The sequence below is a fragment of the Vipera berus genome (assembly GCF_964194415.1).
Source record: "Vipera berus genome assembly, chromosome: 2".
NCBI classification, from domain to species: Eukaryota; Metazoa; Chordata; class Lepidosauria; order Squamata; family Viperidae; genus Vipera; species Vipera berus.
In genome coordinates, this window is record NC_138203.1 from 174,403,309 (window position 1) to 174,547,487 (window position 144,179).

Below are 144,179 nucleotides of genomic sequence, written 5' to 3' on the forward strand. Positions count from 1 at the left end.
TAGGTATGTGTCATGTATGTGTTTCTCTTTGAGAGCGAGCAACTAAATTTCATTTTTGATGTGTGCCGTTGTGCCCACAGTAAAAAAATGACAATAAAGGTTATCTATCTTCTTTCAGTCCCTGAGCTCCTGAGTCATGTCAGAAAAAAGCTTATTTATCTCAATGAAGAACAAAGCTGCTCTGTGGGATGATTTCACTTAAGGTACTTTGAAAATTGAAAGGTGAAAACATCTCTCTCTGTGTTATGGAAAACTGGATACTGGAGTTGGAAACTGTCCCTCTTTTATTTGTTTGTTTGTTCATATTCTATGCCACCCATCTCAGTGAATGACTGTGTAGCTAACAATTCAGAAAATATATTACGATATTACTTGTTAAGATGTCACCCAGAAAAGAAACAGACACTACACAGACACTAAACTACTTTTATTAGAATAGCTATAATAGAATCTTGCAAGCCTGAATGTGCTTCCCTTCCTTCTTTTCTCATCCTCATGTGAAATGGGAGGGGAGGCTGTATGAGGCATTTTCATAAACTGTTTTCTTGGCCTGGGCTCATGCCTCATTTGTCTGACTGTTGCTTTGGCCATGGACCTTACCTATGTCCTTCAAGGCTGTCCTCTATATTTGTTACACCCTTCAAGAGATTTGTGAAAGAGAGTAATGGACAAACAGAGGCACTGCATCTGGTTCTGGTTCATAGGTACTGTACTCTCTCTCCCATTCTGAGGAACAATTTGCAGAAATCTCTGTGGTGCTACCACTGTTTTGCTACAACCTGCATTATATGTTTTCTTGTGAAATTCTATTTCTCAGTTATTATATATATATATTAATCACAGGAGGCCTAGCCGATTGACTGGCAGAAAGAGAACATTTTAGGCAACGACTACCATTTCATTACCTTTTACTGAAAGAAATCTGTATGCCCCCCATCTTTGAAAATTTATCTTTTGTACAATGTTGCATTTAGTGGTTTTGCATATTTGCATCATGTTGTTTTAAGTATTGCTTTAATCTCATAATTAAAATATTTCATTTCTGTTTCTTACAGTTTTTTAAAAAAAAGGTTTGGTGATACTTGGGGTGTTATTTTCTTCTCATTAAGGTGTTGTGTTATGTAGTAGTTTGTTATAATATGTTAATATGTTATAAGATGTTAGGAAAAACGAGTAGGTTATGAGGTAAATCGCTGTCAGCCTCTTGACAGCTCAAGCGCACACGCGGCAGCTTGTTGACGGCTCTCAGCGGTCAAAGCGGCCGCCTGTTGACTGCGCACGCGCTTAAACCAGTTGACAGCTCAGAGCTGTCAGAACGGCTGCCAGCTGATTGGTCCGAGTTGCCGCGGCGGGAGAATACGCTGACAGGATTGGGCAAGGGTTTGCCAGCTCGGGTATAAAAGGGCAACCTAAACATGCTGTCAGCTGTCTGGGGCTACACTGAAATAAACCATTCTTCGTGGAAAGCCTGCTGTCTCGGAGTGGTCATTTAGCTTGCAATACATTGCACAAGGTATCATTTTAATCTCATAATTCAACTATTTCATTTTTATTTTTATAGTTTTTAAGCAAAACTTAGGTGGTGTTTGTGTGAAAGGTAGTATAGAAATAATATCAGCAAATTTATGAATACACATCCAGGGATGCCATTAAGAGAGAAACACTATGGGAGATTTAGAGACCATTATCATGTGGCACCAATATCCTATTATTTGAATGTATATTGTAATTTGTTGATCAACTAAGGCAGGGGTGTCAAACTGCTGGTCCGTAGGCCGCATGCATCATGGCAAAACTGCGCCACCCCATTGCCAGTGTTGGAAAAAACATTGCAATATGTCATGACACAACACGTGACATTGCAAGTTTGACACCCCTGAACTAAGGATACTTAGCTAAATTAGTCTTTATTCCAGTTCAGCTGGATTTGTAGTTTATCTGAAAATAATTATGCACAAATGAATTTCTCCAAATCAGGGCATTCAAACTGGTGTCCTCTCCTATTAACTTCAACTTACATCAACCCCAGCATGGCACTTGGCAAATGATTCGTGCACAATATTCATTAATGTTTATCATGTTTGGATAGCGTTACCTCTCTAAGGAGAAGCATCAGATTTCATACAGGAGAGCAAAACCCACAATAAGATCACGTCATCTTTATGTATGCAAACATTTCTATAATCTTTATTTCCTAAACACCAAAGACAGAACCCACAATAATTACAAATCCAAGTGACTAAGACATTCACATTTTGTGCACTTCTTCAGTCAACCTTGAAGCAGACAAGCTTATTCTTCCCCTGGTGTCTGTAATTACAAGGAGTGACAAAGAGCTTCACATTTTGCGCTTCTCTTTGGTCACTTTGCCATTTTCAGGTGAGTTTATTCTTCGCTTACAACCACCTTCTTATGCACTTCTCGAGTCTTCACTCTCAGTTTGTTCACTTGTGATTCTGCAATATCAGCCCTTTCGTCAGCTTCTTCCAGCTCATGCTGAATTTTGCGGAATTTGCTGAGGTTAAGATTGGATTGCTCCTCCTGAGAATGAAAAAGGTATGGTTAAAAAACAAGTCTACTTGTGATGTATACGGAATGCAAAAAGGTAATAGCTTCTGTGGTGAAGATGAAAGAATGGAGTCTCCACTATGCAATTTTAGCTAAATGGAAAGTTCACTTTGCCTTTCACAAATTGGGGACATTTAGTATACAAATTCTTGGTGAATCAATTGAATCTTATCTGTGTTTAATTCTATAAAAAATATCGTGTACAAAGCTTTTAAGCTGTATTCTAGGCAGATGATTTTTTTTTAAAAAATGCCATACATTATCTTATTGGCAATTAATCTTGATTAGCATTTATTTAGCAGATTTATATAGCTGCCCATCGCACGAAGTGCTGAGCAATATGCAAACATAATGATTATTTAATGACATATTCAAATGTAAGTAAAAAAGAAAACATTAAAACTCAAGATTGCGGGAGAACAATGGTCTCTTGATGTCATACAGCCCCCTTGCTGGCTCATCATGAGATTCCCCAAGGCTTCTGGAAAAACTGCTTTTTCAGAGCCTTCTGAAAGGCTAAACAGGGATTGGGCCAACCTCACCTCAGAACACAATTGTGTTCCTGAGGGCAGGAGGCACAGCTGAAAAGGCACACTGTCTGGGTCTTGCCAGATGGAATTCCTTAGTAGAAAGGACCCAGCATATCTCTCCTGCTCGATCTGAACAACACCTGGAAGAGGTAAACCCTGTGATGGAATGTGCAGTGAAATGTGCAGTGGAAGAAGGAATGGAGGGGATATGTTGGCAATAGCACCATGGCTTCCCAGAGAAGAGGCAGCACATTCCAGAGAGGGGCCCAAAACAAGAGACTGTGCCGTCCTTAACTGGATGAGGGAAGAAGGAAAAGATTCAGAGTAGCCACAGCCTACAATGTCCCAGAGTATATATATCAGTTTAGAAGATCATAGCTTTAGTCTGGCAGGTTCCTCTCTATTAGGTGTAAGGACATAAAGAATTGGATTCAATTGAATCTCGCTGTGTCATTAGGCCTGAGAGTACCTCACTAACCTGGTCCCTGCCAAGTGGGGTTTTAAAGGTCAGAACAAGCACCTTGAATTGAACCTGGAAGCAGACTGATAGACAATGTAGATTGTGGAGCAGAGGTTGTAATGTGCACTCTCCTAGGGGTGCACCTAGCTTTCTGTGCACCTACATTCTGCCCAGTTGAAGCTTCTGGATACTCTTCAAGTGCATTTCCATGTTCTAGAGATGACCAGGGCATGAGTAACTGTGAGTAGAGCTCATAGTCCAGGAAGGGACACAACTTGTGTATAACACAAAGCACTGCAAAGGCCCTCCAGGCTGCAATTACCACCTGTTCCTTGAGCAGGATTTGTAAATCTAGAAAATCTCTCAGATGGTACACCGGGTCTGCCTGGGGCAGTGCCACCCCATTCAGTACCAAAGATGATAAAATCCCAGATCCCAAAGGCCCAAACATCCAGGCCTACTCAAATTCATTGGAAATACAATTATTGCTCCATTACAAATGTATTACGTACAGCTTCTTCATATTGCCTCTTGTATGCTTTCACTTTCATTTGCAGCTTGTCCACGAGATCCTGGAGCCTCAGAATATTCTTCCGGTCTTCCTCAGACTAAACAGAGTTATGGCAACAAGTGAGTTTCTATCATTTGAATTCTAGTTTTGGAAAGATTAAGTTATAAATAAATACATAAATATGTAAATATAAATCATGAGAAAAGCCACTTCTGTTTTTCAAATAGTCTTTGTTTCCAGGTGGGTTGATAAATAAACTCACTCCATAGTTATCACCCTTACCTGGTAAGTTAATTCCTTCACTCGTCTCTCATATTTGCGTACACCCTTGATGGCCTCAACCCCACGCTTTTGCTCATTCTCGACTTCAGTTTCAAGTTCACGTACCTAAAGAAAAACAGGTTAAAAATTAACCATCAACTATGACCTGTTACATGCAACCTTACATACAAGTCTATAAATATATACAGAGATAAATACATACTCTTTGCTCTAATTTCTGAAGTTGCTTCTTGCCTCCCCTCATTGCCAATTGTTCTGCCTCATCAAGACGGTGCTGCAGATCTTTTACAGTCTGTTCTAGATTTTTCTTCATTCTCTCTAGATGGGCACTGGTGTCTTGCTCTTTCTTGAGTTCTTCTGCCATCATGGCTGCCTGTTAATGAAGATACTATGTTCCAGAGACTACACTGCTATAAGTGCATATAGGTGTTCTGTACCAGCCTGCTACCGGCCCTGCAGCAAAAGCAGGGACAACCCCTTTACAAACGGCAAGAGGCTGGAATAAAGCCTGCCAAATTTATTAACATAAAACAGAGCAAGACAAGACACCAACCATGAAACAGGAGCTATGAAACAGGAACTATCCAAGCGGTTGCCTTCAGCAAAAAAGCCCTCCCACACATTCCCCTTAAATACAGTTCAGGGCGTGGCCTCTCTCTGCCTCCTTCCGAGGTGCCCCATTGCCTTCCTCTGTTTACTCCTGATTGACTGCCTCCTGCGTCGGGCGTCCTTGAACAGGGCCAGCTGTGGGTCATCTTCATCCACGCTGTCAGGCTCACACAGCTGGGTCTCCGTCGTGACCAGGTGGGAGGGGCCTGGCTGAGGGCTCTGCGGAGCCTCAAAGCCATCATCAGCAAGCTCTTCAACACCCCCCTCCTCCTCCTCTGAGTCGTCCGACCCAACTGCCGAACCCACAGGCTGACCCTGAATCACAACAATAGGAGCAGATTTCAGAAGAAAGCTTCAATCAACTCACATCAGTAATGGATTTTTTGGCTTTCTCTTCAGCATTGCGGGCCTCCTGAATGGTGTCCTCCATTTCACCCTGGATCTGGGAAATATCTGTTTCCAGCTTCTTCTTGGTGTTGATCAGGCTGGTGTTCTATTTAGGCAAAAAATACTGATAGTTTCCAATAAATATGAAATGATTAATTTATTTTTAAAAACCATGAAAAATGTTCTAAAAATAAACCTGTATATTGCAAGAATAATGTCTGCAACATTATTTTGTATCTCTTTGTGTAGAGATACACTCCCTCAGAGTTTCAACAAAGACAAAAGTGTCATAGTATCTAAATTAATACAATAGAAAAAGAATAATACTATGTTTACAGATGTTTTATGTAAAGATCTGCAAATATCATTTAAGCATAGCTTTATTTTCTTCAAACAATATCAAAAAAAATTTTTTTTCTTTTAACGATCCTATAATCCCTTGCATCAGAGTGGCCTCAGGATAACTGAATGGAGCTGAGCGTTTATTGACTGGATGCCCTTCCTGATGCCTATGCAGAGCTCACAGCAGATATTTTTTTCTTTGTGCCCACAGAGATAAATACCTATGACTGAACTCACAAGCCTCCTGAGTGTGAGACGAGAGCTCCACCTCTAGGCCACCACACCGTTCCTTCAAACAATATCAATATAACCCAACAATATTCAAAATATTCCACATTTTGCCTTTACAAAAGAGAAATGCTTATGCAGTCTTGTCTGGTGGTTGCAGGAGGATACAAATAATCAGATTCTTACTTGTGTGTGGAGGAGCTGCACACGTTCACTGGCATCCAGAAGCTCCTGTTCAGCCACTTTTCTGGCTCTCTCTGTCTGTTCCAGAGCTGCCCGGAGCTCCTCAATCTCAGCCTGCATCAGGTTTGCTCTGCGCTCAATCATGGCCACTTGTTCCTTAAAATCTTCTTGGCCTCTCAAAGCATCATCCAAATGCAGTTGTGTGTCCTACAATATAAATTATTTTAAGGTATAACTCTTGAAATTTTAACAATTGTAGTGATTTCCTGAACCTGCTTTCTTGAACCTGCCTGGAACATACCTTGAGCTGTCCTTGTGCATTCCTGAGGTTCTTTTGTGCTTCAGCACCTTGACGGTTGGCATGGCTCAGTTGAATCTCCATTTCATTCAGATCTCCCTCCATCTTCTTCTTAAGCCGCAGGGCATCATTCCTGCTCCTAATCTCAGCGTCCAGCGTGCTCTGCATGGACTCTACCACTCTCAGGTGGTTCCTCTTCATTTGATCAATTTCTTCATCTTTCTCTGCAATTCTTCTGTCTATATCAGATTTCACCTGGTTGAGCTCCATTTGAACACGGAGGAGTTTGCCTTCTTCATGTTCCAGAGAAGCCTTAATAAAATCAAGTATATCAGCTGTTATTAAAGAGTCATCTGAAACATATTTTAGAGTGCTTTAAAATACATTAAAGAATTTGAGCTTTTGTTTTCTATAAGCATAATAACAAGATTACCTCAGCCTCCTCCAGGGATGCCTGGAGTTCACATTTCTCTTGCTCAATCTGCTTTTTCACTTTTTCCAGTTCATGGATGGCCTTTCCTCCCTCAGAAATCTGTTCCGTTAGGTCAGATATCTCCTCTGTTAATTTCACACAAAATAAAGAGGGGAAGACAGGCACCGTTTATTAACAGTTTTAGGCTAAATGTTTGGGAAAAGAATATTTCCTTGGTTCTTCCAAATTCATCCATTTGTAACTGATCTGTTAATACTGCATGAGCAGACAACACTTCTACATATGTATATCCTAATAATGAGGAGAATCCCTATATGAGATTATCTTATCATGCTTGTCACTTGTTCCTCCATAGAAGGTGGTAGAACCATTACATAATCATTTTTTCTCACTTTTGTATCTTCAGTGTCCTAAACTGAAGGTTACAGTGAGAAGCTTATAGATTTATGCTGAAACTTATAGACTTACGCTGGAGGTTCTTGTTTTCACGCTTCAGAGTTTCCAGGTGATCCAAGGATTCTTCATATGCATTCTTCATCTTGAAGAGTTCTGTGCTCAGTGATCGAGACTCCTTCTGGGAAGCTTCCAGTTCAGACTGAGCTTCCTCAAATTTCTGTTTCCAGTCTGCCAGAATCTGTAAAGGGTCAATCAGACATCAGCGTCACACAAATTTGATAAAGAAATAAAACAGTAAATTTAATTGGCCCAACGTCTTGGTATGAAGTGTTCTTTTATAATCATCAGGAGCCAAATACCTTATCAAAGTTCTTCTGCTTCTTATCTAGAGCTGCACAAGCTGCATTGGACCTTTCCACATCAATCATCAGGTCCTCCACTTCATTCTGCAACCTCTGCTTGGTCTTCTCCAGGGAAGCACATTTGGAATTCACAGCTTCTACATGTTCCTCAGCTTCCTGCAGACGCTGAGCAAGCTTTTTCCTGGAGCAATGAAGGACCAAATATTAGTAATGAATTTGCTTAGGAAATATGAGAGAAAGAAAAGTTCACAATCACATGATATGAACAAAGATGACACACACTTCTCTATCATCAGCATGGAAACTATTTCATTTTCAAGGTTTTTAACAGTTTTGCAAATCAGTTCTGTAGTATGCAAATCATCTCATGAAGCACTAATTTGTCATGCAGGACAGATTGAAAAACTTTTGAAAATGAGAATGGTTATTACTGAATGGTGAACTCTAAAATAGTTTAAATAATTAAGATTAATTTTTATTTTTTACATTGTATTATTGTTAACATTATTTCAGACTTAAGTATCTTATGCAGATATGCAACATTTGAATTCCCAATGATTGATAGCAAATTATAAAATATTTGAGCTGTTTCCATGAAATGTATTGTTTTAATGAGATATAAGATAATAATTGTGATCATTTATACTTCCATGTTCTCATTTGATGTCTCATAAACCCTCACAGAAATCCCTCACCAGATCCAAATACCAAATCATATGCTGTTTAAACTTTAATTGTAGGAATAAATTAAAACTAAAGACATTTTTGCTCTAAATAGATAATCAGTATAAAACTTGGATTTGGATTTCTTATTAAAATTTCAAAAAGTAAATTATATTTATATGGATTTTTGCAATGAATTACTATTTTAATTTACAAAAAGGTCCTGAAATTATTGCATAAAATGTTTTACAGAGATTTGCTCGCTCTATACAGATACTTTTTCTTGTTTAAATACAATGCTTGAAAAAATGGGAAATGAGGGATACAAATGACTACTTTTCATAAGAAGCATTATTTGGATTAGTTGTTTTCCAAGATTTTGAGTGGTTTACAGCAATCCTGCAGTCTTAGCCATTATTATTTTCTTACATGGTTGCAATTTAAGCTAAGAGAATATCTGCAAAAATACTGGAGTGTCACTTGTTTTCTTTTTGCTGCAAGCTGAGGCTCCTCTGTAGAGAGAAAATAGCTTATGTTGCCTACGCAATGTAATCCACTCTCAGAGATATGGCTAAAATTACTTTCTCATATGGTAATTGTAGCTCATTTGTCCTTGTAATTTATTTTTACTACAAAACTACTCCACATACTTGGCCTCCTCTAACTCTTCAGTGCGCTGAATTGCATCAGTCTCATATTTGGTTCTCCACTGGGCCACTTCGCTGTTGGCTTTGGACATGGCACGCTGTAGCTCAGCTTTGGCTTCCTGCTCTTCCTCAAATTGTTCCCGGAGTAAATCACAATCATGACGAGCTGATTGCAAACCATGAGCCAGTGCATTTTTAGCCTAGAGATATGAAGATAACTTAAAAGCTTTTCCAAAATCTAATGGTGGCATTATTAACAGCTCCCACCTGTACCACTTTTCTCTTCAGGTTTTTTTTTTTAGCTTTTAGAAGGTAAATCTTTCAATTGTTCACTTTTTAAAATATGGGCTTGCACCTATTACTAGCAACTCTGGTATGTAACAGAGAAATAGAAAAAGAGCACCTTTATCAAGGAGTTGGAAGCTGCTGAAGGATGTGAATAGGGCCTATTTCTAATCTGTAGATCTTGACCTAATACACACCTTTATTTCCTCTTCAAGTTGCCTCTTCAATTCTTCAATCTGCTGGGTGAAGCCTTGCTTGCCTCTTGAGAATTGGGAAATGAGAGAGTCTTTTTCTTCCACTTGGCGGGAAAGTTCACCTGAAAAGCAGAAAACCAGAAGGGAAGCGGTTGACATGACTGAGCTAACTGTTAAAGGAAGTAATGATGAATAGGAACAACTGAAAAATGTTAACAGCATAAATACATGACATTTTGTTATTAGTTATGTTTTAGGTTATTTATAATATCTTACTAAATGACACACTTGTCACCTGAAGTACAAATTGGGGGAGGGCGACAGCTCGTATTTCCCAGATAATTTCTGTGATATCGCTGATGTTAGTAGAATTTCTCATCACAGATGAAGTTGTGAAACACATTATATTTCAAATTTTGCTAACCAATTTTGTATTCATTGGATGTTAGCATTAGTTGCAAAGATATGGTTCTTCTGAGCAGTTAACAGGCAAACTCAAATACGATCAGTGGCATGATCATTCCTAAAAGAGTTCAGCATTTCTTCTTACCTGCTTCTGTCTGCAAGCGAGCTTTCTGAGTAGAAAGGTCATTAATTGTACGCTGCTGCTCTTCTGCCTTTGCTTTAATCTCACTCAGTTGATCTTCCAAGGACCGGGCTAATTTCTCAAGAGTTGACTGAAATCAGCAAATGGAAATATATTGAAATATACTAATATACTAATAAATGAGAACTTTATCTGAAAATCTGGAAGGTAATGTGGAAAAGCACATGTAGGTAGCACAGAATGTAGCAATTCATATGCTGATGGGTGAGAACTGCAAATACCTCATAAAATCAGCATTCTTTTCTAGGCAGGATAAACATTTCTTGAAAAATGTAGGTGCCAAGCCATAATAGGCTTTATGGGTTGCAACTTACACTGTGAATTTTACTCAGAAACCAATGTGCTGCTTGTAAAACAGGTGCTAAGACCTTTGAATGTGGTCAGGTATGGAGATACATGAGTATGCTGCTTCTCAATATATGCCCCTTATTATGGAATACTCTGTATCTAGAAATGCCACCCTTGCAAGAGGATACAATAATTCTTACATTTTTTTCCTCTAATGTAGGAAAATATCTATACCTTGGTTTTGGAGACAGATTCCATATTGCTTGCAAGATCATCAGTCTCCATCTTCAGTTCACTCTTCTCCTTCTCCAGCTTCTGCTTCACTCGCTGCAGGTTATCAATTTGTTCCCCAAGTTCAGCTGCACTGTCTGCGTGCTTCTTGCGGAGGGCAGCAGCCGTGGCTTCATGCTGCAATGTGGCCTCTTCAAGGTCCCGGCGCATTTTCTGAAATTCTGCTTCACGTTTCTTGTTCATCTCAATCTGAGCTGCAGTTGCCCCACCAGCTTCCTCCAGACGCTCACTGATCTCTTCAAGTTCCCTGGAGAGATCAGCCCGCTGTTTCTCTGCTTTGGCACGAGATGCCCGTTCTGCCTCAATCTCCTCTTCCAATTCCTCAATACGAGCCTGGAAAAAGAGAGACAACCATGAACCCTGAAACTGGCTTTCAGAGAGCTTAATTCTCCATTCATGAAGGAACCATTGCATGACCAACCTGCAGCTCCTTGATCTTCTTCTGAAGCTGGGAGTCCAGGGCCTGCTCATCTTCAATCTTGCTCTGGAGTTGACTGATTTCAAAGTCTTTCCTTTTTATAACAAAATATAATGATCAAACATTAGTAAGACTCCACTTAGCACAAAGGTCCATCAAAATAGGCATTACTACTTACTTCTTCAGCTTTTCATCTAGCTGTTGCTTATCATTTTCCAAATCCATTGTAGTTTCCTGAGATAGCTTCAAATCCCCTTCTAGCTTCCTCTTAGCTCTTTCAAGGTCCATGCGAAGTTTCTTTTCTTGCTCCAGGGACCCTTCAAGCTGAACAAAAAGAGACGGGAGTGATTGTCCCATCACAGCAGTACCTCCACCTCAGTCCAATTCTTCTCCAGAGATGATAGGGTACTTACGTCATCCACCTGCTGCTCCAGCTTGGTCTTTGCTTTGGTCAGAGTGTTCACTTTGTCCTCCTCTGCCTGCAGATCATCCAAGGTCTGTTGGTGGGCCTCTTGCAGGGCTTTCTTCTCCTTGGACAGTTTGGCAATATTCTCGTCCAAGACCGCCATCTCTTCGGTCAGGTTTTTCACCTTTAGAAGTTGAACAGACATGGTTAAGATGCTCTATGTATTCTAAAATGGCAACAGTAGGTAGTGATTTAATTTTGGTATATTTTTGACCAGTACCTTGTTTTCTGTAGCATGCTTCTCCTTTTCCACCTTGGCCAGTGTCAGCTCAAGATCATCAATGTCTTTCTTCAGTTCTGAGCATTCGTCCTCCAGTTTCCTCTTCTTGGCTGTCAACTCAGCATTCATTTCTTCTTCATCTTCAGCCCGCTCAGTCAGCTCCTTAATTTTAGCTTCCAGCTGGATTTTGGTTTTGATTAGCTGGTCACATCTCTCCTCAGCATCCGCCAAGCCATCAGATTCCTTTAAATACCAAAGAAAAAAAAGGTTAGTAAAAATATTTTGTCTTCTCATTTCCTTTTTTTTATTAAAAAGTTTTAGGATACATTTTATCTTTAACAAACAACAAAAAAAAGAAAAAGAAAAAAAATTCCTTAATGATCAAAGCAACAGTTCTAAATCATGACATATATGTTCCCACTGACAAGAAACATGCTCTGTAACTAATAATAGCATGTTGTTATGTAAGTAAATGCACATTTTTTTAATCAAAACACTGTGAGTATTTAAAATGAATAACCCCAATATACATTCTTGGTTTCAGCTCTGTTTGGGTTTTATAATATTTATAGGCTTGGAATCCCTTATTTAAAAACTGTCTACATGATTCCTACTTTCTTTCTGAGATCAACTCTCCTGACTTAACCATTCTGGGATGAAAGTTCAGATTTTCATCTCCTGTACAAATATAATAAAAGGCTATCATCTTGGACATATCCAGGACACTACAAAAAAATGGTTGATTCAGTTTTCCGAGCAGTACCTCATTTAATCTTTTATGTTTAACAAACTGGGTGCTAGGAGTTACAGTAGGAAGTAATAAAATATGGATATCTGTACAGGTTTCAGATATGTTCTGATTATAATTGCTTTGACCCTTACTAACAAAACTATCCACAAAATGGAATGGTGCAGGTGAGCAAAAGTAGATCACTGAAATGGAACATGATGACGCTGGAACATGAGAAAAATCTTGAAGTATGGCTGGAGAGGAGAGGAAGGAAAATATGCATGGAAGCAGGAGGCATTATTGAGAAGCAATGGAGATAACAGTGAAACCAAAAAGAAGGGTGAGGCAAAAGTTTTTAAAACTTTTTTTTAAAAAAAATAGTTCTTTCTTCTTAGTTTCTATTTGTAAGTTAATATCCATCAGCTAAATGCTGTATGAAAATAACTGAATAATTTTCTGCAGTTTTGTCTCATAGGTAATCTGTACAAACAGACCTCAGAATAACATTATTAGTACAAAAGGTTCTAAGGTCATCAACATTCTTACAGATTGGACTTGGAGCTGCAAGTCATTTTTCTCCTGCGTTAGGGACACCATTTTTTCCTCTAGTTCCTTCACTTTGGCCTCTGCCTTGGCAAGGTCTTCCTTTGCTTTTTCAAACTCTTCCTTCATGTTGGCCATTTCCTTCTCTGACTCCGCGCTCTTCAGCAGGGGCTTGATCTTGAAGTACAATTTCATCCAAGGCCAGTGTTTCACATTCATGAATGAACGAACATTGTACTGAATAGTAAAGATGGATTCTCTGGAAGGAGGGCAAAGAAAATTTTAAGCATGATTCTACTATCAACTTGAGGTAGTGCTGATGTATTTGTGATATATTGTCATGTTGTGCACATGTAGCCTCTTCGAAGTAATGTCATTGTGAGCCTTATTAGAGAAAAACTCTACCTCCTTTCCATCATTTTCTTGAACTCTGATCTCATCAGATAGCCACGGCACATAGCTTGAGTACGTGTAATAAGCTGAGCCAACTTGTCATCTCTCATTTCTTCTAGAAGACCAAGAAGGCCAGCTTTGAAGAACACCTTGAGGGGGAAGAAAATGCAATGTTGTGGTCTTTTCATATAAACCCAATTTTCAAACTTTTGAGGACAGACAGTAATTTTACCTTGGTGTGACCAAACTTATATTGAGTATGGTCCACATCAATAGATCCAAGAAGTTTCTCGGAAGCCTTCTTGCTGTCAATGAATTGTCCCTCTGGGATAGCACTTGCATTTAATATTCTATATCTGTTGGAAGAAGTATAGTTTATATTTTTAAAAACATTAAAAGTTTCTAGCTTCAAGGAAAATGAGAGTTAGAGTTACAAATATGGGAGGCACATAATATAGGCTAACATTTAGCAGACTGACCTCTGTTTAAAGTCACCATAAATGAGCCTGCTAGGGAATCCCTTTCTGCAAATTCTGATGCCTTCCAGCACTCCATTACATCTCAGTTGGTGCAAGACAAGCTCGTGTTCCATGACACCTTAAACAACATTGGATGTATTGTCACTATAGAATTGAACTCAAATATACTAACACAGCTTCATGCATAATTGAACTATCTAATTCTTACCAGGAGTTTTAGTTTCATTGGGGATGAGGCACCGCACAAAGTGAGGGTGAGTGCTCTTCAGATTGCTCATCAGCTTGTTTAAATTCTCCTGTAGGATCAGAAATATTTGTGAAGTAGATCTCATGACTCTCAATCCCAAAGAGCCAACTTTAAATGATCTATTAGATTTCTATTTCAGAGAAGAGCAACTAAGATGATCAAAGGCCTGGAGACTAAAACATATGAAGAATGGCTTCAGGACTTGGGTTTGGCTAGTCTAAAGAAAAGAAGAAATAGGAAAGAGATGATAGCAGTACTCCAGTATTTGAGGGGCTGCCATAAAGAAAAAGGGGTAACATTATTCACCAAAGCACCAGAGGGCAGGACAAGAAACAATGGTTGGAAACTGATCAAAGAGAGAAGCAACTGGAATTAATGAGAAACTTCCTAACAGTGAGGACAATTAACCAGTGGAACAGCTTGCCTTCAGAAATTGTGGGTGCTCCATCCCTGGAGGTTTTTAAGAAGAGACTAGACATATAGTCTCTTATAGGTATAGGTTCTCCTGCTTGAGCAGGGGGTTGGACTAGAAGACCTCCAAGGTCCCTTCCAGTTCTATTCTGTTCTGTTCTGTTCTGTTCCGTTCCGTTCCATTCTTCTATGCCATCTTTTTCCTACAGCTTAACTAGGTTCATAGCAGTTTTGCCTCAAGTTTGATCACCACAATAATCCCAATGAAGTAGATTAGGTTGAGAAACTAGAGACCAGCTCCAATCCACCAATGATCTGGAACCTGGTTCTTTCCATAGTTCAACATCTTAACAATCATATGGGACTCCGTGATTTGAGGGAATGATGAAAGGGAAAATTTGTAACAACATTAAGCAATATTGACTATCCCTTTTCGTGCTTTGATACTGTGTAGTTTTGGATCTCTGAAGCATTCTTTCAGAGGAAGGAACTCAGGCATAGATTTTTTAAAAAAAATATTTAAAATGGGTTTTTATCAGATTGTGCAAGTAATAAAATTGTCCTTACCCTAAACAGAGCAGAGACAGTCTGGAAAGAAGACCCCTTCTTCTTTCCAGCTTTCTTTCCACCACCCTCTAAGGAAGAAAATGGAAATATATATTATGCAATTAAGATGCTGTTGACAAAATACAGCATATTTATTTATTTAGACTTGAAAGGTATGCTCTTTGGATAACTACTTACCAGCATCTGCAGGGCGATCAGCAAAGAGTAATGCCAAGGTCTTCATGGATGATTTCTGGTACAGCTGAATGACACTTTCATTCAAAGGGTCCTTGTTTTTTTCCAGCCAGCCACTAATGTTGTAGTCCACAGTGCCAGCATAGTGCACAAGGGAGAAATGAGCTTCTGCTTTACCTTTCCCAGGCTTAGGCTTTTCAAAGTTCTTGCATTTGCCAAGGTGCTGGTCATAGAGCTTGTTCTTGAAAGAGATGTCTGTCGCCTTAGGGAACATGCACTCTTCTTCCAGGATGGAGAAAATGCCCATGGGCTGGAGAGAGCAAGGCAGATAGATCACTGCAAGAAATACTCTTCATTGTAACAGAAATTAAACTTTTCATACTCAGCATTAAGGAATTGTTACCATAGCAAGATGGAATTAACCATTCATTAATTTACAGATGTGTGTTCTATTTCAGGTTTAGAAAACATATCATCTTTATTTTTTAAAAGACCTTTTCAATGAGTTCAATGCAGGCAGCCAGGTCCATCCCAAAGTCAATGAACTCCCATTCAATTCCTTCTTTCTTGTACTCCTCTTGCTCCAGGACAAACATGTGGTGGTTGAAAAACTGTTGCAATTTCTCATTGGTGAAGTTGATGCAGAGCTGCTCCAAGCTGTTATACTAGACAATGCAAAATATTTTGAAAATAACAATTATCTTTACCTGTGTTCCTTTCTCTAGGCTTTCTTAAATATTTAAGGTTTATGTGAATGTACAAATATCTAAACTCCTACTTGAATCAGTTCTGCTCATAATATTCTTCACTGTTAAATTCATTATTCCCAATATACTCTAACATCCCTGCCTTCAGTATTTTGAAAGATTATATCTTTGCCATAGCTGACTTGAATTTATGATCCATACTCTTCCTGCCAAAAATTTCTACAGTTTCTTCTCTGTGCCAGATATTTCTATTTAAACCATCCTTCCAATCAACAACTCAGAAATTATTTGCAAAGCTTTAGTGGCTTTGCATTCACAAAATTGTTTCACTGTACTTCATTCATTAACTGCTTGAATATTTTACAATGTAAACATCACATTTCTACACTCCAACACTATGCCATCAAGGCTCAGTTTCCTTACATCAAAGATCTCAAAGCCAGCAATGTCCAGCACACCAATGAAATGTTGCCTGGATTGTTTAGTATCCAATTGTTGGTTGATGCGGATGACCATCCACAAGAACATCTTCTCAAAGACAGCTTTAGCCAGAGCACCAACATTATTGTAGACCTAGAAGAACAGACAAATTGGTAACCTATAAAAGAATGTAATTTAATATTGAAGCTTTCCCTTTAATTTTAGAAATACTTACCTGCTGAACAGTTTGACCTTTGGTGACATATTCATTGCCAACTTTGACTCGGGGATAGCACAGAGCTTTCAGCAAATCTGCTGAGTTGAGGTTCATGAGATAGGCAGCCTTATCCGCAACTGATCACAAAAATAAGAGGAAAGCTTTGCAAGCAAATTGTATGCTCTCTACCATATACTGGAAAAGCTAAGTGCAAACAAACAGTGTTCATATATTGTTGTATACTACACACACACACACACACACACCTGTTCAAATTTATACTATTTATACTATTCAAGAATTCTAGAAGAATGCGTTCTCTGCTCTTGCCCCTGCCCTGTGGAACACTCTCCCCTCAGAGGTGAGGGAAGGAATAGTTATACCGCTCTGAACATGAAATAAGTTCCACGATTAAATGAAGACAATTGCTAAGTGACAACGTTTGGACATCCATTATTGTTTTTTTTTAATTTCAAATTAGATATTACAGTACAGGTAGTCCTTGCTTGCCAACCATTTGTTCAGCGACCATCCAAGGTTATGACAGTGCTGAATAAGAAAACTTGTGACCAATCCTCAAAGTTGTGGCCATCACAGCATCCCTGTGTTCATGATGCAGGTACTTGCTAAACAGCATGGATTTACAATGGTCACAGCATCACACAGTCATATGGTCAACATTTGTGATCTTCATAGCCAGGTTCCAAAAAGCAAAGTCAGTGGGGAAGCTGGCAGGAAGTCACAAGTCCTAGCCACAAATAATCACGCTTAGTGACGTGCAGTGATTTGCTTAACAACAACAGCCAAAAATGGATAAACTGCCATTGTTAAGTCAGGCACAGTCACTGACTTTTCACTTTATAACCATGTCAAAGTTGTCATGGATTACCTGTATATATTGGTGTGTCATAAAAACAAACAATATTTACTTTATATGCGTAGGACAATGGAAGAAAGTGTTCTTTTCAAATCCTAACTTATTATCTCTGCAGTACTGAAGTCAGGCCAGATTAATTTCCTACAAGGTGTATCCAGGTCTATTTGCAATGTTTATTTCTAAACATAAGTATTACATGTAAATACTGAACAAAATACCAATTAACACATTCAGTCTTTTCTGCATAATTAGGGAGCTGTCATTTATAAATTCATTATTGACTATGGATCTGTCATCGTAACATCAGAAAGATGGGTGGGGGTGGGACAGTCTAGAGAAGAAATTCCCTGGCTTTAAAGCTGCTATGAAGTTTATTTATCTTCATTTAAGTTGTCTGATCATCCCCTATGAAGTTATTAGAGATGCAAAAGGATGTTTCACTTAAATGACTAACAACACAAATATACACTGCTCAGAAGATAGCTTCCTCCACAGCCTTAGGAAGACATTCTTATGCATTAAACATCAGCTGTTCAAATTAAAACAGCTGAACTTCAAGAGAGGTTTTTTGTTTGATATGGTTTGGGTAGGTAATTCCATCACCAACTGTGATAATACCTTCCGTGCCGTCTGGCTCAGCCTGTTCCTCTCTCTGCTTCTGCTTGAACTTCATGTTCCCGTAGTGCATGACAGCACCCGTCAGCTTGTAAATGGCTGTCTTTTCCTCAGCATTGAATCCCAGGATGTCAATGGCACTCTGGTGATTGAATGAAGATAAGTAACTATTCTTCATATTACTTCAGCCTAGAGTACACAAATAGATTTTTAAATATTTATATTTACTTCTGTAGCCATCAGCTCTTCTTGATCATTTATGCTGGCAACAGAGATTTCTCCTTGGCTTACAAAATGAAAGTCATATGGGTTCGTGCTGATCAGGAGCATCTCTGAATGAAAAATAAAACTTGCTTTATTCAACACAGAAATCATTTATGGCAACAATAGGGGCAAAGGTAGCATATTGTCACAGGAAGAGTAAAAGATGCTTTTTACCGATCAGTTCTGGCTTCTGGTTGGACATGATCTGATAAAAGATATGGTAGCTCCTTTCAGCCTTGAGCTGGAAGGTAACCCTGGACTTCTCCAGCAGATCTGGCAAGAAAGGAGAAACAAGCAAGCAATAAAGAATGTGAGAAAGAAAAAGGGGAAGAGAAGAAGGGGAAAAAAAAAGATGGGGTGGTAAAAACCCTTTACATGCAGGCACAATCTCTTACATGTCTCAATGTCAGCAGAAGCCAGCTTGCCTGTGGCACCAAAATGGATTCTAATGAATTTGCCCTTTGAAGAAGAAAAGGGATATTATCAAAAATTGAAGGTTGCATCTTCTGTGTATTTCTACATGATGCCAAGTTTCAACATGAAACTTACAAAACGTGAGGAATTGTCATTCCTGACGGTTTTAGCGTTTCCAAAAGCCTCCAGTAAGGGGTTGGCACTAATGATCTGATCTTCAAGGGTGCCCTGAAAAATAGTATTACTGTCAGATTCTGTATCATCAATCCTATAAAAATGTCATGTAATCTCAGGTCATTCTTTTCTGGCAGACAAGCTACCTGTATTTTGCCTGGTTGGGCTGTTTCTTCCTTTTTCTTGTCAGTAGCAGCTGCAACTGTTGCAAAGTACTGAATTACACGTTTTGTGTTCACAGTCTTTCCAGCACCAGATTCTCCACTGTTGACCAAAGGGGTAAACAAAGTATAAAGATGCAGTTCATACTCTCCACAACTGAAATTTGAGCTCCCATAACTGAAGAGTAAGAAAGCTAGGAGATCAAAGGAATATATAACCTATGTGGCATGGCCACCCTTTTGACCCTTATGAGGTTTATCTATAGAGATATGTTGTATACTTACTGGCATAACAGTAAAAGCATAAAACAAGATATTTGTAGGAGCAGGCAACCAAAATCAAGCTCTATGCTCTGGAAGTCTCCAAGAAATTGTTTTAACAATTTGGAGTACTCTGCCATAATGCAAATACAGAGCTTAGTAAGGAAATGAACTTACGTGATCAGGACAGACTGATTCTCACGATCTGGAAAGAACCATAAAAAAAATCATTATAGTTCACTGTGAACTTCCATGAATTGAGTGGGAGTTCATGCGACATTAAAACTATCCACTTAAGCACTACATCAGCTAAAAAAAAATAGCTCGGAAAAATCAAACATCTATTTGTTGAATATTATAAATGTTCAATGATGACAAAATATGTGAATATTATGCAATGAAAAATGTCATGAATGAAAGTTAACTGTACAGATTGAATAGTCCCTAATCAACCAGGTTGGGGAATTTCTATAAAGCATTCTTTTTTCTCTGCAGTTATAGAGAAATAGAATATGAAGCTATAGAGTCCCTAGGCTTTATTATTCTCTATAAATTGGCAGTTTCATGAGTTTCCTTGAACATAATTACGCATACATGTACAAAGAATATCACGTGTGAATTTTACATTTTGGGTGCACAAGATATTATACTCAGGACCTATCCCTATATGCAAATGATTGAATCAATTAATCTTTTGAAATCATAAAATATAATAAACCACAAATTAATAAAACTGGCTGTAATTTCACAACACACAATGCCACAGAAAAAGAAAAAAAGTTTGTTAAAATTAATCAAGCATTAGCATCTTGTCTGTCTGTACCCCAAGGGTATTTAACTGATGCTGGGGAAAAATTAAGAACCTGGACATATAAAAACTGCATATGTTCAGAGACCTGGCAGAAACATCAAGTCTCAGCTTCATCTTTAAGATTTTCAGAACTTAGGGGAAAAAATTGTTGCACAAACTAGTGGTTAAAGCAGGAATCCAAGTCTAAAATTTGCTCTTAGCTTCAGAGGAGAAATTTAACCCATCCTGTTTTCATTGGCATACACATTGAGTATTGTTTATCTTTTTTCTTTTTTTCCATGACATATTTCATATTTCTTTCTTTTTAAAAAAATAAAGTAAGCAGTTAAGCTGAAAGAAAATTATCAAAGTTAGGAAATGATTAATTTGTATAACTCCAAATGATTAAGCACATTAAGCATCTGACCTAAAAAATACAATGTGTAGGAAGGCCACTGATGTTTTTCATAAAAATATGGTCCTTCTTTCTAAACTACTCATTTACTCACCAGTTAACATGAACTGATATGCATTATCAGAGATGGAGAAGATGTGGGGAGGAGCCTCTTGACGCTTTTTGCCTCTGTAGGCAGTTACCACTTCTGGATTATACACTGGAAGCCACTTGTAGGGATTAACAGTGACACAGAAGAGACCTGAGTAAGTCTGAAAAAGTAAAACACAATTTGCTTAATCTACTTTATTTTTTGCTGACAATTTTTTCAAAAGTGTCTTCAATAAAATATTTATTTAAAAATCTATAACATAAATAAGTATATAAATATATAACATCTGTTTCCTTGAAACATCAGGAAAGGAAGACATAATTTAGAAACAAGCACTGTGTTTACTTTGAATTTAAAGAGCAGGTTTACTAATGAATTAATTAACAGTAAACAGGAGAACTTAACATAAGTTATTTGATGTAAGGAGATAAATCAGGGGTCCTCAATCCCTGGTCCATGGACTGGTACCGGGCCGCGGCATGCCAGCAACTGGTCCGCACAAACAACCAAAGCCCATCCTTGGGATGCAGGAAGCACACAAAACTACAGACTCTCTGGTCCATGGAAAAACTTTTCTCCATGGAACCGGTTCCTGGTGCCCAAAAGGTTGGGGACCTCTGAGATAAAGGATTCTTAAAGGTAAAGGTAAAGGTTCCCCCGCACATGCATGCTAGTCGTTTCCGACTCTAGGGACCGGTGCTCATCTCCGTTTCAAAGCCGAAGAGCCAGCGCTTGTCCGAGGACGTCTCCGTGATCATGTGGCCGGCATGACTAGATGCCAAAGGTGCACGGAACGCTGTTACCTTCCCACCGTAGTGGTCCCTATTTTTCTACTTGCATTTTTACGTGCTTTCGAACTGCTAGGTTGGCAGAAGCTGGGACGAGTAACAGGCGCTCACTCTGCTACGCGGCACTCGGGATTCAACCCCCCAAACTGCCGACCTTCTGATCGACAAGCTCAGCGTCCTAACCCACTGAGCCACCGCGTCCCTTTAAAGGATTCTTAGGATGTCTTAAAACTAGTCCCAACATAAAAAGATAGAAAACTACCACCACAGAATATGCTTACGTAGATCATCCAGGCTGCATAACGCTCTTTGAGATTATACAGGACAGCAGGCTCATGGAGATGAGTCATCATGGCCATGTCCTCAATTTTGTCATATTTGGGAGGATTCATGGAAAAAATCTGATCTTCTTTCACAGTTACAGACTAGGAAGAAAAGAACAGACCTACATATATCAACTTAGAAAATGGAAAGAAGGAAACTGTAGTAATTGCACTTTATTGCTTCTGCTCAACCCACAAGATCTTGCACAATGAACGTGCTTTGGGTCCTTTCTATGAAACCATGTCATCTAGTGCGACCTTTGGTCACAGTGCCTGTCCTATGGAATTTAATTTCCCCTGAGGTTCAGACTTTGCTTTTAGGGTCTTGAAAACCCAGTTCTTTCCCTGACTGTGTGCCAGAACTCAAGATGAACCCGTCAGAAATCGAAGTGTTTTGAAGGAACTAAACACTGAACTGTATAATTTCCTTTCTGGATGTTGATGAGGGTTTGCTTATAAGAGTTGAGAAACTATAACAATTAGTCAAAAAAACAAACAGATGTATATATTTTACTTACTTCCCCAGCTTCAGTCTTGACGGTAACTTTCCCTCCTTCCCTGCTCTGGACACTGCCTTTGACATAAGCGACCTTAGGATCCACCACAAAAACGGAATTCTTGGCATCAAAAGGCTTATTTTGGGCCTCAATTCTTTCCTTTTCTGGCTTTCGAAGAAAAGGGGCAGCAATCCCAAACACTGCCATTTCAGCGTCTGAAGACATAGCTGCGGTTTATGTTGTGCAGATTCAACAAGGAAGAAAACTAAAGAAAAGAAACACACAAACCAGTTCATGAAAATGTGGAAATCCTTATTGACTTTCCTTGTGGACTTTTTTCACCACAGGGAATTTGTATCTGTTCTTCCTTTGATGTGAATCAATGCATCTTATTATATGGAAGTAGAAGACTTTACTGTTTATAGAAATATTGAATTTCATATCATAAATCTTTTCATAACCACGAGATAGGTTCCATTATCCATGACATTGGATTATATAAGCTCCTGGTGCTGAAAGAGCAGCTAGAATTCATCCAACAAATTACTTGATGAATATAAATTTTGCTTGTAATTTTGAATTGCCAAGGTAATTGAAAGACAGAATATAAATTAACCAAATAAATATACACTTGAAACATTTAGGTAAGAAAAATATGGAAACGTATTAAAACAGAGATACTAAATTTAAGAAATAAGCATAATATAATCTATCTTGACAATGCTCATTTGGACAGAGTTTTTTTTAAATGAAATGTCCTAATTGTTACAAAAGTTTAGTTTATCTTATTAGTCTCCATATTTAGATTATTATTAAATTATTTACTGTTTTCCATTGGTGTCATGCATAAACAATTGGACTTTGAAATTTATTAGAGTCCAATTCAACAGACTTAAGTTTCTGTCTCTGGAAGTTCACTTAAATTTGGGTGTTGCAGCCTGCTTGGCTAAAGTAGAATGTCTGAACTATTGGAATTTGAAACATATTTGAATTGTTATTATACTATTATTTCCATCTGGTGGGTCAACAGTAGTCCAACAATGGAAAACACTTTAAAAGAATTCTGTATTTCCTCTTGAGATGTTATTGCTCACCATAGTTAATTTTCAGCACAAATAGGGTCTTAAGGGAAATTTCAAGTGAAATTTTTTTGTACATTCCATATCCTTCAAATGATTTCATGCATCTGCATGTTAAATCTTATCAAGATCCAGACTTTGGACCTCCATCATGGAGGTGCTTTGTGGAGTTGATCAATGGCTTTGTAGAAATGCAGATAGCCCTTTAGAAAGTTTGGTACCAGTATCTTTAAGGTCACTACCTTACTTGACTTGTAATGGAATGCAGCCTCAATGCAATCTATGACATAGTATACACAGTACACAACCTAAAGGAAGCATTTTCCTCCCTGAATTGCATGCATATCAGTCTCTAGTATTTATGAAACTGGCTGTCCCCAGCAATGTAATCAATCAGTATCTTACCTTGTGTGGTACTATGGATTTAAATGCAGACTCGAGCTGGCCAGTTACTGCAAAGTAAAAATGATAGATTCTGTACAAAATGTCCAGTATGTAGCTTAAATGGATGAAGTAGATTTTAATTCCCTAGTGATATAGGCAGCTCTGTTCAGTTGTGCCAAAACCAACAGGAATGAGTTGAGATGTGAAGAATTAGGGTGAGTTCCTATTCCTTTTACACCCTCTTACCTTTAAGCTGTTGGTGCAAGGACCTAAGAGGCTGGTCCCAAGTCTACTTATATATGAAGTGATTTGCATGCACAGAACCCTCCTCTTCTTTCTAAGGTCAAAACTGTTTCAGTAATCTTAGCAACTCTTAGCAAGATTCTCATACATATTTGACGCAAAAAGATATAATTAGACATATCAACACCATCTGTCTATAAATAATTTGACAAGGGGACTGGATTGTGGATTCTGTTATCAGTTGAAACATTGCAAGAAATCATTCCTGATCTTTATAAAGTGTAATTTAGAGACAAGAGACTGAATTGAGGGACCTCCAGCACTGGATTGGAAGTGTATGTTCCTGGAAAAGGAGCAGGCGGCTAGCAAAAATATTAAACATTAAAAAGATGGACCTTGTTATAAATACAGGTAGAAGGGAACATGAAGACAGGACACATGAAATGAAGATAAAAGAAAAACTGGCCCTACAGCAAAGTTATAGTGACAGATTAAAGAACACCAGCATTAAAATAGTAAGTGTGAATGGCCTACAAAAGCATGTGGGGAAAAATAAAGGAAACACCAGAAAAAGTGTCTTGAACTAATACAAAAAATATTTTTGCTTCATTTATGAAAGAAAGAAAGAAAGAAAGAAAGAAAGAAAGAAAGAAAGAAAGAAAGAAAGAAAGAAAGAAAGAAAGAAAGAAAGAAAGCAGACTAAGGGAAAATGCTATGTAAAAAGAGGAGAGTACATTTTGATGGACATTAATGTATTCCATAAGTCTGATGTTTCTCAATGAGCAACTATAGCTATAGTCTCAAAATTAAAGAAGGTTAACCTGGTACGTGTTTGAGATTATGTACTGTTTGAAAAAATTCCCCATCTTCAGAACATTGCTTTCCTTCATGTCTGCAGTAAACATAACAAACCATAAAAGTTCTGGGTCCTAGAAAGATTTCAGAAATATATTTCCTTAACTAGGGGCCATTACTTTTGACCCAGTTAAGGACACAAAAGAAGTCCAAGATTTCTCTCTAGCTGTCATCCGAAGTAACTGCCCTTTTTGGCAGGGTGACTCTGACTTTGACTGATGGGACCTTAGGGAAAATTTGTGGAATCACATTACATGTTTGGCGCAAACTTAATTTACAGAAGTGTTTGGCATTCCAAGAATCTGAAAGCTGAGGACCAGAAATTCAGCTGGTGTAGGACAGTATTACACTAATGTTCTTCTCAGGTCTGATCTCTTTACAATTAATAACAAAGGGATTTTCTGATTGTTCAAATATATATGGAGCATCATACAAATTGTATTCCTTTTATTTTCTTTAGAAAACTAGCCTTTTCACCTAAACTATTTATTACTCAAAATGGTTTGCTAAATGGCGGTCTTGAAAATACAACTTTACATTTTCACCATAAGAGAATGGCCTTGGTAGAGATGAGAAACTATCCCTTTTGAAAACTGTAATTTGGCATTCAAAAAAGAAATAGAAGTTCTTTCTTCTCATCTAACAGCTGCCATCTTTTTATTTTTTTTTATACACATACATACCTCAGCACATGCCCATAGTTGATAGTTCAAAACCCATCAAAAAGAATAGCATACACACACACACACACACACACACACTTCTTTTCTTTCACCTACTTAACTTTTCCTAGCTACTTAATGCCTTTTTTAAAAAAAAATCAAGTGCAGGGTTTCAGCATTTCAACATTTCTCCTGTCCCCTGAGTTAAGTTAAAACCCTGCACTTCTTCAAAGGCCTCAACTAGCATGAGTAAGCCAAGTGAATGAAGGGAATAGTAATTTAAACAAAAGATATTTTGCTGGTTTTGAACTAACAACCTCGGTTAGCCACAGTGCTTTTCAAAATACTAATAGGAAAAGAAAGATCTTAGGAACTCTTAGACAAAAGAAAGCATTATACTGTCTCAAGTATACTCTCCTCTCTGTAAAAAAGTCAATGAACTGCTAACTTTAGCTTGTAAAGAAGTGATCCAGCTAAAATAGAAGGCATTCATGGTGACCTAGATGGGGGAAGGAGTAGAGAATTGATAGAAGATTATTTGTAGCACAGTAATAAACTTGGAGCGCTCTGAGCTTGGGTGTTTTCTTGCAGATGTTTCATTCATTAACAAGTTGGATAATGAAATGTCTGCAAGAAAGCAACCAAGCAAGCACAGAGAGCACTAAGGATCCCACAAGTAGAGAATTGTTGTAGGAGCCCCTAAAAATGATCTCCAACATGAGTCTGAAAACTCTGAATCTCTGGTCCCAGTGACCAAACCACATTGGATCCTGCAGCATTATCCTGGGACATGTATATTTGCCTTCATTCATGAGAATCGTTTCTCTTATATTTGAGTATGCATGAGAGAGACATGCTACTAGAAAGAAGTAAGGCATTTTCTGAATTTCTGGTATGCCAAGCCCAAAAGGTTTGTCATAACTGCAATAGGGCAACAGGCAGGATGAATAAGCCCACTATTGGCAGTGTTGCTTATTGGACTCCTGTATAATGCACTTTGCATGGGACTGCCCTTGAAGAATATTTTTCTGGGTGTGCTTCTGGTTGCAGTTCAAGGTCCTAGATGTCACCACTGAAATCCTTCATGACTTAGGAGTGGTCTACTTGCAGGACTTTCTCTCCCCAGTTGTTTCCACCCATTCTATCCAATCTGACAGGAACAGGATGCTGACAGCTAGGATACTGTCAGCTAGGGAAAGTCAGCTGAGGGACACTCCAGAGGGACAGCCTTTTCTGTCATGGGAACATCCTTCCCCCTGAGATTAGATTGGCCCCATCCCTATTGGCCTTGCATAAGGCCTTGAGAACCTGCCTTAGTGCACAAGCTGAGGACCTTGGATGTGGGTCACAGCCTGCCTCCTGGTTGTATGGATGACAGATTAGATTGTACCCAGCTGCTATGTGTTTTTATTCTTGTTTTACAATACGTTTCCTGCATTTTATTTGTGTTATGGGTGGCTAGATAAATAAATAAAATTTACAATAATACATTTATCTTCTAACCATTCTTTCTCCAATCATAGAACAATATTAGAAGACAACTTAAATCTATAGAAAACATGTGTTCAGATGAAGTGTCATTGTGACTTTTGAACTCACAATTCTTTCTGGTTGTCTACTCTGGCAATGATTTCAAATACATGAGCATAATTTTAGAGAGGGAGCCTTCTCTTATTTTGGGAACTGTTCTCTGCAAAAGGTAACTGAGAAGTCTATGGCATGGTCACAAAGGTTCAATAAATCTAAGAAAAGAACTCTACAGTACATGCAAAGCATCTGATTATTTGAATCCTATTCTCTTGTTCTTATTCTAGAAAATGTTTGGGGAAATGTCACTTATATATAAAAGGATAAAAGATGGACATTCAATTTGCCACAGCCAAGCCACTATGGCCAACTGGCTGTGGGACAATTCATCACAGGACAATTCAACAAATACAAAGGTTAAACTAAATTCAACAGAACTGTGGCCAATAATAATAAAATAAAGAAAGTCAATCCAGAAATACAATAATTTTCATGAAAATGTGGTCACCAATAATACAAGTAACTGAATGAAATGATTAATATAACATTGAATTGTCCTGTGGCAAGTTGTCCATGGCACGTTGTCCATGGCAAATTGTCCTAGACCCATCAAAAGATAACTAGTAGCATGTTAACCTCCTATTTTCTCTACAATAATCTCAGTCTTTGGTCGAAACATCCCTCAGAATCTCCTTTTGATTTCTTGCATATGCAGATTCTGTCTTCTATCTCTTCATCACCAGATTTCTTCCTACATATGCTTCCTAATTACATTACACTATTGCTTGTAATGTTTTCATTTTAGAATTTAGGATTGCTTTTATAAATCTATTCATGCCTATGAATATTTTGAATGTAAACTTTAAACTAACTCTTTTGAATATATATTCTCAGACAATTCATTCTTGATTAAGCCACAATGTCTCCAGTATTGCAGCACCACCTGTGATAGTTCATATAATCGAAAGTGAGGAGGAATTTGGTAGCATCTCTTCAGACTAAATCAGAAGATTTCATGAATTGCAGCTCACTTCATCAGATCCATGGAATGAGTAAACTGATGTAAGATTTAAACTGGGATGGCACAGGGTGGAAAGGGAAGAAAAGTTAGGGTGATTATGTAGATTATATGTGAGACATACAGGTAGTCTTCAACTTAGGACAACAATTGAACCCAAAATTTAAGTGAGAAATTTGTTAGGTGAATTTTGCCCCATTTTACATAGGTTCTTGCCACATTTGTTAAGTGAATCTTTGCAGTTGTTAAATTAGTAATGAGGTTGTTAAGTGAATCTGGTTTCCCCATTGACTTTGCTGGTCAGAAGGTGGCCAAAGGTGACCCCGGGGACACTGCGAACCTCATGAGTATGAAGCAGTTACCAAACATCTGAATGTAAATCACATGATCATGGGAATGTTGTGATGGTCATAAGTGTGAAAAATGGTCATAAGTCACTTTTTTCAGTGCCGTTGTAACTTCAAACGCTCATTAAGCAAACTGTCATAAGTCAAGGACTTACAGGTGTATTATAAGAACATTATCAGTTAAGAGTGTAATATATTAAATGTAATATGTATTCTACTTATTGAGGTTTGTTAAGATTGCCTGAAAGTTTTGGGTGTGTTAGTTCAGCAATCTCTCACTCAATTGTACTGCTAAAGATTTCTTGTTATTGTTCTAAAATAACTACTTTGAGATTTGTAATGGAGTGTCCTGGAAAGCTCTGATATTACTTTGCACTTCTTTACTTCTGCCTATGCATTGACACCCCACATACAATGTTTGGCATAGAATGCTGGACCAGCTGTGCTAGACACCTGATAATGTAAGATCTTTTTAGATGAAGTGATTTAAAAGAAAGGTAATCAATTTAAGCCAGCTTGAAACATTTATATATTAAGAAACAAATCTAGTGCTTTTTAAACCATTAATCTTACAGCGAAGCAATCTCTTCTTTGAAGAGCTATAGTATTTACCTCCTATAACAAACCTATAGAATAATATATATTTTTGTCAGCTCTGTAGAAAGGCTAAAACAATTACTGAGACTGTCTGTAACAGAATCTTGCAAGTTTGATTATGCTGTCCCTTCTCCTTACAGTTCAGTGAATTAAGGGGGAAGCTGCCTGAGTTGGATAATTGTTGGATCTCATTGTTCTGAATTAAAAAAAGAATGCTTCAGCCTCTTTTGCTGAGGTAAAGGTTTTTGCATATCTTTATCAAAGCCATCTTCTTTACTGTCTGTAGCCTTAAAGCACATTTTTCCCTTCTATGTGTTGGGAAATTCATTTTTATTAAGACATGAAAAAGATGTACCCGCAGACTTAATAATAGGAAAATAAATCACGGAAAGTGGTGTTTCCAATTGCTATAATCTTTATTTTCTATAAATTGAGGCAAAATAAACAGTAATTACAAGGAGTGACAAAGAGCTTCACATTTTGCGCTTCTCTTTGGTCACTTTGCTGTTTTCAGGTGAGTTTATTCTTCGCTTACAACCACCTTCTTATGCACTTCTCGAGTCTTCACCCTGAGTTTGTTCACCTGGGACTCAGCAATGTCAGCCCGTTCCTCAGCTTCTTCCAGCTCATGCTGAATCTTGCGGAACTTGGAAAGGTTCACGTTCGATTGTTCCTCCTAAAATCATTATTCAAATTAATAATTATTATTTTCCATTTCTTGACAAACATTGACAAATATTTAGATATTTAGATAGTACAATTGTTTTTTTAAAGAGGAAGTAAATGTAGGTATAACCAAATAGCTCCAAATATCTCCTCAGATTTTCTTTCTGTCAAGTGAATCTTTTTCTTCTGTTTCTTGCCAAATAGCAGCAGGAAGTTGTTCCCTTGTATCCCATCAGGATGAAAAGCTCCTAAAGCTACCAATCAAAAAATGCTGTGTAGATATTTTAATCCTCCCCACCCCCCAATAATAGATTATTTTAAAGGTAAGGTAAAAAGCAGAGTTTAAAAAGATGGAAAATATTTTCCCACTTAGATATATTTTTAGAATACTTTTTAAAGAATATATAAACATTCTTAAAAAAATGGTCCTTCAGAATGTATTAATCTTTGCCTAATTATAGTGTTTCTTGGATTTCATTAGCATTAAACATATACTGGAATTATAAACTGGATTCTTGCTGTCTATCAGGAAGTAGCTAGTGTATATAAATGCAAGAATTAGAAGACATCCAATGTCCCTTTCAATATTATAAGGTCTATGATTACTTATTTTTCATTTTTTTTAATTGCCAAAAAAAAGCAGCACATACATTGAGAACCCTTTCTAACATAAAGGTAAAGGTAAAGGTTCCCCCGCACATGCGTGCTAGTCGTTTCCGACTCTAGGGGCCGGTGCACATCTCCGTTTCAAAGCCGAAGAGCCAGCGCTTGTCCGAGGACGTCTCCGTGGTCATGTGGCCAGCATGACTAGACGCCAAAGGCGCACGGAACACTGTTACCTTCCCACCGTAGTGGTCCCTATTTTTCTACTTGCATTTTTACGTGCTTTCGAACTGCTAGGTTGACAGAAGCTGGGACGAGTAACAGGCACTCACTCTGTTACGCGGCACTCGGGATTCGACCCGCCAAACTGCCGACCTTCTGATCGACAAGCTCAGCGTCCTAACCCACTGAGCCACCGCGTCCGTTTTCTAACATACACACTAGGATTAAGGAGAAGATGCCAAGTTAGGCATTCCCTATAACAGGGGCTTACTCCCAATGGCAAAATTTGGACATATTTTGGCTTAATGGAGCAATTTGTAAGCTTGTGAGTGAAAAGTCCAGTTTGGAACTTCCCCTGCTGGAACGCTTGTGTAAAGCAACACAGTCTGTTTTCTGTGGGGGAGGTGGAAACAACATTATTCAAAACTGGGAAGAAAGTAATTGTGTCAAACAGTTTAAGAACTGCTGCCCTAGTAGAGAGATGATGGCAGTATAAATTAGCAAACCACTGTCTTAACTGTCAGGAGGCAAGGCCAAGGCAAATGGCCCAAATGGTTCCTGAGAGATAAGATTTCAGATCTTTAGCCTTGCCAGGGCTTTTCAACCTTTTCACCCATTGTACCACTTTTAGGATATGGCAATATCCAAGTACCACCAGTTGCTTAGCAAGGTGTCAAAAACATGCTGACCAAAAAAAAGAAAAAAGAAAAAAGTGATGAAGTACAGGTAGTCCTTGACTTATAACAGTTCACTTAGTGACTGTTCAAATTACAATGGCACTGGAAAAGAGTGCCTCAAGCCACAGCCGAGCAAGACACCTGCCTGCCCGCCCAGCAGCACTCTTCCTCCTGTCTGAGGTTTTCATTGTTGTGAGCATTTCTGTTGAGGATTGGCAGTGGGGGTGGGGTGGGGGTGTTTGGTTTTTATTCCCCCCCCCTCTTCTGGGTTCTTACAGCAGGCTTTGGTCACTTCACATGACCCTGAGACACTGTGACCATCATAAATATGAATCAGTTGCCAAGCATCTGAATGTAAATCACAAGACTCTAGAGATGCTGCAACATTCCAGTTGATCAGCGCTTCTTCTGGGCTCAGAAGTGTGAGAATTAGCATCAAGCTCCAGCTGGAGCCTGGCACTGATCCTGGTGCTTCCACTGAGCCCTGACAGCCCCGAAGAAGCGCTGATCCTGGTTCTTCCGTTGACCCCTGACAGCCCTGCAGCTCCAGCTATCTCTCGCTCAGGCTTGTGTGGTGTTGCCACCAGTTCAGCTCATTCCCCTCCCCTGCTACCACTTTTTCTAGGATGGTTGCGTACCACCTGCCAGGTGCCAATGTACCACAGGTGGTATCCATACCACTGGTTGAAAAGCCCTGATCTATGCTAGTCTAGCTCTGATAATGTTACCTAGTTTGGGTAATGAAATGTCTGCAAGAAAACAAACTCAGAGAGCCAAATATTCTCCTCTATTAATATACTCCATCCTGATCGGGATTAATATCCTTAGCATTTAGTGAAAAACATGCATGTTCATATAAAAATTAGAATGTAAAACACACACACACACACACACACACACACACACATTATTTTCATATAAAATGAGTTATTAGTGCAAGTTTCTTTTGCCTTCTACATCTCCTTCTTCAATTAGTGATAATAACCTTCATTTGTTTCTATGCTTTATGTCCCTCAATTCACTGCACCATATGAAGGTTAATTTGGTTTGTAATGACCAGTTCAAAAACGTTACTCCTTCTTTAGTATTCTCCTTCACAATTCTAGTTCAAGCAACTCCAACTTCAGAAAAATACTTACAGCTTCTTCAGATTGCCTCTTATATGCTTTCACTTTCATTTGCAATTTGTCCACCAGATCCTGGAGTCTCAGAACATTCTTCCTGTCTTCCTCAGACTAAACAAAGTAGAAAAAAACACAACATTATGAGAATATAGATGATGATGATGATGATGATGAAGATAGATAGATAGATAGATAGATAGATAGATAGATAGATAGATAGATAGATAATAGATAGATAGATAGATAGATAGATAGATAGATAGATAGATAGATAGATAGATAGATAGATAGATAGATGAAAGAGAGAGGGACAGAGTGATTCATAGATATTGATAGAGACAGAGACAGGAGAGAAAAAGAAATAGAGATAGGGATTATTTAGATTATAAATTATAGATACAGATGAGAGAGAGATATGGATAGATAGATAGATATGAATACTGATCATCCTTCAAAGGTAAGTCACCTGGTAAGTCAGCTCCTTCACTCGTCTCTCATATTTACGAACACCTTTGATGGCATCAGCACTACGCTTCTGCTCATTCTCAACTTCAGCTTCCAGTTCACGCACCTGGAATACAATAAATATTTAGCCCTTCCATCAATAAGCCTTATTATACGGTTAGAAATCCATGAAGGTGCATACAAGGAATACATACTCTGTGCTCCAATTTTTGGAGCTGCTTCTTGCCACCCTTCATTGCCAGCTGTTCTGCCTCATCAAGACGGTGCTGCAGATCCTTCACACTCTGCTCTAGATTTTTCTTCATCCTCTCCAAGTGGGCACTGGTGTCTTGTTCCTTCTTCAGTTCTTCTGCCATCATGGCTGCCTATTTACAGAGAAATAACTACAATTCAGAAGGCCATTCGGGCCAATTTTAAACAGTTTTAAAGGAAAAATGGTCCAACTCACATCTGTGATGGCTTTCTTGGCCTTGTCTTCTGCATTGCGTGCCTCCTGAATAGATTCCTCCATTTCAGACTGGAATTGGGAAATATCTGTTTCCAGCTTCTTCTTGGTATTGATCAAACTGGTATTCTGTTTTGGGGGGGGAACAGACATTTTGTAAAGCAACAAGGCCAACTTCCATCATTTGGATTCCTATTCTTTTGTAAAAAAAATTGGTAAACATATTTACAGTTATTAAAAATACACTACACAAACTATGCTATTATATGATGAGACTAGCCCTGCTTTATTGTCTCCTCCCTACAAGAACCTGATGTGGCAGAACAGTGCCTCCACTGATTCTGCTGTGGGTAGAACCAACTGCATTCAGTCTGGCAGGGCTGAGATTTATTATATAAATATTAATAACTGGTGCCAAATGTGCTTAATTTCTGGTTTTATCTTCACTGATTATCTTCTTTAGTTATTCTTTTTAAAATGCAAGCTTTGATGTGGAGATGCTTTTCACTCTTTACTACTTCACTGTGTTTTCCAATTAAAGAGCAACACGCAAAAGTTTCAGATAAATAGCAAATGTATATATGAAGGTCTCATGGGAATCTACATCACATCATTCTTTTAAAAAGATTGTATAAACCTCTACTAGTTCATATTTAGTTTGCATGATTGCTTTCTTACATTAATGAAGTCATCAATGTTATGATTGCTTACTTACCTGGGTATGGAGGAGCTGCACACGTTCACTGGCATCCAGAAGCTCCTGTTCAGCCACTTTTCTGGCCCTCTCTGTCTGTTCCAGAGCTGCCCGGAGCTCCTCAATCTCAGCCTGCATCAGGTTTGCTCTGCGCTCAATCATGGCCACTTGCTCCTTCAGATCATCCTGGCTTCTCAAAGCATCATCCAAATGTATTTGAGTATCCTAAAACAGGATGTGGCAATATTTGTCTTGGGGAATGTTTGTAATACAAGAAAAAAAATGCAACTCTTTCTTGAATATCATGCTGGAGGCAGTTGATGGACTAATAGATGATTCCCCACTCCCCACTCTGTGCATCCCGCTCCATGCCTCCCCATCTTTTAATTAAAATTACAATTTGTATTTTTACTAGAAATAGTTATTTTTGTGGTTTTATTGTTTTTAATGTGGTAAGTCACCCAGAGTGGCCCTGTGGTGAGATGGGCGGCAAACAAACATAATAACTACATGCATAAAACACAGAAGTAATTATGTACCTTGAGCTGTCCTTGTGTGTTCCTGAGGTTCTTTTGTGCATCAGCAGCTTGACGGTTGGCATGGCTCAGTTGAATCTCCATTTCATTCAGATCTCCCTCCATCTTCTTCTTAAGCCTCAGGGCATCATTCCTGCTCCTAATCTCAGCGTCCAGCGTGCTCTGCATGGACTCTACCACTCTCAGGTGGTTCCTCTTCAGCTGTTCAATTTCTTCATCCTTCTCTGCAATTCTTCTGTCAATGTCAGATTTCACCTGGTTGAGCTCAAGTTGGATGCGCAGGAGTTTGCCCTCTTCGTGTTCCAGTGAGGCCTTAAAGCATAAAAGATAAATTTATATAGCCATGCAATAAAGGTAAAGGTTCCCCTGCACATGCGTGCTAGTCGTTTCCGACTCTAGGGGCCAATGCTCATCTCCGTTTCAAAGCCGAAGAGCCAGCGTTTGTCCGAGGACGTCTCCGTGGTCATGTGGCCGGCATGACTAGATGCCAAAGGCGCACGGAACGCTGTTACCAATAGGAATTTCCAAAAGTACATGTTCCCTGGAGAATAATGGATTCAGACGGTTGCTTTTGCATGATCCTGAACAGAATTAAGATTCATCCAATTAATCTATTTTCAGAAAATTTTAAAAAAATAAAAATGAAATTTTTATTCTTAGAAAAAAAAATAATTAGCATATGGATGCATGCTACTAAATATTGTGATAATAGACCAATTACTGTCTGCTTGTCATGGTGTTTCCAGATTGGGAGTCAGTACGATACTGCATAGAATTTTCTGGAAGCCAAGAACTGCAAAGGACTTTCATGATCTGATTTAGACTTCCTGCTGGTCAACAAACTAGTAGGGTAAATGGGCTTTTGTGCTGATCTGGTAAGTGTCCATTTATTTTTTTACAGTCTTTTAAGAATCCTGTTTAATTATTTAAAATGTTTGTTGCTTTTCTGTGAATGATGAGCTGATTACCTCAGCCTCTTCTAAGGAAGCCTGGAGTTCACCCTTCTCCTGTTCAATCTGCTTCTTCACTTTTTCAAGTTCATGGATGGCCTTTCCTCCCTCAGCAACCTGTTCCGTTAGGTCAGATATCTCCTCTGTTAATTTCACACAAGAGAAAAAAATAAGAAAATATGGACAGAGTTGGCAATTTTCATGAATCATCCTTGCTCTTCAGTTTATGGGGGTAAATATGATTAATATTTGAATTGTTCAGTATTGTTATGTCATTGGCATAAAGCAAAGTTTACATTTGCTTTCTCATAACAAATAATTATCAAAAGGGTTTTATAAATTAAACAAGACAAAAAATGACTCTGTTTGGCCACATCAACCAAGAGCATACATAATAATAATATATATGCATGCCTATTCCAGCCTTGGGTTAAAGGACAGTATGAAGATGTTTCAACTATATAGGACATGTTTATTTTAATATTGTGAAACATCAGCTAATTTCTGTTGCTATGATCTTTTTTACTACTTTAGAGAAGAAAAACACTTGAAGGGATTTTCTGCATTGGGTGTTAAAATAATATGAACATCCATGGTCACCTTAAATGAGGTACATTATTTGCCTCAAACAACAAAATAACTCAGAGGCATTTCTGCATCATCTGATTTCTTTTCTTAGCTCTTCCAGTTAATAGATTCGTAGTTCTATTCATGACTAGAAGAAAAACAGCTTACGCTGGAGATTCTTGTTCTCGCGCTTCAGAGTTTCCAGGTGATCCAAGGATTCTTCATATGCATTCTTCATCTTGAAGAGCTCTGTGCTCAGAGACCGAGACTCTTTCTGGGAAGCTTCCAGTTCAGACTGAGCTTCCTCAAATTTCTGTTTCCAGTCTGCCAGAATCTGTAAAGGGTCAATGAGTCATCAGTGTCATACAAATTTGATAAAGAAATAAAATAATAAATTTAATCAGCCCAACGTCTTGGTGCGAAGTGTTCTTTTTTAATCATCAGGAGCCAAATACCTTATCAAAGTTCTTCTGTTTCTTATCTAGAGCTGCACAAGCTGCATTGGACCTTTCCACATCAATCATCAGGTCCTCCACTTCATTCAGCAACCTCTGCTTGGTCTTCTCCAGGGAAGCACATTTGGAATTCACAGCTTCTACATGTTCCTCAGCTTCCTGCAGACGCTGAGCAAGTTTTTTCCTGATAGAATATAATTATAGACAATATTTAGGGAGGCCTGGGATCATAATATCTCAACACACTGGTGTAAGAGCCTTCTTTCATGTTATCGTGTGCAATAATGCCATTTGTGCCCATTACTCTGATGGAAGCACAAAACTTGACCTCATCACTTACATGCAGACACATTTTATAATCGAATGTATATATAGACAAATTCCCCTCACATCTACAAGATGTATTTTGATGTTTTAATGTTTATGTATTAATGATTAACAGAAATCATTAATTTCTGTTTCAAAGACACATTTGTGCCACACACAAACAGACTTTCACTTACTTGGCTTCCTCTAACTCTTCTGTGCGCTGAATAGCATCTGTTTCATATTTGGTCCTCCATTGAGCAACTTCACTATTGGCTTTAGACAATGACCGTTGAAGCTCAGCCTTGGCTTCCTGCTCCTCTTCAAACTGCTCCCGGAGCAAATCACAGTCATGGCGAGCTGACTGCAAGCCATGTGCCAGGGCATTTTTGGCCTGAGATAAAAAAAATTAATAACAGTGATTTTCAGAATTCTGTTTTTACCTTTTCTGTGCTTTATATTTACTATGTGTCTGGTTTTCTTAATCTATTTACTTAGTATGTCTGAAATATATTTACATTGTCTAGTTTATTATTAACAAAATTGCTGAAGAGGAAATGTCAGTTTTAAAATATAAAACAAATATATTAAATTCTCATGTGTCATATTTCATTCCATATCTGAACTTACCTAATACCCAACTTACAAAGCTGTTCCTTATTCATTATCTATCTATCTATCTATCTATCTATCTATCTATCTATCTATCTATCTATCTATCTATCTATCTATCTATCTATCTATCTATCTATCATCTACTTGGTCAGCCATCTCAAATTCATGATGCTGGATGTCTAACAACAGTTTAAAATATATATAAAAACATAATTATAAAAACAAGGCACACATTATTCACAACAGTGCTGCAGTACCAAAAGATGGGGCTAAGATTTATGCAATGCATAGACAAATTTCACACCTTCACTTCTTCCTCAAGATGCCTCTTCAGTTCCTCAATCTGCTGTGTGAAGGCTTGTTTGCCTCTTGTGAGTTGAGATATCAATGCATCTTTTTCCTCTACTTGGCGGGACAGTTCACCTAATAAAAGGTATTTGATTATAGTTAGTTTTATAATGGTCACAAAGAGCAAGAATAACTAATATTATTAGTTATCTTGAAATTAGTAGGATTTATTTTCAATTTCAAGCAGGTATAGAAACAAGAGGGGAATTAGTTTGGTGTGGTGATTAAAGACAACTAGGCTAGAAATTGGACAACTATGAGTTCTAGTCCTGCCTTGGGTATGAACCCAGCTGGGTGATTTTCAGCCACACTCTCAGTCCTGGAAAGAAGGTAAAATGAGGCCAAGAAAATTTCCCTAGGTGGAAGGAAGGAAGGAAGGAAGGAAGGAAGGAAGGAAGGAAGGAAGGAAGGAAGGAAGGAAGGAAGGAAGGAAGGAAGGAAGGAATCAGGAGGATTCAAGTATTATAAATGAAATAATGTTTATAATGGGAAAATGTTAGAGAATAACAGAATTTGTTCTTCTGTGTTACCTGTTTCTGTCTGCAAACGTGCTCTTTGAGCATTGAGGTCATTAATTGTGCGCACATGTTCTTCGTCCTTTGATTTAATCTCACTGAGCTGGTCTTCTAATGTACGGCTTATCTTCTCAAGATTTGCCTAAATGTAAAATGTCAAAAGAAAGAAAGAAAATGGCCTTTCATATATTGAGCACACAGTTCCCAGCATAGACTTTTTATGTTTCTTTAAAGATAAAATGTTTATCTGTATAAAATATACCCCCTCCCCAATGTACTTTGGCTTCCTCGGATGCTAGCAGTATTACACTGGAATCAAAAAGGAAAGGGGAGGATGGAGGAAATGTATTCACCTTATAACTCGCAATAGTACTAAAATAGATCTTTCTGTTTTAGACTATCTCTAGATAACCTTTTGTCTTTTAGAATTTTAACAGTGTACAAAGAGTATAGTGGCAGAATTTGCTTCAGAAAGATGGTTAATTACAAAGCGGTTTTTAAAAATCAAGTGCCAAGCTCTTACAACCAATAGACAGTGAGAGATGCATAAAATTGAGGTGGCATTTTCCCAACTGACGTGGCATGCTCACATGTCTTACATTTAGCCCATTGTGCATTACAAAGCAGAAATCATGTCTGTTTTTGTACAGTTTGTAAATTTTATACACACAGCTTAAAAATTATGCAGATAAGCGTATCATCTGTTGTAATACACACAAATATAAATCGTATGTAAAATGTGGGTATCTTTTAAAATTATTTTAAAATCTGGAGATTCAATGTATGTGTTAATTGCTTACTTATAGCACCTTATGTTTTATATATGCAAATGCTGACATATGCATAAGAATTATTGAAAACTGTTTTGCCCACATTTTTAAATAAATCAAATGATTCTAATTATATCCTGACTATAACTAACAGAGACATTGTCCACACTTCTATAGGATACCTTAGCTTTAGAGACAGATTCCATATTGCTTGCAAGATCATCAATCTCCATCTTCAGTTCACTCTTCTCCTTCTCCAGCTTCTGCTTCACTCGCTGCAGGTTATCAATTTGTTCCCCAAGTTCAGCTGCACTGTCTGCGTGCTTCTTGCGGAGGGCAGCAGACGTGGCTTCATGCTGCAATGTGGCCTCTTCAAGGTCCCGGCGCATTTTCTGAAATTCTGCCTCACGTTTCTTGTTCATCTCAATCTGAGCTACAGTTGCCCCACCAGCTTCCTCCAGACGCTCACTGATCTCTTCAAGTTCCCTGGAGAAATCAGCCCGCTGTTTCTCTGCTTTGGCGCGAGATGCCCGTTCTGCCTCAATCTCCTCTTCCAATTCCTCAATACGAGCCTGGAAAAAGAGAGGCAACCATGAACCCTGAAACTGGCTTCCAGACAGCTTAATTCTCCATTCATGAAGGAACCATTGCATGACAAACCTGCAGCTCCTTGATCTTCTTCTGAAGCTGAGCGCCCAGGGCCTGCTCATCTTCAATCCTGCTCTGGAGTTGACTCATTTCAAAGTCTTTCCTTTTTATAACAAAATATAATAGTTAGCGCCTAAATCAGAAAACTCTATTTAGCACAAAAGTCCATCAAAATAGACATTACTACTTACTTCTTCAGCTTTTCATCCAGCTGCTGCTTATCATTTTCTAAATCCATTGTAGATTCCTGAGATAGCTTCAAATCCCCTTCTAGCTTCCTCTTAGCTCTTTCAAGGTCCATGCGAAGTTTCTTTTCTTGCTCCAGGGACCCTTCAAGCTGAACAAAAAGAGACGGGAGTGATTGTCCCATCACAGCAGTACCTCCACCTCAGTCCAATTCTTCTCCAGAGATGATAGGGTACTTACGTCATCCACCTGCTGCTCCAGCTTGGTCTTTGCTTTGGTCAGAGTGTTCACTTTGTCCTCCTCTGCCTGCAGATCATCCAAGGTCTGTTGGTGGGCCTCTTGCAGGGCTTTCTTCTCCTTGGTCAGTTTGGCAATATTCTCGTCCAAGACCGCCATCTCTTCGGTCAGGTTTTTCACCTTTAGAAGTTGAACAGACATGGTTAAGATGCTCTATGTATTCTAAAATGGCAACAGTAGGTAGTGATTTAATTTTGGTATATTTTTGGCCAGTACCTTGTTTTCTGTAGCATGCTTCTCCTTTTCCACCTTGGCCAGTGTCAGCTCAAGATCATCAATGTCTTTCTTCAGTTCTGAGCATTCGTCCTCCAGTTTCCTCTTCTTGGCTGTCAACTCAGCATTCATTTCTTCTTCATCTTCAGCCCGCTCAGTCAGCTCCTTAATTTTAGCTTCCAGCTGGATTTTGGTTTTGATTAGCTGGTCACATCTCTCCTCAGCATCCGCCAAGCCATCAGATTCCTATGGAAAGAAAATATAGGTTATTTTTTTTTTAAAAAAAAGTTTCTAATTGAAATATTCACATCTATACAAAATTCACTACTCTAATCGAGCAAGTCACATTTTACTAAGAAATATACACAGGGATCAACTCTCTTTATATTAAATGGAACAAAAATCAAAGATAAATTGTTCTTGTATGTTGGGAAAGTCAATATGATGCAGAAAATACATTAAATATTTATTGATTTGTGATGCTGCCCAACTGTAACTGTCTCTTTAATGAATATTGGTAGTTCGTTAATTAAATATAAAAACAAAAATAGTCTACCTATTACAATACAGTTCTTACATATCTTTATGTGTTAGGTCATTTACTTCTTAATTACAACACTGTGTATTACAGTATTGCAGACCTAGAATAAGTAAATATGAATTTGAATGCAGATAGCAATATGAGGAAATCTCTTAATAATCCCAACCAAAACTGGTTTCATCTGCAAGCTTCAAAGTACTGCTTGCTAAACTATATTGGACTGTTTAATCAAACAACAATATTTAATATCTAACATGCTTACGGCTTGGACTTGGAGCTGCAAGTCATTTTTCTCCTGCGTTAGGGACACCATTTTTTCCTCTAGTTCCTTCACTTTGGCCTCTGCCTTGGCAAGGTCTTCCTTTGCTTTTTCAAACTCTTCCTTCATGTTGGCCATTTCCTTCTCTGACTCCGCGCTCTTCAGCAGGGGCTTGATCTTGAAGTACAATTTCATCCAAGGCCAGTGCTTCACATTCATGAATGAACGAACATTGTACTGAATAGTGAAGACGGATTCTCTGGAAGGAGGGCAAAATAAAACTGATAAAGTTTAGAAGAAATTTGGTATATACATATCTAATATAAAATCAAGCTCTCTGCTTAATCACCAGTCTAGTCAGTTGCAAGATTTGAAAATATTTTAAAATCTCATGACTGTGGACCAATATATTGTACAATATATCTAATTAATGCAAGACAAGGCATTAGTTGTACAATATATTGGGCAACTGTCATCTCATCAGATATTAAATAATTCCAAATTTATATTTCTCTAGGAGTAAATACAAAAATAAAGACTTAAAAATGGGATGGGCACAAATAAATCTTACATTCAACACTTGGATATCACTAAATTTACCCAAAGAGAATTCTGCTTTCTTGACAGAAATACTACATTGCATTTATATAATTTTTCACTAATGTAAGTTAAAGAATATAAGATGTAAGAAATATAGATTAATTCTACTTCACAAATCTTTTTAAGTGCATTTTTAGAAAAAAGGTCTACACAGATAAATATGGTAAATATATTTTTTGAATGCATAATTTCTGCCATACTGTACAATGAACTGTCCCGAGGACCTGAGATTTTTCATGGCTACTTACATCATGCATACATAACTTCTCAAATCTACTATTGCTAAATGTTCCTAAATGTTCTATACTATATATTATAGTCTGCTGTGCATGCTACAGTGGTTTTCTGACCATCAGTATGGTCCATAGTTCATACGTTGTCTCTTTGGGTATTGAAGGTGATCCCTATATGTGTCTCTTTATGTATGTCTCATTTTATTTGTAATAGCAAAACTTTACCTTCGTTCCATCATTTTCTTGAACTCAAATCTTGCTAAGAATCCACGACACATAGCTTGGGTACGTGTAATCAATTGTGCCAGCTTATCATCTCTCATCTCCTCTAGAAGACCCAGAAGCCCAGCTTTGAAGAACACCTCGGGTGTGGAAGGGAAAGCATAATAAATAAATAATTGTCCCATAAACAATGTTGTCTTTCTGAGACAAACAGTCACCTTACCTTGGTGTGGCCAAATTTATACTGGGTATGATCGACATCAATTGATCCAAGAAGTTTCTCAGAAGCCTTCTTGCTATCTATGAATTGTCCCTCTGGGATGGCACTTGCATTCAGAATTTTGTATCTGTTAAAGAAAGCAGAGATTACAGTTGCCTAACATTGGAAACCATGATATTAAGAAGACCCATAGGGATGAAACTCATTTTCATAAACATCCAAAGAAAAATTTATCAACATTCAGACTACCTCCTGCTCTCTACCCTATATAGAAACATACAGTCTGATTCTCTAATGTGAACCCGTAATGTCTATGGGGAAGACCAAAACTTGTATACAACACTGAAGTGTTGTACAAAAGAGCATGAGTGTTGCATTTCAACACTTTTTCATTAATTGCCAATTTCACACACAGGTGACATTGTTGATAACCTAACAACTCTGAATAATGGTATCTATTACTAGGAAAGTTTAGATCATACTCAAAAATTCTACTGAGCATCCTGCTTTCAGTTCTGATGATAGCAGAACTGTTCACTGTTTCTTCCTGGGTTTTCAGTTTAGAGGACTGGAAGTTTGTGTTTAGTAAAGAGAAAGTGTCCACCTGTCTAATAATAGTCTTTCCAATCAGCATGAGAACAAATTCTCAGACCTACCAGCTATGACTACTTCCTTAAAGCAAAGAGATTGGCCAATATGATTGACTTTTCTAGAGATTTATCAGTGTCAACTTTTAAAAAATTTTTTTAATTCCATTTATATCCCGCCCTTCTCCGAAGACTCAGGGCGGCTTACAAGCTTACCAGTAGCCTTCATTCTATGTATATGCCTGCTTATTAGGGCTTTCACACACACCCCAAGTGGCATTATTACAAAGTCAGCTTAATTGCCCCCAACAATCTGGGTCCTCATTTTACCTACCTCGGAAGGATGGAAGGCTGAGTCAACCTTGAGCCTGGTGGGATGCGAACCTGCACTAATTGCAGGCAGCTGGTGTTACTTAAGGAGGCATTAGCCCACTGCTCCACCAAGGCTTGTCATCATGCTTCTAAATACTTTTGTTAGCACAAAATAACACATACTGTAGATAGATACGTTGAATTATTCAAGTCTGTACAAGTAAACATCTGAAACTCCTGAACCAAATGTGTAATTCTTCATCATATCCCCAATTCTAGTCTATATAATGATGAGTCAAGAATGAAAGTAAAAAGATTTTGTTATTTTGTCCCTTAAATTCTTAATATAAATTATATGATTTTATTTAATAAATAATATGCAGTACTCCTGACAACTATATGGACCTGTCCCTGATGCTTTCTTGGCAACATTTTCTCAAATAGTTTGTCATTGCCTTTTTAGGAATAAGAATTATTGGCCCAAATTCACCCAACTGGCTTCCATGCCCAAGGTAGGATCAGAAAACCTAGGTCTCTCTGCTCCTCCCTAGACTGTATGGCACTAATTACATTCAACAATTCAAGTCCCTAAAATGTAAAATGCTCTAAAATGGAGACATTAAAAACAGCTAGAAACCAAACAAGTCAGTAGCTGGAAATCAGTCTGACCTCTGTTTGAAATCAGCATAAACAATCCTGCTGGGAAAGCCTTTCCTGCAAATTCGGATACCTTCAAGTACACCATTACATCTCAGTTGGTGCAATACAAGGTCATGTTCCATGGAACCTTAGAAAAACCATGGAAAAAAGATGTTACTATGCATACGAAAGGTAGATTACATTTTTCTTTTTAAAATCAAACACAGTTCTATATCTTACCGGGAGTTTTAGTTTCATTGGGGATGAGGCAGCGCACAAAATGTGGATGAGTGCTCCTCAGATTGGTCATCAGCTTGTTTAAGTTTTCCTGTAGGATTTGAAGGCAAAATTTACTTTTTTTTTAAAAAAAAAGCAACTTTATATGTTAAGAAAAAAAAATAAAGAGCAAACTCCACATTTTGCCATAGCTATCCAGAAAAAAAAATACATATTCTCACAAACCACCTTTGTCATAATTTAACACTTTTGCCCTATTCTGTGTCATATGACATTCGTATTGTAGTATATTGATTGACTTTTTTTAAGACAATGCATGTTCTTTACCTTTTGAGAGTGTGAGTGATATTTTAATTAAATGCTCTTATGATTAAGAACTGTTTAATAACTCAGGGCTTAAAAGAAAAAGAGCTGAGCTGTGCACTGGGTTCAGTCTCTGTAATCTTTACTGTGATGTATTCTCTTAAGGACCATTGCTGGGACTTCTATTGCTCTAGAATACTATGGCCTAATATTCAGCTGTTCTTATTTTCCTTTTCCTCCTCTGAGGGGGCTAAATATATTTATTGGTCTATCAGTTTATGGATATTGAAAGCTGCTTTATGCGAAGTTAATCTATGTGCAAAAGTCAACTGGCAATAGCTTTGCAGTTGGACTCTTGTCCTATGTTCAACTTTGGTAGACTCTTCCATCTTCTCTCTTGGAAAACCACTGTCAATCAAGAATCAGACAATGGCTCTCTTATCTTCAATTCTGCAAATGCCAAAATGTGTGTGTGTGTGTGTGTGTGTGTGTGTGTGTGTGTGTGTGGCAGTAAAGCATGTATTCTATCACAGAGGTACATCTTTCCTTTTATTCTATACCCCCCACCCCATATATCCTCAGTTTATACAGAGAGGCACATCGTTCCTGCATGAGTGTCCTACAAGGAATAAAGGACAAGACATCTGAGTTCCATACCCTGAAAAGGGCAGACACAGTCTGGAAGGAGGAGCCCTTCTTCTTGGCAGCCTTTTTGCCCTCTGGGGGGAAAAAAAGAAAGAAAAGGTGGGGGGACCACAATTAGACAGTTATCTGGGGCTTAGTAATTTATCCTACAGCACAAGTAACTAACAATAGGTATATCACATTGTTCTATTACAGTTTGTTGAACAAGATATACAAGGGCAATTCGGAAATAAACCTCCATTGGGTTATCAATGACAGACACTGGCAGATACAGAACTTTTATTATACACATTAGAAAACTACAACATTACTTTACTTTTTGACATAATCGCCATTCAAACTGAGGCACTTGTCATAACGTCTTACAAGGTTTGAAATTCCTTAGTAGTAGTCACTCAGTGTCAAATCTGGGCTGGAGGGGTGTGTGATCAAAAACATCCCAACGGAACTGCTTCAAAAGTTCTTGGGTGCATCTAATGGTGTGCAGGTGAGCCTTATCATGAACCAACACCACACCGGAAGTGGTGCCATAGAAAATCCCACCAAATGTGAAGTTGCCAAAGGAGTACTGCTAGTGAAGTTCATAGAGCATGGTTCAACCATCAATTCAGACGTTTACTGTGAAATGTTATGAAAACTCAGACGAGCCATCCATAACAAGCGTTGGGGCATGCTGACTTCCAGTGTGGTGTTGGTTCATGATAATGCTTGCCTGCACACCGCAACATGCACCCAAGAAGTTTTGAAGCAGTTCCGTTGGGATGTTTTTGATCAACCCCCCCCCCCCCTTAGCCCAGATTTGGCACTGAGCGACTACTACTAAGGAATTTCAAACCTTGTAAGATATTATGACAAGTGCCTCAATCTGAATGGCGATTAGGTTGAAAAGTAATGTAATGTTGTAGCTTTCTAATGTATAATAAAAGTTCTGTATCTGCAAGTGTTTTTTGGTCAGTGTGGGTCACTTGGTTAGTTTTGGTCTGTCATCCTAATCAATCTCATAGGGTTGTCATGAGGATAAAGCTCTCAGAGAAAAGGTGAAACATAAGTACTTTAGCTAATGTTAATGTTAGAGTTATTTATAGAACATGGGGCAAGGATGTGACAAGGGTCTTTAGGAGAAGCTAAAAAAAACTATAAAACAATACATATATATGTAATGTTACTTGTTAAGCAAGTATTAGGAAATATCTGTTTTAAACATGTTAAGGAAGTCTGCACCTTTTGGGGCTGATGGGCACATTTGAAATATCGAGAATGTGGTCATTTGCAAAATGGCTGTTGAGGGTTTGACCATTCACAAAATGGTTGCCATTTTCAACATCATCATTTACAAAACAGCAATTTATTTTAATGGTGTCTTCTGGACATCAAGTGCAAGTTATTTGATTTTTCCATTTTTAGGTTTACGGATATGAGCTCCTATGCTGAAGGTTCCCTAACCTGTAAATATATATATATATCATCTGGGGATAGCACTGAACTATTCCTTACATGGGCAGTTCTTTCAACTCTGATGTTTATGAATCTGTTTCAAATGTTAAGAATTACCTTCCACTGGACGGTCAGCAAACAGTAAGGCCAAGGTCTTCATGGAAGACTTCTGATACAGACCCACCACGGTTTCATTCAGGGGGTCCTTGTTCTTGTCTAGCCAGCCGCTAATGTTGTAATCAACAGTGCCAGCATAGTGCACCAGTGCGAAGTGAGCTTCAGCTTTGCCTTTGGCAGGCTTGGGTTTCTGGAAATTGTTGCTCTTGCCAAGGTGCTGGTCATAGAGCTTGTTCTTGAAAGATGTGTCTGATGCCTTGGGGAACATGCACTCTTCTTCCAGGATGGAGAAAATGCCCATGGGCTGTAAAACAATGAGTGAAAGAGAGTTGGCCAATACATGGACTAAGTTATTATATACTACTTCAAATAATGTCATAGTTAGTAATTTTCACCAAAAACCATGACTTTCTTGTGATAGTCTATGAAGCAATATCATTAACAGCACAACAAGCATTTAAAATATCTTAAGTAGGGAAACATTGTTACTGCACCATAAAAGATATAGCCAAACTGTAGCTATAACCAGGGGTACAGCTCGCTTATGCCAAGGCAGTTAAGAGTCATTAGTTGAAGTTACTGCAAAATGAAATATAACTTTTGATCAAAACCTTCTCAATGAGCTCTATGCAGGCAGCCAGGTCCATCCCAAAGTCAATGAACTCCCATTCAATTCCTTCTTTCTTGTACTCTTCTTGCTCCAGGACAAACATGTGATGGTTGAAAAACTGTTGCAGTTTCTCATTGGTGAAGTTGATGCAGAGCTGCTCCAAGCTATTGTACTTGGGAGAGAAAAAAATGGAGAATTTGTTTCAAAATCACACAATGTATTATCCATTTTGGATAATGTTGATGTCCAAATATTTAATTATAAAATATTTTTCATCTGTTTGTCTAGATAATACCAGTATAAAAAAATCTGAGTTATAAAAAAATTCTAAGATTCTGCATTAAACCCATCACCCATAAATCCTGAAGGATAATTGTAGATACTATAAACAGAATGATACTAAATTTTAACTAAATAAAATTGCTATAGGTTTATTTTATCTTTTGCATATAGAACTGCTAATTAAATTACTTTTTTTCTTGGTCATGTACATTGCAGAGCTTCCCCAAACTGGCTAACTGTTCAGTTCTGAATATAGGTGTGTATATTATATGTGTATGCATATTGACACATTCATTTCAGAAGTCTGCTGCAATGTTCTTTCAGTTGAAAATTGCAAATAAAAAAATCTAGCCCATGTTATGACATTTAATAATAATAATAATAATAATAATAATAATAATAATAATAATAATAATAATAATAATAATAATAATAATAATAATAATAATAATAATAATAATAATAGAGTTGGAAGGGACCTTGGAGGTCTTCTAGTCCAACCCCCTTTTCAGGCAGGAAACCCTAAACTATTTCAGGCAAATCGTTGTCCAATCTCTTCTTTAAAACTTCCAGAGTTGGAACATTCACAATTTCTGGAGGCAAGTTGTTCCACTGATAAATTGTTCTGAGTATCAGGAAATTTCCCCTTAGTCCTAGGTTACTTCTCTCCTTGATTAGTTTCCATCCATTGCTTCTTGTCCTGCCTTCAGGTGCTTTGGATAATAGCTTGACTCCCTCTTCTCTGTGGCAGCCCCTGAGATATTGGAACACTGATATCATGTCACCCCTAGCCCTTCTCAGAACAAACATAGTAGAACAAAACTGAAATAGGAAAACTGGATAACAAAAAAACATCTGCTTGGTCCCAAGGTTTCATTTCCTTACATCAAAGATCTCAAAGCCAGCAATGTCCAGCACACCAATGAAATGTTGCCTGGATTGTTTAGTATCCAATTGTTGGTTGATGCGGACAACCATCCACAAGAACATCTTCTCAAAGACAGCTTTAGCCAGAGCACCAACATTATTGTAGACCTAGAAGAACAGACAAATTGGTGACCTATAAAAGAATGTAATTTAATATTGAAGCTTTCCCTTTAATTTTAGAAATAGTTACCTGCTGGACAGTTTGGCCTTTGGTGACATATTCATTGCCAACCTTGACCCGGGGATAGCACAGAGCTTTCAGAAGATCTGCTGAGTTGAGGTTCGTGAGGTAGGCAGCCTTGTCAGCAACTGAGCACAGTCAAGAAAGGAAGATATGATTAGTGTGCATTAGAAACACTGTAATTTCCAACTCTTCTGGAAAACCAAAACAGATTCTAATTTTGACAAATATGCCATCCAGAATTTTTTTTAACCAACTTCTAATTACCATTTTAACAATTGAATTGTTTTTGGGAGTGGGGGGGGGGAATCCTAAAGCAGATGTGTACAGTTTTTTAGTCAGCTTTGTATGGAGTGGAGATGACCACACTGCTGAAGTTTGCAGGAGGCATATATAGCAAATGGCAAAATAGCCATTTAAAATACATTTACATTTTCCTATGTGTTGCTTTTAAAACTAAACTTTTAAAAAGCACTGTGTCTTTGTCTTGTAAGGAAAATACTTATAATAAAATGTAATATCCCAGCAGTTCTGTAAATGATATGTTGTATTGCATGCTCCATATCATATTCTGGGTCTTAGCATAACACGTTTGTCATTCCATAGTCAAATACCTTCAGTGCCGTCTGGCTCAGCCTGTTCCTCTCTCTGCTTCTGCTTGAATTTCATATTCCCATAGTGCATAACAGCTCCGGTCAGCTTGTAAATGGCTGTTTTTTCCTCAGCGGTGAAGCCCAGGATGTCTATGGCTTCCTATTCAATCAATAGAAAGGATTTGGTGTCAATGGCACTCTGGCAAAGGAAATCTATAGTCAGTATGCTGCCTGATGTGCTGGATGCTGCCTGATATGCTCAACCCTATTTGGAGTTGGAAAACTGAATACATTCTAGTAATTAGTGGCCTGTGGTTTTTTTTAACTGTTCTTGAAATACTGCATCAAGATATAAGATCCTTCTGGAAAAGGAGATAGCAAATCCTGTATGTTCCTATGATTTCTAACATGCCCACAGGGCCTCATCAAGAATGTTTTTGAGCAGCGCTAAACTATGATGTATCATTATAAAAAGAGAACAATCTGAAAGGGGGGATATTAAAACATTTTTGTAGCATTGCAGTGGCTGCAATATATTTTGTTTAAAAGAAAGATGGAAGAAGGGAATTTCCTTCCCCTATTGCTATTCCCTGAAGCACTCTGACTGAAACACCAAAGTTTCTTTCTACTGGGACATTTAAAAATATTTTCTCCCCTAACATAATTTGGCCAAAAAAATGGTATACCAAAAATGGATATGTAATCAAGTTAATATTTCATGCTGTCAATTTTGCAAATGACTTACATCAGTTGCCATCAACTCTTCTTGATCATCAATGCTGGCAACAGTGATCTCACCCTGGCTGACAAAATGAAAGTCATATGGGTTGGTAGTAATCAGAAGCATCTCTGCATAAAAAGAAGCACGAACATGATTTCATTTTCAACCTTCAGCACACTTTTAATGTTTAATAGTTGAAATAGTCCTCCAAATGAATAGTTCCCTTTACCGATCAGTTCTGGCCTCTTGTTGGACATGATCTGATAAAAGATATGGTAGCTCCTTTCAGCCTTGAGCTGGAAGGTAACTCTGGACTTCTCCAGCAGATCTGATGAAGCAATGAAGTTGAATTAGTTAAGGAAAAAAGGAAACGGTCAAATAAACACACAAAGAAAAACCCCTTACATGTCTCAATGTCTGCAGAAGCCAGTTTGCCAGTGGCACCAAAATGGATTCTGATGAATTTGCCCTTTAAAGAAGAGAAGGCATAATATTAAAAATTTTGGGAGACATAATTTTCATCTGCTTTAGAGATTAACTTGCAAACAGAGGCGGCATTCAGTTCTTCACAAATGAAAGTACTTGGCCCTATTTTGCACAGGACTTACAAAGCGTGAAGAGTTGTCATTCCTCACAGTCTTGGCATTTCCAAAAGCCTCCAGCAAGGGATTGGCACTGATGATTTGATCTTCAAGGGTGCCCTTCAGTGAAAATATCATGATTAATTTCAATTTGTTTCACCACGGAAAATATCTAGATATGTACTTTTCATTTTTTACAAAAACACCACACACACCTTTATTTTGCCTTGTTGGACTGGTTCTTCCTTTTTCTTGTCACTAGAAACTGCAATGGTTGCAAAGTACTGGATGACACGTTTCGTGTTCACAGTTTTTCCAGCACCAGATTCTCCACTGTAATTCAAAGAAGACTTCCATTAATGTGTTAGCAATCATTTCATCGTGATTCCAACTCCAGGTAACTAAGAAAATAGGGATAGGGGATAACCTTATCTGCCCTCAACCCGGGAAAATCAGAAAAGCATTGTAAGCCTGAATGAACTATAGGAAATTGCAGCTTTCATTCCAATATCTGCCTACCAATAAAATTTATATTAACTCTGGCTCCTCAAGGTATAGTAAAAATTCAAAGTTTGCCTGCCAAGGAGATGAGTTGATTCTCCTCTGTAACTCTCTCATCTGCCCCAGTTTTGATGGATTTTTTTTCCAAATCTAATTGCATTATAAAGTATGGAGGCTGATTGGATGAATTTCAATTTCAAATCTTATGGTAGAATGTAGATGAGGATTCAGTCCTTCATTTGTGCATGTATATATGTGTAAAAGATTGTATGACATTTCATGCAAACTTATGTTGTTTTACCCACTCCTGGTTCTAGCTAAAATAATTTCCCTATCCTTGTTGTAAATACTTCTCTGTTATACCAATTTACCTACAATCATCTCCACTGCAGTTTAGTGAAGAATCCTAGGAACTGCCAATTGTTGTTGAGGGATCATTATTGTTACAGCATTCAAACTGACCAGTGATACACAGGAGTCCTGCAGTTTCTTTTGGAACAGAGAGCTAATTGTCCTAATTTTATTTCAGAGAAGTCAACAGATCAAAAGTGGACCAGTTTAGAAGGCTTACTTACGTGATCAAAATGGATTGATTCTCGCGATCTGAAAAGATTTTTTAAAAAGTTACTTGTAATTTTTTAAAATTATGTGATATGTTAGGAAAAAAACCCTACATCATTCTAAATATAAATGAACAGAAGAACATCCACTATATCATGGGTGTCAAACTCACCGTGTCACGTGATATGTCACGACGTGTCGTGACTTTTTTTGCATTGCTGGAGCTGGGGTGGGTGCGGCCTCCGTATGATACAACCAGCCCATAAGCCGGCAGCTTGACACCCCTGCACTACATTATTCCTTACAGAAAAAAATAGTTTGGTACTCATTGTTTTTGGTACTGATCATGACTCCCAGCCCATGGTCCTGCAGTTTGACACCCCTGCTCTATGTGCATACACACACACATACACACAAATATGTATATGTGTGTGTGTGTGTGTGTGTCACAAATCCTAAATAAGTAGTTTTCATCTTTTTTTTAATCCCATTTATATCCCGCCCTTCTCCGAAGACTCAGGGTGGCTTACAATCTAAGAAGCACAAATCAATGTGCTTAGCAATAGCCTTCTATGTATATGCCTGCTTATTAGGGCTTTCGCCCCCCCCCAGTGGCATTTTTTACAAAGTCAGCTTATTGCCCCCAACAATCTGGGTCCTCATTTTACCTACCTTGGAAGGATGGAAGGCTGAGTCAACCTTGAGCCTGGTGGGACTCGAACCTGCACTAATTGCAGGCAGCTGGTGTTACTTAAGGAAGCATTAGCCCACTGCTCCACCAAGGCTCTATTTGTCTATCTATTTGTTTATCTATTTGTCTTTCACCAATAACCATTTTTATTTGCAGAACAATGTAATTCTTTTAAGACACCTTGACCAATAGAACTAATTCAGTATTTCACTGTCATTTAAAGGACAAAAACTCTATGGAGGTCTTTCTTTCTTTCTTTCTTTCTTTCTTTCTTTCTTTCTTTCTTTCTTTCTTTCTTTCTTTCTTTCTTTCTTTCTTTCTTTCTTTCTTTCTTTCTTCTTTTTCCTACTTAAAAGATTTGGAAACAACTATGCAAAGGGACTCTGAACTCAGTCTCTTTTACTCCATCATCAGGTTAATTGATTTGGTGTGGTAAGAGAAGTCAACAGAAGAAACATCATCTTTGAAAAAAGGGCAGATCAGGCTGTGACCATGGGGGGGAAAAATCCTCAAAACTTGCTTCAGTGAATCTGTATGGGCAAGCCGTTGGGCAACAGCTCAAGAACTTGGTGATTTCTCCATTCCCTTTCCAAGATTCAGAGCAGACCTATTCTTATAATCACATTCTAATTACATTCAATCACTGCTCTTGAGGGGAATTTTTAAAAATCCCAGATGTATGATGCATTTGCCATTCAATGCATGTTTTGCATTTATTGCTTCTTGTATAAAGATGTACAGATGCATTGTGTAATGTTTTCAATATCATTTAGATGTCTTATAAATATCATTCTGTTTCTTTGAATATGGCAATATTATATTTTATTGCCTATAGATAGTCCTCAACTTACGACAAGTTGCTTAGCAACCTTTCAAGGTCACCATACAGTCCTCCAAAGGTACTTACAATCCAGTTCCAAACTTCCAACAGCTGCCCCCCCATGGTCACCTGACTGCATTTCAGGAGCAGTCAGGTGACTGCCTCATTTTATGGCCCTTTGCAGCACCCCACAGTCATGTGACCACAATTTACAATATTTTTTACTGAAAACAGCATTTATTTCCAATTTTCAGCAAAAATGCTCTGTAACAAACAGTGGATTTGCTTTACAAACATGATACCCCTTTAATGATGAAGATGTTTGTTTAATGACTCTGTATTTGCTTAATGACTGTTGCAAAAGGTCTGGTCACATATGACCCACTTTATGACCATCATGACCTACAACCATAATAGGCCTTATAGTTGATTGCTGTTATTTGCTATTTGATTTTTGTCTGTAGTATTTATTTTATCATCTATTTGTGGAACATTTCATCACTGATCATAGTAATTATCTATTCTTAAGGTTGCCAAGTTCCTGAAAGGAATCCCAGAAGCCATGTTCTTCCTGTTTTCCCCATTTTTTCCCCCAGAAACATTCATCTACTCACCAGTTAACATGAACTGATAGGCATTGTCAGAGATGGAGAAGATGTGGGGAGGAGCCTCTTGACGCTTTTTCCCCCTGTAAGCTGACACCACTTCTGGGTTGTACACTGGTAACCACTTGTAGGGATTAACAGTGACGCAGAAGAGACCTGAGTAGGTCTGCAAAAAGTACAACACAAATATCACAATTTATTTTCTTGTTATATTCTTTAAACCCAAAGGAAATTAATCACATATGAAATAGTTATATAGAAAGGGAAAAGGGTGGAAAGGGGAATTAAGTAAAGAAATAATAAAAATGATAGATATTTACTGTGTAGCATGAAAGGGGTAGTAACATATGTTCAATACTTTCTAAAGGTTTCCTTTTAAAAAGAATCTCCACAGCATATATATCAATCCATAGAAGTGCAGAGGTCATGCATAGAGGCCTCCCACATTATTTATGTGCATAATATAGCCCACCTTTTATCTATATGAATGTTAATTTTGCACAGAAATATGTGGTCACCAAACTGATTTGTAGATTATTTTCACAATGCAAATTTGTAGTCTGAGTGGCCCTTCAACAGGCTTTTTGTTGGCCAATGCTATCAAAACTGGACACTATTTTATGAACTTTGCTTTGATCAGTTTATTCTTCTCTTAATACATGATGGTTATTCTAAATGTGTTCAGTTCTAGACACCATGTAAAAACATGAAGTAATCAGTTGACTCTATTATCATTAAAATCTCTGTTGTGTATTTGTTCAGATTTTGCAGCATCCTTTCTGGTCTTGAGAGATTACCCATGCATTATTTGAGTCCACAGTATTGCACTGGCAGAAAGCGGCAAACAGAAACCATGGCTGTACTCACGTAGATCATCCAGGCTGCATAACGCTCTTTGAGGTTATACAGGACAGCAGGTTCATTGAGGTGGGTCATCATGGCCATGTCCTCAATTTTGTCAAATTTGGGCGGGTTCATAGGAAAGATTTGGTCATCCTTAACAGTCACATTCTAGAAAAGAAAAGAAGCCAGTAAGTTGACATCGTCTAATCAAGGCTAACTTCTGACAATAAGTTTCTTGTCCTATACTCACTTCTCCTTTTTCAGTCTTGACTATGACTTTCCCTCCTTCTTTGCTTTGTACAGTGCCTTTCACATAGGCTTCCTTAGGCTCCACCACATAAACGGAGGTCTTGGCATCAAAGGGCTTATTCTGGGATTCAATTCTCTCCTTTTCTGACTTCCGGAGAAAACAGGCAGCTGGCCCAAAAACTGCCATTTCAGCGTCTGATGACATGGCTGCAGTTTACAGGGCACACCGCAGCAGAGAAAACTACACGGAGGAAGAAAGATGGCCTATCAGGTTATAGGTACAATGAAAACTTTTCTGAAAGGCTAAATTTATATATATATATATATATATATATATATATATATATATCTTTGGTCATTCGGTTTTTTCCCCGTGTAGAGTTGAAGGTGTAGGGCCTTCAACTCTACGCGGGGAAAAACCCGAATGACCAAAGATCCACATACAAACACCCGCGAAAACCTCAGAAAACACACACACATATATATATATATAAATATTTGCAAACTTCCACCTTGTGGACTTAGCAACTAGTTATGGCTACAAGACCCTTCTAGACTGCCTTCCTTTGATGGAAACAACATCCCCTGCAAGAAAACCTGTGTTTTGTAGAAGAAGAAACATTGACCCAAGAAGTAGAAGACATGCCATTTCAGCTCAGTGAGGAACTTGTAGACGTTAATAAATCAGCATGTGGTCTGAGTCCTTCCACTGTCATCATTATTATCTTCAACTTTTTACTCATGATGTCCAAAAGAAGAAATTAAAAAATATAAACTATGGATGAATAGACAAATGGACAGGTGTAGGACCTCAGACTAGATATAGCCTGAGGGAAGGGGGAGGGCGGAGGGAGGGGGAGAGGGAGGGCAGAGAAGAAAGAGAATGGAAGGAGTGAGAGCTGAACATCTACCCTCTGAAAGAAAAATAATTCAACATACAGCAGAACAGCATCCTATCTCTATATTGTAATCTGTAATCAATTACTTTGGTTAAGTATAGGAAACAAAGCAGGACTCTGCTGAGAACTCAGCACATATTTTACAAAAAAAAAATAAAGATAAAAGAGTGAAGTGGAAAAGGAGTGGAGTATATAAGTGGATGAAAAAATGTGATTTATGTATGCAGAACAACTAAAAAAAATTATCATACATGTAAAATATGCAATTACTTTTTTATAATGTATATTATAATTATTACTTATCCCAACAGGGGAATGGGTATTCTGATGAAGGAACTGTGATTTATTTTTATTTTTATCAGCAACAGAAACTGTCTATATCTCCTGCCTACAGGATGTCTTTCTTTTGAAGTAGGCATATATGCCATTATATTTTTATTCTACTGTTTTGAAAAAGAAAAGTTCATGAGCATTTTATGTCTATGAAATTAAATACTGTCCATTTTATCCTCGGCATTAGAAATATTCCAGTCTCTTATCAGAAATTTGAAAGTGACAGTACAGAAGCCTGCTTTGTGATGCATACACTGGATCTGAAAGTAAAGCATCTCCCAAAAGATTGTAACTAAGAAACCATGATCTTCATGGCCAGCAAAATGAAACATCTTCATTAGGGGATCACAGAGATCCAGCCCAAGATTCGTGCCTTGCTGATAAGTTCTGAAATAAAATCCAGTGTTCCGTCGTCTTGTAGTTTTTACATTTTAATTTTTTAAATTATGAATTTCTGAATGGGTTTGAGGATTCATTTATATTTAATGCTTATATATTTTTTTATTTTTAAAATGTTTTGCTTACGTTCTTTTAATTCTTGCTAGGCTCTTGTGGCGAGATGGGTGGCAAACAATTTTAATAAATAAATAAAAATAAATAAAATCTCCATTTTTAAATAGTTCATATTTACCATGTGTTAGATGTTACACATTGATTACATTTTCAAGTGCAGTTTTATCTACATTATGGGAATCATTAAATTATCCATATGATGAGAATTATGATACTATCTGTACAGTATTATGGGAACTAGTACTCTTATGCCTTACCTCACCTTCTGCAAGAAGTTACATGCAGCCTTGAGGCTGGCCAGAACTACATAAACAATTTAAAAAAAAATGATGATGATGATGATGATGATGATGTTTCTCTTTGTAATCCAAGATTTCCAAAGTTCCAAGAATATGTTGATATAAAGAATGGAAAATGTACAGACACATTCAAGAACAGGTTTGAATCTGCTCAGAGAAGTTAGTTCCAGAGGTGGCAAGATGGTCCTGGGATGTGTAGAATCCCAGGCCAACCTATGATCCTTCCCTCCAACTCTAAGTTCATTCTTCACATGACTTACCTTGAAGCTGTAGGCAAAGCTCAGGCAGATCAAAGATAAGGCAGGTCCCAGAAACTCTTTTATAATATCCGCTTGGTCCTAGCACCTCCTCTGCCACAGGTCAAATATTTCTGGCCAAGTATTGTTTTGGCAAAGTTGACTGCAAACATAATTCTTACTCATATTATCCCTGGATATATTTAGAGTTCAGCCACTGCATTCCTGCAAGTGCCTGTATCATTTCTAAATATATTTGATGGAAGTCATTAACTTGTAACATTTTCAACAAAAGCATCTTAACATAAAACTGCTACTGATCATCCCCCCCTACTGAAAATCACTTTTTAAAAAGTGATTTAAATGACTTTTGTAACATTTAAACAGCTTCAATAATATTTAAGTGACTTTTTTTTCGGAAGACATTTTCACTGATACCTTTGCAAAAGGGAAAGAATAACTGGCTTCTGTGCTACTGCCAGAGGAACATAAATACTATAATTGTCAAATATTTTATTCTAATCTGATTTTGATTATGTCCAAAACCTACTGTAGAATAAATCATTTTTTGTTGGAATAGGAAAACCTGTCTACTATTTTCAGACAACCTCTGATAAATAGTCATGATGACGAGTAAGGAATAGGAGACTTTGGGCTCTTGGCATGCCTTCTATGATTACCAAGACAGTATTCACAAACCCTTTGGACCATGCTTAGAATTTGAGATATAAAGAGCATGTGTTCTGTAAGAGCGTGCAAGAGAAGGGGTCGGGAAGAGATTCTTGTGCCTTGCAATAGCAAGCCAAAGGTTATTGAGAAAGAGATATGATGATGATGGAAAAATAAAATATAAGGAGCTTGAGGCTCTCGTAGGAGTCAATGTGGTTTGCCAAGTCCTGAGTAGCAAATTCAAACTTCCCTTTAACGTGTCCTTCCTTGGGAGCAATTTTTGGGAAGCTCTGCATCAGGCTAATTTATTTCCTCTTCTCCTTCCAGGATCTATGCCATTCCTTTTGCAAATTCTCCCCACCTTTACTTAGGCATTGCTTGTTCGCTCTCCTTCAATGTTGTGATGTTACTGTAGGAATGGGGGCTGCTTGCAGTATTCCTTCCTTTTCATTTGTTTAGGCAATGGAATGTAGTAAGGAGGCAGATTCTCTGGAGGGAGGGGGCACATTCCAGAGGAGTAAAAGGCAACTCAGTCCAAATGTCAGAGAAAGAGGATGAAGACAACCCCTCCCTAATAATTCCTGAAGTATATGGTAGAATACATGATAGATGTAGATAGTAGAGTGCTCAGTTTGGCAAGATTTTGTCTACTGCTGTGAAATAATAAAAGAACTCTACTTGAGTTCTACTGAGTCCTACGGGAAAAGGGCGGTATATAAATTCAATAAACTTAAACTTGGAAAAATCTCCATGTGTTGTTTTTGATTTGTGGCCTGGAAGTGTAGTGTGTTATGTGCTGCCTTTATTGTTTCTCTAAGATACTGAGTGGTTCCCAACCTACAGCGTTTCTGATATATTCTCACACCCCTTACAAAACTTCAAAATAACAGCAACAAATTATGCATATAATTTTGAAAACCCAAGTTTTCTTTCCCCCCCCCCCTTGGAATATTGTCTTGCTCCCATGGGGGATGCAAGCACCCCTGGTTGGAAACCCCTACTCTAAAAGATGTTTTGGCCATTGAATAGGTATGCAATGTGAGAATTTCATCTTCCTCTTCCTTGATCCTTAACACAGCCAAATATAAAATTATACATTATTTATCCCTGATATGCTTCACGAGGAGAGGAAATTATTGGTTAGAGTTTAAAGCACTTTTCCATTTTCTGCTTAATCAGTTATTATTTATTCCTGGGAGGCTAAAAATTCATTAAAAAATTTCAAAACTGGAAAAATCTACTTATAACTGGTAACAAATCATAGGTGTGTGTGAGAGAGAGATGGAACAAGTTATTGACTAACTGCATACTTTTTAAGTCTACATGCAGTTAATATTTAATGTAATTTTCATTTGTGCTTAGCTAATTTTGATTCAAATTTAGAGACTTTTTCAGATTAAGAACTGGATAAACAATGCAAAAAATAATCCAGGCTAAAGTAATATCACTTACATCAGGGATCTCCAAACTTGGCAACTTTAGGACTTCAATTCCCAGAATTCCTCAGCCAGCCATTTTGAGTTCATAAGTCTTCAAATTGCCAAGTTTGGAGACCTCTGACTTGCAGAATTACATTTGTTGTAAGACTGACACCAAAAATATCATTTACACAGGCTGATTCCATATGTGACTTCACAATTATGTATTTTTCTGCCCTCTTTTGTGTGCGTTGGATCTTTTAGTGGTACAATCCAAATTGTTTTCCCAATTGCTAAAATTTATTTTCTTATTAGAACCATATATACTTTTGTAACAGCAGGCCATCACAATCTACATTCTGTTTGGTTGTCTATTAAATCACTATTCAAATTACAGTTTTCCGAGATCTAATCATCAATTTGGGAAAAGACCAATATTGTTTGTATAACAGAGCTTAGTTTGTTCATTTATAATATTCCCCTAACGAATACAAAATTTATTCTTATTTCCCCATGCTATTTTCATTTTAATTCATAATCAGTGTGTGTATTATTTCCATTGTATGTATATTTTATACTAGTTTTATCATATAGCTAATTCCTTTAAAACTAGACAATCACCTGTCTGAGATGGTATAGGTTCTCCTTCTTGAGCAGAGGGCTGGACTAGAAGACCTCCAAGATCCCTTCCAGCTCTATTCTATTCTAGTTAGCTGTATGACTATGTATCAGGATAGTACTAAAAGGTATTTGGTTAGGAATATATGTTGGCTGTACATTGTATAACTATGAAGAAGAAACATACTACATTTTCTATTGTGTAAAAACAAAGGAAAAATGAAAAATTGGATTACCTGGATGCTTCATACAATTTTAAAAAAATGTGGCTGAGTAATGAAAGTCCTATATGGAAACATCCTTACTTCTTAATGTGTTTTCATTGGATTTAGTATAAAGAATAGAAATATGTTTTCTTTATGCCTATTGAAACTAACAATATTTTACCCATTTCATTTAAAAAAATATAAATTGCCTTTCCATTAAAATCTGTGAACCTTAGACTGCAAAATAGAAAGGTCAAAGCTTCCCTAAGTTAAGTTCAATGCTTCCATGTAGTTTTCTTAATAACGTGTTATTAATAAGCCACTGCTTCTTCTACAGTTTTCCTTTTTTTACTTCCTAGTCTACCTTTCCTGGCACTCTGCCTCTAAACAAGCTCCAATCCTACGTAGCTTTTCTGAGCACAGCTAAAGTGTCTATATTCTGCAACCCATTTAATTCTACTATCAAGCTAATTCCATTACCAAGGGAAATCCAATTTTATGGAAATTATTATAATCATTATGGAAATTATATTTTGGATGTTAGATAGATAATATATTTCTATATAGAAAAGAGTTAGATATTAATAAAGCTCATTTAAATATATACTTCATACCAGATAGAAAACAGACGTGTATAAAACACCTCCAGTTTATAGCATTAAGTAGAATGAAAGAAAAGCCACAACTATTTTTAGTATGCAAAGTTCTCTACCATCTTTATTTTCTAGATATTAAAGAAAGATAAACAGTAATTACAGGGAGTGACAAAGAGCTTCACATTTTGCGCTTCTCTCAGTTCACTTTGCCTTTTTTAGGTGAGTTTATTCTTCGCTTACAATCACCTTCTTATGCACTTCTCGGCTCTTCACCCTGAGTTTGTTCACCTGGGACTCAGCAATGTCAGCCCGTTCCTCAGCTTCTTCCAGCTCGTGCTGAATCTTGCGGAACTTGGAAAGGTTCGTGTTCGATTGTTCCTCCTAGAAAAGCATACAATTATTCAAATTTAATCCCCGGTAATATAATTACATAATAATTCTTCTGAGAACCTTTTTAAGGGCATAACATTAATCTGAAATCTCAAACTAGAAGCATATGAAGAATCTCATGAGGTTAAAAAGATTAACATTAATACCACAAAGGTCTTCATTCATCTGAAGTGCATAAGAATAAGATGACACTTTACAAGATTTCATATAAATAAAATTTTATATTCGCAAGCAATAGAAAATGTGACTTTTTCAATACTAACCATCATTATTTTATGTGCCATGCATAGCATGTTTTAATGGTGCAGGGAGAATGTTTTGGATTAGGTTCTTCTGTGTACTTACCGCCTCTTCAGATTGTCTCTTGTATGCTTTCACTTTAAGCTGTAGTTTATCTACCAGATCCTGAAGCCTCAGAACATTCTTCCGGTCTTCTTCAGACTATTTTTTTAAAAAAGGATATAAAGAATAGAGAGAGTAAGCGTGCAAATTATTTACTCCTTCTTTCATTGTTCTAAAAGAGTTTGAAATAAATAACAGCTTCCATTCTCACCTGATAAGTTAGTTCCTTTACTCTTCTCTCATATTTCCGTACACCTTTGATAGCCTCTGCACTGCGCTTCTGTTCATTCTCAAACTCAGACTCCAGCTCACGAATCTGACATTAAAAATAAAATTAAAACATATAATCCTAGCAGTAGAGTTGCCCACTAAATTGTGAAAATGCATGTGGAAACTTGGCTATAAGGATTAGATGAATGCTGTGTCCATAAAAGTGTCCAGAAGGCACAAGCATAATAATCCACACAAGAAGGGGGGAAAATAGCATGAATCCAGCATGGATACATACAAAGAACTATAACATGGTGAAAATACATTTACCGCACATTTATTCATACTGATGATGTTATCTAGTTGGGAAATGAAATGTCTACAGCAGGGGTCTTCAAACTTGGCTCTTTTATGACTCATGGACTTCATCTCCTAGAATTCCTCAGCCAGGCACTGTGCCAACCCCATTGCTGGCAATGGAAAAAAAATCGTGATACGTCATGACTTGTCATGTGACATTGTGAGTTTGACACCCCTGACATAAGTAGTCTAAAGAAACTGTGGCAGAAAGACTGAAGCTCAGCAGAAGCAAAGGCTGGCCAGCAAGAAATATTTAAAAAGAACTTTAAAAAGTTATTTGTGTATATTAGAATCCAAAAGGAAACCCAAAGAGTGATTTGTTGTAAGAGAAAGGAAAATGGATGGTCACCATTATGCCACTGGGGAAAAAAGGGAACAGTTGTCCATAAACCAGACAAGGAGAAGGTAAGAGAGAACTTAAAGGAGGGCATAAAAGAAAAACAGGCTGATTTGACTGAATTCTCTAGGGCAGATAAATGACTTTCTAGGATATTGAAAGAACAAATGGAAGTGAACACAGAACTTCTCACAGTAATTTCTGAAAAAGGAGAGGGTGAAGAAATTAAAATGTGAACAAAATTAAACATGATTAAATAACGTGGAGCAAACCTTGGGATATGTAGGGCAGCTTTATGCTAGGGAGACTATGTGATTGAAGAGCATATCGTTGCTCTTCGATCTTTATCTGAATTTTCAGCTAATACAACACAGAGAGAAAGTAAATCAAATATATGCATGGCAGTTGCTCTTATATGAATCATACAAACCCTAGCTTCCAATTTCTGGATCTGTTTTTTCCCTCCTTTCAGGGCTAGTTGCTCTGCCTCATCAAGACGGTGTTGCAGATCCTTCACAGTCTGGTCCAGGTTCTTCTTCATCCTTTCGAGATGGGCACTGGTGTCTTGTTCCTTCTTCAGTTCTTCCGCCATCATGGCTGCCTAGTAATAAATGAGCTAAGCAGTTCAGAATAAAGAATGCTTGCTGTAAACTGGTTAACTTTTTCAGTGAAAACTCACTGTACTCACATCAGTAATGGCTTTCTTGGCCTTTTCTTCAGCATTGCGTGCCTCCTGAATAGTCTCCTCCATTTCACTCTGAATCTGGGCAATATCTGTTTCCAGCTTCTTCTTGGTATTGATCAGGCTGGTGTTCTGTTTAAAAATAATGTGGTCAATCATATTTCAGAAAAGACAGAAGCCACAAGTATGCATACATGCAGACAGAGAGACTAAATGGTTGCCACTGAAGAACTGAAATTCCCTGTCCACTTCAGGAAGGGAAGAAAGATAAATAACTGTTGGTTTGAGAATAATTGTTGCAGAATAGAGGCAACTATAAAGAGGAGTAGAGCTTAGCTCTAATTTCACAGGAACTCTATATAGTTTCCAGGAAGTAAATAAGCATTAGGATTTGTTTTCTGATTATATATTGGCTTTTTTCCTTTTGCATTAAAACTTTTCACTTAGGATAAGTTCCTAAACAAACACTACCTAGCCATTTGAGATTTATCATAATTGTCCCAAAACTGTTAGAAAAACACAAAAATATTTCCACTTTTGCTCAGGGAACTAAGGGCTCTGGAACTAAAATGAACAATAAAAGTCTACCCATTAGGAACAAGGCTCTTGCATTAGAAAAAACTATCCTCAAGCTAAAAACTTATCTACCTGTGTGTGGAGGAGCTGCACACGTTCACTGGCATCCAGAAGCTCCTGTTCAGCCACTTTTCTGGCCCTCTCTGTCTGTTCCAGAGCTGCCCGGAGCTCCTCAATCTCAGCCTGCATCAGGTTTGCTCTGCGCTCAATCATGGCCACTTGCTCCTTCAGATCATCCTGGCTTCTCAAAGCATCATCCAAATGTATTTGAGTGTCCTAAAACAGGATATTGCAATATTTGTCTTTGAAAATAGCTGTGATACAATAAAAATATCAGCTGTTTCTTGAATATAGAAGTAAATATGTACCTTGAGCAGTCCTTGTGTGCTCCTGAGGTTCTTTAGTGTTTCAGCAGCTTGACGGTTGGCATGGTTGAGCTGGATCTCCATTTCATTCAGATCTCCCTCCATCTTCTTCTTAAGCCGCAGGGCATCATTCCTGCTCCTAATCTCAGCATCCAGCGTGCTCTGCATAGACTCCACCACTCTCACATGATTCCTCTTCAACTGATCAATTTCTTCATCCTTCTCTGCAATTCTTCTGTCAATGTCAGATTTCACCTGATTGAGCTCAAGTTGGATGCGCAGGAGTTTGCCCTCTTCGTGTTCCAGTGAGGCCTTAAAAGTAAAAAGACAATAAAGCAAAGGTTATGGCACTATCATCTGAAAGGCTATTAAGTAGGAATATCCTACTAATGAAAACATTTACTTCACTGCCTTGGGTACATTTTTGTTTTTGTTTTTTATTTATCCTGTAAAATAATTACATAATTACCTCAGCTTCTTCTAGAGCACTCTGGATATCTCCTTTCTCTTGCTCAATCTGCTTCTTCACTTTCTCCAACTCATGAATAATTTTTCCGCCTTCAGCAACTTGCTCCGTGAGATCACAAATCTCCTCTATTAGTTTGACACAAAATACAAAGTGAAAAAGTGGGACATCAAAGAGAAATCTTGCTGTTTTGGTAAAGAACAGAATACAAAATGTTATCCAGCTTTTAACACTAATACAAGTTCTACTGTTCATTTTAATACCTTACATTTGATGGATTGAAGATATCAGAGAGCCTATGACAACCATGAGGAAGCTATTATTATCCACATGATGTTGAACAGCATCCCTCACCATTGCTTATCTTGGCTGGTGGAGCAGGAAGTTGCAGTTCAGTAATACCTGGAGGAATATAGCTTCCCCATCTTTCATCAAAGTAAATAGGACTAAATGGAAGTGAAGTAGAAACTTCCTACTATAAAACCATGATTAGGCTTGAGTGAACACATATATGAGTATGGACTTACGTTGCAAGTTTTTGTTTTCACGCTTCAGGGTTTCCAGCTGATCCAAGGATTCTTCATATGCATTCTTCATCTTGAAGAGCTCTGTGCTCAGAGACCGAGATTCCTTCTGGGAAGCTTCCAGTTCAGACTGTGTCTCCTCGTATTTTTGTTTCCAGTCTGCCAGAATCTAAAAAACAAAAACAAAAACAGCAAGAAATAAGTTAACTAAATTAAAGCTTGTGTGCAGTGCATTCCACTTTTAAAACAACAGAAATTATAATAGCAGCTCAAATTACCTTATCAAAGTTCTTCTGCTTCTTATCTAGAGCTGCACAAGCTGCATTGGACCTTTCCACATCAATCATCAGGTCCTCCACTTCATTCAGCAACCTCTGCTTGGTCTTCTCCAGGGAAGCACATTTGGAATTCACAGCTTCTACATGTTCCTCAGCTTCCTGCAGACGCTGAGCAAGCTTTTTCCTGAAAAAAACATAAACCCAATGCTCCATAATAGTAAATATTTGATTTGGCTGAATAATCTGTCTAGTGAATCATTTCCTTTCAGTAATTCTGCTTCATCTTCAAGAAAATTGGCTTTAGGAAACTTTAGGATAAATAGGACTGCAAAATCTCATGATGTTAATTTAAATACACAATATTATTTTAGACACTCATCCCAAGTCACACGATGAAATGCGGTTCCGTGAACAATGTTTGATTAATAAACCATTTCTCTCTTTATTATTGTAAATACCTCTCTCTGAAAAGCCACTCATCTAATCCTACTCATACTGCAAATTGATTAGAAAGGTGTAATCCTTTTATTGAACATACTTAGCCTCCTCCAGTTCCTCAGTCCGCTGAATGGCATCAGTCTCATATTTTGTCCTCCAAGTGGCAACCTCACTATTTGCCTTGGACAGGGAACGTTGTAGTTCTGCCTTGGCTTCCTGTTCTTCTTCATACTGCTCTCGAAGGAGGTCACAGTCATGTCGAGCAGATTGCAAGCCGTGAGCCAGGGCATTCTTGGCCTGTAGAGTTAACCAAATATTAGAGATTCTGCAAATTGCCAAGTGAACAGACATAATTGAGAATCATCTTCCAGGGTAAGACCTCACGAGAAATGAGAGCAGAGAGAAAGGAACATATCAAAGTTCAATGAATACACAAGCAAAGGCAAGTGTTGTATTAGGAAAGCTTCTGAAGCACCCCTGGTAGCATGAAAGACAATAAAAGATATGCATAATTCAGCTTCTGTACCTTTATCTCTTCCTCAAGGTGTCGCTTCAGTTCTTCAATTTGTTGAGTAAAAGCTTGCTTGCTTCTGGAGAGCTGGGAGATCAAAGAGTCTTTTTCTTCCACCTGTCGTGAGAGCTCACCTGAAGCAAGGAATGAAAGTTTGGAATAAAAGTTGCATTAACATTTTCTCAGCTGGGGAAGCTTCAGGATTCAGCTCAATTCATTTCAAAAATCAATTTGGGTAATCCAGTGTAGCAAGACTCTTCACATTAGGGACAAAAAAAAAAACCCCTCAAAATCATTTCCCCCAAATACAGTTCATCATTTTACCTGCTTCTGTTTGTAGGCGAGCCCTCTGAGCATTGATGTCATTAATGGTACGCATATGCTCTTCGTCCTTTGTTTTAAGTTCGCTTAGCTGATCTTCTAGTGTGCGGCACATCTTTTCAAGATTGGCCTAAACAACATGGAAAAAGAAAAAGGGGAAACCTTTTAAATGATTCCACAGGACCTAGCATTCATCTTCACTTGTAGATATTACAATGTACGATATTTAGTAAGGACACCTAAAGTGTTTAAGGAAACAGAATAGCCTCGAGAAATAGGGTGGAATAGATGGCACATCTTGCATAGCATAAGAAAAATTATCGGGAATTAGGAAAGTGTGATCACTAAATATGCAAAAATTATTCATTTTACACATTGCAGGTATAGAGAGAGAAAAATGAATTGTAATTTATTAAATAGAATATTTGTCACACCAGAAGTATGTTATAAATATTGAACTCTTGAGTCAGGATCTAATGTTTGCAAACATTCTTATTTTACTAACTCTGAAGTGTCCATGAAATATTGGCAAGAAACACAATTTTAACTTCAATATATAACAAAAAAAACCTTGGTATAAAATCAATATCTTTCCACTTATTTTTTTAATGTACTGCAGCATACCTTAGCTTTAGAGACAGATTCCATATTGCTTGCAAGATCATCAATCTCCATCTTCAGTTCACTCTTCTCCTTCTCCAGCTTCTGCTTCACTCGCTGCAGGTTATCAATTTGTTCCCCAAGTTCAGCTGCACTGTCTGCGTGCTTCTTGCGGAGGGCAGCAGACATGGCTTCATGCTGCAATGTGGCCTCTTCAAGGTCCCGGCGCATTTTCTGAAATTCTGCTTCACGTTTCTTGTTCATCTCAATCTGAGCTACAGTTGCCCCACCAGCTTCCTCCAGACGCTCACTGATCTCTTCAAGTTCCCTGGAGAGATCAGCCCGCTGTTTCTCTGCTTTGGCGCGAGATGCCCGTTCTGCCTCAATCTCCTCTTCCAATTCCTCAATACGAGCCTGGAAAAAGAGAGACAACCATGAACCCTGAAACTGGCTTCCAGACAGCTTAATTCTCCATTCATGAAGGAACCATTGCATGACCAACCTGCAGCTCCTTGATCTTCTTCTGAAGCTGAGCGCCCAGGATCTGCTCATCTTCAATCCTGCTCTGGAGCTGATTGATTTCAAAGTCTTTCCTTATCACAACAAAATATAATGGATTAGTCTCCAAATTAAATGTTAAGAGAATTCCACTTGACACTATGGTCCATCACAATATACATTATTACTTACTTCTTCAGCTTTTCATCCAGCTGCTGCTTATCATTTTCCAAATCCATTGTAGTTTCCTGAGATAGCTTCAAATCCCCTTCTAGCTTCCTCTTAGCTCTTTCAAGGTCCATGCGAAGTTTCTTTTCTTGCTCCAGGGACCCTTCAAGCTGAACACAAGGAGACGGGAGTGATTGTCCCATCACAGCAGTACCTCCACCTCAGTCCAATTCTTCTCCAGAGATGATAGGGTACTTACGTCATCCACCTGCTGCTCCAGCTTGGTCTTTGCTTTGGTCAGAGTGTTCACTTTGTCCTCCTCTGCCTGCAGATCATCCAAGGTCTGTTGATGGGCCTCTTGCAGGGCTTTCTTCTCCTTGGTCAGTTTGGCAATGGTCTCGTCCAAGACCGCCATCTCTTCGGTCAGGTTTTTCACCTTTAGAAGTTGAACAGACATGGTTAAGATGCTCTATGTATTCTGAAATGGCAACAGTAGGTAGTGATTTAATTTTGGTATATTTTTGGCCAGTACCTTGTTTTCTGTAGCATGCTTCTCCTTTTCCACCTTGGCCAGTGTCAGCTCAAGATCATCAATGTCTTTCTTCAGTTCTGAGCATTCGTCCTCCAGTTTCCTCTTCTTGGCTGTCAACTCAGCATTCATTTCTTCTTCATCTTCAGCCCGCTCAGTCAGCTCCTTAATTTTAGCTTCCAGCTGGATTTTGGTTTTGATTAGCTGGTCACATCTCTCCTCAGCATCCGCCAAGCCATCAGATTCCTATGGAAGGAAAGTATAGGTTATTTTAAAAAAAAGTTTCCTAATTAAAATATCCACATATATACAAATTCCCTACTCTAATGGAACAATATTCAAAAATAAATATTGCCTTTATATTGGGTAAATCAATGTCATGCAAAACTTTTTATTTATTTATTTGATTTTTGATGCCACCTAACTCCAACTGACTTCTTAATAAAATTGATAATATTAGTTCATAGAACATAAAAACAAATATAGTTTACCTGTTATATTACAGTCTATGTACCTTTATATAATAATAATAATAATAATAATAATAATAATAATAATAATAATAATAATAATAATAATAATAATAATAATAATGTTGGAAGGGACCTTGGAGGTCATCTAGTCCAACCCTGCTCAGGCAGGAAACCCTATACCATTTCAGACAAATGGCTGTCCAATCTCTTCTTAAAAACCTCCAGTATTGAAGCATTCACACCTTCTGGAGGCAAGTTGTTCCACTGATTAATTGTTCTAACTGAAATAGTGTTGATGAAACAGTGTTATAATGTAATAAGGTATTTAATATATGGGTGAATTTCTAAATAATCCCAAAGATTTCCCCTGCAATCTCTAAATGATTGCTTACTAAGGTGCACTGGAATAGCCAATAAAATAACAATATTTAATATCATTCTATATGCTTACAGCTTGGACTTGGAGTTGCAAGTCATTCTTCTCTTGTATCAGAGACACCATTTTTTCTTCAAGTTCCTTCCGTTTAGCTTCTGACTTCGCAAGCTCTTCCTTTGTTTTCTCAAACTCTTCCTTCATGTTGGCCATTTCCTTCTCTGACTCCGCGCTCTTCAGCAAAGGTTTGATCTTGAAGTACAGTTTCATCCATGGCCAATGTTTGACATTCATGAATGAGCGGATATTGTACTGAAGAGTGAAGATTGCTTCCCTATCAACAAAGTTAAAAAGTATGCCTTACTTAAATCAGAGGTCCCCAACTTTTCGGGCACCAGGGACTGGTTCTGTGGAGAAAGGTTTTTCTGCGGACTGGAGGGAGGATGGTTTTGTGCTGCCTGAATCCCACAGATGGGGCTTTGCTTGTTCATGTGGCCAGTTGTTGGCATGCCCCGGCCCAGTAGCAGTCCATGGACTGGGGGTTGGGGACCCCTGCCTTAAATGACTTAAACCTAAATTAAACACAGATCCACCAATCAAAGCCTTCTGACAGAATTGATTTAAGTAATTATGAGATTCTCACCTCCTTTCTAACATTTTATGATATTCTACCCTTGATAAGAAACCACGGCACATAGCTTGTGTGCGTGTTATCAGATGGGCCAACTTATCATCTCTCATTTCTTCAAGGAGACCCAAAAGACCAGCCTTAAAGAACACCTGAAAAAAAGAGAAAACATTACAGAATATCATGTAAGCACTACAAAATGCAAAACAGTATTTAGAACAAAGACTTATATGTACCTTGGTATGACCAAATTTATACTGGGTGTGGTCCACATCAATGGATCCAAGAAGTTTCTCAGAAGCTTTCTTGCTATCAATGAACTGGCCCTCTGGAATGGCACTTGCATTTAGAACTTTGTATCTGGTAGAAAAAATACCACCTATAAATCTTCCTGGGTAATGCATAGTAGATTTTTTTTACAATTATTTGTCCTCAGTAAAAAAATAATAATATGAAAATTAATATAAAAAAACATAAATATGAAATGCTATAAAATATTCATCTCTCAATATGGGCTTAGGTGGTTTGGGTAGGTCTACTTTTAATGAAAGGTTAGTAGAAGTAAATTGTATTGTTTTGTGGTCTCTTCTATGGGACTACTTTGCTGGATTCTCTCTCTCTCTCTCTCTCTCTCTCTCTCTCTCTCTCTCTCTCTCTCTCTCTCTCTGTGTGTGTGTGTGTGTGTGTGTGTTTGTGAAGCTGCCTAGATCATTTGGGAATTGAGCAGTCTAGAAATGTGAAGGGAAGAATAAATATGGCTTGTCAAGCTTTTGATAACCAATTATATCTAAAAGCAACAGGCTTAACAGAGGTTTCTTTAACTAGATTTATTGTAATGAGAAAGAGATTAGATTACAAAAGTCTCAACAGTTGAAGGTTTGCTCTCTTTTTTTTCCACTTTCTGAAGCTATAGCAACCCTAGCCTGAACATTTTTCATTTTCTTAACCACAGCTACTGAGTAAACTGGTGTGGGGGGGAAATTGGGGGGGGGAGGTCTGGGTGTCGAGAAAGGGGAAACTCTCTTAAACTGTACCATTACACTGAGAAAGAAGAGAGTTCAGCTCTAAAGTCATTTATATTTAATACACTACTGTAAGTTTACAAGCCATAGGAGGGTTTCCAAGGTGTCATGGGACAGGCTGGATCTTTCCTCCAAAGGTAGAAAAAGATTAATTTGTCCTTGGAGGAAAATACCACGTATATGCTTTACCAGAACTCTTGCTCTCTAATGGAATGATAAACAGGTCAGATTGGCCAAATGAGGGAATATTTTGAATCAGCAGGACCTAAAGCCCTACACTCCTAAACCGAGGTTTACAATTTCCTTCCCATTATTTTCAATGGAGGAGAAACTGTCCAAAGGAATAAAAATCTGAAAAGGGATAAATGAGCAAAACTTCCCTACATCCTCCTCCCAACATTCTGTTCTGCCTATCAATATGATGGCTGTTTTCAATTAATCTAATCTAATATCTTGAATCTATTTGAATGTTAAATTCGGATAGCAGTACTCTATCACATAGTTACTATGGGAGATTGGCAGAGAGAGAGAGATACAGTAAATAGAAGAGTGAGAGGGAGGGAGAGGAAGAAGAGGAAGAGGGAGGGAGAGGAAGGGAGGGAGAAAGAGAGAGACAGTAAGAAAGAAGAAGAAGAAGAAGAAGAAGAAGAAGAAGAAGAAGAAGAAGAAGAAGAAGAAGAAGAAGAAGAAGAAGAAGAAGAAGAAGAGGAGGAGGAGGAGGAGGAGGAGGAGGAGGAGGAGGAGGGTGGAGAGGTAGGGGGAGAGAGATACAGTAAATAGAAGAGTGAGAGGCAGGGAGAGGAAGAAGAGGAAGAGGAAGGGAGAGAGACAGAGACAGAGACAGACAGACAGAAAGACAGACAGACAGACAGACAGACACACACACACACACACACACACACACACACACATATATATATATATATATATATATATATATATATATATATATATATATATATATATATGTATATGTAAGGAACCCTATAAGAAGGTCAAGCTGACCTCTGTTTGAAATCAGCATAAACGATCCTACTGGGAAATCCCTTTCTGCAAATGCGGATGCCTTCCAGCACACCATTGCACCTCAGCTGATGTAGCACAAGCTCATGATCCATAGCACCTTTCAAAAAGATGATTAAAAAAAGAATTAGGACCAGACCCCATACAGAGACAAGCATTGTAAAATACCTGTCATACCTTCCCACCACCACAGCTCCTTACCGGGTGTTTTTGTTTCATTGGGAATAATGCAACGTACAAAGTGTGGGTGAGTACATCTCAGATTGCTCATCAGTTTGTTTAAGTTCTCCTATAGATCCAGAAAAGAAATAATTTTGTACAAAATTCCCAAAGGAATCAATGTATTCCTGCAAAGGAAAACCATGTATCCAAAGAAGCAGGGGGTATATAGCTCTCTAATGGAATGATAAATTCTATTTATTCTACAAATAAATTCTAGTCATTGGGTGGATTAAAAATAAGATAAAGAATAACAGTCAAATTCCACAAGGACCTAATATATGCAGCTAAAGCATTATGTGAAGTTTGGGTTGCTGTCATTTTTGCTTGCAGTGAACCAAAGTCCAGTTCCAGCATAATAGTAGCTTATTTTCTTATTATATAAATGTCCACAATGGGACTTGTCTACATATGTCTAGATGGATATTGATGGCCTAAGTGCATTGATGGCTTCTTTGAGTTTGAAATGTAAAGAAATATTTGGATTCACACCACAGAGATGTATAGTTTAAGCAAAATAGCATCAACATACTTCTGTCATTTTTATTTTTAGCACTGATTTTGTTCTACCAACCAATAATATTCCATACACTTCCTTTATATCTGAATTATCCATCAGCATGCAAAGATGCCTTTTAAATTGGGAATTCTACAAATTCAGTCCAATTCAATATCTTTCTTAAATACCCAAATGAGTTGTCTCATCATTACTACATAATATATTTTTTTCCTTCCTCACAAAGGAATCCCACTGAAGCATTATACCAGACATGTCAAACACAAGGCCCGGGGGCCGGATCCGGCCCGCAAAGTGGTTTCATGTGGCCCGCGAAGCCATCCTGGAAACAGTGAGGGAACGGCCCCCTCTGCCTTGGCCCTGGCCCAGAGACCCTCCTTCTGCCAGAGACCCTCAGATCTGTCCCACTCCTGCCCGGGCCCCCATAGGCACCCTTGATGCGAACGATGTAGAGCTGGCCACGCCCACCCAGTAGGCCATACGCACTCTAGCCATGCCCACCCAGTAGGCCACGCCCACCCTGGCCACGCCCACCTGGCCCCCTGAGGGCAACCGCAATGCTGATGCAGCCCTCAATGAAATTGAGTTTGACACCCCTGCATTATACCATACCCTGAAAAGTGCAGAGACAGTCTGGAAAGAAGAACCCTTCTTCTTGGCAGCCTTCTTGCCCTCTAAAAATGAAATGAACAGAAAAAATAAATAAACCTTACATTTTTTGAACATTTTTTTTCTCATCCAAGGAAAAAAAATCTTTCATTATAGCTTTCACCTTCCACAGGGCGATCAGCAAACAACAAAGCTAATGTCTTCATTGAGGATTTCTGGTAGAGCCCCACTACGGTGTCATTCAAGGGATCCTTGTTCTTCTCCAACCAGCCACTGATATTATAATCCACAGTGCCAGCATAGTGTACCAAGGCAAAGTGGGCCTCAGCCTTGCCTTTGGCAGGCTTGGGTTTCTGGAAGTTGTTTGATTTGCCAAGATGCTGGTCATAAAGTTTGTTCTTGAAGGACGTATCTGTTGCCTTGGGGAACATACATTCTTCTTCCAGGATGGAAAAAATGCCCATTGGCTAGAAAGAACAATGACATGGTTGTTTAGGAAGCATTTGGAGAGAATATTGAACTTTGGAATAACATACTTCTTCACCAAGTATATACGCACAAGTAATATCAGAACAGAGATGTTGAAAAGAAATGAAATATAAACATGGAGACATTCTCTCATTGGAAAATAGACTACATCTTCTAAATAATAATCATACTTCATTCAATAAGCAACTATAAATATCTAACATGATTTCATACTTATTATATGATATATTCCATATATACTTTTATTTTTATGTCAAGAATTGTTTTGAGCATGTTACTATACATTGATTAGGATCCTGCTGGAATTCTATTTATTCTTGGACAATTTCCCAGGTTGTCCTTCTGATAAAGTTGAAAGCTAAACTTTCTATAAAAATACTAATAAAGGAAGGGGAGCAGTCAAGGACAGTAATGGGCAGGACAAAACAATATGATGGTGCATGTAGTTTCAGTTGGGATTTTCATCAATTATTTTTGAGAGAACCCTAAAGCATTTCTTATCCCATCTGAAGTATGCACCAGTTATGTCTACTATAAAATGGACCTTTTCAATGAGTTCAATGCAGGCAGCCAGGTCCATCCCAAAATCAATAAACTCCCATTCAATTCCTTCTTTCTTGTACTCTTCTTGCTCCAGGACAAACATGTGATGGTTGAAAAACTGTTGCAATTTCTCATTGGTGAAGTTGATGCAGAGCTGCTCCAAGCTGTTGTACTATAAGAAAAGGAGAGTTTTGTTAAGAGGAATTAAGATGAAATAAATTTGATTGAGTAAAGCCAAACACTGTTCCTCCTATCTGTTTATATGTACATCTTTCTCCCTGTTTCCTTACATCAAAGATCTCAAAACCAGCAATGTCCAGCACACCAATGAAATATTGTCGGGCTTGTCTGGTATCCAACTGTTGGTTGATGCGAATGACCATCCACAAGAACATCTTCTCATAGACGGCCTTACCCAGAGCACCAACATTATTGTAGACCTAGAATAAAAAGACAGTGGCAAATATCACTATGTATAGGGATATTTTTAAATTAATAATTATTCCAATCTTATATACAGTGTATGTATGTCTGTGTGTACACACACACACACACACATATACATACACAAACACATGTATACATGTGTGTGTGTGTGTGTGTGTGTGTGTGTAAGAACGAAAGATGAAGTACAACTAAAAATATAGCGATGCTAATAAAATCTGGAAAAATACACAGGGTAATTATTAAATGAATAAGCTTTGTAGAAACTAAAAATATATCCATAAAATATTAATATAGAACTAGCTCAATCATTTAACATATTTTTAAATCTATCCAGATAGATTTCCATCTTCCCGGTTTTAGTACAATAGATTATTTCAGATCAGTTATATTTAAATAAGGAACTTAAATTCTTGATATCCTATTATTCAGGTGCCTTAGTATATTGAATACAGATAAGAAAGAAAAATAGATTTATCATTATTAATTACATTTTGAATGTTGATATTACAAATATTATAATTCTAAATCCATTCATCTTCCAGGGTGCCAGGGTTTGTGAGAGTTGGTTTAAAGTAACGTTACCTGTTGGACAGTTTGGCCTTTGGTGACATATTCATTGCCGACCTTGACCCGGGGATAGCACAGAGCTTTCAGAAGATCTGCTGAGTTGAGGTTCATGAGGTAGGCAGCCTTGTCAGCAACTGAGCATAGACAACAAATAGTTTAGGGTTAGAGGTTTTTTTTATTATAAACCTCACTGTATTCATGCCGTATGTAATAGTTAAGTAGCGGACATTACAAATCAGACTGGAAAAGGCTTGAAAGAGACTTTTGGTTAGTGTCGGCTGAGTTCTACTTGCCCCATGTTGGAAATGTTCATTCCCTAAAATTATAGCTTCATTTACCCAAAAAGTGACTTTTGAAAAAGAAGAATGTGACAAGAGTATTTACAATAATATTGGTAAAAATAATGAAGACGTCCTCCTTCTTAAATACTAATAAACAGGTCACAGCACAATATTTTATGGTCTGCTATCTACTTCAAATGATCAGTATGACTGTCCTTCTAGAAAATACTAGGGAAGTGTGGGATGTATTTCTGCAAAAGAATGTCCTCATTTGTTCTGATTTATTAAAATGATTTTGCCATAATTTTTTCAAATACCTTCCGTGCCGTCTGGCTCAGCCTGTTCCTCTCTCTGCTTCTGTTTGAACTTCATGTTCCCGTAGTGCATGACGGCTCCTGTCAGCTTGTAAATGGCTGTCTTTTCCTCAGCTGTGAAGCCCAGGATGTCTATGGCTTCCTGTTAATTCAATCAATAGAAAGGATTTGGTCTAACTCAGCACTGAGCCAAGTTGAGGGTTCAAACTCACTTGAAATAATTTTGACAATTACAGTAGTTGTAATTAGATGTCTCTGCTAATGTTCCCCTTGGAACATTACGCCACTCATCATATGCCCAAGTCCCACATGCCCTCAAACATTTATACCAAATATTATTGTTTGTCTAGTCAAATTACTATTTTATATTCCCAATTCTGCAAATTACTTACATCAGTTGCCATCAGTTCTTCCTGATCATCAATGCTGGCAACACTGATCTCACCCTGGCTGACAAAATGAAAGTCATATGGGTTGGTAGTAATCAGAAGCATCTCTGCATAAAAATAAGCATAAACATGATTTCATTTTAAACCTTCAGCACAATTTTAATGTTTCATAGTTGAAATAGTCCTCCAAATGAATAGTTCCCTTTACCGATCAGTTCTGGCCTCTTGTTGGACATGATCTGATAAAAGATATGGTAGCTCCTTTCAGCCTTGAGCTGGAAGGTAACTCTGGACTTCTCCAGCAGATCTGATGAAGCAATGAAGTTGAATTAGTTAAGGAAGAAAGGAAACGGTCAAATCAACACACAAAGAAAAACCCCTTACATGTCTCAATGTCTGCAGAAGCCAGTTTGCCAGTGGCACCAAAATGGATTCTGATGAATTTGCCCTGTGGAGAAAATAGTATTGAATTACAAGTCATGTTCAATATATTTATTTAACTGCACAATAGGGTGGTGCAAAGATTTTTCTGTTTAATAGCAGGAGTTTCAGTCTCTGGCTATGGAATGTATGGAATAAAAAAAAGTATTTTTTTTAAACCTAATTTTAAAAAATGAAATAGTTTACCATTATAAAATACTGTACAAAAGCTCTAATGTGCCATATGTGAAACTTTATTTTAATAATATTCATGATATGATAATTATTAAAATTTATTAAAAGTGTAAAATGTGAGTGAATTAAAGGGGGGGAAAACAGTTGAAGTTTGTCTATGGAGATTCTCAGTCATCCAAGTCATGGTTGTCCCAAAGGTGTTGTTCAAAAGGCAAAAGAAAGAAAGAAAGAAAGAAAGAAAGAAAGAAAGAAAGAAAGAAAGAAAGAAAGAAAGAAAGAAAGAAAGAGAGAAAGAAAGAAAGAAAGTCCAGTTGCCTTTTGAATAACCCCTTTATGCAAGTTGAGGTTGAACTGTAGTCAACTGTAGGGACTACAGTTGAGGTTTATTATATGGGAGAAAGACAAAGTAGGTTGATATGATAGTAATGGTTGATAATTCTTGAAGGACTTATTCTTTATTTAATGAGATGAGATGAATGTGAATAGGAAACATTGCAAATGGTAATTGCAATCAAGGAAAAATGAGGTAGCTCAAGCAGAAATCAGCACCCTTCTTTGCTTTTCAAAGACCAGTGTCACATGTTAAGCTGGAAAAGAGGGCTCAACTTCCTTAAACTATTCTTGGATTTCAATGTTCCAAATGGGGCTTGGCTTACAGATAGACCTCTTCATCAGCCTCTATGGGGATGGGGCAGGGGGGGCAGGCAAGGAAGGACAGAATGACTGAAGTAGCATTGCATTGTCATGACAGAAGGCCTTCCCCTTTTGTAAACGCATTGTAATCTCATAGACACATCCCAAAGGGATGAAGCTTGCAGTTCAATAACACAACATTGCTTATGTTATTTTGATGCTGCTGCATAGGTTTGATGTGAGGCATTCTTAGCCTGAAAAAAATGCAATAACATTGCATCTCGTCTAGAAAGCTCCACAACACAAGCACAACCTGTTGTGTCTAATTCATTGTCATATTTAGTGGGATGCTAAGAACACTGGCACAAAAAGAATTACACTCTCACACATATTTGAAACTGTAACTTACAAAGCGAGATGAATTGTCATTCCTCACAGTCTTGGCATTTCCAAAAGCTTCCAACAAGGGATTGGCACTGATGATTTGATCTTCAAGGGTGCCCTGTAAAAGTAGCATTAATTAAGTCATCTTTTAAACATAATTAAACTGCAAGAAAGGAATGTACAGTATAATCTTCTCCCAAAGTCATACTTCACCTTTAACTTGCCAGTTTGCTGTGGTTCTTCCTTCTTCTTGTCACTAGCTGCAGCAATTGTTGCAAAGTACTGAATGACACGTTTTGTGTTCACAGTCTTTCCAGCACCAGATTCTCCACTGTTGAAACAGAGTAAAAGACCATGCTGTTAGCCAATATATTGTTCTATGAAACTTCTTCTGACTAGAAACATCATTATTGGAAGTGTACTCACGTGATCAGGATTGACTGATTCTCACGATCTAGAAAGCAAAGAAACAAAGAAGTATGCGTTAATTTTGTGTTATGAATAGAATAGTTAGAATTTTTGTCTCATTCATTTCTGTTATCAATCTTCAGCACAAAATCAGCTAGTTTGCTGACAGTCCTGTGAAGCTTCCAGCACACATGCCACAACGTTTTAGTTCATAGTCTTTCATACAGTTCCTATGTAACTTACACTGTTTCCTTTCAAAGAATACTGTACGTACAATACAATACTGTATACACCCTAATACTGTATATACAGTACAATACTAAATTATAAACATACTAATTTCATCTATTTATTTATTATTTCAATCTCAAATTCATGAATCTGGGTGATTAATAGTGATTAATAAAAGAAAATATAAACGCCTCAAAGAAAAACACACACACGTGCATACATAAACAGTAACTGGAGTAAAAACAGACCTATCAATCATAAGTTAACATGAGCAATGCATGCCCCATTAACTAATCTGCAGGTCTGGTAACAATAATGAAGAATGTCCTAAATATTGTCATAAGGCTAACTGGAATTATGGGGATTTTGGTTCCACTGAAGCTGAGTAACCACAAACAACTGGCCATTGTTATACTTTCTGGAAAGGTTAAAGATTCAGTGTGGAAATTCTAGAAACCATGTTTTTCCTTTCTTTCCCTACCTTATTTTTTTTTCAGAAATTCTTAGCTACTTATCTGCTCACCAGTTAACATGAACTGATACGCATTGTCAGAAATGGAGAAGATGTGAGGAGGGGCCTCTTGTCGCTTTTTCCCCCTGTATGCATTAACCACCTCTGGGTTGTACACTGGCAACCACTTGTAGGGATTGACAGTGACACAGAAGAGACCTGAATAGGTCTGGAAAGAAAAGACAGATTAGTAGTTGTTTGCTTGTGGGAATAAAATATTTGGTTCTGAATTCAATGGTAATGTTCAGATTCTTCTTACATAAATCATCCAGGCTGCATAGCGCTCTTTGAGGTTATACAGGACAGCAGGTTCATTGAGGTGGGTCATCATGGCCATGTCCTCAATTTTGTCAAATTTGGGCGGGTTCATTGGAAAGATTTGGTCATCTTTAACAGTCACGGACTACAAGAAAACAAAATATATTTTTGTTCAAATTGAAAGCATATAGCGGATGAGGATAACAAAGCCTTACTTTTCCCTAGTGAGATATTTTTCTACTTACGTCTCCACCTTCTTTCTTAACTGTGACTTTCCCCGCTTCCTTGCTCTGGACAGTCCCTTTGACAAAGGAAACCTTAGGATCCACTACATAGACGGATGTCTTGGCATCAAAGGGCTTGTTTTGATCTTCAATTCTCTCTTTCTCTGACTTGCGGAGAAAGGAGGCAGCAACCCCAAAAACTGCCATCTCACTGTCAGATGACATGACTGCAGCTTAACAGAGAGCACTGGTGAAAAAAGAAACAACTCATATGAAGATCACAACTTTAATGTGCCATTGCATGCAATCTCCTACTTTGCTATCTTTTGAAGAAAAGTCCTTTACTTCCATGAAAAGAAATTCTTATCTACTAACTTTAACTTTTGTACTTTGTTTTTTTAATATTTATTGCCCTGTACACCGCCCTGAGTCCTTCAGGAGAAGGGCGGTATAAAAATTTAATAAATATAAATATAAATATAATAAGTGAGTAAGCAATTATTGCAAGAATTAGGGAATCAGGGCACGTTATGAAAAAAAGTTTGTTTTTTTATTCAATTTCATTGAAAAATGTTCATGTCTGACTGGCACATTTATCCACAGTTTATTAAATTAATCTAATTCTAAATTACCACAACATGTTCAACCTTCTAGTAACTAAACAGCCTGGATTTACCAAACTGATTAAAATGGGGTTGTTTAGTTTGTGGTTCAGTATATTGGATGAACACAACCACTGATTGTAATGACAAACTGGTTATATATTTCAGAATACAATGCTTGTAAAGCCAATTTGCACAAATACTTCTTCCCCTTATTAAAAATAGTGATGGTCTGCACTTTTCTCTATCATCATTGAAGCCTGGGGAGAAGTTGATGAAACTGTATGCTGATAGGGAAAAGTAAAAGATCTGAACAGATTTCATGAAAGCAAATGCTAATGAAAAGGGTAAACGCAGAGAAAGTAATGGATGCTCCAGAAGTTGACTAATGACTCAAGGAAACTCTCCTTGCACTTTCCAGCTCTCCCCAAACAGATCTCTAATGATACACACCCCACAACCAATTCCTCTGACTTCATTCCTAAGGCTGTAATTTGACAGTGTTGGAATAAGGATTCAAATACTACTTTTATATGGAACTCTTAAAGGTAAAGGTAAAGGTTCCCCTGCACATGCGTGCTAGTCGTTTCCGACTCTAGGGGCCGGTGCTCATCTCCATTTCAAAGCCGAAGAGCCAGCGCTTGTCCGAGGATGTCTCTGTGGTCATGTGGTCGGCATGACTAGATGCCAAAGGTGCATGGAACGCTGTTACCTTCCCACTGTAGTGGTCCCTATTTTTCTACTTGCATTTTTTACGTCCTTTCGAACTGCTAGGTTGGCAGGAGCTGGGACGAGTAACAGGCACTCACTCTGCTACGCGGCACTCGGGATTTGACCCGCCAAACCTCTGATCTTCTGATCGACAAGCTCAGCGTGCTAACCCACTGAGCCACCATGTCCCTATGGAACTCTTAGTGACAACTTAAAGCTGTCTCACTCAACATAAGCGTCATGGAGACAAGGGGAGAAATTCTTGTTGTCTAGGCATGATTGTGCTGGGCTTAAGTGCCAGTGAAGACAGCTCTTTAATGATCAGGTTCTTCCCAGCTGACACTTATGTAATCACTATACCTCATCCTTTAAATTTTAAGGGAAACTGCATTACAGTATGTGTATTTTGCATCTAATCCACTCATTGTTTCTTTGGATAAAAAAAATCCTCCTTTTTCCATTAGCTAAAGATATGAAGAGAAAACGGTTTCCTTGTGATTGATAACTTTGAGATGTTTTTGTCAGGAGCCAGTTTCTAAAAACAGCCAAGTTCCCACATTATGCTAAAGCATAAGCCATGGAAACCTAAAACTTGTGTCTCCTTTGGCCTCTAAATTTCAATTCCATTTCTCTGCTTCTCTATTTTTTGTTCATTATAGTTGAGGTTGCAGAAATCCTAACCTCTATTGCTTGATAGGAAGACTTGTATGCTTAGGCTGTATTGGCAATGCAGAAGACCATTGTTATTTTGAGTTTTAGTGGCCTATTGTTTTTCTTCATATTAAGAAATATGTCTAGAAATTTAGAGCTCATTCTTAGCTCTCCAGCACGGTTTTTGTTCTTGCTTGCTGAATAAAGGAGAAGGGATGGGGATCTTTACATAACTTGCAAACCTGTGAAATGTTAGACTTTTCGTTCCAATTTCAGACAATTTGTTCCAATGGTGCCTAGTCAAGACTAGGTTTTACAATCTTATGTCCATGGAAGGGTTATGAAATTATGTTGGAAGTTTCTACACAGAACCTGGCACTGGGCACCTTGGAAACTAGATGCCCAGGGGGTGGGGGGATATCTCTACTGTTGTCATTAAGGAGCTCCTGAGACTTATAAGAGATTTAGATATCATCTTGCTTGATATGTTTGCTTTTTATGTCATGCTTTTAAATCTGCTTACTACAGTTAAATAATAAAGCTGATAATCTTTTTGTTTACTGGTGTGCTCATCTGTGGATCCAAAAGAACCAGTTGGATACCTGATCACCACCCTGGCTCTTGGCAAAACATAGGCCTACGATTAGGTTCAAACTCTCCATTTCTGTGAAATAAAGCAGCTTTAAAGCTAGACCGACAAATTCAGCTGAGAAATTTTAGTCAATCTGAAGTAAAGAAACAAAACACAACAAAACCAAAAATGGACATTACTTCAGCTATATTTTTTAAGACTCTGTCAAAAGCAAAAGGTCATTATAAATCCATGAGACAACTGGCCAAATATGTACATTCAAAGAGATTCCATTATTGGTATTTTTTTTTAGTTACCACACTTCGTCTTTTTGTGAGAATAAGCCAGTTTTCAGACTCCTGTCAACTGCTTAGTGGAGCAGGAAACACTCATAAAGCTTCTCTAACAGATGTCAAGACCAAACACTAGTAAAAGATCAGACCTTACTACCTGAGCAAAATCTGTACAAAAGGCATCTTGCATGGCATTAATGAGGAAGCCTCAAAACTGTCTGCTCAGCTCAGTACTCAGAAAACAAAATCATTGAATCCCCAGTTGCTCAAGAGCGAGTGTAAACACCATCTTACCTCCCAATGAAGAGGACTGGTGGAATTCAGGCTCAGCACTGGCCAATGCTGCAAAACAAAAGATCAGTCTCTTCTTACTGACGATTTGCGTTTTGTTTTTTAAGTCTTTCAGCTACAAGCCACCGATTAGAACTGAATGAATGGACTTGAGGTCCCCCTGATCCAAGTAAATCCTCTCTCTTTAACAGCAAGGCATAAGAATAAACCAGTATGAATGGAATGTATGGGTGCTTCACCCATTCGGACCTTACCACAGCTACCCAGCACTTACCTACTACTATCTTAAGAAGGACAAGGCAGGTTTGGTCCTTGAAATGCTTTTATACTGTTGGATGAACATAAGAGCCATTCCATGCCCTCCCCACCACCATTCTTCACTGGAGGCATTTTTGGCTAACCTTTTCCAGTAAAGCATTGTTTGGCAAACTTGACTAAAGACATAATTGTCATTTGACATGGCTGGATATAATTAGAAATATTTGATGTCTCTCATACTGTGTTAGTAAATGCCCTATAAATAATGTCACCAAGGATCCAAAGGAGAGAATCTGGACTATTCAAGAAAGCCAGAGCATGGGATAAGTGCCTCTTAAGTTCCATTGCTTAATGGCATCCTAAACACAGATTTTGGTCCAATATCCTGTTAAGGTCATCAGGCAACAAAAAACAGATTCTTCATTGGGAAGTACATATGAGAAAATATTTAGAAAATGAATCTCAGGTCTCAAAAATTATTTTAGAAAGTGATAAATATTTTATTATTATTATAAGTATTTCTGGAATTTCTCTTCTAATACCTTGGCAGAATAAGTGTTCCATCTTAAGACTGGTTTATAAGGCCATTTGATGCAGAAGCAATTTATAGTAATTTTATGATGTATGCATAATGCAGTAGAAGATAACATTTTGCATGCATGAAGCTCATCACCATGTTAAAAACGCATACTTCAAGTATATTGTTCTGATTATCCCTCTTAATATATTAAAATATAAACATTTGGGTTCTGTGATTGCATGTTAAATTTACTATCTCACTAAAGGTTAAAAGAAGCACATATTTTAGAAGTTTGTACTTACATAGTAAGATATCTTATGTACAGAAGAAGTTGGATGCTAAAACACAACTATGCATCTACCATTAAGAAATATTTATGTGGGACTGTGTTGGCACACACTTATTGTGCAGTCCTTGGTGCTCTCTGAGCTTGGTTGTTTTCTTGCAGACATTTCATTACTCAACTAGATAACAGCTAGATAACATACAGTGCTAGAAAGGAATGGGGTTTGCTCTCTCTTTATACAGTATACAGTGGCTTGCCTTATGGTGGTGAGAGAGTTGTTTTCTTCTTGATAGTTCCTTGATTAGGCTATTATTTACAGTTTGATTGTTTGTCTGAGTTGATAGTTCCTTCATTATTTACTGCTTGATTGTTAGATTGGTATTAATCCTGGTGTTAATCTCTTCTTATCTTGTTGTTGATTGCTGGTGAGGAGGTATGTCGGTCTTTTTGCTACCTTTTCAGTTTTTTTATTCTCTCTAACACTGCCATACATCAAAAATATCTCAGAAGCAAACAATAGTTTATTAAAACTACATGACATTGTAGCACACAAACCATTTAAAGCTCTGCAAAACGTGATAGTAAACCAAAAGATCCAATAGCCCCAGAAAAAAAACAGAAGTCATCTACAATATACAGTGTAAGAACTCTAGTAGCCAATAAACATAGATAGGCAGAAGCCTAGCAGAACATTTATAATTTGTTGTTAGTTGCGAAGTCATGTCTGACCCATCGCGACCCCATGGACAACGTTCCTCCAGGCCTTCCTCTCCTCTACCATCTTCTGGAGTCCATTTAAGCTCACGCCTACTGCTTCAGTGACTCCATCCAGCCACCTCATTCGCTGTCGTCCCCTTCTTTTATTGCCCTCAATCTTTCCCAGCATTAGGCTCTTCTCCAGTGAGTCCTTCCTTCTCATTAGTGGCCAAAGTATTTGAGTTTCAACTTCAGGATCTGGCCTTCTAAAGAGCAGTCAGGGTTGATTTCCTCTAGGAATGACCAGTTTGATTGCCTTGCAGTCCAAGGGACTTGCAGGAGTTTTCTCCAGCACCATAGTTCAAAGGCCTCAATTCTTTGGCGCTCAGCCTTTCTTATGGTCTAACTTTCACAGCCATACATTGCAACTGGGAAGACCATAGCCTTGACTATATGCACTTTTGTTGGCAGGGTGATGTCTCTGCTTTTTAGTGTGCTCTCTAGATTTGCCATGGCTTTCCTCCCCAGGAGCAAGCATCTTTTAATTTCTTGGCTGCAGTCCCCATCTGCGGTGATCTTGGAGCCCAGGAAAATAAAATCTGTCACTACCTCCATTTCTTCCCCATCTATTTGCCAGGAATTGAGAGGGGTAGATGCCATGATCTTGGTTTTCTTAATGTTAAGTTTTAAGCCTACTTTTGCACTCTCCTTCTTCACCCGCAACAAGAGGCTCTTTATTTCTTCTTCACTTTCTGCCATTAGAGTGGTATCATCTGCATATCTTAGGTTGTTGATATTTCTTCCGGCAATCTTAATTCCAACTTTTGATTCATCTAGCCCTGCCTTTCTCATGATGTGCTCTGCATATAAGTTAAATAGGCAGGGCGACAGTATACACCCTTGCCGGACTCCTTTCCCAATTTTGAACCAATCAGTGGTTCCGTGTCCAGTTCTCACTGTTGCTTCTTAACCTGCATATAGGTTTCTCAAGAGACAAATAAGATGGTCTGGTACTCCCATCTCTTTAAGAACTTGCCAGTTTGTTGTGATCCACACAATTAAATGCTTTAGCATAATCAATGAAGCAGAAGTAGATGTTTTTCTGGAATTCCCTAGCTTTCTCCATGATCCAGCATATGTTGGCAATTTGATCTCTAGTTCCTCTGCCTCTTCGAAATCCTGCCTTTACTTCTGGTAGTTCTCGATCCACATACTGCTGGAGTCTAGCTTGTAGGATTTTAAGCATAACTTTACTAGCATGTGAAATGAGTGCAATAGTGCGATAGTTTGAACATTCTTTGGCACTGCCTTTCTTTGGAATTGGAATGTAAACTGATCTTTTCCAATCCTGTGGCCACTATTGAGGTTTCCAGATTTGCTGGCAAATTGAGTGTAGCACTTTTACTGCATTGTCTTTTAAGATTTTGAATAGCTCAGCTGGAATACTGTCTCCTCCACTAGCTTTGTTGCTGCTCAGCTTTCCTAAGGCCCACTTCACTTCACATTCTAGGATGTCTGGCTTGAGGTCAGTGACCACCTCATCATGGTTACCAGGGACGTTAAGCTCATTCTTGTATAGTTCTTCTGTGTGATTTTGCCACCTCTTCTTAATCTCTTCTGCCTCTGTTATGTCCCTGCCATTTTGGTCCTTTATCATGCCCATTTTTGCATGAAACGTTCCCTTCATCTCTCCAATTTTCTTGAAGAGATATCTGGTCCTCCCTATTCTTTTGTTTTCTTCTATTTCTTTGCACTGTTCATTTAAGAAGGCATTCTTATCTCTTCTAGCTATTCTCTGGAATTCTGCATTCAATTGGGTGTATCTTTCTTTTTCTCCCTTGCCTTTCGCTTCCCTCCTATCTTCAGCTATTTGCAAAGCTTCCTCAGACAGCCATTTTGCTTTCTTGCATTTCTTTTTTTTGGGATGGTTTTAACTGCTACCTCTTGTACAATGTTGCGAACGTCTGTACATAGTTCTTCAGGCACTCTGTCTATCAGATCTAATTCCTTAAAAATCTATTGGTCACCTCTATTATATATTCATCAGGGATATGATTTAGTTCATACCTGAGTGGCCTAGTGCTTTTCCCTACTTTCTTCAGTTTAACCCTAAATTTTACAATGAGAAGCTCATGGTCTGAGCCACAGTCAGCTCCTGGTCTTTTTTTTACGGACTGTATAGAGCTTCTCCATCTTTGGCTGCAGAGCACATAGTCAATCTGATTTCTGTGTTGACCATCTGGTGATGTCCATGTGTATATCCGTCTGTTGGGTTGTTGAAAAAGAGTGTTTGCTATGACCATTGTATTCTCTTGACAAAATTCTGTCAGCCTGTGCCCTAGTTCATTTTGTACTCCAAGGCCGAACTTGCTTGTTATTCCAGTTATCTTTTGGCTTCCTACTTTAGCATTCCAATCCCCCATGATGATAAGGACATCATTTTTGGTGTTAGTTCTATAAGGTGCTGTAGGGTTTCATAGAACCAGTCAATTTCATCCTCTTCAGCACCTGTGGTTGGGGCATAGACTTGTACTACTGTGATATTGAATGGTTTGCCTTGGATTCGAACTGAGATCATTCTGTTATTTTGGGGATTGTATCCCAGTATTGCTTTTCCTACTCTTTTATTGACTATGAAGGCTACTCCATTTCTTCTGAGGAATTCTTGCCCACAGTAGTATACCTGATGGTCATCTGAATTAAATTCACCCTTTCCTGTCCATTTTAGTTCGCTGATACCTAAGATGTCGATGTTCAGTCTTGTCATCTCTTGTTTGACCATGTCCAGCTTTCCTTGATTCATAGATCTTACATTCCAGGTTCCTATGGAGAAAAAATCTTTACAGCATTGGACTTCCCTTTCACCACCAGATACATCCACAGCTGAGTGTCCTTTCGGCTTTGGCCCAGTCGTTTCATTCTTTCTGGCGCTACTAGTACTAGCCCTCTGCTCTTCCCCAGTAGCATATTGGACGCCTTCCGACCTGAGGGGCTCATCTTCCAGCGTCATATCTTTTTTTCTTTTGGTACTGTCCATGGGGTTTTCATGGCAGAGATACTGGAGTGGGTTGCCATTTCCTTCTCCAGTGCATCACATTTTGTCAGAAATCTCTGCTATGACCTGTCTGTCTTGGGTGGTTCTGCACGGCATAGCTCATAGCTTCATTGAATTACGCAAGCCCCTTTGCCACAACAAGGCAGTGATCCATGAACAGGAACTTTAATAATAATAATAATAATAATAATAATAATAATAATAATAATAATAATAATAATAATAATAATAGTAATAATAATAATAACAACAACAACAACAGCAGCAGCAGCAGCAACAACAACAACAACAACAAAAACAACAATAATAATAATAATAATAATAATAATAAGAAGAAGAAGAAGAAGAAGTCTCATAGTCATTCTATCCATCTCTGCGCATTCTAGTATTTTTTTAATTATTTCTTCATCTGATGGTATTCCTTCATTTTTCCAGTATTGCACAAATATAATTCTTGCTGCTGTTGTGACATGGAAAATCAAATATATGCTTTGTTTGTTAGTCTTTTCTTGCATTATACCTAATAAAAAAAAGTTCAGGTTTAAAATCTACATGTTCTCCCAACATCTTTTCTAGCCAGGCATGTATTTTTTTCCAATAACTCTTTACTTTGTCACAAGTCCACCAAACATGACAATAAATGCCTGCCTTATGTTTACATTTCCAACATCTATCTGACATGTTTTTGAACATTTTTGCTAGTCTTGCTGGTGGCAAATGGCATCTATAAAACATTTTATGTAAATTTTCTTTGTAGGAAGTTGACATTGTCAGTTTGTAATTTCTTTCCCATAAATTTTGCCATTTTTCTAATTCTATATTGTATCCAAAAAAATTTGCCCATCTCATCATTGTTTCTTTAACTTGTTCATTTTCCATTTTCAAAGTTAATAGAAAATTATACATTTTCTTAATTAGTTTCTCACCAGAAGTTAACAATGTCTTATCAAACACAGTTTGTTCCTTATAAAATCCATACAATTTAACATCTTTATCATATCTAGCTTGCATTTGTAAATATGCCCACCATGATAAATTGATACCCTGATTTTCCATTTCTTGTTTAGATTTTAAATTCCCTTCAGAGTTTAGAATATCTCTATATGTCCAGATTTTTACAAAGTTCACTAAATTTGGGTGTACAAATGCTTCCATTGTTGACAACCACCCTGGAATTTTCAAATATATTTTATATTTTATTTTTTCCCATGTTGTTAATAATGCATTTCTTATATAGTGATTTTGGAAATATTTATGAACTTTATTTTTCCCGTACCATAAAAAAGCATGCCACCCAATTGTAAATCATGCCCTTCCAGATATAACAGCCTTTTATTTCTAGGAGTTTATCCATTCTTTTTCCTATGTTAATGCAGATGCTTAATAATATAAAATCCACTCTGGTAAACTAAGACCTCCATTTTCGTTGGCATCTTGTAACATTTTCATCTTAATTCTAGCTTTCTTTCCTGGCTAAATAAATTTCAAGTTTAATAAATTTAAGTCTTCAAAGAAGACTTAAGTTTTATAGGTATTGTTTGGAATAAGAATAAGTGTTTTGGTAAGTATGTTCATTTTCACTGTAGCAATTCTTCCTAATATTGACAATTGCAAGTTTTTCCATTTTTTCAAATCCAGTCTTATTTGATTCAATAGTTTTGTATAATTACCGTATTTTCCGGCGTATAAGACGACCCCCTACTTTTCCTGTTAAATTATAGGGTTTGGGCTATACTCACTGTATAAGACTACCCCTCTTCCAATGCACACCAAATAAAAATTAAAAAATAATCAGATTTGATTTTAATATGGTAATTTTATCAAATGCTTATGACATGCAGGTGCTTAGTAGGAAAACTGTCTCTTATAAACATAAGGCTGTTTGTCATCAAACATGTAAACATAAAACAGTGCAAGTGGATTAAACTTTTCCTAATTCACTCTAAAGCTGAAAGGAAGGATAAAGACAATAAACCCATGGGAGCTGCCATGCTGTTTGTTTTCTAAGCTGTCAACCAAACTGGAACTGATGATGATAGGAGGAAGATAACAAACAATATAGAGAGAGCAAGTGCCGGGCAAGTCCCTGGCGAGTCAGCAACGCCCATCGTAACTCCAAGCTATTTTTACAGGATTTGCTGGCGTGACAGTTTCCCTTTAAAAGCCTTCAAAATCCTCCTCTTCATCATCTGATTTCATTAGTACATCAATGACATCTTGTGATACACTTGTAAGGCAGTCATCGTATGGATCTAATTCCGTATCAGATGGTGTGGTCTCAGCTTCGGCTTCCTCTTCATCTTGCCACAAGCAGTCCTCCTCCATACCATCTAATGAATTTGATATGCCACACTTCTTGAAAGACTTGATTATTGTTTCTGCATTAATATCATTCCACGCTTTTATGACAAACTTGCACAAAACATCCAACTGTGGAGCACGCATGTTTCCTCCTTTTGTGAATGACTTTTCGCCGCTAACCATCCACTCATTCCACTGTTCTCGAATGCGATCTTTAAATGGCTTATTTAGGCACACATCCAGTGGCTGTACCAACGATGTCAACCCTGCAGGAATAACTGCCGCATCTGTGTTCATTCTTGCCAGCCTTTGCTTGGTGCTGGGAGTTAAATGAGCCCTGAACATATCCCACACCAGTAGACTACGTTTTTGAATAAGTCCACCTGGTCGCCTGCTCCATACATTATCAAGCCATAGCTTCACCCCTTCTTCATCCATCCAGCCTTTTTCATTCACATGTACAAAACAACCAACAGTGAACTTGAGTTTTGGCATTGTTTTTCTTTTAAAAATAATCATTGGTTTCAGTCTGGCGCCATCAGCTGTGCATGCTAGTACCACTGTAAAATTGGACTTCTCATGTCCTGTTGTTTTAATTAAAATTGTTTTTTCACCTTTTGGATGGACAGTTTTATTTCCAACCATATCAAAACTCATTGGGGTTTCATCCATATTTCCGATACTACTTAACGCATAGGCATGTTTTTTGCGCTGTTGTATTACGTATCGATGGAAACTAATTACTTTGGCATCAAGATCTGCAGGTACTTTTTGGTGAAATTTTTGTCTTTTGCCTCAGTACCAGATTATGCCTTTCCAAGAATCTAGTACACCAGGATACAGTGGCCTTAAATCCTTTGCTGTGATCTGGGTTAGATTTGGCCCACTGAAGTGCAAACAAACATATTTTATTTCTTGTCACTATATAACCGCTTTGGCGATGCTCATTCACCATGTCTATTACATGTTTTTCAAGTTCTGGCCAATGTGGAGTGCCTCTTCTTAATGCACACTTACCCCTTGGCATACTCTTTAAGGTTTTTTCATTTGCTTTCCAGTCCCGAACCATCTTTTCTGTTACTCCATATTGTCTTGCAGCAGCACAGTTATTATGTTCTGTGGCAAACTTTACAACTTTAAGTTTGAAACTGGCTTCATATTTCTTTCTTCTTACTGGTGGAGCCATGATGGGGCCTTGACTGTTAGCCAGTTGTATGAACAAGTACAGATACTGGTGCTGTGCTGTACTGTATTCACCACCACATGTATCTGCTCACCAGACAAGACTACCTTCCCTCAGAATCACCATTCCCAGTATAAAACAACCAGCCAATCACAACAAGCAATGTATTTCCTGCATACAAAATCTGCTTGGATTGGGTGGCCCAGCCCTCCCTGTCTCCAAGAGATCTGAGCTATGCAATGTGTCACAGGAGTGTTTGGGAGTCAATAAGCTGAAGACTTTGAGGAACCCTGCCTTATAGCAAAGGTAAAGAATCCCAGTTTTATAAAGTACCGGTAGCTCTAATGTGCTTCATTGAGAATTCGCCCCAGTAGGAGGATATGCAGATTCTATGCATATTTATGGTACACAGAAGCGAAAGAAATAACTCAATATTTCACTTCCTGGCACACAATCTGCATATTAAAAACTCTTTTAGTACCCTTTTTTTATAAGTGCCACGATATTGCTAAAATAAAAGAGGTAAACTTCCTGTCGCTGGGTTTCTCAAGTCCCTTGCCGCCGCCACGGCTGCCGCCTCTTCGCAGAAACACGACTCCCGCTCGGCTGGAGCCCTGGGCTGAATGGAGGCAGGCGATGGCGACCCGTGGTTAAGCGGCCGACGGCGAACGGGTGATGGAAGGCAAACTCGTCAGCTTCTGGGACGGCTATTGCAGCTGCTGCCGTTGCTCGCTCAAGGACTGGCCGTGCTAGCACCTCCAATGCTTGGCTGTCAGGTCCCCAACGAGAGGACAGGCAGGCGGTCCCCAGAGGCGCCCCGCTCGACCGTAGGAAGGGAGAGCCTTTGCTCCCGCCGAGGCACCGTCTGACTCGCGCTGACCACAAGAATTGCTTGCTTGGAGTGCGGAACTGAGAGCAGCAGCGCAGCAGGCGAGAGAGCTCAGAGACAATAAGGCGAGGCGCCCCTTTGGCGGGAAAGGAGCAAAGCTGGGCCAATCACAGAGCAGGCGGAGCAGGGAAACAGGGAGGGAAACAGGGCAGCGGCTGCTCGAGACGACGGGCGCGGGCTAGTCCCGCTCCTCTCATCAGGGACCTGTCAGCCAGCATTGGAGGCGCTAGCACGGCCAGTCCTTGAGTGAGCAACGGCAGCAGCTGCAGTAGCCGCCCCAGAAGCTGACGAGTTTGCCTTCCATCACCCGTTCGCTGTCAGCCGCTTAACCACGGGTCGCCATCGCCTGCCTCCATTCACCCAGCGATCCCGCCGCCCAGCAGAAAAAAGATCCGAAGGTGTTTTTTTTCCGGCGTATAAGGCGACTGGGCGTATAAGACGACCCTTCAACTTTTGAGAAGATTTTCAGGGGTTCAAAAGTCGTCTTATACGCCGGAAAATACGGTATCTTCTTTTATCATTGAACATCTTGCTGTTAAATATATTCCAAGATATTTGACCTTTTTAACTACCGTATTTGCAATTCTGTTTTTTCTGACATTTGGTTGTTTTTGCTTATCTGTAAGATTTTTAACTATTACTTTGGGGGGCTTGTTTATTTTCAGTCCTGTCATTTCTCCGTATTGTTCTATCTTTCCCAATAGTTTAGGAATCATCTCCAAAGGTTCTTCTAGAATAAATACCAAATCATCAGCAAATGCTTGTAATTTATATGTTTCGCCTTTTATTTCTAGTTCTTTAATTTCTATATCTTGCCTAATATTTCTATTTAGAACTTCCAAAGTGAAAATAAATAAAAATGGGGAAAATGGACATCCTTGTCTTGTGCCTTTTCTTATATGAAAGTTCTCAGTATAGTCTCCATTCACAATCACTTTCGATGTTTGCTTATTGTATATTGTTTTTATCATGTTTATAAAGTTCTGTCCAAAGTCCATTATTTTTAATTGCTGAATCATAAATTGCCAGGAAACATTATCAAATGCCTTTTGAGCATCTAGGAATGTTAGTGCCAGTTGTTTCCCTAGATGTAATTCATAATATTCCAATCCATTATCGCTCTTAAATTATTTTTAATTTGTCTCTTTGGCAAAAAACCATTTTGGTCTGAATGTATAAATTCAGTTAGGAATCTTTTCAGTCTCTCTGCCATTCTTGAAGTAAAAATTTTATAATCCACATTTAGTAACAACATTGGTCTATAATTTATTATCTGTGTCAAATCTGAGTCTTCTTTTGGTACTAAGGTAATATTTGCTTCTATCCATGTATTTGGGAGTTTAGCCTCCAACAAAAGTTCTTTGCAAACATCTTTCAGTGGTTCACTTAGTATATCTTGTAAAGCTTTATATAATTCCACTGGTAGTCCATCTGGCCCCGGTGTTTTCTCATTTTTTGTCTTCTTATGGCCTCTGTTATTTCCATCATTGTTCTTTTTTCCTCTAACATAATCTTATAGGTTTCTGAAATTTTTGGAAGATTATTTTCTTCCAAATATTGGATCATTCTCTCTCTTGGAATTTCTTCTGTGTCATACAGCTTCTTGTAATATTCTTTAATTATCTTTTTTATTTCTTCATTTTTCAATTGTAGGCAACCTTTCTGGTTTATTTGCATTTTCAAAAAAGTTTTGTTTTGCTCTTTTTATTTGCTGTGCCAATTTTTCTGAATCCAACAGATTTAATTTGCGTTTTATTGTTTCCATTTCTCTTTTCAGAATCTTCTTTTGAGGTTTCATTTGCAGTTCTGATTCTAGTTTTTCAAATTTTTCTTTTAATAGTATATATTGCTGTCTTTTCTGGTGGGGTTTTTTTGCCATGTATGTTATAGCTATGCCTCTAAAGTAAGGTTTGGCTGTATCCCATACTTTTTGTAATGTTGTATCTTCTTTTTTGTTATCTTTGAAGAAAAACTCTATTCCTTTTTTTGCTAGTTTTACAAATTATCTTTCTTTTAATATAGATTGGTTCAAAGTCCATCTTGATTTTTTTTCTATTCCTCTCCACGTCACTTTTAAAGGGTTGTGATCTGCCCATGTACCTGGTTCTATCTCAATTTCCTGCATATTTGTCCTCAGTACAGATGTCATCCAGATCATGTCGATTTTGGACCAGGATTTTTGACTGTTTGAATAGAATGTGTGTTGTAATTTTCCAGATCCTCCTGTATCTTAAGCCTATCTTCCTGAGTGTTGGCTATTCCTGCCAGCTTGGTGTCGTCTGCAAATTTGATGAGTTCCCCATCTATCCCCTCATCCAAATCATTGATCAAGATGTTGAAGAGCACTGGGCCCAGAACAGAACCCTGGGGCACCCCACTACACATTTCCCTCCCTGTAGATGTAATTTCATTGAGGACCACATACTGAGTATAGCCGGTCAGCCAGCGATGAATCCATCTGGTGGTGATGCTATCTAACCCACATTTTTCTATCTTATCAAGTAGTGGTTGTGATCTACGTTATCAAATGCCTTACTGAAGTCCAAGTAAATTATATCCACAGCATTCCTCTGGTCCACTAATTTTGTCACTTGGTTAAAGAATGCAATAAGATTTGTCTGGCATGATCTGTTTTTGACAAACCCATGTTGGCTTTTAGTAATGACTTTGTTTGCCTCAAGGTGTTTTCTGATTCGTTGTTTGATTATCTTTTCCAGACTCTTCCCAGGTATTGTGGTCAGGCTGATAGGTCTGTAGTTTCCTGGATCTATTTTTTCCCCTTTTTTGAAGATGGGAACTACAACAGCTCTTTTCCAGTCCTCTGGTAGTTCCCTAGTGCTTCAGGATCTTTGAAAAATATAGTTCAATGGTTCTGAGATCACATCTGCCAGTTCCTTGAGAACTTTGGGGTGTAATCCATCTGGTCCTGGTGATTTGAACTCATCTAAGATGGACAGGTGCTCACTTACCATTTTCTTGCCAATCTTAACTTGTGTTTCTAATCTGTTTTTCATGGTACTGTTTTGATAGGTTGGACTGTTTTTTTCCCTTTGTGTAAAGATGGATGCAAAAACCAAGTTAAACAGTTCTGCTTTCTCCCTGTTGCTTGTCACCTTCTTGCCACTTTCACCCACTAATGGACCAATAATTTCCTTAACTTTTTTCTTGGTTTTTTACATGTTGAAAGAAGCTTTTTTTGGTTATTTTTGACTTTTATTGTGTAATCATTTCCACATTATTCTAATTTGGGGGCTAATCCACATGGAGCTCCATTTCCATCTGTCCTGTTTGCTATCGTTTGCTCCCTAGAGACTAAAATGGATGTTCTGAAACTTGAGCTGGCCATGAACAAGGAGTATATATTGGAGGGAGTGACCCTTTGAGAGCTGTATGCAATGAAATTTCATTTTGATGTATGCTGATTGGTGTACATTCGAAGTGACAATAAAGTTGTTGTTGTTGTTATTCACTAAATTACAGGGGTCCAAATAGTCTTCCATTTATAACTTGGGTTTTCTTGTCAGTTTGTCCTTTTTGCTACCTCCCAGAAATATTAAAAGCAGATTAAATGTAGACTACTGTACCAAGTATTATTTTCAAAGTAAAATGATCTCAGAGCATTGGCTATCCTTTTTCTTCTTTTTGAAAAGACAGGTTACTCTGAAAAACAGGGAGGTATTTTTAAATTTTCATTATATCATCTTCTTTGTATCCCCTTGCCTATTAAGGTAAATTGTTTGTTGAAATAGAAGGCCAGCTTGAAGGCTGTGCAGAGATGAGATGAACTGGGAAAATACATCCATAATAAGATGTGGAAGGCCCCTCCTGTTCAACATCTATATGAAGCCGCTGGGAGAGATCATCCGTGGCTTTGGGGTGAAATATCATCAATATGCTGATGATACCCAGCTATTCATCTCCACCCCGAACCAACCCAGTGATGCCCTCGATGTGATGTCCCGTTGCCTGGAAGCGGTACAGATTTGGATGGGAAAGAACAGGCTTCAACTCAACCCGGCCAAGAGAGTGGCTCTACATACCGTCATCTCGTTTAGTCCAAGAGGTTCCATCTTTGACTATAGGAGGAGAGATGTTACCTCCCATTGATAGAGCACGCAATCTGGGCGTCCTCCTAGATTCACGACTCAGTTTTGAAGATCATATTGGAGTCGTGGCTAGGGGGGCATATGCCCAGATTCACCTAATATACCAATTGCGCCCCTTTCTGGACCGAGATGCCCTACGTACAGTCACCCACGCACTCGTTACCTCCCGTATAGACTACTGTAATGCTCTCTACATGGGGCTGCCCTTGAAGACCACCCGGAGGCTTCAGCTGGTGCAGAGTGCAGCTGCACGGGTAGTGATGGGAGCACCCCAATACTCCCATATTACACCCCTCCTGCGTGAGCTGCATTGGCTACTGGTTGCCCTCTGGGTGAGATTTAAGGTGCTGGTACTTACCTTTAAAGCCCTACATGGCTTAGGCCCGGGATACTTGCAGGACCATCTGCTGCCGGGAATGAATTCCCATCGCCCAGTACGCTCACACAGAGAAGGCCTCCTCAGGGTACCGTCAGCTAGGCAATGTCGGCTGGCGACCCCCAGGGGGAGGGCCTTCTCTGTGGGAGCGCCAGTCCTATGGAATCAGCTCCCCCCTGAGCTTTGGATGGCCCAAAATCTCCAATCCTTTCGCCGCGGCCTCAAAACACTCCTATTCCACCAGGCTGACCTGGATTGACAGGCATTTTAATTATATTTACAATTTTTAATTTATTTTTAATTTTTAATTTTAATTTATTGCACAGATGATTTTAATTTTATTTTTATCTTAATTTCTGTACTTATTATATGTTTTGTTGTTAGCCGCCCTGAGTACTTCAGGAGATAGGGCGGGATATAAATCCCATTAATAAATAAATAAATAAATAAGATGAGAAATTCAAGAGAACAAGTTAATTAAGTAATTGAAGCATTTTGACATGATGTTTAGAATCAGCTATAACAACTAATACAAGAAATTGTTTCTTTATCATTTCTAATCCTTTCCAGGCATTCCTATCAATCACAAGATGAAGAAGAGCAAAAAGTCAAGTTGTGAATGTCAACAAATGAAAGCATATCACTTTCTAATGACCAATGAAAGATAAGTGCTTTGTGTTGATATTATAAACAGAGTTGTGCATGGTTTGAAAATGCTTCCCATGCATTTCAGACTTCGGCTGAATCCACCACTTTCCTGCACTTTAGTGAATGATTCCAACTTTTTCAGACATAATCATCATCATCATCATCATCATCATCATCATCATCATCATCATCCCGTGGCTGTGCCTGGACAGCTATCGGATGCGGTCCCTATGGTTAAGGGATTACCAGTCTTCTAATTGGTAGTGGCTTAGCCACCATGAACCAACCCAGGCACCTCCCATCACCAATGATGAGAAGAAATAAAAAAAATCCATACCGGATCGGTCATCGCCCAGGTCAACAAGGACCACGTCAGATGCTATGGGTCCTGGTCATCTGTTGAAAAATGGGCCACAGGGCTCAGTTGCTACTGCTGGGGAACCAGAGCATACAACTGTAAAGCGACTGGAATAAAAGCGCAAAACCTGGACAACCGAAGAAAATCGAGAAATCATCCAATGCTACTACCAGGTAGAACCAACAGCCAGGGGATTTCAAAAAAGAATGATGCAACTGTGGAAGGAAAAGCATCTGGAAAGTGACATAACCGAACAATGATTAATGGATCAAAGACGTTTCATCATCCGTAATAAAGTTTTTACAGATGTGGAAATTCAACATCTAGGAACGTTGGCTAAAAAGAAAACAACAAGCAATGATGAAGAACAGGCTGAAGAAATTGTTCCAATACCTGAACAAACTGACCAACAAACTGACCAACCAGCAGAAGAAGCCACCACACAGGATGAAGATTCCCCTGAGCAACAACTCAAAAGTGTAGAGCTAAGTAATCTATCAAAAATGCTGAAAGAAAAGATTGAAAACCACATCAAACAAAACACAGAAAGAAAAAGACTGCCTGCCATCCATGAAGTGCATAGCAAATGAGTGAAAGATCTACTAAATGCTGTGAACAACATTTTAACTTCTATCCCATCCAGCACACTGTATGAAACAAACCAACTACTGTAATGTACAGTACAGCCGCCATTATAACTGCAGAATTGGGTTATAAAATGCCAAAAAAGAAACCCACTGGAACACCAAAGTGGAAAATTCGACTTGAAAATAAAACAAAAAAACTACAAGGAGATGTCAGCAAATTGAAATACTTGAAAGAAGGAAAACTAAAGAATGAAAAGCTGAAAAATAGTTTATACAAAAAATATAACCTGGAGGAAACAACAATAACAGAAATCATGGAAAACCTAAAACAGCATCTAATAGCAACAGCAAAGAAAATTGAAAGATATGAAGGATGAATAAAACAATATCGTGAAAACGTCCAGTTCAGAAGAAACCAGCACCTCTTCTATCAGTCACTTGATGAAAATAAAGTCCAAACTACTGTTCTACCACGTAAAGAAAAAACCTTAAACTTTTGGAAAGAACTGTGGGAAAACCCAGTGGAACATAATAAAACTGCCTCCTGGATCAAAGATATCCAAAAACAAACAACACAAAACAAAATGGAGTATATTGTAATAACCACTGATATGGTTGCAAAACAAGTAAAGAAGGTCAAGAACTGGAGTGCACCTGGCCTGGACGAGCTGCATGGATACTGGTTGAAACACCTCACCAGCCTTCATCACCACATGGCCACTCAGTCTGATGAAATGCTTCAAAATGCCACAAGTGAAGAATGGTTAACAGCTGGTCGAACATACTTGATAATGAAAGACCCTGAAAAGAGCACAGAACCAAGCAACTACTGCCCAATTACTTGTCTGCCAACAATGTTCAAACTTTTTACAAGAATACTAGCAAATTCAGTATTCAATCATCTGATGGAAAACAATTTGTATCCAGCAGAACAAAAAGGAAATTATAAAAAATCAAGAGGAACAAAAGATCAGCTGTTAATTGACAAAATGATACTTAATGCAAAATGACGAAAAACAAATTTAAACATGGCGTGGATTGATTATAAGAAAGCATTTGACTCATTACCCCACAGTTGGATTAATGCATGTCTGGAAAACTTTGGAATCAGCAAAAACATCTGTAAATTTTTTAAAGCAAATATGCAAAAATGGAAAAGAGGTTCTAGCAGCAAATGGGGAGAACATTGGTGAAATCAACATCAGACGAGGAATCTTCCAAGGGGACTCACTTTCACCTCTACTGTTCAACAACACATTAATTCCATTGACAATAATATTACAAAACACGAAACTGGTATACATCTCAAGCCAGCATGGCAAGATAAACCATATACATGGATGACTTAAAACTGTATGCAAAAAGCCACACTGAACTTGAATCAATACTCAACGCAGTTCAACTGTTTAGCAGAGACATCAGAATGGACTTTGGACTTGGAAAATGTGCTATATTATCCATAAAATGAGGAAAAGTGGGAAAAATAGAAGGAATAGAACTGGGAAATGGAAGAATTATGAAAGCGCTAGCAAAGGATGACAGTGACAAATAACTAGGCATATTGGAAGCAGATAAAATCTTTAATGGAAAAGTCAAAGAGTCAACACAAAAGGAATACATCAGAAGAGTCCACAAAATACTAAAATCAAAGCTGAATGGTGGAAATATAATTAAAGCCATTAATACTTGGGCAGTCCCAGTGATACGCTACCCAGCTGGAATTATCAACTGGACATTGGCTGAATTGGAATACCTAGACCGGAAAACGCGTAAACTTTTGAACATGCACCACGCTCTACATCCATGAAGTGACATCAACAGATTGTACCTGCCAAGAAGAATAGGGGGCAGAGGGCTACTGCAAATCCACCAAACTGTAGAAGAAGAAAAATGAAGTTTGAATGACTATGTAAATCAAAGTACAGAAAAATTGTTGCAGGCTGTGAAAACAGAGAGCATTATCAAAATAACAGAACTAAAGGCAGAATATAAGGAAAAACGGCTGGATGATAGATTAAATAGATGGAAAACCAAAGCTTTGCATGGACAACATTTGAAAAACATTGAAGGAAAATGTGATAACAACTTCACATGGGCATGGCTTAAGATGGGAACCATCAAGAAAGAAACAGAAGGCTTAATACTGGCTGCTCAAGAACAAGCACTACAAACTAATGCCATGAAAGCGAAGATGCAAAAATCTACTGAAAATCCAAATTGCCGACTTTGCACCAACAAAGCTGAAGCTGTTTCACATTTAATATATGAGTGCAGCAAAATCGCGCAAACTGATTACAAAGCTAGACATGACCGAGTTGCTAAACTAATCCACTGGGCATTGTGTAAAAAATATGACTTGTCTGTGTCCAAAAAGTCGTGGGAACATAGGGTGGAAAAAGTTGTCAAGAATGAGAGGGTGAAGATCTTGTGGGACTTCCAAATACAGACAGATCTCCATTTGGAACACAACACGCCAGATATCACAGTTGTAGAGAACTGAAGTGTACAGCTGATTGATATCGCTGTACCAGGAGATGCCAGAGTCGAAGAAAAAGAACTGGAAAAAAATTACAAAATACCACGACCTGGCCATTGAAACCACGCCATTATGGATGAAACACGTAACAGTGATACCCATTGTCATCAGGGCACTGGGAACTATGTCCAAAAACTTTACAAAACACATCAAGCAATTGCAACTTCTTGCAATAACTCCAGCAAAGCTACAAAAAACTGCGCTACTCAGAACATCTTACATTTTAAGGAGATAACTGGTTGATACCTAGGATGCTGGCAGCAGCCCGTGTCAGCCATTACTTCCAGTCAATTTGAGTGTTCAGTTGACTGAGTTTCATGTTTTATGAATAAAAGTTTTAGAAGAAGAAGAAGAAGAAGAAGAAGAAGAAGAAGAAGAAGAAGAAGAAGAAGAAGAAGAAGAAGAAGAAGAAGAAGAAGAAGAAGAAGAAGAAGAAGAAGAAGAAGAAGAAGAAGAAGAAGAAGAAGAAGAAGAAGAAGAAGAAGTTGGAAGGGACCTTGGAGGTCATCTAGTCCAACCCCCTGCTCAGGCAGGAAACCCTATACCATTTCAGGCAAATCGCTGTCCAGTCTCTTCTTAAACACTTCCAGTGTTGGAGCATTCACCGCTTCTGGAGGCAGGTTGTTCCACTGGTTAATTGTTCTAACTGTCAGGAAGTTTCTCCTTAGTTCTAGGTTGCTTCTCTCCTTGATTAGTTTCCATCCGTTGCTTCTAGTCCTGCCTTCAGGCACTTTGGAAAATAGCTTGACTCCTTCCTCTTTGTGGCAGCCCCTGAGATATTGGAACACTGCTATTATGTTCCCCCCCCCTTGTCCTTCTCTTCGTTAAACTAGACATACCCAATTCCATAACTTGAAAAAAAAAGATTGCACTGTTTTAAGATTCATCTTAATTTGAATGAATGGATTCTTTAAAGCAGCAGCAGTATAGAAACTAGAAAAAAGGCCAGATTCTTATAATGAATAGATTTGTGCTTGGAACATGTGCAAATGCATCTTCCAATCATTTTCAAAACAAGTGAATTGATTGCCTAGTGATATGATTACATTGGCTTTTCTAATTTTTTTTGGCAGTCTTCCCAAGAGGAAAATATGTTAAAGTTTATGGAAGTAAGACATAAATAGTTCTTTTATTTATTTATTTATTTATTTATTTTAAATCCCATTTATATCCCGCCCTTCTCTGAAGACTCAGGGCGGCTTACAATCTAAAGCACAAATCAATGTGCTTAGCAATAGCCTTCATTCTATGTATATGCGTGCTTATTAGGGCTTTTACACACACCCCAAGCGGCATTATTACAAAGTCAGCTTAATTGCCCCCAACAATCTGGGTCCTCATTTTACCTACCTCGGAAGGATGGAAGGCTGAGTCAACCTTGAGCCTGGTGGGACTCGAACCTGCACTAATTGTAGGCAGCTGGTGTTACTTAAGGAGGCATTAGCCCACTGCTCCACCAAGGCTCTTTTATTTCCAGAAGCAACATACTGATGGAATTTAACTTAACCCCTTTGGGAAAATTTATATTAGATTCACAATCTGTAAGGAAGTGTAACCATTGGAGTATATATCAATAGGATTTTTGGATACCAATTTTGTAATCTGTAACAACTTTTTTCAAATTTTCAATGTTTTCAAATTAATAATAATAATAATAATAATAATAATAATAATAATAATAATAATAATAATAATAATAATAATAATAATAATAATAATAATAAAAAACAACTTTTACAGTACCTTGGTACTCAACTGCTTTAAAACTCACTGAATTTGGTATTCAATGCATTTTGATACAAACATTTTGTCCCGGTACTAATTGTTTGGTATTCAAGCTAGAACTTGTGACTCACTACATCATGGGTGTCAAACTTGCTGCGTCACGTGATGTGTCATAACGTATCGTGACTTTTTTCACATTGCCAGAGCTAGGGTGGGCGCAGCCTCCACATGATGCAACCGCCCATGGGCTGGCAGTTTGACACCCCTGCACTACATTATTCCTTTGTTTTTGGTACTCATCATGCTTCCCAGAACCAATTAACAATGAGTATTAAGTCGAATCCCAAGTGCCGCATAACAGAGTGAGCACCTGTTACTCGTCCCAGCTTCTGCCAACCTAGCAGTTCGAAAGCACGTAAAAATGCAAGTAGAAAAATAGGGACCACTACGGTGGGAAGGTAACAGCGTTCCTTGCGCCTTTGGCGTCTAGTCATGCCGGCCACATGACCATGGAGACGTCCTCAGACAAGTGCTGGCTCTTCGGCTTTGAAACAGAGATGAGCACCAGCCAATAGAGTCGGAAATTACTAGCATGCATGTGCGGGGGAACCTTTACCTTTACCAAGTTACCACTGTATTTATTTATTTATTTATTTATTTATTTATTTATTTATTTATTTATTTATTTATTTATTTACTTACTTACTTACTTACTTACTTACTTACTTACTTACTTACTATCCCAAGCAACTCTTTTTTTCTCTTCCTTAGTACAAAGATAGTAGGAAGTAATCATGTGGCTTTTAAATAAAGATATTGATACTCTTGATAACAGTTTTAATACATGGATGGAGCTAATCAGCCTTTCTATAGCACAACAAAAATGTCTAGACATTCATTCTAGATATATGTTAATTTTTTCTCCTGTAGGTTTATGAATCTTCTGTAATTCATTGACATTCTACTGGAATTATCAGCTTTATTTTTTTTTCTGTTGGCTGATGAAACATGTGAATAAGAGCTATGTCAATTTATTTTACCATGTTTGTCAAAAATTCATAAAGAAAAATTCAGACCAACGTCTCCTGTAAAAAAAAGCCACCTTAATATATGCAAGTTCCCAGAATTCATAGTTTAGTCTTAAGTTTTCAATTATGACCAGAAAGGTGTGAAAGAATCTGCCTATCTGAATATGTATATGGCTGTTAATTAAGATTGCAATATCTATGCATGCAAGCTTGTGCATCAGATTTGGTTTATTTTTTTATTTTTTTCCAATTCAAGAGAGCGTTGGAAACAAGTTATGCAAAAAGAATCTGGATGCTCTCTATCTGTTTATTTGCCTGACCCTCACCAGGATAACTCTGTAACAAAATTTGTTATGGTAGGAGAAGCTTGCAAACAAACATTCGAATTTGTAAATAGTTTGGATACAGCTGGGGGCTGCAGAGAAATCATTCCTGAAAAAAACCCAATACTATGAGAAAAGAGTTAGAGAGCAATGCTGATCTATGAATGTAATAAAGATCAGAAATCAGCAAACTGCTCAATTTTCAACTTCTCCCTTCCCTCTTGTGTCATGCCAGAGCAATAAGTATGTTTGCATTACATATGTAATATGTTACTTTGTTATACGTAAGAAAATATAGACTTCCTATGTCTGCTGGTAGTAAAAGGTTTGGAAAGAATTTGAGAAGCCATGCTTTGTTCTTCCAGCCTTATTTCTTTTCTGATTGATTAGTGGCTGCATTTACACATGTTTATTATCTCAAAATGCTTTCCCACTACAAAGTTTTCAGAGCACTATATATTTGCAAATTCAAACAACCAACAGCAACTGACCAATATGTCTGTTTGGTTATATTAGCTGAGGAATGGTGAAAATGCAAGACTGAGGGATGCCCAATCAGCAGAACAGACTAGAATGTTGAGCTGTTTTTAGCATCTCTAAAAGAATACTTTCTTCTCAGAAATGAATTGCAATGCTGGCACTATAAGAAACAATGCTGGCACTATAAGAAACTATGGACCAAGACATTCTGTTTAAATTTTCTGCCTTCCAAATATCTCTTTCCTACAAAAAGCCAGACAGTGATTAGGAGAGATTAGCAAAGGGTTAAGTGTACTATACCTTCTTGTTGACATCTAATGATTGTCCATATTTTTACCCTTCAGAAATGGTAGCTCTGCTCTTCCATGGCATTCACAACTTTATATGGAAATGCAATATACTTACAGATATAAAAAGTACCATAAGTTGTCACTGTTACTTCTACTTCTCTGTCTTTTCCTCATGGCTGCAATAGATTGGTACCCTTCAGGCCAAACGTTGAGAGAATACAATAAATCACACTGCCTTGACCAGGAGTCTTCAAACTTGGTCCTTTTATGACTTGTAGACTTCAACTCCCAGATTTCCTCAACCATCATGCCTGGCTGAGGAATTCTGGGAGTTGAAGTTCACAAGTCATAAAAGGGCCAAGTTTGAAGACCCCTGGCCTTGACTGTTGAGCCCTCTTCTGCCTCAGGAAAATGGAGAGTGGCAAGTCTGTCTCTTAGATTTTTAATAGGAGAGCAGTTAAGGAAAGCCAACTGGTGAATTCTCCTGGTTTCATTTCCACCAAGTTTCAGATGCAGATGGGAAAAAAATCAAGTGCCACGTGTTTCCCTTAACATGCAAGGAAGCAGGGATGAATGTGTGAAGGAGACAATCTTTGATGGAGGGTTTAAACCATTTTTCAAATTTCTCAAGTGACTTGTCTGAAGTGTGCAGATGTTCCGATATTTGTCCTCTCAGTTGTGCTTTTCCAAATATAGAAGATGAATGGGACGAAGAAAGAGAGATGTGGTCCACCTCCACTTCATCCTACATTCCTCCTCCATGCCTGTGATCTGTTATCAGGCTAGCCAGCATAGAGGTGGGGTGTTGAATCTGTAATAGGTGGGAGTGATCAATTCCTTCTGAGGAAGTTGACAAAGTCCTCCAAGACATCAAGATCTCTGCCTTTCCTAGCTGGTGGAAGCTTCCAGGGAAGCGACAGGACCCATGGTCAGACTGTAAGGGAGGGTGTGGTGCTTCCAACCTTGAAAAACGCAGCATATGTCCCCTACCAAAGAAAGTATTGCTGTAACCTGGCTAATTTGGAGAACTGTTATCCTGTCTCCAGCTTCCTAATAAGATCATTGAGAAAGTGATAGGGCTGTGGAAGTGGAAGACCCTGAAGGAAACGAATGGTCCTTCCTCTTTTCAGACAAGCTTAAGGCCAGACCACTGAGACCACAATGACACTCTTGGGAGTGTAACCCGCCTGGTCCTCCTTGTCCTCAATTACCTTTGGTACCATTAACCATGGTATCATCCTGAACCATCTCCAAAGATTGAGAGCGGAAGCTATAATGTAGCAGTGGTTCTCCTCCTTCTTTTGAGGTCAGTTTAATTCAGTGTTAGTGGAGGAAGGGGAAGGGGAAAGTTTCAGCCCTAAGCCCTCTTGCAGGATGACGCAGGGTTTGCACTGCATGCACTGCTACTTAACATGGGCAAGCTGATCCATTGACATGGAATCAAGAATCATTAGCATGCTGTGCATTACAAGCATTCTGAGCTAGAAAGTGGTAATAAGCAGTGGTAATAAGCAGTAGTAAAAGATGGTTAAAAAAAATCTGACCAATGCATGCATGTATTTTCTCCTGACAACAATGCACGTCAAAGTGAAAGTAACACTGTCATTGCTGCATGAGAGAATTTTATCTTAATGAGATCACAACAATTAGCAACCTTTGCAGCATCTCTCTCTCTCTCTCTCTCTCTCACACACACACACACACACACACACAAATGGTTTACTAACCAATTATGTCACTTAGGGATCATTTTGTCAGGACCAAGACTAGTTGCCAAACAAAGATTTCCTGTATTGGTCCTTGGATGTAATCTTAGTCACTATCCAGCATTTGAACAAGTCAACAGGCATAAAGCTTAATTCCAAGAAAATCTGGCCCTACAATTTCAGCCAGTTTTCCTGGGTGATCCGTTTGGAAGACATGGCAGGTGACAGAACTGCAGATTTATCTAATGCACAGAAATGAAACTCTGCTCTACCAACTGACTACTTTCTTTTTGGGAGCAGGGAGTGGCCCTTGCTCCATTGCAACTTCAGTGCTCACAAGGCTGGCCTTGTCATGAACTCTATGAAATTTACATTCTGTTTTGCTGCTTCTATGTTCCTGATGATTACCCCTGTTAGTTTGCTTGCCGCATTAATCTTTATTAACCTGCCTTAACAACAAAGTTCTCACAGCAAGTAAACCTGATAAAAATACAGACGGCTACTTTTACAGTTCAGAGGAACATAATTCCAAATAAGGTCTGAATCTTTTCAAATGATTTTAAAAAGTATTAATCATGTATGACGGCACCTGCTGCCGGCGTCAACTTCCCTCCACCCTGTGCGTTCCCACAGAGAGGGCCTCCTCAGGGTGCCTCTGGTCAGAGAATGTCGGCTGGCGGCCCCCAGGGGGAGGGCCTTCTCTGTGGGCGCTCCGGCTTTATGGAACCAACTGCCGGTTGAGCTCCGGACGGCACTGGACCTTCGCTCCTTCTGGCGCGGTCTGAAGACCCATTTATTTGAACAAGCTGGCCTGGCCTGATGGAGGAAGTTAGGGTTTTTAATTGGGTTTTTATATTGTTACTGTTTTTATCTGGGCAATTGTTTAATTCTCTTTTAATTTTTGTATTTTCTATTTATATATGCCCTGTTCACTGCCCTGAGTCCTTCGGGAGAAGGGCGGTATACAAATTTAATAAAATAATATAATAAAAAATTTCCATTCACATCGTCCACAATCCCTGTAAATATCAGCAGTTAGACAGAAAACTCAAATACCCTGTAACACTAAGACCTAAGACAGTTTATTATATAATTTATTTATGATTGCCTGGATTCAGGATTGGCCCTGAATATTAACTTGTAAATATACATCAGACATCAGTCAAAGTTACAACAACCAAGGAACATGACTTTCTGCTTCTTGCAGTGACTCACCCCTCACCCACTCCTGTAATGTGAGAAGCCACTGCTTTTTCATAGCCTCAACCAGGGAACCTGTCAGTATTGCAAAAAGTCAAGACGATCAAGGTTCATGTCAGTGTTAGTCCCTTGACATTGGTCTTGACTGCTGGCAATTTTACATTACCTACTGTTGTTTTTTTTAAAAAAATAAAGATTTCCAATCTAGATCTTGTTGCTATATTTTTTTTTAAAAAAATGTGTAAATTATTCAACACTGAAATTCTACACTAGTGGAATACTTGGTTGAATACTATTTCTGAAGAGTTAAATTTTTGCAAATCATTTCAGCGAGGGAAAAGTTAATTACTAAAAGCCATGGGTCAATCCTTGTAAGATTACACAGATACAAAAGTATCATAAATGTCACTGAATCCTTATGCACAACTACAGTGTGGTTTGGGTTTTGCATTTTATCTAAAATGTTTACTTTGTTTTGGAAAAAGGTCAGACAAAGAAAGAGGATTTTGGATTGTCTAAAACTGCAGAATGGTAATATATTCAATTAAAGCATCTTTATATTTTACCATTTGGTCCAGACATATTTTTTAAACATCCTGAGTTACTATCAGAACTGAAATGTTTTCTGATGGTTACAAATCTATAGGAACTTTTGGTGTTTTTTTTTAATAGACAGTTCAGAACTATTCTTAATGTAGCTATTTGCAATTGTAGAATATAACAAAATTATTTTTAAAAGGTAGCTACATTGTACCACAAATATCCATGCCACCAAAATTTCAAGTCATGTCCTTCTCAACCAAAAAGCCTTCGGTTTCTCAGCAACATCCATTCTTTTATCCAAACTAAACAAGTTGCAAATCAGATAAACTCAATATTTAAAGTAGGGGGGAAAAAGAACTTTTTGCTTTGAACATTGTTAAGATTGAAGTTGAAGCAGACTTGAACTTGAACATATTATTGCTGTACTGTATACAGTTTTATTGAAAAGTCACCGTGCTTGTTTTAGTTTTAAAAATTGTTCCTGACTTTCAGATTGTTTAAATAGTAGTAAAGTAGAATGGAAATTTTATGAAATAAATTAACATTGCACTGATTACTTTGTAACAGGAGAAAACCTGGCCTCTTCATAATAACAGAAAGCTCCATTAATCATATCAAAAGCCTGTTAATGTCAGCATCCTATTTCTGTATTGGCCACCTACACACATGGAGAAGTCCAGAAAGAAGACATGAAAACAAGGATCCTCTTGTAGTATTTTCTTCCAGAAACTGTATTGGCTCTGATCCCTGAAGTAATATATAGCAAACATTGTAATTAGCTGTGATTATCTTCATTTATGTATCAGTTTCTCTTTCAAAGCTGTACAACTTGATGCCATGCCATCACACATCAGATCCATCGGAATTTCTTTCACTGGGGACCGATAGAAAAGTGCTTCTTTTCATTTACTGTGTCTGCTCCCCTGCTAGGTAACATCAGGGGTCAGTACTGTAAAAAAAAGAAAAAGAAAAACATAAGTTTCTCTTGGAAGAACAGGATGTTACAATACAAAGATCTTGACTGAAAAAAATATATTGATTTATCATTCAATCAAACACAGAAATCTTTTTCCAATAATGAAACTTCAATCAAAATAGCCTGATCAAATACTCACTTTAAATAGGAGAACTAATGTTCAGAATTAAAATGTTATTCATACTGTATATATGGGAAGATGCCACCACAGTACTGTTCTTGCTTTTGGTTTGCTAATTTTGTACCTACTGTAATATTTTAATATTGATGACTTTAATTGTAAGCTGCCAGGAGTGATTGTATAATGTGAGATGCACGGCATATGAATTTAATAAATAAATAATATCATAATGATATGAGATAAAAGCAGATGAAGCCTGGAAATTTCTGATATCTCTGAAATTAAGTTGAACTCAGGTGAGTAGTGGTGAGGTTTACTCTGGTTGATCCTGGGATTGTAGCCCTGATCCAATTGCTCCTTAATATTAGTGGAGAGAAGAACCACTGCTGCAATGGCTATATGCTTTCTCCTACATAGCTAATAGCAGCTTTCGATAAACTGTCCTTCCTCTATGATCAATATGATGTTACTTCCCCAAACAAAGATCTTCATAAGCAACATCTACTGTGCAAACTATAGGCTGATCTGCCATCCCCCAATCCTGCCAGAACGTACCCTGAAAATCAGTTTTATATGACAAGTCTGCATGATACTGATGCGGCCAAGACATCTTAGCAGTTTCAGAATTAAAATGACATTTACTGCCTTCTTTACACAAGTTTACCATGGACATGATCCAGTAGGCTTCACTGGGGATTATGTTGATGAAGTAGGCAGGAAGTGGAATCTCTTTAATTCTTGACTGGACAGTCTAAACTGCCTCTTCCCCTTCAGTCATTGGAAAGTGCCCACTATGATCATTCCAGCCTGAGCAATAGGAGAGATACTACACTGGACTTTCTCAGAGGGATTTGCTTAACCGGTGCTTTCTGAAATGCAGGCATTTTATAAATACAGGCTTAGTGTGTGTTTTTTTAAAAGAGCAGTACAGAGGGCTTAAATATAGGATCCATGCACTGTTGAGAGAACACTAATCCTGTGTAGCACAGAAGGTTTATTTAAACAGAGATATCCAGGTTCTGCCAGATGTGTGTTGCTGGCTCTGCCACCAATGAATGCATTGTAGGTTGTCTGCCACTTCAGTGGTTTTAATTTTTTTGTGTTTTCTTTGGGGAGTAGTGCCATTTTGCTCACTGTACGAATCACTTCTAACAGCCACAGTCACTTGCAACCATCAGCACCATTCCCTTTCAGCACCAGCCAAGGATAGAATTCACTTTTTACTGAAGGCTGATTCTGCTTTTAACTCACACCCCTCCTCCCTACCCTTTAGCTGAGCTGTTTTGAAAGAGATCTAGCATATATATTTTTAGAAGAATGCACATACAAAAGAGGCAGGACTTGGATTGCAAAGTTGCACTCATTGCCTTGTAGGGTTTGATACACGCAGTTTAGTTTTCTGAGTTTTTGAAGTCCTGCTGGAGCCTATCACATTCTGGTGACAGAAGTTCCCTGAGGATGGGCTCCAGGACACGTCTAAAAGCTTGGAAGACTGAAGCTCTGGTCCCGGTGACCGATCCAGATTGGATCCCGCAATATTATTATATTTACCTTTATTTGTGGTTTGATACATAAACTTCATGGATGGCCAAACTGTGACTTATTGGGGAAATTGACAGGTGGCTAAACCAGATGTTTTAAGCACCCACATTCACTAATCCCTCTCTGCCCCTCCCAGTTAAGGGGGTTTGTAGGCTTTGAGAGCTGACACTAGATAGTACAGGAAGTGAAGCTAATGAAATCCACAAACAGCTTTTTTTTCCCTCACTGTGGAGAACAGCTCTCACCAGGCTCATTGTTGAAAGCTTCAAAGAGATTCAAACTGAAGGCAGAACAATTTATGTCAGCACACTTTTCCTCTTGCTTATTGATTTATTTCTGTATGTGTATGTGTGCATGGTAGTCAGGTATGAAAACAAACCCCGCAAGAATGACTGGAATTTTATTGTTGTAGGATATAATAACAGAATCTCGGAAACTTGCTGATTTTCCTCTTTCCCCTCCTGTACCATAGAAAATCAAGCTGATATTAGTTTTGGTCTGTTTCTTCCATTGGGAATGTTGTTTCCTTATCTCTTTTATCTGTCAGTGGTTACTGCACACATTTGCCAACTTAATCTCTGGGTGTTTTTTTTCCCCTATAGTCTCTGTGTATCTATGAGTGTACAAGATGATATGCAAAAATTGTAATACTATCACACCTGTGGAAAGGAAAGGAAAGGAAAGGAAAGGAAAGGAAAGGAAAGGAAAGGAAAGGAAAGGAAAGGAAAGGAAAGGAAAGGAAAGGAAAGGAAAGGAAAGGAAAGGAAAGGAAAGGAAAGGAAAGGAAAGGAAAGGAAAGGAAAGGAAAGGAAAAAGGAAATGAAAGGTATTGAACACTGAACTAATTTACCAAGATAGTTATATTGACAAGGTAAATATATTTGTAAGACAATCAGGAACTGTGAGGGAATATTTATTTATTTGTTTATATTTCATACTACTTAACCACCCATTACAATTTAATCCAAACAATTAAGCATTAAAATCAGAATAATTTAGGGTTAAAATTATAAAACATTATATGAACATCATATGAAATATTGGGTGGATGGGTACAAGTTAGATTAATACACATGTTGATCTTTAATATTTTTTATAAAGTTTTATTGATTTTTTTAACAGAATTCAATAGTAATCATTCAACAAAAACGTGTTGTCTGAGTATCTTATTCACTAATGCAAATTAAATTTCTAATCCCTAAATTTTATCACTGATTATCTTTAATATTAATATTTTCATTTACTCCTAGAAATGATCTCTTGTCAATTCTATTTCAATTAGATCTACAACTGCACTTCCAGGAAATGGAGATCTCAGTGCAGGCATCTCCTTCAGCATTTCAGACGAAGATAAATACAAACAACGGACTTGGTTTCTTCATAATCTGCTTTCATACATAGAAGTCCAGCCGCTGCCCTAACTAGTTTTTTGCATTTGATGCTCTGCTTGCTTACCATATTTCAAAGTACTTACCCTGGGTAATAAGAGAAGCTTTGCATTTCTTTTGTTGATTTTTTGTTGTTGTTGAAAAAAAGTGATTTGAAGCGATACAGAGAAATTCTTACTGACTGTTATATCCAGTTCTGTAGCTGACCTTTTATAAAGCTATCAACTTTCATTCCCAAGCATTTCAAAATCTATTAGTGTAACAGATCTTTTTACAAAGATCTCACCTCCATAGGATGAACCATAAAATTATTGTTTAAATGTCTTATTATTCATTTAATTAGCCACACAGAGGCTAATTAAAACCCCAATGATTGTTAGAAATACAGTTTCCTGTTGTAGGCATTCCACACAGTTCCTCCCATTTGGTAGCTTCTTTCTTGACAGCCTTTGCAGTTGGGTGAAAGGACTGGGCAACAGGACATGGAGAGAGCTGTGATATAGAAGTTTACATAAGTAGTGGTATTGCTTTCTCTCGCCTTTTCACCTTAGAGACACATCAGATCTTAGATTACTGTGAAAGTCCTCATTTGGGGCTGATAACAAGGGGGCCTTTCCTAGCCTTAACTTAGTGTCAAATAAACTGATATCCAGCTGAGATGTGATTTTTTCCCCCCTCCAAACTGTTGAAGGAAATGAATGAGTTTTTGCCTGCTTTCATGGTACTGAAATTCCCACAAGAATGTGCTGAGGAAATCATTCTCTTGTACCAAGCAACAGAAGGCCCTACGGTTTTTCAAGGGACAAGTTACAGGTCGATCATATTTGCCAGAAAGGTGCATTGTCTCTGAATGAGTAACACTGGCACATCAGTCTTCTCCAAGAAGTCACCTCAGACTTGTCATCTCTTAGGATAGTCCAGGATCTTTATTGGCTGTCATGTGCCAAGTTTGTGCCTGACATGATTCAAGTTGCTAAACAGACTTGTCTACTCTAGCTTATGTTCCTAACAGAGTAGAGGATTATGCAGATCAAATTTCCAGTTGGCATACTGAGCAATAATAGATAATCATGAAAGAAGGGTCTCCTTAAGATCGTTTTGGTATCTGTATCAGTCACAGCTCAGAAGAGTAGACTTGTATTATGAGAAAGATTTCTATCCTTCTATTTCTCATCCCATATTCCCTCCTGCTATTGATACCTCTGAAAGATTCAATATTTATATACTATGGAAGAGACGTATCAGAGAGATGGTTGAGTAAAGAGTGTTTGAATGCGAATCTTGAATGCAACAGAGAAAATAATTAGGGGTGACACGATACTTGACTTCAAGTACTTGAGCAGCAGTCATAGAAAAGAGGAGGTTGACTTATTGTCCAAAGTACCTGAGGGTAGGATAAGAAGGAATGGGTGGAATTTTATTAAGATGACATCCAGCCTGGAATTAAGGAGAAATTTCCTGACAGTGAGAATAATTAGTCATGGAACAGCTTGCCCTCTGGAGTTGTGGGTGCTCCATTGCTGGAGGTTTTCAAGAAAAGATTGGACCTCCACTTGTCCAGAGTGATATAAGGTTTCTGTCTTAAACAGGTTGACTAGAAAACCTCCAAGGTCCCTTCCAGCCCTATGAAGCTGTTTCTACAATTCAGTGCTGTGTGCTACAGGGTTAAGGAGGCCGAGATGGAGATCAGCAATACTATGCTGTTGCAATCACAAGCCCTAAGCCTTCTCTACACATATGGTGAATTTCTGTGAATGTTGTGGCAACAATGGATTCTGGAATTCAGTTCAATGTTCAAAATGCAATAAGGAAGAGACCTGAACCCTTCAGTGTTTGACAACATACTCTTAGCGTGGCTTATCAGATTACAGAGTGGAAATACATGATTTGGCTAAGTTAAAACACAGATTTCATTAATATAGCCCACCTCCATTGTTTTTGTCCCATTATTTCAGCATGAATTCAGTATAATCTAATGTAGTGTTTTCTGAACAAGAGGCTGGAAACTTTAGGGGACGTGAAACACCAACTTTACAACTCAATATCTGTGCAATGCATGCAGTGTTTAAGCATTTTATCAGGATGCAAGTCAATTACTGAAGAAAATACTTGTAAAAGAATAATTCTACATTGATGTGGAGAATACTAAAATAAATAAATAAATAAATAAATAAATAAAATAAATAAAAAATAAAAAGGTTAAAGAATGGTGAGGTAGAAATATAGAATGCAGTATGACATGAAATGATGAATGAAAGATGAGATCCTGTGAGATTTTGAAATGATTAATGTTTGTTTGTTTGTTTGTTTGTTTGTTTGTTTATTTATTTATTTATTTATTTATTTATTTATTTATTTATTTATTTGATTTATATACCGCCCTTCTCCTGAAGGACTCAGGGCGGTGTACAGGGCAATAAAAATAAGAATACAGAATATAAGATTTAAAATTAAATGATTGTGCCCGATGCAGTAAATTAGTTAAAAACGGTGTTAAAACCCCAAACCCATCAGACCAGGCTGGCTTGTTCGAATAGATAGGTTTTTAGATCACACCGGAAGAAGCGAAGGTCGGGGGCCATCCGGAGTTCAGCCGGTAAGCGGTTACAAAGGACTGGTGCGCCCACCGAGAATGCCCTCCCCCTGGGGGTCACCAGTCAACATTCTCTGACTGGTGGTACCCTGAGGAGGCCCTCCCTGTGGGAGCACACTGGATGGAGGGAAGTTGACGCCGGCAGCAGGTGCTCCCGTAGGTAATCTGGACCCATGCCATGTAGGGCTTTATATGTCATCACCAGCACCTTGAATCTCACCCGGAAGGCAACTGGAAGCCAATGCAGCTCACAGAGCAGAGGTGTAACATGGGAGTATCGGGAGACCCCCAACAGAACTCGTGCGGCTGCACTTTGTACCGGCTGAAGCTTCTGAGTGGTCCTCAAGGGCAGCCCCATTTAGAGAGCATTGCAGTAGTCTAAACGAGAGGTCACAAGTGCATGAGTGACTGTACGCAAGGCATCTAGGTCCAGATAGGGTTGCAACTGGCGCACCAGACGAACCTGGGTGAAGGCCCCTCTAGTCACAGCTCCTATATGATCTTCTAATGAGAGCTGTGAATCTAAGAAGACACCCAAGTTGCGAACCTTATCTACAGGGGGTAATAACTCACTCCCCATAGTAAGAGATGGAATAATCTGAATTTCCTGAGATGCCGGCACGTACAGCCACTCAGTCTTGTCAGGGTTGAGCTGAAGCCTGTTTCTGCCCATCCAGACCCGGACCGCTTCCAGGCAACGGGACATCACGTTGAGGGCATCACTGGGGTGGTTTGGGGTCGAGATGAAAAGCTCAGTATCATCAGCATACTGATGATACCCCACTCCAAAATCACGGATGATCTCACCTAGCGGCTTTATATAGATGTTGAACAGAAGAGGTGAGAGGACCGACCCCTGAGGAACTCCATAAACGAGAGGCCTCGGGGTCGATCTCTGCCCACCCGCCAACACCGACTGCAAACGTTCCAGAAGGTAGGAGGAGAACCACTGGAAAACAGTGCCTCCCACTCCCAACCTCCTGAGATGCCGCAATAAGATACCATGGTCGATGGTATCAAAAGCCGCTGAGAGGTCTAATAGGACTAGGACAGAGGAACAACCCCTGTCCCGAGTTCGCCAGAGATCATTCATCAGAGCGACCAATGCCGTCTACGTGCTGTGTCCGGGCCTGAAACCCGATTGGTATGGGTCCAGATAATCAGCATCCTCCAGGAACAAAGGGAGCTGATGCGCCACCACGCTCTCAACAACCTTTGCAAGGAAGCGAAGGTTGGAGACCTGACGAAAGTTGTTTAATATAGCTGGATCCAGGACAGGCTTTTTAAGGAGGGGTCTCACCACCGCTTCCTTCAAGGCGGCAGGAAAACTACCCTCCTTCAATGAAGCAGTTATCACTGCATGGACCCAGCCTCATGTTTAGGCCTTGGCCTTTTCTGGGAAAGAATGAGGAGCTTCTTGCAAGTTCATTGTCACCATGTTAACCATGGACTTGTTTTTAGGTAATTATAGACCTGACCAGTTTGTTTGCCTCTGAACTGCTTTTTTTTTTGTTGCCACTATCAGCACAGCCTAGTCTTCCTTTATTAAGGTAAAGGTAAAGTTTCCCCCGCACATGCGTGCTAGTCGTTTCCGACTCTAGGGGCTGGTGCTCATCTCCGTTTCAAAGCCGAAGAGCCAGCACTTGTACGAGGACATCTCCGTGGTCATGTGGCCGGCATGACTAGATGCCAAAGGTGCACAGAACGCTGTTACCTTCCCACCGTAGTGGTCCCTATTTTTCTACTTGCATTTTTACGTGCTTTCGAACTGCTAGGTTGGCAGAAGCTGGGACCAGTAACAGGCACTCACTCTGTTACGCGGCACTCGGGATTCGACCCACCAAACTGCCAACCTTCTGATCGACAAGCTCAGCATCCTAACCCACTGAGCCACCTTTATTAGGTGGTAGTAATAGCAGACCTGCAGCTCCAGATAGCCCTGGATGGAGAGACATATCTCTACTATTTTCCATTGGGTTTTAGGCTGGCTATGGGATAGAAATTGTACTGGTTGTTCTTATTAAGGACTTTAGAGTCAGTTGCAATGGTTTGGATGGGTGTCATACTCTAGGAAGTTGACAAATTCAGGAAACAAAGCACTTGGATTTCTGAAAAGATCTTTGTTTCTAATTGGATGAAGCATAATCTTGAAAGACTGTCAAGGCAATTCTCCCATTCAATTTATACCTGGTATAATTAAAGTGGAATTGTTCTGAGCCTCTTTCTTATGCTCCCCTCTTCTCCCCACTGAGCCATCTCATTTGCAATGGTCTTCTTTCTTCTTTCCACTTTCCCAGAGTCTGTTAGACATTCCATCAGATTGGAAGTCACTATGCTTCAGTGCTTCTCCTATTTCCTGGCAGCCAGTTCAGTCACTGTAGGAGGGACATTGCATGCTTGGGGGTGATGTGTGATTCACCCCTTCCCCTTTACTGTTTAACATCTACATAAAGCAAATGGGAGAAGTTATGTGTCAGTCACCAATGGAATTATCACTACACAAATAATAGTTACATATCTTACCATGGGCTGGGCAAGAGATACAATCCTTTCTTGGTTACTGGTGGCAGTTAGGGTCCAGGTGGAGAAATACGGGTCTAGATTAAATTCCAGAAAAATGGAAGAGGGCCTTCATATGATACTTCTTAAAATGACATTTTGTAGAACTTTGCCTTTGCTGATGATCTGTCAGGCCCATGCTCAAAGAAAACCAATCAAGTTCAATTCTTAATTTGCTTTTACCTAATGGACAGAATCTTGCCAAATTAGAATTACCATCATCTAACTTACTAGATATATACTGAGAGATTCTAATATGTGGTAACCTTGAACTTCTTCCCCTCTCCCATCCACTCTGGACTGCACAGAATCGAGGCCTCTGTCTGGGAAACCTCTATGTTGCCAAAACTCTTATTCACTGATTCTCCATGTACAAATTCCATCACGTGATCAATCATGTCTATGTCACTTCTTATCTGGCTTATTGCAACTCACTGTATATGGAGTTGCCCTTGAAGATCATTCAAAAATTTCAGCTAGTTTAGGATGGAACAGCCTGCATAGGATGTACATAGGTCTTCTCCAGGAGCTGCAGTAGTTGTGAGTTATCTTTCAGTTAATAAAGGCTTTTAAGGCCCAAGCATCTCCAAGACTGTTTATTCAGTGAAATCATGGAAAGAAGCATTATTAATTAGTATTATCTAATACCAGGGCTTTTGAATTGTAGGGACACTGTTGTTAAGGATAGTTAGGGATGTTAATTGTTCCTAATTCTTATTGCTTTTAATCCTATTATGGGATTTTGTAACCCACTTGGCCTTTTTTGATTGGAATGGTGTAATTAGAACATGGTAAATAAATAAACTAAAATCTAGGTCTGCAGCTTGGAAGAGTTTTGTCTAGCAGCTTAGAACCACTTCATACTTCATGAAGCAACATGTTCCTACACACCTTGGTCATGTGCCAGGAAATTATGGCCAATGACAGGTTGCAATCCCTGACACTTATTCACAAGTGTTTAATGGAACATGTTTTCCCTCATACTTCATGTATTTATTGCACGAAATACAGATGCTGTGCCAATGTATCCAGCTGTGATGAGCAGTAAAAAGCATCTCACAGGTTGTCTCAGCTACACTCGAAAGGCAGATCCTTCTAGGAGGAATAGCTGATTTTCATTTGCCCAACAAAATATTTTATCTCTGCACACTCTAAGTTTCTTTCAGTATGTCTATTCTTAACCTTTTTCTAGCAGATGGTGTAACTGGTTAATGTTTTAACCCTGATGAAGATAAACACTCACCTGAGTTGACATGCTTTGAAGTTACAATATCATGAGACAAAAGATGGCCAGGCCAGAGTGAGACCTGAGGGGATGCAACAGTTGCACAGGTGGCAAGGACATGACCTTTGATGAACTGCCCAACTTTTCCATTCCCAAACAGGACCAGGCTTTTATATACTGGTCTAATTTAATGAAAATCCAAATCTCAATATACCTCTTTAAAAGAAGAAATGAAAGTCACTTGTTTGGTTAGTCTTATGTGCATGTCCAAGGACTATAGCCTATTATTTAGTTGTGGGGTTTGAAGCTTATAAGCCATTTTGTAATAAGAGATAAAGCCAGCTTCTCTAGGAGGATTAGAGTGTTAATTTTGTCCTTCCTTGCCCTTCTTGGACCTTGCTGCACAAATATAAAGAGCAAGTGATCCAGGAACCTGATACAGGGTAGCCATTATCTCTATTTTACCTCAGTGTACTATGCTGGTCAGGCATTAACATTTTCCAAAAAGCTCAACTTCAGTTTAGACATTTAGATCAAAACTAGAAGGGCTTTCAGCATTATTGCTAGTGAAAACATCTTAAGACAAACATTTGCTCTTCATTAATTTTAGACCAAATGTAGGCATTTCCCTGTTCTTACTATTCAAAAATTCAGGTGGCCACATCTGTCCCCAACTTCTGCACAACCCTGAAAAAGGTGGTGTCTTTTTAAGGTTTTTAATAAAACTGATAATATAGATTTCTCATGTTTCTCAGTCTTGTCCAAAAGCCAGAAAAAGACAGACTGCTTAAGTGAACAGCAGCAACGTGTAGCGTGAGGTTCTTCTGCACCGTTTCTGAACACACACAGCTCTGACAGACAAGCAGATGGACCAGAGACATAGCCAAATACAGGGCAGCTTTCTCTCTCTCTCTCTCTCTCCCTCTCTCTCTCTCTCTCTCTCTCTCTCTCTCTCTCTCTCTCTCTCTCTCTCTCTCTCTCTCTCTCTCTCTCTCTCTCTCTCTCTCTCTCTCTCTCTCTCTCACATATATAAACCACTATAGAGAAAGAGAGAGGGTATATGAGTGTAAAGGACATTTTCACTGTTGCCAAACACATGCAAAACAAAACAAAACTTAGTCCCTTTCTAGACAAACCCCTGTCTTTGCAAATTGATTTTTAATCTCCTCTTTCTTGTATCGTTGGTAATCTTAAGGTTATGGTATAGAGAAATTAAGCAATAGTAATATTTTATACTTCAATCCTATTTTTCTTGTCAGAAATTTCAGGATGACTTAATGTTCTGCCATCCTTTTCAGATAAAGACCATATCGATTTAACATTCAATTTTTCATATGCTCAGACCAATCATTGAGCTAACATTATTTGTTATGCCTTCATATGTGTGGTCTGTCTAGAGACTTCAGTACAGATCTGTACTTTCTGTCTTTAAGTGTAACAACAAGCATCCCAAAAACAACGTTAGAAGTAATGATCACAACATATACTTACCACACATGCATACAAGGGAAAGCTGCTAATATGTGGTGGAATGTAGTCAAGACTTGCAGAAGGGAGGGTATGTCTGTCCTCTGGAAATGAGCCCCTCCCTCCAGCAACTCTTGACTATATTCCACTACATAATACGGACTTTTTTTACCAGCACTAATTATTTGTGGCTTATTAAAAAGCCTGTGTGTATTGTATATAATCAAGTTATAGCCAAATATGAGGAAAACTGTGCCATGTTTTCTTTTTATGTATATATTAAAAGTAAAGGTTCCCCCGCACACGCGTGCTAGTTGTTTCCGACTCTAGGGGCCGGTGCTCATCTCCGTTTCAAAGCTGAAGAGCCAGCGTTTGTTCGATGACGTCTCCGTGGTCATGTGGCTGGCATGACTAGACGCCAAAGGCGCATGGAATGCTGTTACCTTCCCACCGTAGTGGTCCCTATTTTTCTACTTGCATTTTTACGTACTTTCGAAGTGCTAGGTTGGCAGAAACTGGGACGAGTAACAGGCGCTCACTCTGTTACGCAGCACTCGGGATTCGACCTGCCAAACTGCCAACCTTCTGATCGACAAGCTCAGCGTCCTAACCCACTGAGCCACCGCGTCCCTATGTATATATTAGGCATTGCTATTTTGGAAATTGAATGCTGACTAAATCCATTCAGGATGATACAAACAAGCCGCACCTTCTGGTCTTAACAGTGTTGTCCTGTGAAATCAGTAGTATATATTTGTACCTCTTTGCATTTTCAACCTAATCAACAAACTGGGGCAAGATGAGGAAGAGGTGATCCTTGTCTCATGCTGAGCTATGGCTTTAAGAACCTCTGCACCCATGTTCAAGAGATCCCCAGCTAAAAGATACAGTATCCTTAGCAGAGGAACTTCATTTGGTATCTAAGTATGTGGTCCTATCCTGGGACCATCAATTCCTTCCCAAGCATGTCTTGAAGGAACTAGGAGTTCAGTTAAGCTATTTTTACATGTGCAATTGTCACTGTTCCCCAGGGTAAGGTTTCGGCCTAAGCAGCTTCTATTTCGCTGACTTGTTATTACCTCTGATGGATGTCGGGGTTCTTAAGAGAGTGAGTGAACACAGCATATGTCTGCCAGCTGCAGGAGGAATATGATCTGGGCCAAATATAAGAACTCTGGGATTTAGCCATTGGTTTTATACCTTACAGGTTCATTTAAAGCAACGATACTCTTATATAGCTCATCTCCAGTGCTTGCAGAATAGATCTCCTTTGAATAGATCTTGCTGCTGTGCTATAATGCCCAGAGCCTTCTTTGGTCACACAACATCTAATACATGTTAGATGAATGATGGCTTGATTCCTACTTATGTAATAATAAAGAGTACGGAAAACTGAATGAAAACAGATAAGAAGACTTCTTTCAGGCTTATCTTCACATGCAAGAATATATCCACCAATGGGACTTTAAAAGGACTTCTTGTCAAACTTCTGTGCCTATAAAAAGTCAAAATTAATATCTAGGAAGTATGTTGCTTAGAAAGACGGGGTGACCTTTAGTTCTTAAATGCCAAACAGATTTGATTTCTTTGAGAGTACACACATATTTCATACTTGGTGATAAATGGGAAACTAGATTAGGTAAAGTAGAGGTTCCCCCGCACATGTGTGCTAGTCGTTTCCAACTCTAGGGAGCGGTGCTCATCTCCGTTTCAAAGCCGAAGAGCCAGCGCTTGTCCAAGGACGTCTCCGTGGTCACGTGGCCGGCATGACTAGACGCCAAAGGCGCACAGAACGCTGTTACCTTCCCACCGTAGTGGTCCCTATTTTTCTACTTGCATTTTTACATGCTTTCAAACTGCTAGGTTGGCAGAAACTGGGACGAGTAACAAGAGCTCACTCCGTTACGCGGCACTCGGGATTTGACCCGCCAAACTGCCGACCTTCAGATTGACAAGCTCAGCGTCCTAACCCACTGAGCCACCACATCCCTTTTGAAACTAGATTATTATTTGCTAAATATAATATTACTATGGTAGATAATATCTTTGATCATCAATGGCCTTGGTCATAATTTAGAAGGTATTTGATACAATGTAGGAAAGATTACAATCACTTTCCACTCCATAATTACAATGTGATGGCTTTTCTTACCTCTACCCATCCATATTCTGCTGTGTTTCCATGACCAAGTTTCCCATAATTAACATTTAGTAACTCATTTTTCCCATGCCACTGCAAACCATAATCTTGAGCACTGAGTTGGCACAATGCACTGAACTAAAATGTGGTTGGCTAACTTGTGGTTCAATGCATTATGCAAACACTGCATAGTTTAGTCCAATGTTTCTCAATCTTCAATTCCCCAAAATCCCCTAGCCAGTATGCTGGCTGGGCATGCTCACTAGGAATTTAGGTCCATACATCTTTAAATTGTGGAGATTCATAAAAATTGATTTAGACTGGTGGGTTCTCAACTGTGGTCCATGGACTCCTGGAAGGCTGTAATTTCACCAGGGTCTGTAAAGACTTGAAGAAATATTATGATTTAAATCTTTTTTTATTAAAGAGTTTTACAAAAACAAGATTTTACAATACATCCCAAAATCCCACCCACCCCAAACCACCCCCCTTCCCCCCCTCACTTCCCAGAGCTAAATACAGGGTATAGTTATAATAATCATATTCTAGCTAAAGATTATCCATAATATAAAATTAACCAAATTCATAATGTGCTTTAACTCCCCTTTAACATAAATACATACAAAGTACTAACACTAAAATTAATAACAATATCCCTCTAAAATCTACTCATAAGCTAAATGGAACTTTTTAGTCCCGTATTTATTCTGAATATAATCTATCCATCTCCTCCAAACTGAAATATATCTTTCTTGTGAATGATTCTTCAAATAAGCAGAAATCTTAGACATTTCTGCAAGATTTGAAACTTTAAACACCCATTCTTCTATTGTAGGCAGACTATCCTTCTTCCAGTATTGTCCCACCAGTAACCGTGCTGCTGTTATCAAATTCAGCATCAAATTGGTTTCTTTAACATCACAATCTACAAAAATACCCAATAGAAACAATTGCGGAGAGAACTTTATCTTTCTCCTAAAAATCTTTTGAATGTTCCACCAAATTTTAACCCAAAAAGCTTTTATATTTCTGCAAGTCCACCACATATGAAAATAGGTGGCTTCTAAACTACCACATCTCCAGCATTTAGACTGTAAGTTAGGATACATGTTAGACAACTTTTTGGGATCCAGATGCCACCTATAAAACATTTTATAAAACTTTTCTCTTAAATTTTGAGCCTGAGTAAATTTAACATTTCTAACCCAAATTACCTCCCAAGTATCCAGCGAAATTGGTTCCTGAATATTTTGTGCCCACTTTATCATACAGTCTTTAACTAATTCCGTTTCCAAGTCCAGTTCGATTAAAACATTATATATCCTCTTTATATGTGCATGATTTAAATCTCTAATTTGTTTTACTAAATTTTCATCTGTAATTGTGATGCCAACCTTCAGATCCAACTTCCACCTAGCTTTCAATTGAGTATATTGAAACCAAGAGTAACTTATATTTTCTTGTCTTAACTCCTCTAATGATTTAAGTTGCCAATCATTCCCTTCCAATCTAAGTAATTCCTTATAGGAAAACATATCCAAACTCACTCCCATAGATACACCTTCTATCGCGTGTTCAGGAATTCCCCAAATCGGTATTTTATAATTTAACTTATAATAATACTTTTTCCAGACACGCAACAAGGCACTTCTAAGAATATGAGATTTAAAAGTCCTATCCACCTTCTTATCATAAAGCAAATATGCATGCCACCCATATACCAAATCCCAACCCTCAAGGTGAAGTATTCTCTTATTAGTTAAGTTAAGCCAATCGCTAACCCATGTCAAGGCCACCGCATCATAATACAGTTTCAAATTTGGTGCCTTGAGTCCCCCTCTTTCCCTAGCATCTTGTAAAATCTTAAATTTAACTCTTGGTTTTTTCCCTGCCCAAATAAATTTATTAATACCCTTCTGCCATTCATCAAGTTGGCATCCTTTTTCAATATAGGTATCATTTGAAACAAAAAGAGAAACTTTGGCAGAACATTCATTTTAACAACTGCGATTCTTCCCAATAAAGATAATTGCAATTTTTTCCAATTATTTAAATCCCTTTGTACCTTCAACCATAATGTTTCATAATTATTCTTATATAATTTTACATTTGAAGCTGCAATATACACTCCTAAATACTTAACCTTTTTTACTATTTCAAAACCTGTTAGTTTAATTAACATTTCCCTTTCACCCATAGATATATTCTTAGATAATATCTTAGTCTTATTACTATTCACCTTAAACCCAGAAACCTTACCATACTGAGTTATAATTTCCATCAAGTCTATAACCGACTGTAACGGTTGAGATACTGTCACAACCAAGTCATCAGCAAAAGCTCTCAATCCTTCTCCAAAATTCATCTCCTCAACAACTCTCAATAAGAATTGCCAATTCAATTGATCAAAAGCTTTCTCTGCATCCAAAAATATCAATGCTGCAGGGACTTGGTTGTTCTTATCCAAATATTCAAGCAAATTTACAATTTGTCTTGCATTATATTTCATATACCTTCCTGATATGAATCCCGATTGATCACTATGAATCAATTGTTTCAAAACTTGCATTAATCTATTAGCCAATACTTTAGCAAAAATCTTATAATCTGTTTTCAAAAGCGATATAGGTCTATAATTTTTAGGTTGAGTAAGGTCTTGATCCTCCTTTGGAATCAATGATACAAAAGCTGTCCTCCAAGATGGAGGAACTGCTCCTCCAGTCTGAATTTCATTAAACAAGATCTTTAAAGTTTCAATCATTTCAACCAACAATCTTTTATAATAAATTGCTGTTAATCCATCTGTTCCCGGGGCCTTGCCCACTTTCAACTGTTTAATAGCTAAAGAAATTTCCTCTGATGTTATTAAGCGATTCATCTCAAGTTGTTGTTCTTTTGAAAGTCTCGGAAAATGAGCTTCCTGTAAATACTTATTTATATCTAAAACTTGTATATTTTCTCTAGAATATAATTTCAAATAAAAATCTATAAAAACTCCTCTTAATCAGCTTTTGTTGATAGACTTGTTTTCCATTATATTGTATTCTATCTATAGTACGTGACTTCTGTTTTTTTCCTTAATTGGTAAGCCAACCACCTACCAGGCTTATTAGCATTACAAAAAGTGTTATGTTTAGCATAACGCAAATTAGTTACTACTTGGTCAGCCAATAGCATACTAAATTGTTCTTTCAATAAATGTATCGAAATCCTTAAATTATTATCCAATGGATTCAAAATAAAATCTTTCTCTTTAGATTTAATCTCTTCCTCAAGATCTATACGTTTTTGCATTTGCTTACGCCTATAAGCATTATTCATATAAATCAAGACCCCTCTCATATAAGCTTTACTGGCATCCCAAACCATTCCCATCGATGTACCTTTATGCATATTCATAACAAAAAATTCTTTCACATGTTCTCTACATTTCTGCAAGAACACCTCATTTGTAAATAAATTTTCATTCAGTCTCCAGGATCTTCTACTACCATCTTCAGCAAAAAAATTCCAACCAAACAGGACTGTGATCCGACAATGTCTTAGGAAAAATCTTAACGTTCTTAACCCTAGAGATAAGATCAGTAGTAATTAAAGTAAAGTCAATCCTAGAGAAAGATTTATGTCTATCTGAAAAAAAAGTAAAATCTCTGTCTTTCATATTCCTTTCCTGCCATATGTCTCTTAATTCCAGATCCTCCTTCAAATAAAAAAAAAGCTTTAGGCAATTTTGAATTAGAAAAGTTTTTGAAGGATCCCTTCTTATCTTCAGATGGGTCCAAAACTCCATTCCAATCGCCCATCATAATAATAGATTTGTAATCCAATTCAATTAGTCTCTGATATAAAAGTTTAAAGAATTTCTGCTGTTGTTGATTTGGAGCATATAATCCAACAAGAAGAGCTTTCTTTCCTTGTAGCATTAATTCAATACAAACATATCTCCCTTGTTTGTCCGATTCAATTAATCTAGGCGAAAAATCTGTTCTTAAATAAATGACCACTCCAGCCTTCTTGTCCAGAGCAAAAGATGCAAAATGTGTTCCCAATTGGGAATTAGCCAGATACGTTTGGTCTTTTAATGCAATATGTGTCTCTTGTAAGCAAACAATGTCATTTTTATGCTGTTTCAAATAATAAAATACTTTCTTTTCTGTGGTGAATTTAAGCCATTAACATTCCATGTCAGGAACTTCACCAACTTTGGTGACCAGGAGCCTTTGGAACATAGCCTGAAGATCACCTGTTGTATTATGATTTAAATCTTGAGTTAAGACTTGGTGGTCTGTGGCCATGGTTTGTGGCCACAAAAGGTATTAAAAGGGAGTCCATGGTTAAAAAAATGTTGAGAATCGACTGGTTTAGACCATTACTTGAATCTGAATTTGCCCTTCTTTCTTTATGATCAAGGAATTATTGTTCACACCAATTGAATTTCAGATTAATAGGATCAGGCCTATGGCTTCCCCAATTTGGGTTCAATAGTGCTGCTCACATCCTTAGCACATGGATAAGCTCCATGGCTGATGAAATCTTGAGCAAGTCTCTCCCAATTTGTATCAGGATGAAAACGGGAGTAAGTGTCCATCCTTACCTCAATTTGGAAACTATAAGAGTTCTAGCAAAGATGAAAAGTTTTCTACTTGTATCAATACTCCTGCCCGTTTAGACTTGTGTCCTTGGGTCCTACTATATCCAGGTGATGACTGAACTAAGCAACCAAAGGGAAAAAGTATGATTTCTATTAAAAATCATGCTTATTGGCACATACCAATTGTTCAGCTTCTTTGGGCTTGTTCAGTATTTTGACAGATGCAAAAGAAATTCCCCCAGGGAGCTAAGGAGGAGATCTATGAAAACTGAGCAGAGAGACATAATCTATGTTGTCTACTTGTTCATTTTTAGTGGTTGAAAGATGTCACAAATCATAAAGTAATGTCTGTTGTGTAGCCAAGCAGGGAGAGGGGAAACAGGTTTTGTTATGATAGCAAAATCTTCATTCTTCCTTTGCCTTAGATAGCAAAGTTTTAGCTATTTAAATCCACTCATATTTTCTTTTCACAAGACTCTAGGAGTAGGCATACTGGGAAGCCCATCTGTGTATATGCCTTAGCATTGTTTCTATAAACCTTCCAAGCATGATCTTTGTCTCTTCACTTCAATGCTGGAAAGTACACTAAATGTACACATAGTGCCCCAACTACCTTGGGATTTTTTGGTACAAAAATCACATACAAATATAAAGTCCATTGCTAAATCCAAGCAAAATTAGCTGATTTCCATTAACCTCAAGTATTACATTGGAAAAAAGGATTATAGATGGGGTACTAGCCTGCAACAGAGTAAACTTTGAAAATTGTTGCTAAATTAAAATGATCTTATCTTGTTTAGAGTTGTTTATTTTAATGCTTACATATTAAGAGAACAACTCCATGTTGGGTTCTGTCAGCCTTGCAAGTTTGACCAGAGAGGAAACACACCTGAATGAGCTAATTCTACTTTATTGTAAGGTTACATTATCAAAATCTTGAAAGTCTGAAAGTATATTTCTCCCCATGTCCATTTTACAGCCCACAAAATTAGGGAGGGTCCCTTCTCAGCCACTTGCCCTGCCCACATTCCTGCTGGAGGCTAAGCTGCCTCTTATCTGACCATTCCCTTGGTTGTATCTCTTCCCCTTATCTCCCAAGGCCATTCCCACATACTACTGTTATAACTTTTTAGACTTTTTTAAAAAATGTTTCTTCCTTAATATTTGTTGTTGTGTTGGCTATTCCTGACACTAAGCTGACAGGAATAGCCAACAACCCAGAAGACAAGCTTGGGATCCAAAAGGACCTTGACATACTTGAACAATAGTCCCTGTCCAATAATATGAAATTTAATGTGGAGAAAAGCACATTACACCTAGGCAGGAAAAACCAAAGGTACAGTACAAATACAGATGAGCTGAAACCTGGCTCAAAAACAGTAAGAGAGGGACCTTGGAGTCCTAGTGCATGATAATTTAAATATGAGCCAGTCCTTAGTTGCATATATAGAGACATAGAATCAAAACCACATGAAGTATTAGTATTGCTTTATAACTCCATAGTAAAATCATACCTGGAATACAGCATCCATTACATAAAAGATGTTGAGACTTTGGAAAAATTGCAAAGAAAAAAAAACCTAATATGATTAAGAGCCTTGAGACAAAAAAATATAAAGAAATGTTGACTTCTGGTGGCGGCGCGGCGCCGAAGACAGCCTTCCCGGGCTGCCCGCGGCTCAGCTGTTTGTTTTTTCGCCCGAAACAGCGCCGATCAGCTGTTCGGGCGAAATTGAAGCCCCCTCCTCGGGAGAAGAGGAGGGGGTGAGGCCCCAGGTAGGGGTAGAGTTCTCCGGGGCCGCCTGAGCTTGGAGCTTGGGCGGCTGAAGGATTGAACTCCCCCGAAGCCTGGGTTGCTCCCAGCTGGCCGGCGTCTCTGCTCCGAACTTCTTGGAGCAGAGCCAGGCGTCTGCGAACCATCCCTGCCTGAAGAAAGGACTATGATTTAAAGGAGCAGGCAGAGCGGTACAAGAGGCAAAGGTGAAGAGGATTATTTTACTATACTCTCTAGCTTGTTGGACTTTTTAAACTTTAAGTGAAAGTGCGTCATAATTGAGGACTAAAAGATGGCGGCGAAACCTCCCCCTAAAACTCTTCGGAGCGGTGGATCCTCGCCGGTGCAACAATCATCACTACAGGCATTGCACCCTCCTGAAGCGCTGACATCGAAGGACTTACGAGATGCTCTGGATAAACTTTTGGAATCAATCAATCAATCAATGGGTGAAAAATTTGCACAGATGGAGGAGAAATTGGAGAAATTGGAGGAGAGAATGGAAGAGAGGATGGAACAGAAGTTCAGCGTGATGAAGGTAGACATTTTGTCTTCAGTGCATAAAGTGGCGGAATGTGTGGAAGAATTAGATGAAAAAATGGATGATCTGGCTCAAAGGAATGCTATATTAGAAGTAAAAGCACGGGAGAATGAAAATGCAAGAGACAAAGTGGAAAGGGAGTTAAGCCTAGCCCAATATTACCAGATGCAGTTTGCTGTCAGAATCAGAGGTTTAAAAGAGAATATTAAAGAAGATTTAAAGCAGCTGATTTCTGAGGCTCTTGAAGTGGTATTAAACCAGCCAGCATCTGAAATAAGAGCAGTTATGGATAAAGTGTTTCGGGTGAATTCATGGATTGCCAGACAGAGAAAGTTGCCTAGAGATGTGGTGGTTTATTTTGCAAAAAGAGAGATTAAAGATCAAGTTATACAAGCTGCCTATGATGCTAAAGTGGTGATTGCTGAACAAGAAGTCTTGGTTTTAAAAGAAATTCCTCCAAGGATTTTAGGGGGAAGGAAGGACTATACATTTCTCGTGCATGAGCTTAAGCAAAGAGATATAAGGTTCAGATGGGAGATTCCAGATGGGCTGATGGTGATGCATGAAGGTAAAAGGTATCGGCTGATTACTGTGAAGCAAGCACGTGATTTCTACAATAATGTCTTAAAAGCAACCCCATTAACACTTCTGGAAGCTGGAAAGGGATCTGGAGAAGGAGAACATCAAGAGGATGAAACAGAGGAAAGTGGTGCTGGAGGAGATCAAGCTACAACTTCTTTGGATGATCCTAGAGAGCAAAGAGTAACGCGTGCTGCTTTAAAACGAGCAAAGAAAATAAAAGAACAAGATCAGCAAAAGTCTTCAGATTCTTCACAACGTACATATAGTCAAGCTGTGGGAGGAGCACGGCCTAAAGAAGTTAGTCCTATCAAAGCTGTGGTCCAAGAGCTTTTGGAGGATATGCATGGCAACTAAATTTCTAACCTGGAATGTTAATGGACTAAATTCACCGCAGAAGAGGAAGAAAGTTTTTCAATATTTAAAACAATTTAAGATAGATGTTATATGTTTGCAAGAAACGCATATTAGAGTTTTGGATCAAAAGCATTTATTGAACTCGAGACTGGGTACGCAATTTGTTGCCTCTGCAGAGAATAAGAAAAATGGAGTGGTTGTTTATGTTAAAAGTGCCTTAACAGCAGACTTAATTGAAGCAGATAAGCATGGAAGATATGTTATGATTGAGCTGTTGTTAGAAGGTAAAAAGACGCTTCTAGTTGGATTATATGCACCTAACCAACAACAAGCTGATTTTTTTAGCTTACTCCACACAAAGCTTACCCAGTTGGATTATAAATCTTTTATTTTTATGGGAGACTGGAATGGTGTTTTGGATGTACAGTTGGACAAGGCTGGAGCTTTTAAGCGCATTCCAAGTCATGCTAGACTGCCTAAATCTTTTTTTGAAATGAAGGATGACCTGGAATTGCGAGATATTTGGCGTGAGAGACACTTGCAGGAGAAGGATTATACTTTTTATTCTGACAGACACCAATCTTTTTCGAGGATTGATTTTATTTTGTTGACTAATGATTTTTTTTTGAGAACTAAAAAGGTGAAGATTTGTGCAAGAACTATTTCTGACCACAGTCCAGTTTGGTTGGAGATTGATAAGGAGAAAAGAGACAGGCGCTCGTGGCGCGTAAATGAGAATTTGTTTAGAAATCAGAGAAATGTGGAAGAATGCAAACAGCGGATGAAGGATTTTTTTGAGATTAATATGAATAAGGGTACCTCTATGGACATGGTTTGGGATGCTAGCAAGGCCTATATGAGAGGGGTGTTGATATATATGAATAATAGACATAGACGTGCAGTGGAAACTAGAAGGAAAGAACTGGAGAATGAAATAAAGGAAAAAGAAAAGGCTTTGATTTTGAATCCAGAGGATGTGAAGATCAAGGAGGCTATTAGACTGCTAAGAGGACAATTTGATAAATTAATGGCAGATCAAGTGGCAACCAATCTGCGGTTTGCTAGGCACAATACTTTTTGCAACGCTAATAAACCAGGCAGATGGTTAGCTTATAGACTGAGGAAAAAACAAAGGGCCTCTAATATAGATAAGATTGAGTATAAAGGAAGGGTTGTGTTTCAACAGAATCTTATTAAGGATGCTTTTGTGGATTTTTATTCGAAATTATATACTAAAGAGGAAATTAATGTAAAAGATATTGATATATACTTGGAGAATGCTAGCATCCCGGTTCTTACGCAAGTACAAAAAGAAGGGATTAATCAACTGATTACAGAAGAAGAAATTCTTACAGCAATTAAGGAACTGAAGGTGGATAAAGCGCCAGGTACGGATGGCTTGACTGCGGCTTATTATAAAAATTTACAATTTGAGATGATAAAGCCGTTAAAGGAACTGTTTCAGACAATTCAGAGGGTGCCACCGTCTTGGAGAACAGCTTTTATCTCTTTGATTCCGAAGGAAGACCAGGATGCTACTCAAGTTAAAAATTACAGACCGATATCGCTTTTAAATACGGATTATAAGATATTTGCTAAGGTTTTGGCTAATAGACTGATGAGGGTTCTGCAACAGGTGATTCATGGGGATCAAACGGGGTTTATTAGTGGTAGGCAAATGAAAAATAATGTGAGACATATAGTTGATGTGTTAGAGTTTTTGGAAAGGCACAACCAGATCTCTGCAGCGCTAATCTTTTTAGATGCTGAAAAGGCCTTTGATCAATTGAATTGGCAATTTTTGTTGAAAGTTTTAGATAAAATGGATTTTGGGGAAAAATTTTTACAACCGATTAGGGCATTATATCAAAAACAAACTGCCCGAATCATAGTTAACAATAGCCTGACAGCAGCATGTAATATTGAGAAGGGCACAAGGCAAGGGTGTCCATTATCGCCCTTGTTATTTGTGTTAACATTAGAGATACTATTGGTTAAGATTCGGAACTCGGAAAAAATTAAGGGGATACAAGTTGGAGATCAGGACTATAGATTGAGAGCATTTGCAGATGATCTGGTTGTTACAGTGACCCAGCCAGAGAACTCTGTTGTGGACCTGATGGAGATAATAACACAATATGGGAAGGTTTCTGGATTTAAAGTAAATACACAGAAAACTAAAATTTTGGCTAGAAATATGACAGTTTCACAGAAGGCTCTCTTAGAAGGATTAACTGGATTTGAGATTGTTAAAAGGGTTAAATATCTGGGGGTGATTTTGTCGCCCTCTAATACAAAGCTATATAAAAATAATTATGAAAAACTATGGGGGAAAATTCAAAAAGAATTGGAGAGTTGGCAAAAATTGCAATTGTCTTTGTTGGGACGGATTGCAGCAGTGAAAATGAATGTCCTGCCCAAATTTTTATTTTTGTTTCAAATGATACCGATTCTTAAGAAAGATTCTAACTTGGAGGAATGGCAGCGTGGTATCAATAAATTTGTGTGGGCAGGGAAAAAGCCACGAGTTAAACTTAAGATTATGCAGGATACTCGTGAGAGAGGTGGCCTTAAATTGCCTAATTTTAAATTATATTATGAAGCTGCTGCATTAGTAGGAATAAGCGATTGGATTAATTTGACACAATTGAGGTTATTAAATCTTGAGGGCCATGATTTGTTGTTTGGCTGGCATGCATATTTGTTGTATGATAAGAAGGTAGATACTGTGTTTAGGATGCATATTTTAAGACAGGCATTGCTGAGAGTTTGGAAGAAGTATAGACATAAGCTAAGCAGCAAGATACCATTGTGGGCAATTCCAAAACACGCAATAGAAAATATACATGCTGGTTTCAAACATGATGTGACTACGTACAAGGAAATTTTAAGCCTGGAAAGGAATGTTTGGTGTTTGAAATCATATAGCCTCTTGCGAGAAGAGAAGGTTGTTCAAACTTGGTTTCAATATATTCAATTACGGGCCAGGTGGAAAGAAGACCAGAAAAATGGATTTACAATGACTGATGAAAATTTGATAAAGCAGATTAGAAATCAGGGATCAGCACATATTAAACGGATATATCTTGCATTGATAGAGATAGACTCGGAAACAGAGCTTGTTAAGGATTGTATGATAAAATGGGCCCAAAATATCCAGGAAGTTATTACAATGGACACGTGGGAAAAGATTTGGGTGAGGAACGTAAAATTTACTCAAGCTCAAAATCTAAGAGAGAACTTTTACAAAATGTTTTATAGATGGCATCTAGATCCTAAAAAGCTTGCAAGTATGTATCCGAATTATCAGCCTAAATGCTGGAGGTGTGGTGATGAAGATGCAACATATTTTCACATATGGTGGACATGCAAGAAGGTTAAGGCTTTTTGGATAAAAGTCTGGTGGAATATGCAGAAGATTTTTAAACAGAGGATAAAGTTTTGTCCGCAACTTTTTTTGTTGGGAATAATTGCAGACGCTACAGTTGTGGACACCAAGCTGATGTTGAACTTAATTACGGCGGCAAGACTTTTGATAGGCCAATATTGGAAGAAAGAGGAACTGCCGACCATAGAAGAGTGGACTTTAAAGGTTTCCGACCTGGCAGAGATGGCGAAGATTTCGGCCTATTTGAAAGATCATTCGCAAGAACGTTATATTATGGAATGGAGAAAATGGATTGAGTTTATCCAGAACAAGTATAGGGTTAAGAAGTTTTATGTAGCATTCGAATAAGTCTTCTTTCGTTTTTTTTTTTATTCTAGTTTTTTATATATATTTAATATTGTTAAGGTGTGTCTTATCCTATATAAGCTAGAGAGTGATGGATTTTAGAATTTATAGTTGTTAGTATATGGTTGTTTATGATTGCCTTTTTATATATATATACCTTGTATTTAGCTCTGGGAAGTCGGGGGGGAGGGGGGGGTGGAGGGAGGGGGGAGGGAGGGAGGTTGGGGGGAGGTAGGGGGGGAGCAGGGAGAGGGAAGGGGGGTTTTCTAAAGGAAAACTGTATTTTAAAACTTTTCAATAAAAAAAAATATAAAGAAATGTTGCACAAATTGGGTATGGCCAATCTAGAGAAAAGAAGGATTAGGGTGACATGATAGCAGTATTTCAGGAGCTGCCACAAAGAAGAGGGGGTCAACTTATTTTTCAAAGCACCAGAAGGCAAGACAAGAAACAATAGATGGAAACTAATCAAAGAGAGAAGCAACATGGAATTAACAGTGAGGACAAGTAACCAGTGGAACAGCTTGCCTTCAGAAGTTGTAGGTGATTCATCACTGGAGGATTTTAAGAAAAGACTGGACAGCCACCAATCTGAAATGTATAGGGTCTCCCACTTGAGCAGGGCATTGGACTAAAAAACCTCCAAGGTCCCTTCCAGCTCTATTCCAATTGATTATTTTTTTAAAAAAAATGTAATAAGATTCTCTTCACAGACCCCCTTCCTTACCTGCTCCTTCCATCTGTATACCCAACAGTCTACTTTCATAATTTCTTAATAGGAAAGCTTTTCCTTCAGTGCCTTAAACATAAAGATAGAAAACCAATTTTCTAATACCATAGGAAAATGGCATATGCTCAACATGGTTGAAAATAAATGCCTATGAAAGAAAATGGCTATGTCTTGTCAGGCATTTTAGGCTTTAGTAGATAGAGTAACCTCTAAATGCATTGGCTGCTATCCTCGATTAGCACATCAGTGTTTATGCTTTTGTTCATTGTTGTAAGGCCAACAAGGATAAAAGTCTGCATATTCTGGCTCTATCTGTGTTGTGAATCAGCCAAAGGCATCCCTTTTGGAACAGCTTCTGTACACAGACAAAAGGCCAAGTCCAGACAGAAGACCACCAGGATTGTTTTAGGATATTTCTAATGCCTCCATCTCAATTAAAGAGAGGGGTATTCACATAACAAGGACATTTAGCACTCCAGTGTTTGGCTTGCAACATAATGCAAAGCATCTAGATGATTTTCTCTACAACATGGGCAAAGTCCAACCAAGCTATGTACACACTTCCTACCCAGTGTCAACAAAGTCCAGCTATTATTATTTACCATCTCTTGTGAATGAAGCATAGCTATAGAATTCTTAAGAGGGTAGCAGCATGTTGTTGTTGTTGAGCTGTTTTCTATTATGAGCTTCACATCAAAACATTTATAACTTTCTTTTCATGGTGTTTTAAGGCTAGACTTTTGAATCAAGCATATCAAGGCATTTTTTAAAATGCATGTTTTTAAACTATAAAGTATGAAGGCTTCGGTGCAGAGAGATTTTAACATTTAGCTTTCATTTTTCAGCAGCAAGTTGAGTTCCCAAAGTCTGGATTTGATTTAAATGAGGAGATTTAAAGCTATTTATATGGTTTAATATTTTGAATTTATTCATCCCTTCCTCCACATCCAGATGACCTTGGCTCATCTCAAAAAAATGAAGCAGACCAATTAAGACTACCAGGAAATGCCAGGGCTGTGGCTTAGATTGAGATCTAAAACAAAAGACATCAGTAAACCATTTCCATTTCCATATAACTGCAAAGGAGTTATTATTCACAAAGTCACCTAAAACCTCAATTTGACTACACTTTAAAGAATCTCAGAGTAACATATCTGGCATCCTAACCCCCATTTTATCTTCACAACCATGTCATAAGTGTAAAGGGCAGCTGCTTTACCCAAGCTTCCAGAAATTCAGTTCTCCAAAGATACTGGGACATCTGTCCAGAAAGTCAAAATGACAGCAGCAATTCTGGGATCAAAGGAGTAGGGTTCCAATTACATGATCATGGCTGCCATATTGAATTTTCTATCCCCACCCTACAGAAGCAGTGCACAAAAAGGCGCTAATGGCAATTCTGCAATATGCTTGCAGATACTTACTGAATAATCCATGATCTGCAATTTGAAAGAAACAATTGTGCAGAAAATCTGAAAAATATGTGTACATTTCAGGCACCCCTGGAATACATTTAATGGGAAGAAATCCACTTTGTAGTCTTTTACATAACTTGATGGAAACAAGATGGGACCTGGAACTATATTGATATATAACCATATTCTTGTTTCTGGTTATCAGCAATTTTCAAAAATTGTAAGTACAGAATTAATGTAATAGAATGGACATTCATCCTAAGTTAAATATCCTTATATGTGTTCCTGAAACATATTCAAGTTTTCCTGAAGATCTTTTTTTAATAGCCATCCATAGCAAATCCTAAACTAACAAGTTCTTGTTTCTTATTATTTGAAAATCTGAATTCTTTAATTCTGTTTGGAATAGCCACTGTACAAACTCTAATGTTTGCTTTATTTTAAGCCAAATTATGAGATTACTGTATGTTTATCTTCAAATAGGGAGAAACTCTTTTTGAGTTTGTCAGTGAAGATGAAATTATGTATGCTAGAAGTAGAACAAATCAGGACAGAGAAATAATGAAAGCTGAAGCTGCCAGCTTCAGGTGACGAAGTCAGGAGCCTTTCTCTTTAAGGATTTATTTCCACTGACATTAAAGGAGCAGAGACTGTATTTATTTCTCACAAATATTTCTGATGAAATGTTCCTCCAGAAATTCAGAAAATCATTTAGAAAACTAGAAGGATCTCTTTGTTTTGATTTGGTTTAAGTTCTGAGACAATTCAGAAGTCTCTCACAAAATGCCTCAGAGTCACTTGAAAAGCCCATATGTCGGAAACTTGACAGCTTGATAGGATAGCATCACAGGAAAAGAAAAAAAAACACCCTCTTTTTTCATTGTACAACTCCAAAATTGTGAAGAGCAACCAGAGACCTTAACCTGGTCTGACTGAGTGGATATATTAATGTGTTTCTAAAAACATTCCCAGTGGGATTTGCAGCTTTCCAGAGCTGTGCTCAACCATGTTTTCAGAATTAGTAGATATGCCTGGAGGGATCATCCTTTCCCAACAGCACGTGTGAAATGGAATGTGCAGCCTTGGCCTTGAGCCGGTCTTCCTGTAACAAGAGAATGACCAGGAATCTTGGCATTGGGTAAGAAGAAAAAAAAGTAATCCTGGAGCCGTACCCGCCAAAGCTAAATGTCCCATCCCTACACACTTCTATTACAATTCTTCCAGACTCTGCACCACGAAAATGGTAAGTTAGATTTTTTTTGTTCTTACCTATATCTTTCACCTGCTATGATAGTGGTGCTGAGTTAAATTAAAGTCTTAAAAAAGGCCAGAAGATGGTAAGAAGGTCACAAAATTGGGTTGGTTAATTCAGGTGGTCTCTGAGAGGACATTTTCAGCAGCACGGCTGATACAAAGAGGATTAAATGGGCTTAATCAGTTGTTATAGAAGCGAACCTTGAGTATAATAATTATTGCCTATTATGAGTATATCCAGGAGTTTGGATATAAATTAATTACAGCAGGAAATGTGTATCATGACAGTAGCTTTGGGCTTTCAAACCATCTCCCATTTGCCACCTATGATATTGATTACTGAAGGAAATTGATTTAAAAGCAGCAATAGTAATTTGGACCTTGTGAAGTCAAAGGTAAAGTCTGAGAAAAGGAACTATAGAAGTGTTTTTCCCAGATAGCTCATCACAACTTAAATGGTTAATGGAATTATTTATTTATTTAGATGTGTATCGCATACTTCCTTCAGGAGCTCCAATGTTTTTCTCCCATAAGCAATCCTGTTAAGTAGAGTGAAAGGCCCAAAGTCACCCAGGAATTTTCCATGTCTGAGAATAGACTTGAATCTGGGTCTTCCCAATCTTAATCCAACCTATTAACCACTACACCAGCCTGGGATCTGTCTTCCTGAGGTCCAGTGTTTGGGCACAAGGTTTCCAAAGGACAGGATGAAACTTAGGTATGCTTACCCCTCATGCGTCAAAACAGCTGAAGGGTTTCTGTTACACAGATGATGAGTAATATGACAAGGCTGAAAAGTTCAGAACAGAAGAGGGAGAGGAGAAAGGAGTTTAAAGCAGAGCAAAAAGACGTGTAGGGATTTAAACACAAATATACAAAATATACTAATCTAATAAGGTTTTTTTGCCTTATTTGTTTAAAACATTTATATAGCTGCCCATCTTTTGGACAACTCTACTTCTTCCCTATTTATTACACATACTTTGGGGGAAAATACATGTCATCATCTAAGTAGATTGATTTGGTTTTTAACACTATTTCCTTTAAATATCTTTTCCTTCCTTCCTTCCTTCCTTCCTTCCTTCCTTCCTTCCTTCCTTCCTTCCTTCCTTCCTTCCTTCCTTCCTTCCTTCCTTCCTTTCCTCCTTCCTTCATTCCTGGGAACTGCCTGAATCCAAATGACTCTGGGCAGCATAGAGCCCAAATCTCTAGATATATTTCTTTACAATATCTAGATACTTCTATTCAAATTGATTATATATCACAACCAGCAGTTATTTTCAGCTTCTTGAGTATATTCTCTTGAGGAGAATGCTAGCTGTTTCCTTTTCCCATTAATATTTTTTTCTTATCTCCTTTGAAAAAACACACCAATGTAATTACAGGTAGCCAAATAAATGATGTGATATGGAGAAGCATCTTTTATTGCTGTTATTAATACAGGATGGACCGAATTACAGCAGGTGATCTAAAAGGCTTCTTTTAACTTCAGAACTCCAGTTCCCAAGCTTGTACAATTTAAAATATCAACTCAACATTCAAAATCTACAGTACAATTTTGCTGTTTTACAAAACTGCACTTGTGTATTATTTCCCACTTGTGTTAATTTGGAATAAAAGATATGATAGCCGGGAGTGATAAATTTTAGGGACCAATAAATAAAAACAGTAATAGCAGGCTACAAGATTCAAATACCTATATGACTTTTTTTTTCAAATTTCATCTGCAGGGTTAAGATCATTTTTCAATGGCCTTTTTCTAGGGCATCTACAGGATTTTTTAAGCCAAAAACAGAGTTGATTATTTGATGTAGTGATAAAAATAATTACATCAGTGTTCAAAAAATAGATGTCAGGAAATAAACCATATCGCTACAAATCATTATAGAATCCCAGAAAATCTTCTAAAAACGAAACAATAAGGAGCAGCAGTTAAGGCTACAAACATACATAGAAGATAGACTATCCAATTTAAATAATAGCAAGATTTCCCCTTCAAATCTTAAGGCAGGGGTCTTCAAACTTGGCCCTTTTATGACTTGTGGACTTCAACTCCCAGAATTCCTCAGCCAGTCACAGTGGCTAAGGAATTCTGGGAATTGAAGTCCACAAGTCATAAAAGGGCCAAGTTTGAAGAACCCTGTCTTAAGGCATAGTAGACCAACAGGAAATAACCAACATTGCAGCTTCTTAGAGTCAGTACTATTGAAGGACATCTAGGTGCATCCATCAGTATTTTAGCACCTTATTTTGTATTAACTAAAACTTCCAAATCATATCCAAGAACTACTGGACACACAACACGTTATGCTAGTCCAGTTCAGATGCTATTAGAAGATGAATCACAATGGGCAAAAACATCTCTGTCTGACAGTAAGAAATAGGCCTAGCTTTCCATCAGTCAAAACTGGTAAAAGGCATCTCAAGCAACTGAGGCCAGGGATTAAAAAGTATTCCCAATGTGTGCAATTGCTTATACAAAAATAAGTGCAGGCTGAATTATTGGACAAAGGACCAGTTCAAATCACTGGCTTTAATCCAACCCATTAAGGAGTTCAGAAACAGACTCAGACTCATAAACAAAGTCCCACTTGATTTAGATGATGTGAGGAAATAACACAGGGCGCAATCAGCATATTGATAGCACCTCACTTCAGATTCTCCAGTGACTTCACCCGGCAATTTAATATTGATGTTGAAAAGCATGGGTGATGATATGAAGGATGCCACAGCATATATGCTACATACCTACCCCTCACATCCTGGACATAAACTATTTCAATTTATTTTATCAAGACAACACTATAGGGCATTGCACACCAGAACAATTAGATATAAGGACAGTTTTTTCCCCAGACGCCATGACTCTGCTTAACAACTAATTCCTACGCCATCAAACTACTTATTAAAGCTGTATTACTATTGTTCTCCTCATCTTTCCTGTTACCTATCCTTATCTTCATATGACTATACCTTTGTCGCTTGTGCCTTACAATTTATATTGTTTTATTTAATATCCTAGTATGATTTATATTGTTTGTTTAGTAGTATCCTATGACTATCACTAAGTGTTGCATCTTATGATATTTTTTTAATCCCATTTATATCCCGCCCTTCTCCGAAGAGTCAGGGCAGCTTACACTCTAAGCACAAATCAATGTGCTTAGCAATAGCCTTCATTCTATGTATATGCCTGCTTATTAGGGCTTTCGGGCCACCCCCAAGCGGCATTATTACAAAGTCAGCTTATTGCCCCCAACAATCTGGGTCCTCATTTTACCTACCTGGGAAGGATGGAAGGCTGAATGAACCTTGAGCCTGGTGGGATGCAAACCTGCAATAATTGCAGGCAGCTGGTGTTACTTAAGGAGGGATTAGCCCACTGCTCCACCAAGGCAGTCATTTTAAGATGAATGTATTTTTATGTTGTTTATGATCATGATTATCACTATTACTTGTATGTACCCTGAGAGCTTATGCACTGGAGACAAATTCCTTGTGTGTCCCACCACACTTGGCCAATAAAGAATTGTATTCTATTCTATAGTGAATCATAATCAAGCACTTAAATGTGGATACACTGTATACCTCTTATACCCAATTGGCAGGGCTAGTTTAGCAAGAGCTGATGGAAGTTCAAGGAAAATCAACAAGATCACTGCTGGGATTCAAATATGTGAACAACTGGTTCTCTGTGTGGATGCCACTTCGGAAGTCCATTCTGGATCTGGGCAACAAAAAATTAGCTACCGGTTCTGCCGAAGTGGTGCGAACTGGCTGAATCCCACCACTGAACAAAATTGCTTTCATCCTATCTCTTTCCTGACCAAGGTCATTCATCAAGAGGACTAATGTAGTTCCTGTACCAGAATTAGATTTAACGTGAATTGAAAGCACACTAGCCTTCGGTACTTACTGCATGACATTTCTCAAGTGATTTTTTTTTCTCCTGTAAGCTTTCACAAGAAAACGTTTTGCCCATAGAACTGTGGTTTCCACCTGAGACAGGCCTCTGATAAATACAAATGGATGCCTTTCTTCCCCTGCAGATATCATTTAAGTGGCTCTAGTAGAGATCTAGGGACGCGGTGGCTCAGTGGGTTAGGATGCTGAGTCTGTCGATCGGAAGGTCGGCAGTTTGGCAGGTCGAATCCCGAGTGCGGCGTAGCAGAGTGAGCGCCTGTTACTCGTCCCAGCTTCTGCCAACCTAGCAGTTCGAAAGCACGTAAAAATGCAAGTAGAAAAATAGGGACCACTATGGTGGGAAGGTAACAGCGTTCTTTTTTCGCCTTTGGCGTCTAGTCATGCTGGCCACATGACCACGGAGACGTCCTCGGACAAGCGCTGGCTCTTCGGCTTTGAAACGGAGATGAGCACCGGCCCCTAGAGTTGGAAACGACTAGCACGCATGTGCGGGGGAACCTTTACCTTTAGTAGAGATCTATTCAGAGCACTCCAAACCTCCTGATGCTTGAATAGGGTTTCTGTTTCTTCCAAACAACTACTGGTAATCCAGGAAGGTACCTTTAACTTTAATTTTAGTTGACTCTAAACACTTAGTTTAGTTTATTTATTTATTTATTTATTAAATTTTTATACCGCCCTTCTCCTGAAGGACTCAGGGCGGTGATAAATAAATAAATAAATAAAGCTGTCAAGGTTGCAGACCACTGGATTAGCCCATAAGGCATATCAAAATACAGAATTCCAAATATAAATTATTAATAAAATCCTACAAAAACAATTCAAAATGAAATTGGAGTAAAATTCAGTAACTTAATATATAGATAAGCAACATAACATAAAATTATATTTCAGTATCACCCCTACAATCTACTCCAATCAGCCCCACATATGCTGATCTCAAGTACCACATATTTTACTCAAGTACCGTGCTGTGTAAATGTTGCTTTCAGATTCTGGCTGCATATAAGGTATGTTGTTTTAATATGGGGTTCCCAATTGGTCATTTGTTTAATATAGAGGTCCCCAACATTTTGGACACCGGGGACCAGTGCCGATGGACAAAGGTTTTTCCACAGACCGGAAGGTGCATGGTTTTGCCTACTGCCTGCATCCAGTGGATGGGCCTTTGCTTGTTTGTGCGGCCCGGTTGCTGGCATGCTGCGGACCACTGCCGGTCCATGGATCGGGGGTTGGAGACCCCTCATTTAATATATAAACCAAGGTACCTGTCTATCACCCTCTTATACAAACAACAATCAAATAGTATGTGAGCCAAGTCTTCTACCTCTACTGCTCCGCAAATACAGATATGTCCATCATATAGTATAGAATGGAATCTCCCGTATCTCACCCTTGTATCAAGCGGTTCAAATTTTGCTCGCGTAAATATCTCCCTAAGATGTTTTGTCAATTGTAACATTAAATAGTTGTCCATTTGAAAAGTATGTTTATAATTTACTCAGCCATTTCAAGTTACCAGCATTCCTAAGAGTAGCTATATCATTTTGTACTTCGATGCCCATTATTCCTTGAGGAGCTCTTTTCTTTAACTTTTCTCCTGTTGCACAAGAGACAGAAAGGCCACAGCTTCTTACAAAATTTGTCAGTTTAGTAATCCAAGAGATTTGTAATTATGATTTTATCTGGTTTAATAAACATGGCTTAGGCCTTAGGGAGTCTATCAGTCTCCATTTCATTGATTTTGTACCAGTAGTTATATGCTCTGATTTTAGCAGTGCATGAATTGTATAAATTCCCAATTCAGCTCTAACTCCTGCAGTAGATAACCTTAGATCTACACCCAAAATACATCTCAGATATGACTGTGTTTGCTCTAATACTGTAGTAGAATGTAGACCCCAAACTTCTGCTCAGGGGTAACCTTAGCTTTATATGCTTTAATTAATGGGGCTAGGGACCCTGGGTAACTATGATTCTTTAATTTAAGCAGTACATTCAAATGAGTTTTTGCTTTAAGTGTTCACTGTTGATGATAGCAAACCCAAGATCCTGTGGTGGAAATCTAAACACTTAACTTCTACACCATGAAAATGGAACAGTCACTGTTCTACCAGTCAGATATAGACCTTAATGACCTCTTTCCCATTTTTCACTATGTTGATATCATCCCTTGAGGGCTTCCAATTTCTTGGTAGGCTTCCTGCAGCACAGGCCATGTTGACTTCTAAGATCTAACAGCTGCTCATAATTATCCTCAAAGGGCCAAAGCACTTTCATGTTCCTAATCACACTTAACCTGCAGTTGTTCATCCCTATTTTTCCCTGTACTAACATGATATATCCTGCAAAGTATTTCCAGCCCTTTCATATCTTCATTTTGAACTACTTCATTTGTCCCAAGCATGCATAATAATAATTTTCAAATGTTTTTATTAAGTCTCATACATTCTCTAGTGCACTTAGGAGTGGGATTTAAAAGTTGTGCTAAATATATAATTTTTTTGTACTGGATTGAATTTTTCTATGAGTACTCTCAGATATATTTACAGCACAATTAGATATGCAAAAATGAATAACCTGCATAGTTTATCTCAATTTAGCAAAGTCTAAACATTATATACATCTTCATGATAAATGATAATTCATGGTGGGGAATCAGTACAATAACCCATTTGAGTTTTAGTACTTCAAGTGAAGATTGTAATTATTTGTCAGGTTCCCATTTGTGATTTATGGATTTTATATGATTAGATTAGATATTAATACTGCTTAAATCTGGATTCTTTCCAGTCAAAAAGAATATGTCATCTTCATTATGAAAGAAGGAAAAATGTAGCAGGCTGTGGATATTGGGGGCAGTGGAGAGTTATGGAGAAGAAAAATATATAAATGCATGTCTGAGTTCTAGCTCTTAAATAAATTCAGTCACCAGCATAGAACATATAATAATAGGGTAGGATCAGTGGTGGGATTCAGCTGGTTCGCACCACTTTGGCAGAAACCAGTAGCTAATTCTTTGTTGCCCAGGCCCAGAACGGACTTCCAGAAGCGGCATCCACTAAGAGAACCGGTTGTTCACATATTTGAATCCTATCCCTGGGTAGGATGTCTTCTACTTCAACCACCTGCTCAAGCAGAAAACCCTATATCATTCTGGACAAATGACTGTCCAGTGTCTTCTTGAGAACCTTCAGTAATAGTGCACCCACAGCTTCCAGAGGCAAGCTGTTCCACTAATTCATTGTTCTCACTGTCAGGATATTTCTCCTTAATTCTAGGTTGAATCTCTTTTTTATGATCTTCCACCCATACATCTTGTCCTGCCCACAGGTGCTTTGGAGAATAGGTTGATCGCCTCTTCTCTATGACAGCCCCTCAAATATTAAAAGACTGTTATCATATTATCTCTAATCCCTCTGTTCATTAGTCTAGACCAGTTCCCTCATATACTTTAGCCTCCAGATTCTTTATCATTTTTCTTATCCCCATAGCCTAGCATACAACTTCCCAACAGTATCACGTACACAAACTTGTAAATGTGGGTATAATTTTCTCTCAGTGCTGTTTGTAAATGGCTTCCAGCCCTTTCTCAGTCTGCTTCAATGGGTTTGTAAATTCCCACCAATTTGCTCTGGCTTTGACAAACACCAGCCTACTTCTGTAACTGAAATGACCATGCAAGTGGGAGAGTAAAGGTGCGCACTATATTTTACTCAGGTAGCAAGGCATCCAATCCAAGAAGGAGCACATGAAAATGGAT

General features: G+C 38.3%; 2 protein-coding genes across 3 annotated transcripts; both read right to left on the reverse strand.

Annotated features, from left to right (window-relative positions):
- Positions 1 to 2,349: 2,349 nt before the first annotated feature.
- Positions 2,350 to 22,451, reverse strand: LOC308663894 (myosin-4; the record flags this gene model as incomplete). Of its 2 annotated transcripts, none has more annotated exons than XM_081320690.1 (38): positions 2,350 to 2,541; positions 4,071 to 4,166; positions 4,352 to 4,456; positions 4,554 to 4,724; positions 5,328 to 5,453; positions 6,104 to 6,307; positions 6,402 to 6,710; positions 6,832 to 6,956; positions 7,300 to 7,465; positions 7,587 to 7,770; positions 8,903 to 9,099; positions 9,382 to 9,500; positions 9,929 to 10,055; positions 10,508 to 10,897; positions 10,986 to 11,076; positions 11,161 to 11,306; positions 11,396 to 11,572; positions 11,669 to 11,911; positions 12,945 to 13,200; positions 13,347 to 13,483; positions 13,567 to 13,690; positions 13,814 to 13,931; positions 14,022 to 14,109; positions 15,039 to 15,106; positions 15,216 to 15,522; positions 15,707 to 15,877; positions 16,343 to 16,492; positions 16,575 to 16,693; positions 18,052 to 18,190; positions 18,277 to 18,380; positions 18,487 to 18,585; positions 18,708 to 18,771; positions 18,862 to 18,954; positions 19,053 to 19,164; positions 19,500 to 19,527; positions 20,622 to 20,778; positions 21,688 to 21,831; positions 22,248 to 22,451. In XM_081320690.1, 38 exons carry the CDS (start codon positions 22,449 to 22,451, stop codon positions 2,386 to 2,388), a joined length of 5,814 nt encoding a protein of 1,937 aa, XP_081176816.1. In that variant the 3' UTR covers positions 2,350 to 2,385. The 2 variants fall into 2 exon arrangements, with proteins under 2 accessions (XP_081176816.1, XP_081176815.1); XM_081320689.1 differs by having other exon boundaries at positions 19,047 to 19,164.
- A 7,007-nt stretch (positions 22,452 to 29,458) lies between these two features.
- LOC308662870 (uncharacterized protein) lies at positions 29,459 to 79,519 on the reverse strand (the record flags this gene model as incomplete). The annotated part of the gene is made up of 76 exons (XM_081319013.1): positions 29,459 to 29,614; positions 32,246 to 32,341; positions 32,697 to 32,801; positions 32,890 to 33,060; positions 33,144 to 33,269; positions 33,856 to 34,059; positions 34,374 to 34,682; positions 35,339 to 35,463; positions 36,056 to 36,221; positions 36,343 to 36,526; positions 36,846 to 37,042; positions 37,568 to 37,686; positions 38,142 to 38,268; positions 39,079 to 39,468; positions 39,557 to 39,647; positions 39,736 to 39,881; positions 39,971 to 40,147; positions 40,244 to 40,486; positions 41,044 to 41,299; positions 42,099 to 42,235; positions 42,319 to 42,442; positions 43,884 to 44,001; positions 44,094 to 44,181; positions 45,051 to 45,112; positions 46,590 to 46,893; positions 47,201 to 47,371; positions 48,367 to 48,516; positions 48,599 to 48,717; positions 49,204 to 49,342; positions 49,928 to 50,031; positions 50,133 to 50,231; positions 50,309 to 50,372; positions 50,512 to 50,604; positions 50,700 to 50,817; positions 51,561 to 51,588; positions 53,672 to 53,828; positions 54,530 to 54,673; positions 54,756 to 54,961; positions 60,778 to 60,922; positions 61,277 to 61,372; positions 61,485 to 61,589; positions 62,611 to 62,781; positions 62,869 to 62,994; positions 63,511 to 63,714; positions 63,807 to 64,115; positions 64,273 to 64,397; positions 64,797 to 64,962; positions 65,072 to 65,255; positions 65,610 to 65,806; positions 66,036 to 66,154; positions 66,345 to 66,471; positions 66,966 to 67,355; positions 67,444 to 67,534; positions 67,632 to 67,777; positions 67,867 to 68,043; positions 68,140 to 68,382; positions 69,061 to 69,316; positions 69,626 to 69,762; positions 69,847 to 69,970; positions 71,638 to 71,755; positions 71,857 to 71,944; positions 73,004 to 73,065; positions 73,164 to 73,467; positions 74,034 to 74,204; positions 74,323 to 74,472; positions 75,062 to 75,180; positions 75,645 to 75,783; positions 76,034 to 76,137; positions 76,239 to 76,337; positions 76,415 to 76,478; positions 77,688 to 77,780; positions 77,876 to 77,993; positions 78,089 to 78,116; positions 78,825 to 78,981; positions 79,072 to 79,215; positions 79,316 to 79,519. 76 exons carry the CDS (start codon positions 79,517 to 79,519, stop codon positions 29,459 to 29,461), a joined length of 11,613 nt encoding a protein of 3,870 aa, XP_081175139.1.
- Positions 79,520 to 144,179: the final 64,660 nt, after the last annotated feature.